Genomic DNA, 115,987 nt, shown 5'->3' on the forward strand with positions numbered 1-115,987 from the left:
TTCCTTGCTGAGCGGCCTCTCAGGTTATGTCGATATAGGACTCGTTTTACTGTGGATATAGATCATTTTGTACCTGTTTCCTCCAGCATCTTCACGAGGTCCTTTGCTGTTGTTCTATGATTGATTTGCACTTTTTGCACCGAAGTACATTCATCTCTAGGAGACAGAACGTGTCTCCTTCCTGAGCGGTATGACGGCTGTGTGGTCACATGGTGTTTATACTTGTGTACTATTGTTTGTACAGATGAACGTGGCACCTTCAGGTATTTGGAAATTGCTCGCAAGGATGTACCGGACTTGTGGAGGTCTACAATATTTTTGCCTGAGTTCTTTTGATTGTCCCATGATGTCAAGCAAAGAGGCACTGAGTTTGAAGGTAGGCCTTGAAATACATCCACAGGTACTGTCACGAGTCCGACCGAGGGTGGTTTTCCTTCCCGGTCGGCGGTCGGCGTCACCGGCCTATTAGCTGCCACTGATTGTCTTTCCTCCCCCTCCTTGTATGTTTATTGTCAGCACCTGTTCGTGAATGATTAGTTGGGCTTTATTAGACAGCCGGCCCGCCTGTTTCTTTGTGCGGGATTAATTATTGTGACCTTCGGTTCTGTAGTAGAGGAACGTGTTTGTTCCTGGTCGTGTATTTCGGTTGTACTATTTTCGTCCCCCGTGTTTGGGGCACCCTGGGTTGTGTTTGTGCATTAAAGAGTACAGCATTTTACACTCTGTTTCCTGCGTCTGACTCCACACCCACGACACCCGGAGCGTTACAGGTACACCTCCAATTGACTCAAAAATGTCAATTAGCCTATCAGAAGCTTTTAAAGACATGACATAATTTTCTGAAATTTTCCAAGCAGTTTAATGGCACAGTCAAGTTAGTGTATGTAAACTTCTGACCCACTGGAATTGTGATACAGTCTGTTATAAGTGAAAAAATCTGTCTGTAAACAATTGTTGGAAAAATTACTTGTGTCATGCACAAAGTAGATGTCCTAACTGACTTGCCAAACTATAGTTTGTTAACAAGAAATTTGTGGAGTGGTTGAAAAACTAGTTTTAATGACTCCGACCTAAGTGTAAGTAAACTTCCGACTTCAACTGTAGGTAACGTTGAACCCAGTTGGTTAGGTTTAGCTGACTTCAGATTCATGCTACAGCATTTCATGCACGGTGGCTAGCTATGGCAATTCGTTTGCACTGTAGCGTTGCTAGCTACATGTCTAAACAAAAGGCTCCACTTCACCAGATGATTACATGACACATCAAGTTAGCCAGGTGTGTCTGGGGGTGATTACAGCCATCTATTATATTTCATGAACATGTACACATGTCTAGACTATAGTGACCCATTGACTTAGTTAGATGTGGCTGGGGCTGGTTATAACATTTACTTCACATGACCCATCAATTTAAACAATTGCATCATCTAATAACTATGAAATATTTGTCCAATATTTTTATCTGGACACATTCTAGTTTTGATATTGCTACTATGCAGGTAACCATTTCACTGTCCTGTTTTACACATTCTGTATCCTGTGCATGTGACAAATAAACATAGATGTTATTTGATATAGTGTGTGTTTACCAGAGACGGTAATGTGAAGAACAACATAACCTGCTCCGAAGTCAGATTAGGATATGGGCCAAGGACTAGATCAAGTGTATTTGTACTACTACTCTTTGCAACTACTTTCACTACTTTAGTCTTGAAATCGTTGGTTGTTCACTACACTACCCTACTCTGTTTACCTCATGGCCTCACGTGTGAATCCTTAAAGAGATGGGTGGGGCTAAGGCTTAAGAGGGTGTGAACTAATCTGAATGGGTGTAGACAAAGAGCTCTCCAGTAGGTGTACCAACACACATTCAAGGCCATTTTCACAAAAGTGGGGTTACACGTTTATCAACCTTCATAGCAGAATGTTCCTCAACTGCAGTGTACGATATACCATGTTGTAGCTCTGAGTCTGTACTTTTATCCAATGTAAAAAAAACACAATTTAAAATGTTGCACCATAAGACCAAATTGAGGTGATGGGTCACATTTACTGTTGACCGTCTCCCATCTATTGAGCTGGATGTTCTTTGACCCACAGAGAGGGATCAGTCCTGTTGTTCTGGTTGCATCATATAGCATGACGCTATAGCAAAACATAAAGCATTGCTTTAAACTGTCCTTGTCGTTAGAGTGAGCTTGTTGTTTCTAATATACTCTATTTCACCAGTGCTGTCACAAGTCTAGCCTGTTCACTGTTGTAGCCTTATGAGCCTTTCTCTGATTTCAATGTGACACAACTGACATTTCCTTGCAGCCTATAACAACTAAAACAGAATTTATGACATGACGGTAAAAATGTCTTCCCAGTTAAGATGTTGCTGTAGTATGTAAAGTGTTGGTTCATCACCCTCATGAATGACTCCTATACCCTGTTTGTAAGTCTTTAATCATGAACTCCTCTCACAGAGTTTCTCTGCCCATCTCATTCTGAATGCGATGAGACCACTGAGCTCTGAGCGTTGAGAGCATTATAATGCCGGTAGTTTAACCTGAACCTCAGCTTTGATTACAGAACAGAGCGGGCCTGGAATAAACCAGGTGGTACATGACAACAGCTTCCTGTGAATAAATGCATACTGATCATCAGCAAACATTGGCTTCTTTGGCCCTTATTATGCTAATACAGGATTGGATGTTGAGGGGTGTGTAGTGTGTAGTGTGTGTGTGTGTGTGTGTGCGTGTGTGTGTGTGCGCTTGTGTGTGTGTGTCGAAGGCCAGTGACTGGGCGGGTGGTTTGTTTGCAGGAGGATTTAGCTGCTGCCTGGCAGTCATATGCTGTTGATTAACAAACTAATGGACAACCAGACTGTGAGGTGAAGTAATTTCATACCAATCACTACTCATTACTTAATGAGAGATGATGATGCTGGGTGATGATGCTCTCTCTCTCTCTCCCTCTCTTTCTCTCTCAATTCAATTTCAATTTAAGGGGATTTATTGGCATGGGAAACATGTTTACTTTGCCATAGCAAGTGAAATAGATAATAAGCAAAAGCGAAATAAAACAATAAAAAGTGAACAGTAAACATTACACTCACAAAAGTTACATAAGAATAACGACATTTCAAATGTCATATTGTGTTTATATGCAGTTTTGTAATGATGTGCAAATAGTAAAAAAGGGAAAATAAATCAACATAAATATAGGTTGTATTTAGAATGGGTTTTGTTCTTCACTTGTTGCCCTTTTCTTGTGGCAAAAGGTCACAAATATAGCTGCTGTGATTGCACACTATGGTATTTCACCCAATAGATATGGGAGTTTATCAAAATTGGATTTGCTTTAAAATTATTTGTGGGTCTGTGTAATCTGAGAGAAATAAGTGTCTCTAATATGGTCAAACATTTGGCAGGAGGTTAGGAAATGCAGTTTCCATCTCATTTTGTGGGCAGTGTGCACATAGCCTGTCTTCTCTTGAGAGCCAGGTCTGCCTTTGGTGGGCTTTCCCAATAGCAAGGCCATGCTCACTGAGTCTGTACATAGTCAAAGATTTCCTTAATTTTGGGTCAGTCATGGTCAGGTATTCTGCCACTGTGTAGTCTCTGTTTTGGGCCCAATAACGTTCCAGTTTGCTCTGTTTTTTGGTAAATTATTTCCAATGTGTCAAGTAATTATCTTTTTGTTTTCTCATGATTTGGTTGGGTCTAATTGTGTTGCTGTCCTTGGGGCCTGTTTGTGTTTGTGAATAGAGCCCCAGGACCATCTTGCTTAGGAGGCTCTTCTCCAAGTTAATTTCTGTGTAGGTGATGGCTTTGTTATGAAAGGTTTGGGAATCGCTTCCTTTTATGAGGTTGTAGAATTTAACGTCTCTTTTCTGGATTTTGATAATTAGCGGAATTCACAAACGTGAAGAGCAAAGGGTTCCATAACTGATTAAAGTATTTTTTTAGCCAGATCCTAATTGATATGTCGAATTGTATGTTCCTTTTGATGGCATAGAATGCCATATGTGCCTTGTCTATCAGATCGTTCACAGCTTTGTGGAAGTTACCTGTGGCGCTGGTGTTTAGGGCGAGGTAAGCATTGTTTTTGTGTGCTCTACGGCAACGGTGTCTAGATGGAATTTGCATTTGTGGTCGGGGCAACTGAACCTTTTTTGGAACACCGTTCTCTTCGTCTTACTGAGATTTACTGGTCTGCCAGAATATGCGCAGAAGATCTAGGTGCTGCTGTAGGCCCTCCTTGGTTGGGGACAGAAGCACCAGATCATCAGCAAACAGTAGACATTTGAATTCAGATTCTAGTAGGGTGAGGCCGGGTGCTGCAGACTGTTCTAGTGCCCTCGCCAATTCGTTGATAAACAGTACCAGTCAAACGTCTGGACACACCCACTCATTCAAGGGTCCTTCCCCACTTCCACTACTTTCCACACTGTAGAATAACAATGAAGACATCTCTCTCTCTCCCTCTCTTTATTTCTTTCTCACTCTCTTTCTTTCTCTGTTCTCTCTCTCTCTTGCTTTCTCTCCATCTTTCTCGCAGTGATTTATTTATGTATTTATCTCTTAAGAGATAACAGGGTCCAGGAATATAATTCAGACAAACAGGGGCAATTATTTTCTAAAGCCTAATTAGTCTTGTTTACAAAGCAGATACGCTAATACTCACAGTTAATTTAATGAAATAAAGTGATGGAAATATGCTATTTATTTTGAAAAGTATAAGGGTTAGCCTCTAGTGACACCCCATCCCGTGAACGGGACCGTTGTCATCATCTGACACTAATTAGCATAATGCAACGGACATAAATCTTCCTAGAAAATATTCCTATTCATGAAAATCACAAGTGAAATATATTGGAACACAGTTTAGCCTTTTGTTAATCACCCTGTCATCTCAGAATTTCAAAATATGCTTTACAGCCAAAGCTAGACAAGCATTTGTGTAAGTTTATCGATAGCCTAGCATAGCATTATGCCTTGCTAGCAGCAGGCAACCTGTCACGAAAATCAGAAAAGCAATCAAATTAAATCGTTTACTTTTGATGAACTTCGGATGTTTTCACTCACGAGACTCCCAGGTAGATAGCCAAAGTTAATTTTTTCCCCAAATATTCTTTTTGTAAGCGAAATAGCTCAGTTTGTTCTTCACGTTTGGCTGAGAAATCGACCGGAAATTGCGGTCACGACAACGCCAAAAAATATTCAAAATTAGCTCCATAATATCGACAGAAACATGGCAAACGTTGTTTATAATCAATCCTCAAGGTGTTTTTCAAATATCTATTCGATAATATATCCACCGGGACAATTGGTTTCTCAGTAGAAGCGATTGGAATAATGGCTACCTCTGTACTCTGGTTCATAACACATTCACAGCTGAATGGGGACTCATTGGCACGCTTTCGCCTGCAACATCAGTTCTGTTATACTCACAGACAATATCTTTACAGTTTTGGAAACGTTAGAGTGTTTTCTATCCAAAGATGTCAATTATATGCATATTCTAGCATCTTGTCCTGACAAAATATCCCGTTTGAAACGGGAACGTTTTTTTTCTTTCAAAAATGAAAATACTGCCCCTAGAGTCTCAACAGACTAGGCCACAGTCTCGGCGAAGAGTTCCAAAACTTTCGGACACACTTAAAATGTGATTTTATCATGTTGAAAGGCAGGCTGTGCACAACCTTCATTGTGTCTGTCTTTCTATGATAATGCAGGATACATGTTATAATTTCCACCTTCAATTTGCAACTAAGTTACTCTGTTGATAAATTCCTTAATAAATGGTTTATTACTGGATGTTATTATAAAGCATTTCCCCTGTAGCCGTTAGCTCTCGTTCTCTGCTGGAATCCATCTTTACAGATCAGAATCACAGCGAGTGGTTCGGGAAAGAACAGCACATGACACAAAGTTCCTGATGGACAGCTCCACCTCATGAGCTTTGTCCTTTATTCCGGTCTGCGGGAGGCCAACATAGCATGCTGGGAAATTAGAATTCCCATGCAAATTTGATGCTAGGCTGACATGGAGATTGACGCAAGGTCTCACTGGCTCAGAGCCTGTAGTTAGGGGGGAATGGGCTTGACAGTGGGAGCTGCACACAGGTCATTAAAGTAGGAACAAGTGGCACTGAGAAATGTTGAGGAGGAGGATGAAGCAGAGCGAGAGGGAGGAAGAGGAGGAAGAGGAGGATACTCAAAACATGTTCTAGTGGGATGATGGGAATGTGTTTTGCATAAGAGCTTCTACCTGCTGATGATGAATGTAAAAAGTTACCAACAGGACAGAAGTGGAGAAAAAACATCTGATCCATATGGTTAATGTTATTTTGTATGTCAATATTCAATTAAACATTCTATCCTATCTTCTCTCCCACCAGTCCTCTCTGGATGTTTGATCTATTATCACTGAACAGGTGCTGTTTGGGATGTATCTCACTGTGTATCTTGTATCTTACAGTTTATCTATGTGTGTCTGTGGAGGCTGGTGGGAGGAGCTGTTGGTGGACAGGCTCATTGTAATGGCTGGAATGGAATTAATGGAGCGAAGTCAAACATGTGGTTTCCATATGTTTGATGCCATTCAATTTATTCCATTCCAGCCATTACAATGAGCCTGTCCTCCTATTAGCTCCCCTCCGCCAGTTTCCACTGACACACAGAGAAACATTCCTGCTGAGTTGCGCAGCGGTCTAAGGCACTGTATCTCAGTGCTTGAGGTGTCATGACAGACACCCTGGTTTGAATCCAGGCAGTATCACAACTGTCTGTGATTAGAAGTCCCATAGGTTGGTGAAACAATTTGCCCTGTGTCAACCGTGTTTGGAATGTTTAAGCTGTCTGTCACGTTCTGACCATAGTTCTGTTATTTTATTATTTGTTTTAGTATGGTCAGGGTGTGAGTTGGGGTGGGCAGTATATGATTGTTTTTCTATGTTGGTTTTTGTGTTCGGCCTAGTATGGTTCTCAATCAGAGGCAGGTGTCGTTAGTTGTCTCTGATTGAGAATCATACTTAGGTAGCCTGGGTTTCACTTTTGGGTTGTGGGTGTTTGTTTCCGTGGGTGTTTGGGCCACGTGGTACTGTTTTGGTTTTGTATATTTCACGTTTATTATTTTGTTCCAGTGTTCAGTTGGGTTTTTGAATAAATCAATATGGACACTTACCATGCTGCGTTTTGGTCCAATCCTTACTCCTCAGTTACAGAAACACCCACCACAAGAGGACCAAGCAGCGTGGTAAAGGGCAGCAGCAGCGGCCAAAAACACAAGACTCCTGGACTTGGGAGGAGATTTTGGACGGCAAGGGACCCTGGGCACAAGCAGGGGAATATCGCCGCCCTAAAGCAGAGCTGGAGGCAGAGAAAGCGGAGAGGCGCCGGTATGAGGAGGCAGCACGGCTGGAAGCCCGAGAGGCAGCCCCAAAAATTTATTGGGAGGGGCAAACGGGGAGTGTGGCTAAGTCAGGTAGGAGACCTGAGCCAACTCCCTGTGCTTACAGGAGAGCGAGAGGGACCGGGCAGGCACCGTGTTATGCGGTGGAGCGCACAGTGTCCCTGGTGCGTGTGCATAGCCCGGTGTGGTACATTCCAGCTCCTCCTTTCGGCCGGGCTGGAGTGGGCATTGAGCCAGGTGCCATGAAGCCGGCTCTACGTATCTGGTCTCCAGTGCGCCTCCACAGGCCGGGGTACATGGCACCAGCCTTACGCATGGTGTCCCCGGTTCGCCAGCACAGCCCAGTGCGGGCTATTCCACCTCGCCGCACTGGCCTGGCTACGGGGAGCATTCAACCAGGTAAGGTTGGGCAGGCTCGGCGCTCAAGAGCTCCAGTGCGCCTGCACGGTCCGATCTATCCCGAGCCGCCAGAGCCGTCAGCCAGCCAGGAGCCGCCAGAGCCGTCAGTCAGCCAGGAGCCGCCGGAGTCTCCCGCCAGCCAGGAGCGGACTGGACGTTGTTACAGTGTTCAGTTGTGTTTTTGAATAAATCAACATGGACACTTATTGACACGCTGCGTTTTGGTCCGATCCATACTCCTCCTCCTCAGACGAAGAGGAGGAAATTCGCTACACCGTCCTTGTAAATAAGAATTTGTTCTTTCTTTCTCAGGGATAGTCCCCTTTTTTAAAGTTTTTGCAGTGTAAGAAATAACACATAAAAAAAACAAAATACTGCATAGTTTCCTAGGAACGCGAAGCGAGGCTGCGATCTCTGCCGGCGCCGGAAGTACATAACTATACAGAACATACATAAATGCTATGGTAATATTTTGTTGTTGTTTACACACTCCCAGGAATGTCATATAATGGATCATTAGCGCCCCCACTTAAAAGGTACTAACTTTCACACCTCTAGATGGCCATGCAGGGGTGGGGGTGGAGCCAGAGACAGCCAAGGGGTCAGATTGCGCCCAGAACCAGTTCCTACATTTAAATGACTAGGGGATGGAGGACTTGAATGTGGTGTCTTTGAAGTTGGCTCCCACAGGTCATCCTACTCTCTACCACTATTGGGGATTTTTTTTTTTATCAGTTAGAACTGAAGTTTACTATTTCTTATTTACTTTAGCAGGGGTTGAGCATTGCATCAACACATCAAATACACAACACATATCTATAAACATATTTATAAACTGGGTGGTTCGAGACCTGAATTGGTTGACATCCGACTGTATACCACGGGTATGACAGCACATTTATTATTATTTAAAAACAACACAAAAATGACACCCTTCTTCTCCCCAATTTCATGGTATTCAATTGTTAGTAGTTACTATCTTGTCTCATCACTTCAAGTCCCGTATGGGCTCGGGAGAGACGAAGGTTGAAAGCCATGCGTCCTTCGAAAACACAACCAAGCCAAACAGCTTCTTAACACAGCGCGCATCCAACCCGGAAGCCAGCCGCACCAATGTGTCGGAGGAAACACTGTGCACCTGGCGACCTGGTCAGCGTGCACTGTGCCAGGCCCGCCACAGGAGTTGCTAGTGCGTGATGAGACAAGGATATCCCTACCGGCCAAACCCTCCCTAACCCGGACGACGCTAGGCCAATTGTGCGTCGCCCCATGGACCTCCCGCTCGCAGCCAGCTGCGACAGAGCCTGGGCTTGAATCCAGAGTATCTGACGGCACAGCTAGCACTGCGATGCAGTGCCTTAGACCACTGCGCCACCCGGGAAGACGTAGCACATTTATTTTTACTGCTTAAAGTACATTGATAAACAGTTCATAATAGCAATAAGGCACCTCGGGGGTTTGTGATATATGGCCAATATACCACGGCTAAGGGCTATGTCCAAGTACTCCTCATTGCGTCGTGCAAAAGAACAGCCCTTAGCCGTGGTACATTGGCCATTTACCACATCTCCTCAGGCCTTATTGTTTAAATATATGATATAGAGTATGGGGAACACAATCACTATTATGAAATGTGGGTCAATAGGCAATAAGACTATACTAATATATTGTATGCCTCCGGTCTATGTATTATATATACATATATAGAAATCAAAGACAAAATATCTTAAATAAATATGCAACAATTTAAACAACTGGATTAGCACAGGAAGCACAAACTCATTTTACTTACTGATCTAAAAGTAATGTTACCTTTTCCTTCCAATCTTTCTTGCGCACAGGGCTCCTTGTGTCACTCTCCTGGTCAAGTTCTGCAATAATCTCATCCAAATGTGTCTACTTGAAGTTCGATTTAGCGTTTACTCTCTTGGTAGCCATGTTGTACTTTTTCAGTGTTGACAAAACCTTATAGATGAAAACGAGAGCTGCATAACGTAAACTGACCTGCGGTCCTCTGGATTTTCAAAGGAGAACAAATCATTTTGTGCGCAGCCATAGGACAATGGCAGTTAGTTCGACAAAGGGCCTTAACATACTCATGTAAAGCCCAGATCATTGGCTATCTAGCTAGCTGTGTTTCAAAATGATAGGTGGTCATTGCACCAAGTGACTGTCAATCAACTGAACACCGCCTGTCTCATTGGTGCGTAATGATGGTTGTCCTCCATGGACTAGGGCGTCGCACAATTGGCACAGCATCGTCCTGGTTTGGCCGGTGTAGGCCGTCATTGTAAGTAAGAATTTGTTCTTAAGTAACTTCCCTCGTTAAAAAAAGCTAAAAATGAAATCAGCCTCACCATTGGCCAGTATTTCACTATGGGTGTTGTCAGGCAGTGCTCTCTCGCTGGATTGATTTTGTTCCATAGATCGCGTTGCAGCTCAGTAAATCTGAATGATGCTGACAAGGTATTAGATGGGGGAAGACTCCATCCATATGGCCCAACGTCGTGTCTATTGAGGCATCCTTTATGTCTGAGTGATGATGACCACTAAGCTGGTAGTTTAATGATAAGCTTAACAATGACCATTAAGGTAGCACCTTAATTGGGGATAACGGGCTCATAGTAATGGCTTGCATGGAACGGTATCAAACACCTGGTTTCAGTGTGTTTGATACCATTTCATTCACTCCAATCCAGCCGTTATTACGAGCTATCCTCCCCTCACCAGCCTCCTGTGATCCCCGTTGATTTAGCCCGCATGGCTAATGTTATATGATGTAGAACCAGCTGAACATCTGATCCTCTTTGATTCTCTCGGTTCTATCCGGGTTAACGTTTATTTATTGATGGTAGAGTATCTAGGTGTTCTGACTGCAATTGGAGCCCACCGTAAATGGTTCCACCCATCCAGAGAGTCATCAATTAAAGCTGACTCCTACCTTCTCTCTGTTGGACTCCATCTAATCTGGGTTTATCTCTCACCTCTTCGTTGCCAAGGCTCTCCTCTCTTCCTCCTCTCATTCTCTCTTCATTAATTCACCTTGCAGGCGTTCCCGTTTCCTCCTTGCGATGTATTCTCCAATCCGGGAGCCTGCCAAGCTTGAAATGATAATGAAGATGAGAGAGAGCGAGAGCACCACAGGCGGCTGGCCGTCGGTCCCAGACCTTTTCTCTCTGGTAGGCAGGCATAGATGATGTGATGTGGTCTGCCTGAGGAGAACTCGGGGGCTCCTCTCTGTTCTAACATTCTAAGTGGTAGCCGTGTTCTGTGAGCTCTGTGAGGGGCCATTGCTCAGGAAGATTCTGATGATGATTCTAAAGAGCCAGTTTGTGTTTTTTCCTCACCACCATTCCGCTGATATTTTTATTCCTTTCATCCTTTATGAAGTTCTGTTTCCTCTCTCTCCTCCCCGAGGAGAATGGCTGCCTCTCTCTTTATTGAAGCAGAACAGGGAAATACACTTTTTAAGAAGAAGCATCATCAGCATTTGGCTACATTCAATGTACTCCATTCAATGTGTCTCACTGTGAGTTTGAAAGGAATATTGCGCAAACCATTTCACAAGGCTGCAGACAGGACTTTATACCTAGATGAGATACTGAAACAACACCTAGTACTGTATTTGTTGCAGGTTATCAATGTGTGAATGTCTTGCAAGTCCGCTGAAATGGAATCTGACTAGTCAGGTGAAGGCAATCCCCTGTAAATCCTTTGTCCTCCATATCTCTACAACCGTAGCACATCTTGTGCTGATTAAATGGCTCAGTCATTTTAAAAGTTGGCCATAAATCATATCATTTTTATTAATGGACTTTTCCCTCACAGACTACCAGTCAGCGGAGAGGACTATATCTCTGAGAGATGAATACCCTACTTTTACACACACATTAAATCCTGAAATTTAATCAAATTGACAATTAACTGTATTGGCAGGGGTGACTGCACGCTGAGAATTAATCGTTTTTCTTTGCTTTAATGAAAACATCAGACGAGATAAGCCCTATGGGGAATGACCTTTTATCTATTTATCCATTAATTAACTTTGAATGAATTTCACGTTGATGCGTTACTATGCACCTGGAAAGCCACCTGTGTGAACTACAATGTTTCCAAAATGCAAACAGTAATTTCCTAGGAAAACATTATAATGAAGGGTGCGATAAGGCTAGCGACCCGAGTTATGTGTGCGTAAATGGAACATCGTTTTTATGAACCTTTCTCTCTACTCATTTTCCGACCTTTAATTTAGGCATGAGAGTAGTATGCGGAAGTTTGTCCACAGATACGCCGTATTCTGACCTTGAATTCATTCCCTCGTATTTCCACCACCATAAAGCATGATGAAACGATGAATACGGCTGAGCAACCTGTCCGTTCCAAGTGGAACCACATCTACTTTCTTTTTTCCCTCTATAGAAACAACACCGTTCTCCATGCACTGTAATTTACAAACTGATAAGAGCTATCGATAAGAGCTAGGTAAATTAGTAAGCCATTTGGATAAGGGGATTGTAAATATAAATTACAATTGTTTTATATCTATTGTGCCTTCTGATCGCTTGAGACAAATGTGAAACCAGTCACATGGCAGCGAACTGAAGCATATCGATATATTACCTTTTCCACAGTGAAGTTTTTGAAATGTTGGCCTTATAACTGAAATGTGGAGACCCAAGATTCTGTAGCCACGTGCAAATGACAGTATAGCGCCAAATCTACCCAGTTGATTTATGATTTCTAGAATGTTTTAATTATACGGCCAGACATTTCACTGTATATTTATTACAATTGTCATCGTGTTAAATATTAACCACTATCTGGAGCCACTGTCAGTTATGCCGGCATACATTTATAAGTGTCACTTTAGGGTTAGTTTCCTTACATTTTGCATCATTCCATCACGTCGTGATTTTGCATTTGTGTGGGTGTTCCTGAGGATCGCTGGCAATAGCGGATCATAATAGGCTGACGTATTACACATCGTGCAATCATTTGGAACATGTAGCTTGTATTAATCGTTATGGAACCCAGACCACACATAGCAGTTTAAACCTGGAACCTGCGCACGGTTCACCATGACTGGACCCTAGTCATCACACTTCCATGATTAGTGAGGATTATTAGGGTAGATTTCTGGGGCTACTGTTCAACACCTATTGCACACTTCCTCACTTTCCAATATTTCATGGATTGAACAACTGAATGTGAAAACTTTTAGGATGAATCTGTATTGGCAAAGGCTCTCCAAACCTGGTTTTGTATTATTCATAAACACTTCAAACCCTAAATAATATGCAAGATCAGAGTATTTTTAAATCTACCAATTGGTGCTGAAAAGGAGACTAATATGCTGTATTTAGACGGTTTTCTGTCATTGATCCCTATTCTGAACCGTTCTCTTGATATATATTCTAGTGAGTCTGTTGAGAAAATTCGAATTACAGGTACACCGTATTTAAAGTATGAAAATGAAAACATCACAAGAAAATATGTTGGCCAGAGAGTGGGAGTGTTTTCAGCAGTTTAATTCAATTTAGCGCGCGCAAGGGAGCCACACCTGCAAAGCCCCTTAAGCCTGAACACCAAATACCGAGAAGAACTTAAATCAAAACATGTAAAGAAGGAATAAGTCAGATTCGGGCCATTATTGCAGAACACAGAAGAAGCCTTTTTTTTAAAAATGTATATTCTGTGGCCCATAGCAGAGAGTTCTGTAGGCCTCCCTCTCTGTCTGTCTCCCTCTTCTGCTCTCTCTCGCTCTCTCTCTCTCTCTCTTTTCAGTCTCCAGCACAGTTTACACCCACCCCAGCCTTCTCCACTGCTAGGAGAAAAAAGTGAGAGACAGAAAACTCAAAGATAAAGCGAGTAAACACAGTGTGCAGACTTGAGGTCGTAGGTCTCCCCTTCCCCTCGTTGCCACTGCTCCTTTCCTCCCTCGCCTTCCTCCTGCCTCTACTGTTCCTCTCCACTCTCCGCTTCCCCTGCTCCAGACACCAACTAGACATGACCTAGACACCTCTTTGTGGGAGAAACACAAGAAGAAACAGAGGGAAATCAATGCTTCTTTCAGCGTTCCTCTGTGTAAGGCTAAACTAAAACATGAATGACAGTATGTTCACCGAAGGATTGGGGACGCGTTTCAAAAGCACATCATATGCATTTATCACAGAGTGGATAATCCCCAGATTATGTATGGCTCGAGGTTAATCTGTTAATCTGTAGTTAAAAAGGAAATGGATTTAAAACACGTCAAACTGTCACATCAAACTATGTCTCTTCAGTAAATGGTACACTCTTAGCAGAAAAGGCTCCAAAAGGGTTTCTGTCCCCATAGGAGAACCCTTTTTGGTTCCAGGTAGAACTATTTTGGGTTCCTTGTAGAACACTCTGTGGAAAGGGTTCTACATGGAATCAAAATGATTCTACCTTGAACCAAAAAAGGTTCTTCAAAGGGTTCTATGGGGACTGCGGAGGAACCATTTTAGGTTCTAGATAGAAAGAAAAGTGCTAAGAGAGTAGCTATACAGTATTTCCCTCCACTGTTACAACATAGCTGGTCCACAGAGAAAGCCACTGAATGGCTTGCCACTCTCTTCAAAGTTCACACGGACACACTCGACGCACCCACGTGCACAGTGTGTTCCGTCTGTATTTCTCCTGACAGAGTGGACCTTTGTGATGCACAGCCATCATTATGTGGGATTAGCATTTCTTTGCATGCTGTGATCTCCCAGAACTAAAGCAGATTATTTCATGTTTAAAACCACTGGGTTGACAGATTTATAGTTTCATCTTTTTACATCCAGCAACTATGGTTAAGAAATTAAATCCTGCTGCTGTTCAGTGTTCCTACGGGACACTCTTGTTTGAATGTCTGAAATGTTCCAAAGGCATAGCTGTAAACCTTGGAGGTCCCACATTCAAGTTGCTGTCCTTGGAGAGGGTCTCGGATTGGTTTTGCTGATAGTCGTTGTCTATTCTCTCTCCGAAGCCGCAAGCTACAGTATATAGCCAATCCCAATGTGACTGATAGTTGAGTAAATTGGTCTTATTGTTGTGGATGCTTGAGTGAACAGAAAGAGGGCAAGCTGGACATGTTGACAAAGTAAACCTGAGTCGCATTCAAAACCATACCTGAACTCTCAGTGCACTATTCTGTCACACATTTACTTTATGTTCACTTCATAGTGGCCTACTTTTGACCAGGGCCAATAGGGCTCTTGTCAAATGTGATGCACTATACAGGGAATAGAGGGCCATTTGGGACACAGACATATTGTGACTATGGCTGAGTTCGTATTGGATAGTAGGCAGGACATCATTAACAATGCAGAGAGCAGTAAAAACTGACTGTGGCATCACTGTGGTCACAGTCGCTGTGGTGACTGTGGTCCTGTTGTTCTACTGTCCCTGTCATTACAGTATTGGCATTAACTGCAATGATAATGTCATGTGGTTACTGTGCTGAGTAGGCATATGTCTTTTACCGAGCCATTCACAGTAATAGACAATGCTTTACTTGACTCACACAGCAATGAATGAATGACTACTTATCAGTAAGAAAAGTGGAAGAGCCAGATGCAGGTGTGTGTAGTAGGGACGTCTTTGGACAGGCTGTCAGTTTTAGGATGGAACTTTTTCGGTGTGAGATATTAAGGTCACTTTTGGAGGTCTGATTCCAATCTCCTTTTGACCCCACACCACTCCCCACCCACCTGTCTCCTGCTATCTTTGTCTACAGGTGTAGGATCTTCATTTTATTCCTATTTTGTTCATGAGAATTCTCAGATTAACTTTGTAATTTACATATATTCACTGAAAATCCACACTAACACACATAAAAATATTTCACTTTTCATGCAGCCTATTTTTGACCAGCTAATAGCCTAACTATCGCTCAAGCAACATTATGGACTAAATGTTCCAATCCTGTTGCTGCAGGATTATTTTGCTGTGGCAATATAGGTCAAATTAAAATCCTACATATGTACAGTACATCTCTCTCTCTGTCTCTCTCTCTGTGTGTGTCTCTCTCTGTCTCTCCATCTGTCTCATTCTCTCTCTCCATCGTGTTCTCTTGCTCTCTCGCTCACTCTCTCTCTCTCTCTTTCACAAAGTATACATCTCTCTATGGATGTTAGTGAGAACCTGTTGACCTCTGCAGCAACAGTAACAGGCAGAATGATCTAGATGTGTCCAAGTGCATTCTCCACCAATTGGTGGGTGTTGCCAATAATGTGCACGAAGCCAGGATGTTACTTATCTACATTACAGGGTCTTGGAGAAGCTGATAACCTTTCAAATGAAGGGGCACGGGAGCTGCTGTGGTCAAAACAAGAGCTCACTATTTGTCTGTAACATGCTCTGCGTGGCTCATAACTTATGGATCCCTTTTTGAGGGTCACGTTTGTTCTCCGTTGTTTCGACAGGAAGGATGGACTCACCCTGACAATGAATCACCAGTGAGGGTTCTACATGAAATGTCAAATACTTCTGGATCAATACTTTGGCCTGTACCTCTGTCTGTGAGTCTCCTCGCCTCCTCGTTAAGTATGCCTCTGACCTATAGATCCCTTCACAGCCTACAGACAAACATGCCCAGACTCCAAGAGGTATCCCTTTGAATTCCACCAGAATCCATGTGCATGATGACTAAAGATGACAAAGAAAAAATAGTCTGTGTTATCAGCAAAATATTATCATCCGCCTATGAATAAGGTGAGTGACTTGATATTCAATTTAATCATAACATGAAGTGCCACAATAAACTGAACCCAAAGTAATTTCAAGCTGCCTTTCACGCTGCCTCACAACCTTCTAAACAACAAGAATAGAGGAGGGTAATGCCATCTTCTGGAGAGTCTGATTATAACAGATATTTCCATGACGGAAAATTGGATTGGTAAATGGAATGGGGTGGCTGTGTGTAGCCCACAGGAAGCTGCTGAGGGGAGGACGGCTCATAAAAATGGCTTGAATGGAGAGAATGGAATGGTATCAACCACATGGAAACCATGATTAATTTGTTACCGTTGCATTGATTCCGTTCCAGCCATTACTATGAGCCCTTCCTCCCCAATTAAGGTGCCACCAATCTCCTGTGGTGTAGGGCTACAGCGGTAGGCCTATGTCGTTGTGTCAGAAAAGGGTATGTGTTTGTGGTTAACCATATTGCTACCAGAGTTAAGGATGTTGGTGGGACTGAGAGAGCAGATTCTGGAGACGAAATCTGGAGAGAACAGAGACAGCATAAACTGTTCTAACATCTATGAAGACGCTCGTTAACTGGCATCTGAGTTCTGCCACAGCTTTATTTTGTGAAATGATCATGGCTTGGTTATGAGGGGGTCTGACTAAACCATGCTTAACTCTACAACAGTGTTGGCGAGTAGTTCCATTACATGTAAATTCAACTAGTAATAGAACTACATTTTTGGACTAGCATTGTAGTGTTTTCAGTACATCATTCGTTTTTTGCCATGTACTGGTGTAGCTAACTACCTGAACTGCCCATAACATTTTTGCACACAAAAAAAGTACTCAATTATTAGCACAATAACTACACCCTTATTTTTTCCTCTCCCTGACCACTGGGCTAACCCGACACACACAGTCTCTGGATGTCACAAAGAGCTCACTACCTTCCTGTAGGCATGTTTCTTAACTTGACATTTCAGATTCTGACGAGGTAGTTTTGATCAGTGTACTACTTTTTCAAAGTAACTTTAGTTAAACAAGCGGTAGCTGTACTGTATTTTAACATCTTCCAGTGTGAGTAATTGGTAGCTTGGTAAGCTATATTTTTAGATTAGCTTCCCCAACAACAGATACAGTATATCTGTTAATTTTGTGGTGATGTGTAGGCCACACAAGGTCAGGTCACTCCTGATCCGTCTAGCCACTGTTTATTCTCATATGGTGGTGAACTGAACTCCACATGCTCCTTCCTAGTGAACGCTTGACTACCCCTGCAGGACTTCAGCAGAGACCACACTATAGGTTCACAGTAGAGACCCGCACCATGTCACGACACACCACCTCTGTAACCGGGTAGAAACCAGTAAATCCACCATCTCTGTAACTGGGCAGAAACCAGTAGACCCACCAGCTCTGTAACCGGGTAGAAACCAGTAGACCCACCAGCTCTGTAACCGGGTAGAAACCAGTAGATCCACCATCTCTGTAACTGGGTAGAAACCAGTAGACCCACCAGCTCTGTAACTGGGTAGAAACCAGTAGACCCACCAGTTCTGTAACCGGGTAGAAACCAGTAGGCCCACCAGCTCTGTAACCGGGTAGAAACCAGTAGAACCATCAGCTCTGTAACTGGGTAGAAACCAGTAGAACCATCAGCTCTGTAACTGGGTAGAAACCAGTAGACCCACCAGCTCTGTAACCAGGTAGAAACCAGTAGAACCATCAGCTCTGTAACTTGGTAGAACCCAGTAGACCCACCAGCTCTGTAACCAGGTAGAAACCAGTAGAACCATCAGCTCTGTAACTGGGTAGAAACCAGTAGACCCACCAGCTCTGTAACTGGGTAGAAACAAGTAGATCCACCACCTCTGTAACGGGTAGAACCCAGTAGATCCACCACCTCTGTAACCAGGTAGAAACCAGTATACCCACCAGTTCTGTAACCGGGTAGAAACCAGTAGAACCATCTGCTCTGTAACAAGTAGATGCAGAGATTATAATGCATCCACAGAAATATATTGTACTGTAGCCTAGAAAATACCTAGCCTGGTCCCAGATCTGTTTGTGCTTTTGACCATTGTCAATGCCATTGTCAAGCTAAACATTTGGCAAGACAATTCCATAAGGAGAGCAGAAACAGACTGGCACCCAGGCTAGAAAATAGCACCTTGGTTGTCCATCACAATGTCAATGGTTTGATAGATTTATATCATATTTAGAAAATAAGCATTATATTCAGACGTAATTGTTGATAGAAGTGGTGTGGTGTGCTGGCTGGCACTACAACCCATCATGTTTTAATTCAATAAATCTCATTAAAAAAATGTTTTAATATGACAGATAATCATTTCCTTCTGCTTGTTTCCAGTGGATTTGACACATCTATCTATAGTACAGCCGATGTTTCTTCATATGATCTTTTTCATGATTCATATTCTGACACATACCACCTATAACCTCTGAACAGAGAGACCAATCTTTAATACAATGGGATGAAACTGAGAAATTGATTCCATTGTGTGTGGTCAGTAATTATGAAAGGGGTAGAGATAGAGGGGGAGAGAGATAGAAAGAGAGATTTTCTCTGTGCAGTGGTGTAGAACATTGTCCCCCTGTACGGTGGTGACCTGTAGAGGCCTGCCCAGGTGGACGGTACAGGACCAATCAGCAACAGCCTCACTGAGCAAGTGGAATGACTTTCATGCCCTTTGAGTCAAATCTATTAGACATGTTCAGCTCTCTGTAAGGCTACTTGCACTTACCGACTTAGCAAACAGATGTTTGCCCTCGAAGGGAGAATAGTGGAATGTGTTGCACACTATGACTAGTTATCTGCAGTTGAAGTTGTAAGTTTACATACACCTTAGCCGAATACATTTAAACTCAGTTTTTCACAATTCCTGACATTCAATTCTAGTAAAAAAGACCCTCTTTTAGGTCAGTTAGGATCACCACTTTATTTTAAGAAGGTGAAATGTCAGAATAATAGTAAAGAGAATGATTTATTTCAGCTTTTATTTCTTTCATCACATTCCCAGTAGGTCAGAAGTTTACATACACTCAATTAGTATTTGGTAGCATTGCCTTTAAATTGTTTAACTTGGGTCAAACGTTTCAGGTAGCCTTCCACAAGCTTCCCACAATATGTTGGCCCATTCCTCCTGACAGAGCTGGTGTAACTGAGTCAGATTCGTAGGCCTCCTTGCTCACACACACTTTTTCAGTTCTGCCCACAAATCTTCTATAGGATTGAGGTCAAGGCTTTGTGATGGCCATTCCAATACCTTGACTTTGTTGTCCTTAAGACATTTTGCCACAACTTTGGAAGTATGCTTGGGGTCATTGTTCAATTGGAAGACTAATTTGCGAGCAAGATTTAAGTTTAACTGATGTCTTGAGATGTTGCTTCAATATATCCATGTAATTTCTTGTCCTCATGATGCCATCTATTTTGTGAAGTGCACCAGTCCCTCCTGCAGCAAAGCACCCCCACAACCTGATGCTGCCACCCCCGTGCTTCACGGTTGGGATGGTGTTCTTCGGCTTGCAAGCCTCCCCCTTTTTCCTCCAAACATAACAATGGTCATTATGGCCAAACATTTCAATTTTTGTTTCATCAGACCAGAGAACATTTCTCCAAAAAGTACGATCTTTGTCCCCATGTGCAGTTGCAAACTGTAGTCTGGCTTTTTTATGGCGGTTTTGGAGCCGTGGCTTCTTCCTTGCTGAGCGGCCTTTCAGGTTATGTCGATATTGGACTCGTTTTACTGTGGATAGAGATACTTTGTACCTGTTTCCTCCAGCATTTTCACAATGTCCTTTGCTGTTATTCTGAGATTGATTTGCACTTCTCTCACCAAAGTACGTTCATCTCTAGGAGACAGAACATGTCTCCTTCCTGAGTGGTATGACGGCTGTGTGGTCCCATGGTGTTTATACTTGCATACTATTGTTTGTAGAGATGAACGTGGTACCTTCAGGCGTTTGGAAATTGCTCCCAAGGATGAACCAGACTTGTGGAGGTCTACCATTTTCTGAGGTCTTGACTGATTTCTTTTGATTTTCCCATCATGTCAAGCAAAGAGGCACTGAGTTTGAAGGTAGGTCTTGAAATACATCCACAGGTACACCTCCAATTGACTCAAATTATGTAAATTAGCCTATGAGAAGCTTCTAAAGCCATGCCATCCTTTTCTGGAGTTTTCCAAGATGTTAGTGTATGTGAACTTCAGACCCACTGGACTTGTGATACAGTAAGTTAGAAGTGAAATAATCTGTCTGTAAAGAATTGTTGGAAAAATGACTTGTGTCATGCACAAAGTAGATGTCCTAACCGACTTGCCAAAACTATAGTCTGTTAACACGAAATTTGTGGTGTGATTGAAAAATGTGGTTTAATAACTCCAACCTAAGTGCATGTAAACTTCTGACTTCAACTGTATGTTAAAGTATTGAAACTTGTGTTATATTGTACTGTACTGCGCAACATAATATTAGAAAGATGAGTGAGATCATCGTTTTTTATGTATTGGTAAGGTTAGTAAATATCATACAGAAAATGCATGGTTTTCAGAGGGTTCAGTTAAGGAGTATTTTGTGGGATACAGTCCTATTAAACTGCACAACCATATGGTACTAGCCTTTTTTTAGGGGGTAGATCAGCTATAATATTGAAGGTAGATTGTGGCTACCATCAATGTAATTGTCTGCATAATTTCCAATCCCCCATGTTTTTTTGTAAATATATATATAAAATATATATATTTTCCTTTATTATTTTCCCCTAACCCGGAAACCCTCCCCTAATTGGAGTAAACTAATGAACGACAACACTTAGGCTTCTACTTCCAACTTATACAGTACATGCAGTACTATATTTGTTTTAGAGACACAGTATATTTTACAATAGTTATCTTTTTGTTGGTTTTTAGTCCCATCCTTCATCGTTTATGCTATAAGGCTTTGTTCTCTGATGGTTAAAGTCACCTGTACTAAGCTTAATACAGACATATTGCATTTATAATTAGTTTCTTTAGCTGAGAACAAAGAAGGCAAGCTCCAGAATTGCATAAAGAAACATACTTGTTTTATTATAATATAATGTTGATATTGTTTATCATAATGTTCTGAAATATATGTATATTTTTTACATGGGCACAAGCTACTAAGGAACACATACAGTAAGCAAACTTAGAAAAATATTAGATTCGTATTATTGGCACAGATTAAGTTCTATTATATTGTTAGCAAAAAGAAAATACTTGATTAAATAAATAAATACAATGTCACTCACAAGTCAAATGTGTTTATGGAACATTCACACCAAACAGCTGGAAATGGGTCATAATCCTCAGCAGACAGACGATGATAATAAATAAAAACCACTACACAAACATGTCACAAAGCTGCCATGGAGCATTTTATGCAAAAGCACACATAGAGGACACACGCGCGTACACACACACACACTACAGGAAGCTGCTGAGAGGAGGACGACAAATAATTTTTGCTGGAATGGAGTGAACGGAATGGTGCTCGATACCATACCATGTATGCCATTCCAGCCGTTACTATGAGCCCGTCCTCCCCAATTAAAGTGCCACCAACCTCCTGTGACACACACACACACACAAACACACACACACACACACAGTGTAACAAAGGACGATTCACTCTCCCAATGACAAATAATAATCAAATAAAATATAAAAAGTTCAGTCAACATATCAGGGGTTGCTTTGCTGACAGAGGTAAGTCATGTCTTCTGTAGGAGTGAACAAGAAGAAAGAAAAATACTAATGTTTTAAATCATTTGAAATGGGAAGTGTTTCTCTTCATAACAGCACCAGAACAGCAGCCCTCTCTGACTGAGTGAAGCAGGCAAGTTTTTTCCCATCAGAACGTTTTGCTAAACCAAAGAAACAGAAGGCATCAAGTCCATGTAGGCCTACCACTACTGTATTATGTACCTTCAGGGAAAACACAGAAGCTCACAAAAAACTATTATGACATGTCAATGAATTAAACCACACAACCTGTAAAGCATGAATATTAAAATCCCAATCCACACCTGCCCTTGGAGAGCATGAAAACTAAAATCTTTACTTCACGAAATATGTGGCCCTTTGGACAAACAGATTGTGGCCCTTTGGACAAACAGATCATGGTCCTTTGGACAAACAGATCATGGTCCCTTTGGACAAACAGATCATGGCCCTTTGGCCAAACAGATCATGGCCCTTTGGACAAACAGATCTTGGCCCTTTGGACAAACAGATCATGGCCCTTTGGACAAACAGATCATGGCCCTTTGGACAAACAGATCATGGCCCTTTGGACAAACAGATCGTGGCCCTTTGGACAAACAGATCGTGGCCCTTTGGACAAACAGATTGTGGCCCTTTGGACAAACAGATCGTGGCCCTTTGGACAAACAGATCGTGGCCCTTTGGGGGTAAAAGCAAACAGGCAAGAGGGATGTCAGAAGGAAATTATGCATGAAGCCTGCTAGCTCTACCAGACTGCTGACACAGCTTCTGTAGAGGTTTCACAACCAGCCATTCCCTCATTGTCCTGACGGGAACAACCCAGCCCCCTTTCTATTGCTGTGTGTGTGTGTGTGTGTGTGTGTGTGTGTGTGTGCGTGTGCGTGTGTGTGTGTGGTGTGTGCGTACGTCTTAACGGAGGCCATTTAATTAAAGTCAATCCCAGTGACACTCTGCTTACCAGTCAGCACTGCAGCAAACAGAGCAGCCGCAGGAGACGACTTGGAGATGTCACCTTTTGCACTGCAAGGACACTAGGAAAGGGCTTAATGACAGTGACAGCAGAGCACCAGGAGATGGGACATTACAATAGGAAACGAGTAAGGTCAAGCTTTGTCGCTTGCCGCTAGCTGCATGGACACATCTTTGAAAGCTGACCCGCGAGCGGAGAACGGAGTATGTACAATATCAATTGAAACAGCCATACACAAATGACAATGTTGGAGTGCAAGGACTTCGTCAAGCAAGTGTATCTGTAGGTCTACTTGCTGTAAACGTCCAGCATAAAGTGTACTTGTCAGTCAAACCAGTGCAAAGAATAACTACGTGTCGGTACATGACCTCCATAGACGCACCTTTAGTCACCTCCATGTGATACCATGACAACATCTCTGTAAATCTGAAAATGTAAACATTCTTTTAATCTCGATGGACAGAAGCATAGTACCTACTAGTAAGTGCCCATAGTAGAGACTTCTGGGATGCAGGGTGACACCCTCCTTATTATACTGTTCCTGGCACAGACAAGGTAGCGACATTAAAGGTTCAATGCATACAAAATCTAACTCTAAAAGCAGCGCACGTACAGTATGAGAAATCAGAGAGAGATCTATAGGTCATTTCCAAGGGATATGAGCCATAGTGATTCATACTTCATGATTCTGTATTTCAAATCTATTTAAAATATTAATCAACCAAGATAAATTACACAATGGACTCAGTCGCAGTAATACTCATATCTCAGTATAGTAATATACATATCTCAGTATAGTATTACTCATATCTCAGTATAGTAATACTCATATATCAGTATTGAAATACTCATATCTTAGTAGTAGTAGTAGTAATACTCATATCTCATTATAGTAATACTCATATATCAGTATAGAAATACTCATATCTTAGTAGTAGTAGTAGTAATACTCATATCTCAATAGGATCACTACAGTCGGTAGAAGGTACATAGTAGCTTATGAAGGAAGTTGGGATATACCTTATTTTAAAGAACACAAAGGCATTACAAGGTTGATAAGCCTTCAACTCAACTCAGCAGTTTGATGGACACACATAAATGCTTTCAACAAACATACACTTTTTTTAGATATGTAATATACTGTATATAAACGTATACAAGAAATATATAGACCACCTTTTTCTGGCATTGTATGTATAGAAGGTTCACCTCTTGATTTGGCCTTCATGTTATGTGTTGAAATTGTATGATATAAAATCCACAACACAATGGTCATAGTCTGACAAACGTATGGATATGGTATAATTTAAAATACATAATGTAAAATGATATATAAATAATTTTCGTAAAAAGAAACGTTTGTACAATATAACATCACCACAGTTCTATGTGGAGTTTGATACGTGTATTATAACAATTACAATTACGGAGTTGAATTCCAAACAACTATCTCCTTCGTTTTTTAAATAAATGCATACATGTAGATCCTTCATCCAGTGATTCATTCAGGCTAGCCACTTCAGGTCAGGATACAATACCAAAATGAAATGTTCTTGATTTGGTAGCGCTTTGGGATGAACATTAGTTGTACATTATACTGACTACACTTTGGGATGAAGGGGTAAGGGATGAAGGTGTTCATAAGGCCTATACAACACCAGTATGAGCCACACGGTGCGCCACGTCAGTTGTTTCACTTGACATACGGCTGTTAATATGGATGGGATGTATAGAGCTTATGACCACCTCTTTGACAACAGGGGTAACATAGGTATACATACTTTAAATATTCACTGTACATAGTCATGGTGCAACCCCCTTTCTCTCACCAAATCCTCCTATCCTGTTAACCACAACAAAGAGCTCTTCATATACACCTAGAGCCTCTCTGAGCCAGTTTCTCTATAGCTACAGCTCAATTTGAAGTAGTGGTTCTACTTTTTTAAATATTTGAGCCTCTATTTAAAGGGATACTTCAGGATTTTGTCAATTAAGCATTTTATTTACTTCCCCAGAGTCAGATGAACTAGTGGATACCATTTTTATGTCAATGCACCCAGTATGAAGGAAGTCAGAGGTAGTTTCGCGAGCCAATGCTAAGTCTGCTGTATCAACTAGCAGGCTAGCAGTTTCCATATACTTCCAGTCATTGCCCTAACGCTAGTTTTCAATTGCGCTTCTGCTAGTTAGCAACTTCCTTCAAACTGCACACAGAGACCTAAAAATGGAATCCACAAATTCATCTAACTCTGGGGAAATAGCTAAAGGGCTTCATTGTCGAAAATCCTGACGTATCCCTTTAAAGTAGTTTGAAGTTCTATTTGAAGTAGTTGAGCCCTGCGACCAGGAAGAACTTCTCCAAGAAGAGTTCAGAGTCGAGCACAGCGATGTGAGCGGCTCGGCCAATCAGAGTGTTGGCGGTGTTGGGCAGGGCGTGGAACACATTCTGGCGAATCAGACAACAGTCCTTAGCCCCCACCAACGGCTGGAGTAGGTTGTTGATCATCTCTGTGTACACTGGACCTTGAATATGGAGACAGAAACACGCATGTCAACAGAGACAAAGGTACAGTACGTGATGACGATTGTTTACCATGCAAACCATGATTCTTAGATGTATTTGGTGGAGAATGCAGGCATCTGGTCTTTTTAATAGGAACATAGGAGCTGCAGTGAGTGGTGCTAACCTGTGGTCCTGTCTTTGAGTGCAGTCCTGCACATCTCTATCCTTGCAGAGTGGAAGGGAACATATCGGTCCTGAGGCGATGCCACCAACACCACATTCTTGAAGAACTGGAGCCCTGAGAAACCAGACAAACAGAGGGCGTAGACAGAGTGACAGAAATAGAGAGACAGAAAGTGTTTTTGGGTTACATTTCTATATTACTTGGTGCCATCATCATTGTTTGACAGCCCTCGACTGATGAAGCTGTGTTATTTCTCGTGTCTCCTGTCACTGTGCTCTTAAAAGAGTGCACTACTGGGTTTCAAATGACAGGGTTTGGATCATTTTGTCAGCCCGGCACAGCTCGAAGAAAAAAAGTGTTTTTCTGGCTTATGTACTTGGAGTCTTTGACAAACGGATGCTTTGTTCATCTCACACAGTGGGGGTGCTTCCCAGAACAGAGCTAGCTAGCTAGTGGAGTCTGTGTGTTAGCCAAATGACATATGGAAAGGAAAAGAGGAAAAAAAAAGACAAGATGAACAACATTTTAATGAATATTTGAGCTCATTGTGCTCTTACAGTGTAGTTCCTCCTACATTATAGCAGTACCTACCTGGTTTCTGACTGAGAAGATAGAGGAAGGTTTTCCGAGGATCGGTGTGATCTCTGCAGGTGAGCTGCAGCAACGATCCAGATTTCTTCAGCTTCTGCATCAGCCAGAGACCTAAAACAACCACAGATGTCAGCCACAGACCTGTAACAACCACAGACATCAGCCAGAGACCTAAAACAACCACAGATGTCAGCCACAGACCTGTAACAACCACAGACATCAGCCAGAGACCTAAAACAACCACAGATGTCAGCCACAGACCTGTAACAACCACAGACATCACCTAGAGATCTAAAACGACCACAGACAACCAGAGACCTGATTCAACCATCTGAATAAAAGACACACACATCCCCCATTGAAGACAACCCTGGGATGATCTCAGGGCAGAGCTAAATACAGTACAATTAATACAGACTGGTAGGAAGCTGCTGAGGAGACAAAACCAGAATCAGAAACAGTTTCTATTCTCCATGCTAAGTCAACGATGCCCTATGTTTTGCAAGGATTACAAAGGCCTAAGTAAGTAGGTAAGTATGCTGACCCGACCTCCCTCCCTACCTCACCTGTGCTGACCAGCGTGCTGTTGTTGTACAGCGTTCCCAGGTGTGGTCCGGACAGAGACAGGAAGGTGTGCAGCTTGACCAGGTAGCAGCGGAACCGAGGCCTTGTCAGCACCGACCGGATAATCACATTCCCCAAAGAGTGACCGATGAAACTGAGGGTCGGATAAAGGAGACAAACAGAACAGAAACAAAACAGACAAACAGAACAGATCAATACATTACTCTGCTGCTGCCCAGGTCTCGTTAGACCTAAAGAATGATCAAATGAAAAGACTGCCAAGACTGACTGCACAGTTTCTTATTATAGAATAGAAACTATGCACAGCAAGAAGTGCCTCCAATTCCTTGGCCCCCTGGTATTTACTCTATCAGTATAAAGTGTTCAGGACGAGGGTAGCTCATCCCAATCTAGCCCCTTGAGTTTTGTCAAGAAAATAGATCTTTATGTTTTTAACTCCATAGAGATGATTAATGTCCAAATAAGCGTCCTCCAAAGCAAGGTGACGTCTTGACGTCTTCATGGCTAGGATAGTAATTAGCTGCTTTACCCCAGTAGTCCATGGGGCGTTAGATTTCCTTAGATGTTAAGTTCTCATCTGCTAATTACAGTAGTATCACCGTCATCACAGTACTGGGCAGCATCCCTTAACACCAGCTACAAACCACCTCATCTGTTTCCTCGAACACTAAATATAGTAGAGGCGATGAGGAGAGAGACAGCTGCTACTGTGGCACTCCATGTCTTTAGTCACATTTCTCCAGAGTATAAACAATGTTGAAAAGAATGCATACTTAAATAGCACACACAGAAACTCAGATAGGAAAATTGGCATATTTAGGGCAATTATTGTACATGATGAATGACTGTACTTGATTTGGATCCATTAGTGTTCTGCTGCGGAGAGAAATATGTTTCAGTTCTTCACATCAAAGACAATGCTAAGTGGTTGAAAGTGCATGGGAATATCCTTCATTACTGGGTTATTAAAACCTTCTCTAACTCAGACGGGGCTGGTGGGAGGAGCTATAGGAGGACGGGCTCATTGTAATGGCTGGAATGGAAGAAATGGAACGATATGAAATACATTAAACAAATGGAAACCGGTTGACCCCGTTCCATTTCTTCCATTGCAGCCATTACAATGAGCCCATACTCCTATTGCTCCTCCCACCAGCCTCCTCTGCTCTAACTGGCAATCAGTTTGATAGGGTTGAGGATTGAACTGAGATGGGGGGTTTTCTCATTTGGGCAAAAGTCCGTCCTCTGTCCTCTCCTCCGTGCCCCGGAAACCGATAAGTGGTCGAGGAGTGTGTCAATTCATTAGTAGGCAAGCGAAAGTGTCCTCCACTTCTCGATAGCCACCTTTCATCGAGGATACTCATGTGTATCCTAAGGTGGAAGAGCTTTTAAATCTGCCACAACCCCTTTGAATCAGCTTTCATGTCAGAGGACAAAGAAACATGCACATGTTTAAAAACGACTCATTTTTTTCATCTATAACATGTCTTGCACAACTAACTTCATTTGTTTTGATCACTTTACACATTTATTTGGGGATCCACCCCTGTAAACATCATTTGCCTAATGACGGCCGTCTCATTTCATCCACGTTCACTTTCCTCGCAGACTCTCCTTTGACCTATTTCAAAAGGAGGCGAGAGAAGACGGAGGAGAGAGGACGCATACTCCCAGTGTCCTTTCTCCTCGTCTCCTTCTCAAAACTAATTGGAGGAGTAGGAACCTCTGCCTTTCTCATACAATGGGTTTTAAGAAGGTGACGAGGAGAGAGGACGTGAGGAGGATGCAATTCCCAGTGAATATCATAATGTATTCATATCCTGCCATCTAGTGGCTATTGGGCTGTTTTGTTTCTCCATTGCCTCCTATTACTGTACCTGTGTCTTTATGTTATGTGGTAGTTAGAATACTGACATTAATGTTGTGTGGTAGGTAGAACGGACCTTAATGTTGTGTTGTGGTTAGGACACTGACATTAATGTTATGTGGTCGTTAGAATACTGACATTCATGTTGTGTGGTAGTTAGAAATGACCTTAATGTTGTGTGAGGGTTAGGACACAGACCTTAATGTTGTGTGGTAGTTGGAACTGCATTAATTGTTGTGTGGTAGTTAAGGCAATGGGCCCAGTTGCATGAAACACCTTAAGTTAATTTCCCCCTCATCTCTTTCCTTAGTTTCCTTAACTTTAAGTCAGTTGCACAGAACATTTGAATGTGAATTCCCCCATGAAATTCGGTGAATAAGTTAAGGGTGCCCGTGAGGTCCCTAAACAGCTTCATTCAGTATGGTTATCAATGCAAACAGAATTTGTGGAGGTGGATGTTGCTTTCATCTGCCCTTGTTACATACAAAAGGAAAGCATCAACCAGCTAGTGACTTAGCTAAACAACAGAAGATGCACAATCCATGGCTATAAAGGGATACATTGTTGTACAACTGAATGCATTCAACTAAACCCCTCTGGATCAGAGAGGTGCCGGGGGCTGCCATAACAGACATCCACGGCACCCCGGGAACAGTGGGTTAACTGCCTTGCTCAGGGGCAGAACGACAGATTTTTACCTATTCAGCTCAGGAATTCGATCCAGCAACCTTTCGGTTACTGGTCCAACACTCTAACCACTAGGCCACTTGCCACTGGCAGTTAGCTGGCAGTTAGCTGGCAGTTAGCTGGCAGTTAGCTGGCTACTCTGTAATATAGCTTGAAGTGCTCGAAAGTAATAAAAAAACAAGTTGAGAAAAAATGTACAACAAGAAACGTTGTTTATTATCTTCTGAAGCAATATGGTTATCCTGTCTTGATTGTAGAAGTTCTATTTTACTATCTCACAAAATAAATGTGTCATAGTTAGAACTGACCTTAAGGTTGTGTGGTGGTTAGGAGACTTGACCTTAATGTTGTGTAGTGGTTAGGATACTGACCTTATCCGTCCGACGGTGAGGTTGTACAGCTGAATGTGCTGGATGATCTCGTCTATTAGCCTGTCCGTCATGGTGTCGAAATCTGCAAACGTGTCAGTCTGCAGCCAAGTGAGAGGAAAACAACCAACATATTTGTACATTTATTTAACCAGGAAATCCTATAGAGATTAAAATACCTCTTTAACAAGGGTGCTCTGGTATAAGTAGCTAAAAATATAAATAATATTCACAGGATTATCGATTTACAATCGATTTATTAATGTGCAGACAGAATATTCTGTATTTTACCTGGTTCCTCTCAGACATGAGGAAGTCGAGTCTGGACCCTGGTAAACCCAGCTCTATGAAGGTCTTCACCAGGCGAAGGTCTGCACTGTTCCCTAGGAGGACACAATAAAACAACACACCTTCAAACTGCTGGCCCCTGATCTGTATGTAAGCATAGAGGGGGGACCCAAATGATATTATGGACTGTTCAGTTGTTTTGAGTAAAGTTGCATTGTCCTAGCATTGGACAACATTGTATGCTGTTTTACCATCCAGGCCATGGACATATACAATCAGGTGGATCAGGTGATTGGTTGATTTGGTTGATTCAATTGATTGCTTGATTGATTGATTGATTGTCTCACCATCAAGGCCGTGGACACAGACAACCAGGTGTATGCCATCCTCAAACTCCTCATCCTCCTCCTCAGGGGGGAAATAGGGCAGGTCGGAGGCCAGGTGAGGGAGGTCACTGTACAGGGTTGCCTGGAACACCAGGTCTTTCACCAGATCCTCTTTGGACCTGTAGAAACTGGAAAACAGTGTGGGCAGAGGGGACAAGTGATGGTCAGAGGTGGAATCATTGTTGGAAATAACAACAGCATCATTATGGGAAATCACACACTCACAAGAACTCATCATCAAAGAGGTCAAAGAGCAAACATCTGACTTCCGTCTCATTCAAAAACTAGAAAGAAAAAACAACTCACTGCAGCATCCTCTCGTTTGTGTCATCGTCTGGCCCCAGGGAGTTGGACGAGGTTGAGGAGATGATGCCAAAGGACCCCAGGGGCTGATGGGTAATGGGGGATGCGGCTTGTCGAGTGGAGATGCCGCTAATGGACGGTGAGTCCCGGAGGACGGAGGAGAAGGGAAGACAGGTCGGAGCACAGGACACAGACATATTCACCACCTCCACCACCTTCCTGTTCATAAAGGACAGGCCTGACCCTGTGGTTGACCCCGAGCCTGACCCTGACTCCGAGCTACTGGGAATCTTAGCCGGCTTAGTCTGACCGTTGAGATCCAGCTGCTCTCGCTCGTTGGCCGGGAGCCCTATGAGGTCATCAGACCTGGCCCTATCATTGACAGTAAGGCCTATGAGGTGGATGGGTCTCTCTGTGTGGTTGGGGATAGAGGGGATCGGCCTGGGGTCATGGAGGCTCTTCCTCTGTGAGACCACCACTAGGTCACGCAGCCCGACCCGATGGAGGCTCTGGCAGGGAGTATGATGATGATCCAGTAGGTCCTGGTCAACAAGGTCATTCAACCCAATCTGATGGAGACTCTGACAGTCATTCCTGACTGGATTATCCTCCACATCATCCACCAGCACACCGCTGTCATGTTCACAGGGTTTTGTCTCACAGCTACAGGGGGCGAAGTCTACTTCACAGGGACCTGGGTCCACTGAGTTTGGGACACCACAGCTATCTCCTCTGTGATGTTTCTTATCCTCCATCTGACTGACTACAGCTGGATCCTTCATATCATCATGGCATTCAACATACTGTTGGAACAGCAAGACTTCTGGTACTCGACTAATGCCACTTAACACTGCTTTCATGTCCTGAGTGTCTGACAGGGCCACTGGCAAAGCAGATTCATTAGATCTAAGAGTTTCTTTAAGAACATGACAACTCTCCATATGAGTTCTGGTTACATGCTGGGGTGGTGAGGGCACAGCTACCCAGTCAAACAGACCAACCTCAGGCAGCTCTCCCTCTTGGATGTCCTCTAGAGAGGAGTAGTTTCCCCCGGATAAGGATTCCTGGTGTCTAATCAAGTCCCCAGTCATTACATGGGTGGGAGCAGTGGAGATGGAGGAGCATCCCACCTCCTGGTCCTGGTACCCGCTGGTCCCCTCGCTCTCCGTGTCTACCTCCGCCTCCGCTCCTCCCTGGTCCTCTTCTGTGTCCTCAGGGCTGGAGATCTGAGGAGCTGAGACAGACTTGGTCAGTTTACTGAGCTGTTGCTGGTACCTCTGTTCCTCGTCGTCCTCGTAGGGAAGGGACGAGATGGAGGTGAGGGAGGCCTGGATACCCATACCGCCACCCCCTCCGCCGGGCAGGCTGCCCCCGCTGGCTCCACTCTCTGTCTGCAGGCCCTCCAGGGAGCTGCGGTGGGCTGGGTGTCTCCTCTCCAGGCGCTGCAGTACCATTATCTCCTCCAGAGGGCGCCCTCCAGTCCGGTGAGCGTCCAGGAGCCAGGCCATCGAGCTGGGCTCACTCTCGATGCCTGAGTCAGAGATGACGGAGGGGGAGCGGTTCATTATCTTGGGGCCCCCCACCCCCACCACCCCTCGGTGGGCCAGCTCTCTCCTCAGGTCCGTAGGTAGAGGGTGCGTGAGGGGATGATCTTTGAGTGGAGCCTGGGGGTAAGTGGTTAGACGGCTAATAGGAACATACTTGCTGTCGTCGTCCATAGCAATGTCATTGTCTTCTACATCCAAGTCAATTCCTGTACTGATAATGTTCTGGTATCTCTGTGTGATGATGTCCTGGTGGTTCTCCAAGTCTTTCCAAGTCGTGTCTTCACGGTTAGAGGTATGTTGTGTGTCCGTACACTGTTTGTGGTTGGAGGAGATCATTAGCACTGCCTCTCCTCTGAATGGATCCACATCAGTGGGCCTGACTCTGATTATTCTCAGGCCTAAACCAGGGCTCTCCTCTGATTTCTCCTCTGCCTTGGCCTGCTCCTCTGGATCCCCTGGCTGGACTGGCTCTCCCTGGTCTGGTTCTCCCTGGTCTGGGTCTGCCTTGTCTGGCTCTGATGTCTCTCCTATCTTGTCAGTAATAATGCTGGTGCTCTGCTCTCCTATGAGAGACCCGTGTGTAGACAGGTCCATGCAGTCCTCACTGTCTTTAGGTTCCTGGGTTGGTATTGCTGGTGAGCTGGTGAGCTGGTCCAGGGGAGGAGGGCTATTGTTGGAATCAGTGACAGGAGGGTCGGGGATGGCCTGCTCACTGGTGGACATAGGTGTTGGTATATATGATCCCCAATCTAGAAGGAAAGATGGATAAAAATGTTAGGTCTTACGCTAATACTAGATGTTTGAATTATGCTTATCTACACTACTTGAAAAGTAGGAATCTGAAACAGATCAAAGAGTATTGTTAGCACAAATAAAAGCAGACTCAGGCCAGGATTCAAACTGAAACAGATTAACAACATATGCACTACTTAAAGGTCAATTCTTGTTGAGCCATCAGCGATCATGATCTCTGCGAATGTAGAGGAAAATACAACGCTGTTGAATGAAATCCCGGACTTAGTCAACTCACCTGTCCGTGGAGACTCTACATATCTATCTTCGAAGATGATAGGCAGGCTGTTCCAGTCTCCGTCAATGTCCAGGCATTCTACAGGTAACGGTGGCATCCTGGTCAGGTAGTTGGAGCTACGCACCTCCACAGCTATCTGACCGTGTCTGTTGATCCTTTAACCAGGAGAAAGAAGATAGAGGAAGAAGACGATGTTAAGAGGAGAACGAAGAAGGAGATTACTTTTTGCTATCTATCATAACGACTCGAACACATTGGACTTACATTTCCTTCATTCATAGAATGAAATCTCAGGTGAAGCATTAACATAACATTTTGTGTAAAACAGAGTGACAAAACTACATCATGCCAATACTCACAGGTCCTCTTGGAATGTCAGGGATGTCTCTTTGGGGTGTTCTGTGAAGAAGTATGCCTCTGAAAACCGCCTGACCTGACACCAGCACAAAATACAAACGAGAACCACCTTCATTTTCTCACTGAGAAACCTACAGAGTTAGTACTGTATGCATGAAAGGCAAAGATTTGATCTTCAAAATGGTGTAAAAGTTAATAGTGTAAAAATGGTTCAAATATAGGTAACTGCCAAAATAAAGGAAACACTTGAGTAAATGAGCGAGACAATGTATTTTGAAAGCAGGTGCTTCTACGCAGGTGGGGTTCCTGAGTTAGTTAAGAATTAACGTTCCATCATACTTAGAAAATGCCCAGTTGCCCATTATTTTGGCTAGCAGAGATCTCAGTGACTGAAAGAGGGGTCTCCAAGGAGTATAGGAGGTTTAACGTGTGTGTGTGTGTGTGTATATCTGTATCTCAGTCACAAGGGGCCTCATTTATAAACCGTGCGTACTTAGAAAATATATCCCAAAGTGTGCTTGTGCCGGTTTTCCAGAAAAAGTTAGCGTTTATGAAAAAAAATGTACGTGACAATTTCCTTTCCTCCACGCAAACTTCAGACCATGCGTACGTAGAGGAATGTTATAGTGGTTGAAGTATTGTATTGCAAGCAGGTATTTTGTGGGGGATATGATGACAGGCTTATTGATCAAATAATCACAATAACACGATGTAGCCTATTTCCTTTAGTTGGAATGTAAATAATTAGACATAGGAATCCATTTCCTATTTCTGTCTTTTAAAAAAAAAACATTGCAGAATAAATTCCTCACCTTTCGTAGCTGTGATGGGTTCACATTACTGATGGTACCAGACAACACATTACCATGCGCATCTCTAATTTAACTGGGGCTATTTAAATAGATAGGCTATGCATTTCAAGTTTGGCTGTATGTGATCCCATGAGCAGTGCGGTTTATGGCCTACAGATCATTTTAATTAGGTGAACATCAAAACACATTTTTTTTCCACATTTTGTTACGTTACAGCCTTATTCTAAAATGGATTCAATTATTTATTTGATCCTCAGCTATCTACACACAATACCTAATAATGACAAAGCGAAAAAAAGGTTTTGAGAAATATTTGCTAATGTGTAAAAAAAATTACAAATAAATACCTTATTTACATAAGTATTCAGACCCTTGGCTATGAGACTCGAAATTGTGCTCAGGAGCATCCTGTTTCCATTGATCATCCTTCAGATGTTTCTACAAATTGATTGGAGTCCACCTGTTGTATATTAAGTTGTTTGGACATGATTTGGAAAGGCACACACCTGTTTATATAAGGTCCCACAGTTGCCAGTGCATGTCAGAGCAAAAACCAAGCCATGATGTCGAAGGAATAGGCCGTAGAGCTCCGAGACAGGATTGTGTCGAGGCACAGATCTGGCAAAGGGTACCAAAAAAATTCTGTAGCATTGAAAGTCCCCAAGAACACAGTGGCCTCCATTATTCTTAAATGGAAAAAGTTTGGAAGCACCAAGACACTTCCTAGAGCTGGCCGCCCGCAATTGGGGGAGAAGGCCCTTGGTCAGGGAGGTGACCAAGAACCCGATGGTCACTCTGACAGTGCTCTAGAGTTTGCAAACATTTCTAAAAACTTGTTTTTGATTTGTCATTATGGGGTATTGTGTGTAGATTATTGACGGGGAAAAAACGATTTAATACATTTTAGAATAAAGCTGTAACGTAACAAATTGTGGAAAAAGTCAAGCGGTCTGAATATAGTGGCACTGTATGCTACTACTGTATGTAGCCCACTGTAATTTGTTTTTAGTAGCATTGACAGCATGTTCAGTTTGGGCGAAAAGTTGTTGCAAAACATTGTTGAATTAAAATGTTCTCTCTTTCAGAAACTGTCACAGTCCTTTGCCAAATACAGTAAAAATTACTACACAAAAAATGTACATTCTGCCAACACAGTAAATAGACCAGTAATTCATGTCAAATATTTGACAGTATGCATAGGCTACAGGTTTGCTGTGCGATAGGAGTGTGACATCATAAGCCTATTTAATCTCAGAGCCTATACCAAGGCAGGACAAAGAAACACAATACTCTATTGATAAACAAAACATTGAACAACAATTCATCCTTTGCATAGAAGTGTGGGTTGTTACCTACTTTTCAATTGCTTCCAATATACAATCAATCTTGCAGAATGCGGGGCACAGTTTTGCGACAGGTCTGATTTATAATGGGAAACATGCTATGTATGGCATATGTCAAGTTAATAAATCAAAATATTTTTAGACTACAAATCATTTTTAGAAATGGCACAGATATTTAGTGTGAAATTTACTGAACGGTTATAAATGAGGCCCCAGATCTCAACCCAGTTGTCGGTGTGTTCTTTACTTTGGCAGTTATATGTATGAACGATGAATATGTTAAATAATTCATGTTAAATAAAGTGTTCAATTATGTTTGACTTCTGGCATTTTGCAAATGTAATACCATGTTGACTTTGATACCATGCATTATCAGAAAAAAAATAATCCCCACTGAACTAAACCTGTCTTCTGTTTATAAAGTCAGAGCGTGACAGAGACAGAGAGTCACAAACATCAGGATAATTACAGAATAAATGTTTATTGAAATCACACCCATCCTGTGGGTGGAAGCATGAAACTAACCACTGAGGGTAAACTAACATGGAGACATACTGTGTTCATTATGATTCACACAGACAGACAGACAGGCAGACAGACAGACAGGCAGACAGACAGGCAGACAGACAGGCAGACAGACAGACAGGCAGACAGACAGGCAGACAGACAGACAGGCAGGCAGGCAGGCAGGCAGACAGACAGACAGACAGATCTGAAACTAACACTGTGAGAGACAGTTTACATTAATATGATTCATTCCAATGATTAGATGGAAATTACATTTGGGATTCTCAGATACAATGTCTATTCAAGGCATAGAGGTCTATAGGGACTAAGTTGGTGTATTTTACCTGGCAGTAATACTCTTACGCAATCTGACACACAAAACCTAATCAGAATAGTGGGCTTTGGAGAGTTCAAGACCTCGGCTTTAAAATAGATTAGAAAGAATGTATGTGATGTGTGATGTTCCTGAGGAGGTCAGGGGTTGGAGGTCAGGGGTTAGGGCTCACCCTGAGTGTGTGGTGTTCCTGGGCCAGGTGGGACAGGATATGTGTGTTGGGAACGGCAGCCTCCAGGAAGCGTGTCCACAGGGCCGACAGTTGGGAGCAGAGTTGGGTCAGGTCTCTACAGATCTGTTCTGCTACTTTCTCATGTCCCTCCTGCAGCTAGAGAAGGAGAGGAGAGAGGAGACAGACGAGGGTTAGGGTCAGCGGGTGGTGCTCGTTAGAGGGGTTAGAGGCTGGTTAGAGGTCAAAGGGCAGGTTAGGTAGAGCAGAGCTGTGTCAGGTCTCTACTGATATGTTCTGCTGCCTTCTAATGGAGGAGACAGTGGATACAGATAGTATCTATTTATATGCTCAATTAATTCATGGTATCTTAGATACTGTATATAGTAAAAGTACAGGTAACTGCCAAAATAATGGAAACACTTGAATAAATAGATATGTATATTCAAAGCAGGTGCTTCCATACAGATGTGGTTCCTGAGTTCATTAAACAATTAATATCCCATCATGTTTAAGGTCATGTATAAAAATTCTTGGCAGGCCATTATTTTGGCTGGCGTGGCTATGCCCTCATAGGATGACAATGCCCCCCTCCACAGGGCACGAGTGGTCACTGAATGGTTTGATTATTATGAAAACGATGTAAATCATATGCCATGGCCGTCTCAGTCACCAGATCTCAACTCAATTGAACACGTGTTGGCGATTCTAGAGTGGGGCCTGTGACAGTGTTTCCTACCACCATCTACAAAACACCAAATTGGGTCATTTCTCATTGAAGAATGGTGTGGCATCCCTCCAATAGAGTTCCAGACACTTGTAGAATCTATGCCGAGGTGCATTGAAGCTGTTCTGGCTTGTGGCGATCCAGCGCCCTATTAAGATGCTCTATTGTGTTGGTGTCTCCTTTATTTTGGCAGTTACCTGTATGTTGATAAAGTGAAACACTTTAATAATGGAATTGTTTTATGGAAATACTAGTCGAACATTGGAGAGGAAAGAGAACATAACTAATATAAATGTGGATACTGATCTTGGTTTTAATCAGTACTGTATGTCTCGTACACCCACCTACCTGTAGTTCTGTTCTGAGCAGCGTTAGTGTTTCTTCCACAGGAAGCTCGTCTGTGTAGAGAAAGACCAGAGAAAGATATTATAACAGCAAAGCCCGGCTCTACTCAGTCTTACACCGTATGAAGTAAACCCACTGTAAAAACAAAAATATAAAAATAAAAAAAATACAATTGAACAATAAATGATTGACTTGATTGATTGCCACAATAGACATAGCTAAATAATGAGGAAATGCTATTGTAACATGTTGTTGCCTCACCTATGTCCACCTGGTCCAGCTGTGGTATCTCCTTCATCACCGTGGTGTAGTAGGAACGTAGGCCTCTGTGTACCACCAGTAGGAGGCGACAGAGTCTACCATGCCATGTGTGAGCTCTCTGTAAACAGTTCTCACTGGGGACGTAGAAACTCCCCTGGAGGGAAGAGGGAAGAAGGAGAGGGGGAGAAGAGAGAGGATAAACACGTGGAAGAGGGGAGAGACACATGGGAGACAGGAGAGACGGAGCGACACATGGGAGACAGGAGAGACGGAGAGACAGGGGAAGAGAGAGAATAAACACATGGAAGAGGGGAGAGACACATGGGAGACAGGAGAGACACATGGGAGACAGGAGAGACACATGGGAGACAGGAGAGACACATGGGAGACAGGAGAGACACATGGGAGACAGGAGAGACACATGGGAGACAGGAGAGACACATGGGAGACAGGAGAGACACATGGGAGACAGGAGAGACACATGGGAGACAGGAGAGACACATGGGAGACAGGAGAGACAGGAGAGACACATGGGAGACAGGAGAGACACATGGGAGACAGGAGATGCGGAGAGACACATGGGAGACAGGAGAGACACATGGGAGACAGGAGAGACACATGGGAGACAGGAGAGACACATGGGAGACAGGAGAGACACATGGGAGACAGGAGAGACGGAGAGACGGGAAGAGAGAGGAGAGACACATGGGAGACAGGAGAGACACATGGGAGACAGGAGAGACGGGGAGACAGGAGAGGAGAGACACATGGGAGACAGGAGAGACGGAGAGACAGGGGAAGAGAGAGGAGAGACACATGGGAGACGAGAGAGGGAGAGACAGGGGAAGAGAGAGGAGAGACACATGGGAGACAGGAGAGACACATGGGAGACAGGAGAGACACATGGGAGACAGGAGAGACGGAGAGACAGGGGAAGAGAGAGGAGAGACACATGGGAGACAGGAGAGACACATGGGAGACAGGAGAGACGGGGAGACAGGGGAAGAGAGAGGAGAGACACATGGGAGACAGGAGAGACGGAGAGACGGGGGAAGAGAGAGGAGAGACACATGGGAGACAGGAGAGAGGGAGAGACAGGGGACGAGAGAGGAGAGACACATGGGAGACAGGAGAGACACATGGGAGACAGGAGAGACACATGGGAGACAGGAGAGACACATGGGAGACAGGAGAGACGGAGAGACACATGGGAGACAGGAGAGACACATGGGAGACAGGAGAGACGGAGAGACAGGGGAAGAGAGAGGAGAGACACATGGGAGACAGGAGAGACACATGGGAGACAGGAGAGACGGGGAGACAGGGGAAGAGAGAGGAGAGACACATGGGAGACAGGAGAGACGGGGAGACAGGGGAAGAGAGAGGAGAGACACATGGGAGACAGGAGAGACGGAGAGACAGGGGAAGAGAGAGGAGAGACACATGGGAGAGAGGGAGAGACAGGGAAAGAGAGAGGAGAGACACATGGGAGACAGGAGAGATGGAGAGACAGAGGAAGAGACCGGGAAGAAAAGAGACATGGGAAAAAATGTTGGTTACTCCATCTAGGTCAAACGATAACGAGCTGCTTTAATGACGGCCAGGTCCAGATACTGGGACTCCACAGTCTCCCCAGTAGGAACCAATGAGCTCCCTCTGTGTAGCCTTGCCATTGATCTTGGTCTGGAACAGGACTTTATTTAGGACCTTGTCTAGTGAGTTAACACCAATGTGTAAAGTCTCAGTCACCACATGAGGTTTTGGACTCAGGCAGCTCCTAAACATAGCTTGGTACCCAGTAGTAAAACAACATTGATGTGGACGTGGTACTGGAAGATATAGAAGACATGACCCTACAGTAGTTGTATGACCTTTAACATGTCCTGTGGACAGGAACTAACTAACCTCACACTACCCAGTAACCACCAACTACCCAGACATCAGTAACAATCACTGGTGATGTTTCATTCAACATATATTAGACTGGGAAGGTAATGGATTGAAAGCTTAGCCAACCTGTTCATCAATGTCACTGTACTACCATTTTAAGGAAAGTATTTATTAGTAGTAATTCCTATTTCTCACCAGCAGGTGGATCTCTAACCGCAAACCCACAGCACTTTCACCTCTGACACTGAACCAGTCCCAACACACACAGGCCCCAGCCCCTTGGGATGCCAGCGCCTGGCCTCTGTCACTGTTTTCTGGACAGGGTCCATCTTCCTGTGACTGGCTGGCTGTTCTGGCTGCTTTGGCAGTTTTGTTTTAAAGATATATAATGATGGGGTATGTTTGGATAATGCCTTTGTATGTGTGTGAGTTTTAAAGGCATGTAATATTGGTGTATGTGTGTGAGTTTTAAAGGCATGTAATACTGGTGTATGTGTGTGAGTTTTAAAGGCATGTGATATTGGTGTATGTGTGTGAGTTTTAAAGGCATGTAATACTGGTGTATGTGTGTGTGCACTATAATTTACCTTGGGGCAGTAAAGCGCAGTGCCCTATCATCATAGCTCTACTCTGCTCTGTAATAACAGATAATACTTCTGGATCCTCCACAACCAGGAAGGAACATCTGTATGTTTACTTTCATAGTTCCTTTGACCTTTATAGTGGCATACTGGGATATGGGGGTTGTAACATGGAACACCTCCAGGGGTAAAAATGAAAAATAGCTATTTCTGTCACTATGAACGCAGTCATTATCCCCCTCCCCCACAAAGCAAAACTATTTTTTCCCCTCACTGACAAGTCTAAGAGTCTCAACACACTTCACTCCATCGATCGACATCTGAGCATGTGCATGGGCGGAATCCGATTTTTGGGAGCAAACTTTTGTCCACATCGTCATTGCGTTCCACCCAGAGAGGAAGTCTGCCTTGTGTAGTGTATATCTACCAGGGGGCTTGGGGTGCCAGAGTAGCTTACCAAGCAAGACGGGCCGAGGCAATCTTTGTGTAAATACAGTATATTTCTTATGCGAAGTAACCTTGTTTGGATACTGTATTACAGTCTTCTTAAGTCCTAATTGTCAGCACCAGCCACATGCAAAGCTGACTGTCTGTTACAGGAACACAAGGCTGAGTACACAGGTTACACGCTGGATCTGATGGCTGCTGCAGTGCACCGTGGGATACGTAGTTACAGGGGGTCCATCTGCTCCGACAGAAACAGAACTCAGAGTTACAAAACAATGACATGAATGGGAATTCCTGCTCTAGTAATTATATTTCTATGGCTCACTCTACATCTACATACAACAGGAACAGGGGACAAGCCAGCAGCTTGTCAGGCAGACAGGCTGGTAAACATATCAGGGCAGGTCTCTCTCTCGAAAAGGCCTGAGACCGTGTGCTTTCAGTATCTGAAGGTATCCTGCCTCTTGCTCTTGCATTGGTACCTGACATTCTCAACCACCCCACGAGGGTCCAAGAGGAGTGTCTCCCTCAGAAAATCTTTATCGCCTCTGATATTGCTGAGATACACATTTTTATACCAATGAGGAAATGGGAACGATGTAAAGAAAGTCCACATCCATGTTCTGCCCACCACAAGAGGCAGCACCACTATAATTCAGCTGACATCAACACAATTTTCCAACGACACGTGTCCAGATTGTGCAATAACAACACTCTTAATAATGAATGAAGAAAGAGTGTGGAAAAGCTGTGGCAGTATAAATAGGGTAGTGCTGAAAATGTGCTTATACCCTCCAGGTAGAAAGCCTTACATAAATAAGGGGTTTGAAGAGAGGAGAAAGGGAGAGAAGGATGGCACTCACACACACACATGCACACACACACACACTGTGCTCTGTACACATTTCTCCTGCAGGTAAGCTACGTGGCGGTTGGAGGAGTACTCATTAAGGGGATCAAACACCGCCCCCCGCCCGGCTAAATGCAGTGCTTATTAAAGTTCCCTGTTGGAGGCGCTGTATAAAACCCATGAACAGGGGGGCCGAGCCCGGTGTGTGTAACCCATGAACAAGGGGGCTAAACCGAGAGGAGGGGCTATGAGGGGGACAACCCAGCTCTCATTAAGATTTAGTGCTCAGTCTGTGACATCCGTCCACAGGGCCAAAGGGCTGGATCAGGGTGTGTGTATGAGGCACATGTTGGTGTGAGCAACAGCTTTTGCAATCACAGTAGCGACCTACGCCGGATAAGACTAGTGAAAAGTAGCTGCTCTGCCGGAGGAGGACAACCATACCGTTATCACTGACACACTTTACACAGACCTCATACAAACACACACCTCAATCACACACTTTACAAAGACCTCATACAAACACACACACACCTCAAACACACACTTTACACAGACCTGATACAAACACACACACACACCTCAAACACACGCTTTACACAGACCTCATACAAACACACACACACACCTCAAACACACACCCTCACACACAGACTTTACACAGACCTCATACAAACACACACACACCTCAAACACACGCTTTACACAGACCTCATACAAACACACACACACACCTCAAACACACGCTTTACACAGACCTCATACAAACACACACACACACCTCAAACACACACTTTACACAGACCTCATACAAACACACACACACACCTCAAACACACATTTTACACAGACCTCATACAAACACACACCCACCTCAAACACACACCCTCACACACACACTTTACACAGACCTCATACAAACACACACACACCTCAAACACACACCTCCAGAAGCGCGAGAGACGTGAGTGGTGTCTGTGGTTGATGCATCCAGCGAAGCACTTTCTCTGACTTCCCACAGCTCTCGGGCCACTAAATGAGCCCTTAACATGTGGAAACCATCCCTAATGGCTACTATTATCCTTAGCCCTGTAGTCCACAGGCAGATGAGAAGCCTTATGACACCATATTTACTGCTGAGAGCAGAGTAAGCTGCTGGGGGGGGGGGGGGGGGGCGGCTCATAACAGTGGCTGGAACGGAGCAAATGGAATGTTATCATACACCTGGAAACCATGGAAACCATGCGTTTGATCTGTTTGATACCATTCCACTGATTCCACTCCGGCCACGACCACGAGCTCGTCCTCCCCAATTAAGGTGCCACCAACCTCCTGTGACTGAGAGCTGCTGTCCTTTCTCCTCCAGACGCCAGGCCACAGTCGCTCAGCTGGTCTCAGTGTCCTGCTAGCCTCGGGCCGCGTCCGAAAAGGAACCCCCAAAATGCACTGCTTTTGAACAGCATCTTGGGTTCCGGTCCAAAGTAGAGCACTATATAAGGAATAAGGTGTTCTTTATATGCAGCCTCGGTGTCCTGCGAGCCTGGTCTGGCCACGTGGGTTAATGAGACATTAATAGGGACGCAGCCTCAGTGTCCTGCGAGCCTGGTCTGGCCACGTGGGTTAATGAGACATTAATAGGGACGCAGCCTCAGTGTCCTGCGAGCCTGGTCTGGCCACGTGGGTTAATGAGACATTAATAGGGACGCAGCCTCAGTGTCCTGCGAGCCTGGTCTGGCCAAGTGGGTTAATGAGACATTAATAGGGACGCAGCCTCAGTGTCCTGCGAGCCTGGTCTGGCCACGTGGGTTAATGAGACATTAATAGGGACGCAGCCTCAGTGTCCTGCGAGCCTGGTCTGGCCACGTGGGTTAATGAGACATTAATAGGGACGCAGCCTCAGTGTCCTGCGAGCCTGGTCTGGCCACGTGGGTTAATGAGACATTAATAGGGACGCAGCCTCAGTGTCCTGCGAGCCTGGTCTGGCCACGTGGGATAATGAGACATTAATAGGGACGCAGCCTCAGTGTCCACCCTCTCTGTCTCTAATACTTCTAGAGGGACCTATTGGACGGAGGGAGCGATCTCATCTTCAGTGTGAACTCTGTGGGCCACTTTCCCATGTTCAGGTTGCCATTTGAGTATTACTAGTCAAGGACTAGGCTTGTTGGTGTTGACCATTTACTGTCCTCTGTAAGGTTTATTGAGAAACCATGTACTCATGCACTTACAATACAGTTTGACTTGATTTGACTGTACCTCTGTGATTACAGGTTTGCAGTATCCAGCCCCAAACATCAGGTTCTCCATGGACACCCCCATGGCTGACGGGTCAGTACCGTTCTCTGGGGAGCCCTTTCCCAGCCAGGAACCCTTCCCTGTATGGGCAAAGCTATGGAGAGAGCGAGAGAGAGAAGAGCAGTTAGTCATTATGTAATTCAGTTCTGGTGTAATCATGGAAAAGAATGGCTGAACATTCAGGTTAAGATTTTGGCAAGTGGATTCATCAAGTGTTTGAAAAACAACTTATTCAAGTAGCAGGCCAGTGGATGCACTCTCAGAGCAGGTTGCCAAACTAAACCCATTCTAACAGGGGAGGAGATACGTGGTGTGAGAGCTAAGACAGTGTGACATGTACACACACAAAGACACACACGCAGCGTTACCTGATGAGTGGTTGATGCAAGGCCACCAAGGATGCGTGTATGGAGACAGAGACGACGGACAGGTGGAAGTAGTCGAACATGACAGGTACATGGTGGTGGAGACCGCTCCTGGGGTGGAAGTGGAGACCCAGGGTTCTACTGCTGATGACTGGGACTGTCACGATGTCCCCTAACCTAGAGACAACACAGTTAGCAGCTAACCCCGCCTGAGAACAACAGCAGAGAGAGGCCATGCCAGAACAGTATACAGTTACAACATCATGCCAAAGACTGTGGATGCCAGTTTAAAATACATTGTGCAAACTATTACCCATTTAAAGGACATCATGTAATGGGTTATCATCCAGTTAGGACAATAGACATTTCAAGAAAGCACACCGGTGTGGTGAACAAATGAATCTCCCTCTGGGGCAATAACGTTGAAACTTGAACATGGTAATACTCTTCACACACTAACACCGGGTGACTCCGAATGGCACAAGTTCTGAGCAGCAGAGTCTGAGAAGTTGTACGCGCTCCAAATGGGATGTTTAATGAGCCCTCCAGGACACATTACAAGTCATCTATCACCTGTCGGTGGCCTACAGTAACTGTCGAGCTACTGTGCAGAGCCACAGCACATACACGCACACGTTGGACGTTGGAGTGACAGCATTCAACAGTAACTCATCCTTTATTACACACACACACACACACACACACACACACACAGACACACACACTCACACAGACACACACACTCACTCACACACACACACACTCACACACACACACTCAGACAGACAGACAAATACACACGTGCACAGAGTCACACTCATACAAATGTGCACACGCATGCACAACACATGCAAGTCTGCACAGAGACGTGGGTAAAGTAGTGTTTTTAATTGACTAGTGTTTTTTCCTGACAGTGCAGTCTGTCAGTCTGTTAGAGCCAGAGGCTTTTCACTGGCAGGACATTATTAAGACCTGGGCCTCAGCACTACTAACTTAGGGCCTCTCACAACTGACAGGACATATGGGGGAGGGGGGAAAGGAGGAGAGATGGGGAGAAGGTGAAAAGAAAAGTGCCAGAGAAAAGGGAGTATGTAGCCGAGGGTTTAACGTACTGTTGCTCGTTGTCTGTGAAGTGAAGGTCCAGCTTCAACTGAAAGTCCACTTCACTCAGAGCCTCTTCCACCTGTCAGAACAAAAGCACAGTCACAATATCAACAAGACTGGATCAACTAGAATTAGACAAATCAGCAATGAAATTCAATGGGTATAGAAAATAAATGGTGTAAAACCATACCAGTGTAACAACACTATCGTGAGACTTTAAACCATGAGCAGCTGTTAATGTGTGTATGTATAGTGTTGGCATTAGTATCTCTACTGTGTCATCTGTCTGGTTACGCTGTAGACTGAACAGTATGGTTCCTATCATTATGAAGGTAAAAGGCAGGTAGTTGGATTTGGGATAGGGTAATCAATTTAACCCTATTTGAATAAAGCAGTGGAAAACAAAAAAGCCATACACTACTAAAGAGTACGCCGTTGAGAGAAATTAAGAATCATTTGGAAGAAATCTCTCCCTACTGTATCTCTCCCTACTGTATCTCTCAGTTATTTTCACACATCCTACTTCTCTCTCTCCCACTCTCTCCTCTCTCTCTCCCCCTCTCTCTCTTCTCTCACTCTCTCTCTACACCATCTCGCTCATCTCTCTCTCCTCTCTCTCTCACCCTCTCTCTTTCTCTCTCTCTCCTCTGTCTCTCCTCTGTCACACTCTCCCCCTCTCTCTCCTCTCTCATTCTCTCCTCTCCCTCTCCCTCTCCCACTCTCTCCTCTAGCTTGCTCTCTCGATCTCTCCTCTCTCTCTCACTCTCTCTCTATACCATCTCACTCGTCTCTCTCTCCTCTCTCTCTCACCCTCTCTCTTTCTCTCTCTCTCTCCTCTGTCTCTCCTCTCTCACACTCTCCCCCTCTCTCTCCTCTCTTATTCTCTCCTCTCCCTCTCCCTCTCCCACTCTCTCCTCTAGCTTACTCTCTCTATCTCTCCTCTCTCTCTCACTCTCTCTCTCCTCTCTCTCCCCCTTTTTCTCCTCTGTCTTGCTCTCTCTCCCCTCTATCTCTCCCTGTCTCTCTCTTCTCTCACTCTCTCTCTACACCATCTCTCTCGTCTCTCTCCTCTCTCTCACCCTCTCTCTCCCTCTCTCTCTCCTTTGTCTCTCCTCTCTCACACTCTCTCCTCTCTCATTCTCTCCTCTCCCTCTCCCACTCTCTCTTCTAGCTTACTCTCTCTATCTCTCCTCTCTCTCTCTCACTCTCTCTCTCCTCTCTCTCCCCCTTTTTCTCCTCTCTCTTGCTCTCTCTCTCCTCTATCTCTCCCTGTCTCTCTCCTCTCTCTCGTGCTCTCTCTCTTCTTTCTCTGGCTACCTCCCTCTCGCTCTCATCTCACTCTCTTTGTTGTTATCTCTCTACAGCAAGCACACACACACACAAACAGACACACACACACACACACACACACACACACACACACACACACACACACACAAATACAAACACACACACAAATACACAACATGCCCTGTGTAGCAGAACAAGCAGCATTGTCAAATCCTATTGATATTCTGATTGGATAAACACACACACTGGGGAAATCGAGTTATATTTTGTCCTTCTTATCAGAGTGAGGGAAGAAGAGGGAAGGAGAGCGAGAGAGACAAAGAGATAGAGAATTAGTGAGAGAGAGGTGGAGGAGAGGGGGAGAGGGAGAGAGGGGGGAAAGATAGAGAAAGGGGGGAAAGAGAGAGAGGGGAAAGAGAGGAATGAGAGGGAGGGAGAGAGAGAGCGGGGGTAGAAGGGGAGAGGGAAAAAGGGAGTAAGAGAGAGCGATAGACAGAGAGAGAAAAGGGGATGTCTGAAATCTGATCGACGTTCCAGCCGACAGCCTCTCTCTCACCACCTTTGCATAAATAATGTGTCATACATTTAACGAAAAAAATCTAAATTTAGGAGACCTCAAAGGTAGGTAACCGACGTTAAAATAAATAAATTAGATGAGTTGACATGCCATGTAGCCAATAAGCTGATGATTCTATCAGTCACATTCTGACTGAACCAGGGTTCCTGTTTAACTCTGTAGGTTAGATTGTAGGTAAGAGGTACAGTGCATTTGGAAAGTATTCCGACCCCTTGACTGATTCCACATTTTGTTAAGTTACAGGCTTATATTAAAACAGATTACATTTTTTTTCCCTCATCAATCTACACACAATACCCCATAATATTTTGCTAATTTATTACATATAAAAACAAAAATACCTTATTTACATAAGTATTCAGACCCTTTGCTATGAGACTCAAAATTGCGCTCAGTTGCATCCTTTTTCCATGAATCATCCTTGAGTTGTGGTGAATTAAATTGATTGGACATTATTTGAAAAGGCACACACCTGGTCTATATAAGTTTACAGTGCACGTCAGAGCAAAAACCAAGCCATGAGGTCGAAGGAACTGTCCGTAGACCACCGAAACACGATTGTGTCGATGCACATATCTGGGGAAGGGTACAAAAAACTTCTACAGCATAGAAGTTCCCCAAGAACACAGTGGCCTCCATCATTCTTAAATGGAATATTTTTGGAACCACCAAGACTCTCAAGCTGGCCACTCGGCCAAACTGAGCAATTGGGGGAGAAGGCCCTTGGTCAGGGATATGACCAAGAACCCGATGGTCAATCTGACAGTGCTCTAGAATCCCTCTGTGGAGATGGGAGAAACTTCCAGAAGGACAGTTGTCCCCAAGAAGACTCAAGGATGTAATCTCTGCCAAAGGTGTTTCAACAAAGTACTGAGTAAAGTGTCTGAATACTTATGTAAATGTGATATTTCAGTTTGAATATTTTTTTTATTAGCAAACATTTCCTCCAAAAACATGTTTGTGCTTTGTCCTTACGGGGTACTGTGTGTAGACTGATGAGGAATTTAGTTTGTAACGTGACAAAATGTGGAACAAGTCGAAGGGTGTGAATGCTTTCCGAAGGCGCTGTAGCACAGTCCAATATGCAAACATTCCATTCCAGCTAAACAATGGATGTGTAGCGTTTTGCAAAACAAATTGCTGAATTAAAAACCTGCGAACGGTAATATTTTACACACACATATGAAGGTACCAATAAGGTATCATTTCTGAGGAAAAAACACAAATGTGAAAAATTTGTTGGATATAGCATTTTGGAAATAAACTGTTTAAAGGGGTTACATTGAGCTAGTGTGATTGTGTGTGTGTGTGTGTGTGTGTGTGTCTCACCCTCTCCCCATCCAGCAATAGGTGGACCTTGAAGAGCATGCGGTCATCGACGTTGACCTCTTCGTTCCTGTAGAGGATCTGGAAGATCCGACTGAACACCGTAGTGTCCTCATGTACCCCATCATGGACCCCCGCAGAGCTGAAACTACAGTCACCTGGGGGGGAGGGAGGGCAGAGAGCATCAGCAGATACCCTCGTCGTCATCGTCTGCCGATACGCAGACGAGGTGCTATATTTTTTGAGAGTCAGCTGGGGGTCTCAATTTACTGTTGGGAGTTAGAATAGTGGAATACACAAGGTGCAATTTTGACATGTAGTTGTGCATCAGCACTCTTGTTATGTCAGTCACTGACAGTCACTCACTTAGTCCATGTCAGCTAACATTCTATAGATTGCTAGGTAACTTAGTCTAGCCAGCTATCTAAACCTTGTAGTAATCAGGGCTGAATTACTGAATTACTTACCGGGCAAGCAAGGCACGTGCCCAGGGGCCCTGAGCCCTGAGCCCCTGGGAGCCCACATTGATTTTATTAGTCACTCTCACTCAGATATCACATGAACCTGGTTTAAGTCATGGCAAAATTGCTGGGAACTACTGTAGCTTTTAAAACTGCAAAATGCTCTCTCTGCCCATGGCAAAATTTGTAGAATTGCATGACATTAGTTTTAATTAAAACTGCAAAATCCTCTCTCTGCCCATGGCTAAATTAGTAGAATTGCATGACATTAGTTTTAATTAAAACTGCAAAATCCCTCAAAGTGGTGGGGTCCCCCGACCAGATCTGGCTTCGGGCCCCCAAAGCCTCGAGGCGTCCCTGATCATCATCATACATGACAAACACATCAACTTTCCCATCACTTTCATTTCATGTCCTCCACATACTGTAACTGAGACTCAGAAGCAGTGACTATTGCATAGCTGAATGGATAAATATACAATCTGACATTTCTCTGGGTATCAAAATAAATGGTTTTCCATTACATTTCCATATAGTCAGTGGTGTTTTCTGCTTGTTCCTGAAAAGTAGCTGTGAGGATCTGCTGGATGTGCAGCTGTGATAGGCCTTTGAAGGAAGCATCTCACTGAGGTGCTCTCCTTTTATCTACCTCGACATGCACTCTACACCCCCTCCTCTCTCTCTCTCCCTCCCTCGGTTTCTCTGTTTCTTCTCCCTGTTCTCCCCTTCTCTCCCTCTCTCGGCAGCCCTCTCCAGAAAGAACAGTCGCTTCAACCAGCACGAGTAGCAGGCTATTTTGTACAACATTTAGATTTAGTGAAAGAATGTTGTGTTTTGGCAGCCTGATGTGATACTGCAAGCGCAAATAGTCTTATTTAATTCCAAACCAATCATAGCCTGGCTGTTACAGAGGAACAGTCCGTTTGTCAACAGAGTTGTAATGAGGGTGAATGCTCAGTGCTCCCGGCCAATCTAAACACACAGCATCTCTAGTTCTGCTCTACAGGGATAGAGGGAGAGGAACTAGCAAGGCATTAACGAGGCTTCACTGAGACTCCTCCTTGTGATAATGAGGTACTAATCAAGTTATCAATCAAAATACTGTACATCGTTTACACGTTCTGGCACTACATGTGATTTAAAGGAATACCATTACTTGTGTACGCAATCAATGGGCTCTTGTTCTAAAGCAACATACAGGAGTTACAGGGAGCTTCCCCTGTGTTAGACCCTCCAACTTTAAACCTTCAACCACTGTGCCTCTGCACCAGAAGTGACCGGCTCACTGCTGCACATACACTCACTATCGCTTTCTTTTCTCTCGCTCTCAACTCCATTCAATATCATTCAATTCAACTCAAAGGGCTTCATTGCCATGGGAAACATATGTTTACATGGCCAAAGCAAGTTCAATGGATAATCAAAAGTGAAATAAACACTCGTTTACCAGAATAATAAAATCATTTCAAATGTCATGTGTCTATATACAGTGTTTTAGCCGTGTGCAAATAGTTAAAGTACAAAAGGGGAAATAAATAAATATGGGTTGTATTTACAGTGGTGTTTGTTCTTCACTGGTTGCCCTTGTATCTCTCTCTTTCCCTCTCTCTCTCTCGCTCTCTTTCTTTCTCAATCTCTCACTCTCTCTTTCGCTCACTCTTTTGCTCCTTCTACCCTCTTTTTTCTCTCTCTAGTCCCTATCCCCTCTCTCTCTCTCTCTCTCTCTCTCTCTCTCTCTCTCTCTCTCTTTCTCAGATATTCTCCTACTGTTTGTGTGACATAATACCTTTATAGTTAAGCTCCTGTAAGGAGGCAGCAGAACGGTAAATGCTAAGCTAATTCATATAACACCATCCTGACTTAACACACCACAATGTTTGTCTGTATGAATCACAGACATTAAATGGCTGGGCTTCAGAAGCGAGACAATCCGTCACACCTTTCATTTCTCTGCTTGAAATGTCAAGTACACAACACTTTAATTTCCCACAGTACTCTGGGTGGATCATTTCCCAAGTCTTTGTGGTTGATAAATGTCTTTGTCCTGGCTGGCTGGAACGGAGCGTGTCATTGGCTAGTGAATTTATGTCTGGGAGCCCTGTCTGTCCTGTCTGTCTGCGAGGCTTTTGGCCGTAATACGTGACCTTGTAGAGGAGGAGCTGCAGGAGAGGGGAGGGAGGTGGGGAAGGGGACTGCGGCTAAGTCCTCCAATTAGAATATGGATACATACTGTAATGTTACTGTACGTTCCATTGCTGCAATGGAGCTAGCGACACTCACTGTGTACAGATACTCTGGCAGTGCTGCACTGTGTGTGTGCAGGGAATCCTGATACTAGGCTAGGCTATATGAATATTCTGCACTACAGCAAATGATTTGCTGATGTTATCATCTGGCAGTGCAGAGATCATCACTACAACCTATTATTGCTGAAAGTGAACATATTATGGACAATAAACTAAACATTATCGACAACGGACTGGACATATTATGGGGGCTGAAAGCTGCAAAATCGTTCAAGTTGATGCCCTCCACTCTACACAGTTCTCCTATCCAATCATATAATGGATCGAATGCATACGGTAGCGAAAGATGCAGCTAACCTCTCATTATATACTGCTCTGTACTTCACAAATTGATACAGTAAAATACTGTGCTGTTTTATGCTGCACAGCACCATGTGAAGCTCCACCATACAACAGGTAGCATTGGTCTGATCAATCCCTCCCTGACTTCCCCACAGAGGTCAGAGTGACATCCAGATTATCACAGTCAGTAGGAGGCTAGGAGCAGGTGGCTGGAAGGTCTGAAGAAATGCCTGAGTGTCACATCTCAATGTCAGGGTCAGACCAACACAATAAACGGCTTTTGCAGCCCGAACCATGCACACACTTACCCACACACACACACACACACACTGTTCCCTGCGTCCTGTTCCAATCATAATGTACTAATAATAGATTTTTTTATTACAGCAAATCAGAGACGCCTGGGAAATGGCTTCCTGCTTATCCAGGGGACCAGATCTGTCTGCTAATGCTGATGGGACTACAGTACAGTGCAATGACAGTGTGTGTCAGCCCGGTCTACTGGAACAGTCTTGCGCACCGAGAAAATATATTCTCAACACTAACATTTTAGTAACGGCCACTGAAGTCAACAAAAAGTGCAGTTGTAAATGCGCCAGAAAGGGAGGAACCGCATCATGTACTTCAGCCAGATTCATCAGCCTGATTTTCCTCACAGAGAGAGAAGGAAGCACTCTCCACCAATAACAACAAGGCTTATTTCTACTAAACAGAGAACACGAGAGGAAGCTGTCAGCTAGAAGTAACACACTGTTGCTTCTCTTTTGGTGTGTCCAATGCCAGCTCTCCTCTGTTTTAACTCGTCATTCAACTCTGTCATGTTACAACAAAACCCTTTGATCTTCTTGTGAATACGTTCACACCCCTAAACCGATTGTTTGAGACAATGTAAGACAGGCAGGAGACACTCGGTGTCTCTTTCTGTGGGACTGTATCTTCTCGAGAAGAGAGGGACTACTTTCTCCGGTACAGAACATGCAGAGTCTATATCAGAACTCAATGCAATACAAATGAATGTGCATGTGTTAAAGGCAGCTGTGACACTTGCACTGTTTAAATCATTAGTCAAAACGATGTTGTTCAATAAACCTTTTGGTTTCACACCTCTAAGACAAAGATAGTCCGTTTTCATGGCTGTCTCAGATTCCTGCACATTATGCAACCCTGAAGCACCCATAGTTAGGTGCTAATGGTGGCCTGTTGTATGAGGCCTAACCAGATGGTATAACACATCAGAAACATGAATAATATGGGCCATACAAACAGCTAGCATGTGGCACAGACTTAATTCCTCCAAAACGTCGAGCCCCCTGATAAAAAGTCAAGACCAAGGCTCCAACACAGCACACCACCAACACACTACTGTTCCCATACACTATAGTTTCAGTGGCCAAATGCAATAAAAAGCAGGTGTTGTTTTCAGAAACATCAAAGGAAACTGTACTTCAGCATGTGTGTCATTGTGGCTAAGAATGTGGATCACAGAAGATGATTGTAATCATGTAGCAGGGTAACCAGACAAGCATTATCATCTCACACTCAACCCACAACAGTCCCTGGCCTAACAGACTGCATAGACACAGTGTCCCAACCACTGGTATGTTATGCATGAACTCAAACTACCTGTATAGAAGTCTCGGTATGCTACAAGCTGGTGTGGGTCTTGCCCACCTGCCCATTGCTGGAATCAGTGAGGTACATTTATGTGGGAATTAGTATCTGTAAAACTAAGAAACTGTTCTATGGCATCTATGTATCTTTCAGCATGACCTGACCAGAACCTGCTCAGGAAAAAACTCCTGGCCCAATCTATGGCAAATGGAAAACATACTGCTGCTTCAAAGTTCAAACGATCCATTAAAAACACCCAACAATATTCAGATTTAACTCAATGTGAGAACATTACCTGTATTCCCTGGTGTTGTCGCTATCAACCTGTGTGGTACACGTGGAGAGACCTTCAGCCCTGCTCGGACCTGGTAGAATCTGGAGGGAGAAAACGATGCAATACATTCAGTTACTACACAGATGTAGGATATACATTTTGAGCCAGTTTGCTACTGCAGAACAATATACCTGCAGCAACAGGAACTGTGAATTATTATGTGGATTATAATTAATGGAAATCTTTTGTAGGGGTCGATCCATTTTTTATTAGGGCAAATCAAGTCTGACATTTTAAAGTGGAAATTACAAACTTTAGAAGCCTTTTTTAAGCCTCAAATACACTACAAGTTTGCATTACCTGCCGTGTAGGAAAATTCCTTCAACAACAGAAGGATCAAATTAAGATACGGCATCTGCAAATAGCTAATACACACATACCGGTGCTACGCATCACTACACATACCACACACACACTATAGCATATGAAATCAACGTCCATAATGGAATGGAAAGAATTGCTGCTTTCCATGACATCAGACCCGGGGCTAGCACTGTCATGTTAAACACAGCTGCTAAGGAATTGTACAAATTTACCTTCATTATTAACGAGGACCGGATAAAATGGCAAATAAATAAGAAATGACTCATCGTAATGCACCATTCAGTGGAGTCTGCTGCTGTCTGTGCTTGAAGGTCAACGGTAGTAGAGCTCTGAACAATAGCTGATCAAACTGTTACTACATCCCTAATACTATCATTTGGAATTGCCTCATGCATTCTATTATCATCCTGCAAATGCTGACATACAGCATTCCTTCGTAAAAAAAGATATGGGTATGAAAAGTGCAGTGAAATACGCATCTTTCAAAGATAACTTTCAGTATTGGAGTGTGAATGGATGTGGTTCTGTGTAAAAAACACATTGTGTCCCCTGCAATTGCACTCAGCACTGTCCTTTCCCACCTGGACAAAAGGAACACCTATGTGAGAATGCTATTCATCGACTACAGCTCAGTGTTCAACACCATAGTGCCCTCCAAGCTCATCACTAAGCTAAGGACCCTGGGACTAAACACCTCCCTCTGAAACTAGATCCTGGACTTCCTGATGGGACGCCCCCAGGTGGTAAGGGTAGGTAACAACACATCCACCACGCTGATCCTCAACCCGGGGCCCCTCAGGGGTGCGTGCTCAGTCCCCTCCTGTACTCCCTGTTCACTCATGACTGCACGGCCAGGCACGACTCCAACACCATCATTAAGTTTGCCAATGACACAACACTGGTAGGCTTGATCACAAACAATGATGAGACAGCCTATAGGGATGAGGTCAGAGACCTGCCCATGTGGTTCCAGGACAACAACCTCTCCCTCAATGTGATCAAGACAAAGGAGATGATTGTGGACTACAGGAAAAGGAGGACTGAGCATGCCCCCATTCTCACCGACAGGACTGAAGTAGAGCAGGTTTCAGAGCTTTAAGTTCCTTCGTGTCTACATCACCAACAAACTAACATGGTCCAAACACACTAAGACAGTCCTGAAGAGGGAACGACAAAGCCTATACCCCCTCAGGAGACTGAAAAGATTTGCCATGGGTCCTCAGATCCTCAAAAGGTTATACAGCTGCATCATCGAGAGCATCCTGACTGGTTGCATCACTGCCTGGTATGGCAACTGCTCGACCTCCGACCCCAAGGAACTACAGAGGGTAGTGCGGACGGCCCAGTACATCACTGGGGCCAAGCTTCCCGCCATCCAGGACCTCTATACCAGGCAGTGTCAGATGAAGGCCCTAAAAATTGTCAGACTCCAGCCACCCAAGTCATAGACTGTTCTCTCTGCTACCGCAAGCGACAAGCGGTACCGGAGCCCCAAGTCTAGGTCCAAAAGGCTTCTTAACAGCTTCTACCGCCAAGTCATGAGACTCCTGAACAGCTAATCAAAGGGTTACCCAGAGTCCTTTTTTACGCTGCTGCTACTCTCTGTTTATTATCTTTGCATGGTCACTTTAACTCTACCTACATGTACATATTACCTCAATTACCCCGACTAACCGGTGCCCCCGCACATTGACTCTGTACTGGTACCCCCTGTATATAGCCTTGCTATTGCTATTGTTATTTTACTGCTGTTCTTTAATTATTTGTTACTTTTATTTTATTAGATTTCTTTTTACTATTTATCTATTTTTACTGAACACATTTTTCTTCTTAACTTTTTAAAGCATTGTTGGTTAAGGGCTTGTAAGTAAGCATTTCACTGTAAGGCCTACACCTGTTGTATTCGGCGCATGTGACAAATACAATTTGATTTGATTTGAGACCCATCGGAAGGCGATGGAAGAGACCAGAGCCTAGCTGTGAACAGACATGGTATCATCAGGGTTTTAGCAAGCGACCGCCTCTGGGAAACGGAGGCGTGACAGTGAAAAGCAGGGAAAAGGTTTTAGAGGTTGATAAATAAGGATATAGACTTAGCTACGAAAAAGGTTCAAGGCAGATCACAGCACGACTGTGTGAAACCCATTGTACAACATGTTATGGTTAGAGTGTATTGTGGGAAAAAGATGGCAGAGAGAAAGAGATGTGAATGACATACAGTATACCTGTAGTTTGTCCTGATATCATGCACTACATCAATGACATATGAACACGTTCCCAATAAAAACAAAAGAGCAAACATTCATTAATTGTACTAGTTAGAACGTCAGAAACAGATGCTTCCTGGTTGAAGGAGTGCATTCTGGGTATCACACACTGGGGATGTACTGGCAACCAGTTCTTCAAATGGACTTCAAATGGGCATGCTCCTAGAAACTACAGCCAGGATTATCAATCAAACCTGATTAGAGCATCAAGAGCAACGTTAGACGTGACTAATTCGCCATCCGCTCAGCTCAACTAAAAGGCCTGTGCTGCTCTTATCACCCTCTCCTTAAAACATCAAACACATCGTTTAATACAATCACTCTTCTATAGGGTTTGTATAAAACATACATGGGAATAGCTTTTTCAGGGCTGTATATAAGACTTGCATAGATGTTAAACCTAATGGTCTTTCTTGGTACATTTCTCCTTATCTCACAATAGCCAATGACTGTGTTTTCTTTACACCAGCAGTCACTTGGACAGGAGTCTTTGACTCTCTCTCCCTCTGTTCTGTCCTCCGATCAGACCTACTTCCTCCATGTTGCTGTTCGGGGCGGAAACATGCATAAGAACAAATATATTAGTGCACTCAGGCTCAGCTAAGCAGGATTATATTTGGCCAAAAGCTTGAGCCCTCCCTGTCCTGTTTGGAGCCAGGAAAATCTAATCTGGGTAAAGCTGGCCATTCAGTCTGCCAGAGTCACATCCCACAGGCTAGCCAGATGCCCGGTTATAATCTGACCCTATTCTACCTCGTGTCTGTGTCCCAGATAGCACCCCATTCCCAATGTAGCGTACTAACAGGTCCAATATCTGTCCTCAAACACATCCTACAGTACGGCATAAAGATGACACTTTCCTAAATAATAACTGTCCGTTTTATCATTAATATGAACTATGAAGCAGCCAGAGATACAGATGGAGACTGTCAGTGGGTATTAAGTGAAGCAGCCAGAGATACAGGTGGTGACTGTCAGTGGGTATTAATATGAACTTTGAAGCAGCCAGAGATACAGGTGGAGACTGTCAGTGGGTATTAATATGAACTATGAAGCAGCCAGAGATACAGTTGGAGACTGTCAGTGGGTATTAAGTGAAGCAGCCAGAGATACAGGTGGAGACTGTCAGTGGGTATTAAGTGAAGCAGCCAGAGATACAGGTGGAGACTGTCAGTGGTTATTAATATTAACTATGAAGCAGCCAGAGATACAGGTGGAGACTGTCAGTGGGTATTAATATGAACTTTGAAGCAGCCAGAGATACAGGTGGAGACTGTCAGTGGGTATTAATATGAACTATGATGCAGCCAGAGATACAGGTGGAGACTGTCAGTGGGTATTAAGTGAAGCAGCCAGAGATACAGGTGGAGACTGTTAGTGGTTATTAATATTAACTATGAAGCAGCCAGAGATACAGGTGGAGACTGTCAGTGGGTATTAATATGAACTTTGAAGCAGCCAGAGATACAGGTGGAGACTGTCAGTGGGTATTAATATGAACTATGAAGCAGCCAGAGATACAGGTGGAGACTGTCAGTGGGTATTAAGTGAAGCAGCCAGAGATACAGGTGGAGACTGTCAGTGGGTATTAATATGAACTTTGAAGCAGCCAGAGATACAGGTGGAGACTGTCAGTGGGTATTAAGTGAAGCAGCCAGAGATACAGGTGGAGACTGTCAGTGGGTATTTTATATGAACTTTGAAGCAGCCAGAGACACAGGTGGTGACTGTCAGCGGGTATTAATATGAACTTTGAAGCAGCCAGAGATACAGGTGGTGACTGTCAGTGGGTATTAATATGAACTATGATGCAGCCAGAGATACAGGTGGAGACTGTCAGTGGGTATTAAGTGAAGCAGCCAGAGATACAGGTGGAGACTGTTAGTGGGTATTAATATGAACTATGAAGCAGCCAGAAATACAGGTGGAGACTGTCAGTGGGTATTAATGTGAACTATGAAGCAGCCAGAGATACAGGTGGAGACTGTCAGTGGGTATTAAGTAAAGCAGCCAGAGATACAGGTGGAGACTGTTAGTGGTTATTAATATTAACTATGAAGCAGCCAGAGATACAGGTGGAGACTGTCAGTGGGTATTAATATGAACTATGAAGCAGCCAGAGATACAGGTGGAGACTGTTTCAACCCAAGTTTCCTACATGCCACAGGAGTGTGTTAGCCCTCTGAGCTAAAGCCTAATGATTAGCTTGGGCAGTCTTCAGGTCTCAAGGCAAGTTTACTCATCACAGGAGCGGGGTTCACCGGTCCACCTCCATTACACTCACCCTCTCTGGAAGAGATCCACATTGTGAAACTTGTTCAGCTCTACAGAAAACTCCAACGTCCCCTGTACTTCAGACATGATACGTTCCAGGTCATCCCCTGCAGAGAGGAAAGAGAATATATCCATCGATATAAGATGGGTAAAAAGGGAGTCCCAATAGACACATCTGGATGCATACTGTATTGCAGTGTGAGGAACACACTGGAAAATGCTCTATTGCACTACCCCCATTGTTTTATGATGGAAGTGACAAAGCCATTAGCACCTTCATGATTCATCAGTGAATTCATGGCCAAGGAAGCATCCTTTCATACAAACATTTTTAAAAAGGCATTCACAAGGAATCAAAATCGAATCAAACCGTGACGTTTATCATCTAATCATTGAACACTGTCATTTGTCTTCTTCACTGTAGTGCTTCTATGACTCTGTTGACCTCCGGAAGCCTCATAGTGAGAAGCACACTGGCATTTAGGGAGGTAACCCCAGACTGGATATAGAATCTCCTCTACACACACACACACACACACACACACACCCACACACACACACACACACACACCCCCACACACACACACACACACACACACACACACACACACACACACACACACACACACACACACACACACACACACACACATACACACATACACACACACACTCCTCCACCATGGTTTCTAATTAGACAAACAATGAGTCATTCAGGAAGCGTTTGCCTTGGTCCTTCCATCTCCCAGGGTGCTATTCACAGAGCCAACACTCAACAGACTGCACACAACCTCAGCATGAGACATCGAGAGGAATGGAGAGAGAGACACCCGCAATGAAGTTTTAGAAAACAGTTCTAAATTGATGGGATGGAAAGTGTTGACTCACAATATCATGTTGAAGTCTGTGTTCTTTAAGACATTTACATGTACATGCTGGTCATTTAGCAGACGCTCTCATCCAGAGCGATTTACAGTCAGTGCGTTCAACTTAAGTAGTTAAAACAACCACATATTTCACAGTCACGAATAAAGAATTCTAGCCTTCTTCTCATGAGTGCCTTCTATCATGATAGTAGTAGAGGTAGTTGGCAATAGCATGGGTAAGATTGTTACCGCACTGTTACCGTTGCCGCACTGCTACTGTTACTATAGTAACATAGTAGCCGTTGTGTTTATTGCCTGTTTTAATTCAGATTTAAAGCCCAGAGGCTGACATGCTAAACCTCTACTAACGAGTCACAGTTATTCAAAAGTTGATAATTGAGCTTGTTTGATCCCCATTTAATAACTCTACCAAATCAAATAATATATGCCATTTAACAGATGATACATTTGAAATATACTGTAGATGGCCCACGGGAATGGAACCCACAACACTGACAGTGCGAGCTCCATGCTCTACCAACTGAGCCAATGAAACAACAGCATAGCCGTGCCTGTAGGACAGTAAACTAAGCAACACATCAGTGTTGTATTGTTCATCAGTGTTGTATTGTACATCAGTGTTGTATTGTTCATCAGTGTTGTATTGTTCATCAGTGTTGTATTGTACATCAGTGTTGTATTGTTCATCAGTGTTGTATTGTTCATCAGTGTTGTATTGTTCATCAGTGTTGTATTGTACATCAGTGTTGTATTGTACATCAGTGTTGTATTGTTCATCAGTGGTGTATTGTTCATCAGTGTTGTATTGTACATCAGTGTTGTATTGTTCATCAGTGTTTTATTGTTCATCAGTGTTGTATTGTTCATCAGTGTTGTATTGTACATCAGTGTTGTATTCTACATCAGTGTTGTATTCTACATCAGTGTTGTATTGTACATCAGTGTTGTATTGTACATCAGTGTTGTATTGTTCATCAGTGTTGTATTGTACATCAGTGTTGTATTGTTCATCAGTGTTGTATTGTTCATCAGTGTTGTATTGTACATTGTATTCTACATCAGTGTTGTATTGTACATCAGTGTTGTATTGTACATCAGTGTTGTATTGTTCATCAGTGTTGTATTGTTCATCAGTGTTGTATTCTACATCAGTGTTGTATTGTTCATCAGTGTTGTATTCTACATCAGTGTTGTATTGTTCATCAGTGTTGTATTCTACATCAGTGTTGTATTGTTCATCAGTGTTGTATTGTTCATCAGTGTTGTATTGTTCATCAGTGTTGTATTGTACATCAGTGTTGTATTGTTCATCAGTGTTGTATTGTTCATCAGTGTTGTATTGTTCATCAGTGTTGTATTGTACATCAGTGTTGTATTGTACATCAGTGTTGTATTGTACATCAGTGTTGTATTGTACATCAGTGTTGTATTGTTCATCAGTGTTGTATTGTTCATCAGTGTTGTATTGTACATCAGTGTTGTATTCTACATCAGTGTTGTATTCTACATCAGTGTTGTATTGTTCATCAGTGTTGTATTCTACATCAGTGTTGTATTGTACATCAGTGTTGTATTGTACATCAGTGTTGTATTGTTCATCAGTGTTGTATTCTACATCAGTGTTGTATTGTTCATCAGTGTTGTATTGTACATCAGTGTTGTATTCTACATCAGTGTTGTATTCTACATCAGTGTTGTATTGTACATCAGTGTTGTATTGTACATTGTATTGTTCATCAGTGTTGTATTGTTCATCAGTGTTGTATTCTAAATCAGTGTTGTATTCTACATCAGTGTTGTATTGTTCAGCAGTGTTGTATTGTACATCAGTGTTGTATTCTACATCAGTGTTGTATTGTACATCAGTGTTGTATTGTACATCAGTGTTGTATTCTACATCAGTGTTGTATTCTACATCAGTGTTGTATTGAACATCAGTGTTGTAATGTACATCAGTGTTGTATTGTTCATCAGTGTTGTATTGTTCATCAGTGTTGTATTGTACATTGTATTCTACATCAGTGTTGTATTGTTCATCAGTGTTGTATTGTTCATCAGTGTTGTATTGTACATCAGTGTTGTATTGTACATCAGTGTTGTATTCTACATCAGTGTTGTATTGTACATCAGTGTTGTATTGTTCATCAGTGTTGTATTGTTCATCAGTGTTGTATTGTACATCAGTGTTGTATTCTACATCAGTGTTGTATTCTACATCAGTGTTGTATTGTTCATCAGTGTTGTATTCTACATCAGTGTTGTATTCTACATCAGTGTTGTATTGTTCATCAGTGTTGTATTGTACATCAGTGTTGTATTGTTCATCAGTGTTGTATTGTTCATCAGTGTTGTATTGTTCATCAGTGTTGTATTGTTCATCAGTGTTGTATTCTACATCAGTGTTGTATTGTTCATCAGTGTTGTATTGTTCATCAGTGTTGTATTCTACATCAGTGTTGTATTCTACATCAGTGTTGTATTGTTCATCAGTGTTGTATTGTTCATCAGTGTTGTATTCTACATCAGTGTTGTATTCTACATCAGTGTTGTATTGTTCATCAGTGTTGTATTGTTCATCAGTGTTGTATTGTTCATCAGTGTTGTATTGTTCATCAGTGTTGTATTGTTCATCAGTGTTGTATTGTACATCAGTGTTGTATTGTTCATCAGTGTTGTATTGTTCATCAGTGTTGTATTGTTCATCAGTGTTGTATTGTACATCAGTGTTGTATTGTACATCAGTGTTGTATTGTTCATCAGTGGTGTATTGTTCATCAGTGTTGTATTGTACATCAGTGTTGTATTGTTCATCAGTGTTTTATTGTTCATCAGTGTTGTATTGTTCATCAGTGTTGTATTGTACATCAGTGTTGTATTCTACATCAGTGTTGTATTCTACATCAGTGTTGTATTGTACATCAGTGTTGTATTGTACATCAGTGTTGTATTGTTCATCAGTGTTGTATTGTACATCAGTGTTGTATTGTTCATCAGTGTTGTATTGTTCATCAGTGTTGTATTGTACATTGTATTCTACATCAGTGTTGTATTGTACATCAGTGTTGTATTGTACATCAGTGTTGTATTGTTCATCAGTGTTGTATTGTTCATCAGTGTTGTATTCTACATCAGTGTTGTATTGTTCATCAGTGTTGTATTCTACATCAGTGTTGTATTGTTCATCAGTGTTGTATTCTACATCAGTGTTGTATTGTTCATCAGTGTTGTATTGTTCATCAGTGTTGTATTGTTCATCAGTGTTGTATTGTACATCAGTGTTGTATTGTTCATCAGTGTTGTATTGTTCATCAGTGTTGTATTGTACATCAGTGTTGTATTGTACATCAGTGTTGTATTGTACATCAGTGTTGTATTGTACATCAGTGTTGTATTGTTCATCAGTGTTGTATTGTTCATCAGTGTTGTATTGTACATCAGTGTTGTATTCTACATCAGTGTTGTATTCTACATCAGTGTTGTATTGTTCATCAGTGTTGTATTCTACATCAGTGTTGTATTGTACATCAGTGTTGTATTGTACATCAGTGTTGTATTGTTCATCAGTGTTGTATTCTACATCAGTGTTGTATTGTTCATCAGTGTTGTATTGTACATCAGTGTTGTATTCTACATCAGTGTTGTATTCTACATCAGTGTTGTATTGTACATCAGTGTTGTATTGTACATTGTATTGTTCATCAGTGTTGTATTGTTCATCAGTGTTGTATTCTAAATCAGTGTTGTATTCTACATCAGTGTTGTATTGTTCAGCAGTGTTGTATTGTACATCAGTGTTGTATTCTACATCAGTGTTGTATTGTACATCAGTGTTGTATTGTACATCAGTGTTGTATTCTACATCAGTGTTGTATTCTACATCAGTGTTGTATTGAACATCAGTGTTGTAATGTACATCAGTGTTGTATTGTTCATCAGTGTTGTATTGTTCATCAGTGTTGTATTGTACATTGTATTCTACATCAGTGTTGTATTGTTCATCAGTGTTGTATTGTTCATCAGTGTTGTATTGTACATCAGTGTTGTATTGTACATCAGTGTTGTATTCTACATCAGTGTTGTATTGTACATCAGTGTTGTATTGTTCATCAGTGTTGTATTGTTCATCAGTGTTGTATTGTACATCAGTGTTGTATTCTACATCAGTGTTGTATTCTACATCAGTGTTGTATTGTTCATCAGTGTTGTATTCTACATCAGTGTTGTATTCTACATCAGTGTTGTATTGTTCATCAGTGTTGTATTGTACATCAGTGTTGTATTGTTCATCAGTGTTGTATTGTTCATCAGTGTTGTATTGTTCATCAGTGTTGTATTGTTCATCAGTGTTGTATTCTACATCAGTGTTGTATTGTTCATCAGTGTTGTATTGTTCATCAGTGTTGTATTCTACATCAGTGTTGTATTCTACATCAGTGTTGTATTGTTCATCAGTGTTGTATTGTTCATCAGTGTTGTATTCTACATCAGTGTTGTATTCTACATCAGTGTTGTATTGTTCATCAGTGTTGTATTGTTCATCAGTGTTGTATTGTTCATCAGTGTTGTATTGTTCATCAGTGTTGTATTCTACATCAGTGTTGTATTGTTCATCAGTGTTGTATTGTTCATCAGTGTTGTATTGTACATCAGTGTTGTATTGTTCATCAGTGTTGTATTCTACATCAGTGTTGTATTGTACATCAGTGTTGTATTGTACATCAGTGTTGTATTGTACATCAGTGTTGTATTCTACATCAGTGTTGTATTGTACATCAGTGTTGCATTCTACATCAGTGTTGTATTGTACATCAGTGTTGTATTCTACATCAGTGTTGTATTGTACATCAGTGTTGTATTCTACATCAGTGTTGTATTGTACATCAGTGTTGTATTGTTCATCAGTGTTGTATTGTTCATCAGTGTTGTATTCTACATCAGTGTTGTATTGTACATCAGTGTTGTATTCTACATCAGTGTTGTATTGTACATCAGTGTTGTATTGTACATCAGTGTTGTATTGTTCATCAGTGTTGTATTCTACATCAGTGTTGTATTGTACATCAGTGTTGTATTCTACATCAGTGTTGTATTGTACATCAGTGTTGTATTGTACATCAGTGTTGTATTGTTCATCAGTGTTGTATTGTTCATCAGTGTTGTATTGTACATCAGTGTTGTATTGTACATCAGTGTTGTATTGTTCATCAGTGTTGTATTGTACATCAGTGTTGTATTCTACATCAGTGTTGTATTGTACATCAGTGTTGTATTCTACATCAGTGTTGTATTGTACATCAGTGTTGTATTCTACATCAGTGTTGTATTGTACATCAGTGTTGTATTGTTCATCAGTGTTGTATTGTTCATCAGTGTTGTATTGTTCATCAGTGTTGTATTGTACATCAGTGTTGTATTGTACATCAGTGTTGTATTGTACATCAGTGTTGTATTGTACATCAGTGTTGTATTGTTCATCAGTGTTGTATTGTTCATCAGTGTTGTATTGTACATCAGTGTTGTATTCTACATCAGTGTTGTATTCTACATCAGTGTTGTATTGTTCATCAGTGTTGTATTCTACATCAGTGTTGTATTGTACATCAGTGTTGTATTGTACATCAGTGTTGTATTGTACATCAGTGTTGTATTCTACATCAGTGTTGTATTGTTCATCAGTGTTGTATTGTACATCAGTGTTGTATTCTACATCAGTGTTGTATTCTACATCAGTGTTGTATTGTACATCAGTGTTGTATTGTACATTGTATTGTTCATCAGTGTTGTATTGTTCATCAGTGTTGTATTCTAAATCAGTGTTGTATTCTACATCAGTGTTGTATTGTTCATCAGTGTTGTATTGTACATCAGTGTTGTATTCTACATCAGTGTTGTATTGTACATCAGTGTTGTATTGTACATCAGTGTTGTATTCTACATCAGTGTTGTATTCTACATCAGTGTTGTATTGTACATCAGTGTTGTATTGTACATCAGTGTTGTATTGTTCATCAGTGTTGTATTGTTCATCAGTGTTGTATTGTACATTGTATTCTACATCAGTGTTGTATTGTTCATCAGTGTTGTATTGTTCATCAGTGTTGTATTGTACATCAGTGTTGTATTGTACATCAGTGTTGTATTGTACATCAGTGTTGTATTGTTCATCAGTGTTGTATTGTTCATCAGTGTTGTATTGTACATCAGTGTTGTATTCTACATCAGTGTTGTATTCTACATCAGTGTTGTATTGTTCATCAGTGTTGTATTCTACATCAGTGTTGTATTCTACATCAGTGTTGTATTGTTCATCAGTGTTGTATTGTACATCAGTGTTGTATTGTTCATCAGTGTTGTATTGTTCATCAGTGTTGTATTGTACATCAGTGTTGTATTGTACATCAGTGTTGTATTGTACATCAGTGTTGTATTGTTCATCAGTGTTGTATTGTTCATCAGTGTTGTATTGTACATCAGTGTTGTATTCTACATCAGTGTTGTATTCTACATCAGTGTTGTATTGTTCATCAGTGTTGTATTCTACATCAGTGTTGTATTCTACATCAGTGTTGTATTGTTCATCAGTGTTGTATTGTTCATCAGTGTTGTATTGTTCATCAGTGTTGTATTCTACATCAGTGTTGTATTGTTCATCAGTGTTGTATTGTTCATCAGTGTTGTATTCTACATCAGTGTTGTATTCTACATCAGTGTTGTATTGTTCATCAGTGTTGTATTGTTCATCAGTGTTGTATTCTACATCAGTGTTGTATTCTACATCAGTGTTGTATTGTTCATCAGTGTTGTATTGTTCATCAGTGTTGTATTGTTCATCAGTGTTGTATTGTTCATCAGTGTTGTATTCTACATCAGTGTTGTATTGTTCATCAGTGTTGTATTGTTCATCAGTGTTGTATTGTACATCAGTGTTGTATTGTACATCAGTGTTGTATTGTTCATCAGTGTTGTATTCTACATCAGTGTTGTATTGTACATCAGTGTTGTATTCTACATCAGTGTTGTATTGTACATCAGTGTTGTATTGTACATCAGTGTTGTATTGTTCATCAGTGTTGTATTGTTCATCAGTGTTGTATTGTACATCAGTGTTGTATTGTACATCAGTGTTGTATTGTTCATCAGTGTTGTATTGTTCATCAGTGTTGTATTGTTCATCAGTGTTGTATTCTACATCAGTGTTGTATTGTACATCAGTGTTGTATTGTACATCAGTGATGTATTGTACATCAGTGTTGTATTCTACATCAGTGTTCTATTGTACATCAGTGTTGTATTCTACATCAGTGTTGTATTGTACATCAGTGTTGTATTCTACATCAGTGTTGTATTGTACATCAGTGTTGTATTCTACATCAGTGTTGTATTGTACATCAGTGTTGTATTGTTCATCAGTGTTGTATTGTTCATCAGTGTTGTATTCTACATCAGTGTTGTATTGTACATCAGTGTTGTATTGTACATCAGTGTTGTATTGTACATCAGTGTTGTATTGTACATCAGTGTTGTATTGTTCATCAGTGTTGTATTCTACATCAGTGTTGTATTGTACATCAGTGTTGTATTCTACATCAGTGTTGTATTGTACATCAGTGTTGTATTGTACATCAGTGTTGTATTGTTCATCAGTGTTGTATTGTTCATCAGTGTTGTATTGTACATCAGTGTTGTATTGTACATCAGTGTTGTATTGTTCATCAGTGTTGTATTGTTCATCAGTGTTGTATTGTTCATCAGTGTTGTATTGTTCATCAGTGTTGTATTGTTCATCAGTGTTGTATTGTACATCAGTGTTGTATTGTTCATCAGTGTTGTATTCTACATCAGTGTTGTATTCTACATCAGTGTTGTATTCTACATCAGTGTTGTATTGAACATCAGTGTTGTAATGTACATCAGTGTTGTATTGTTCATCAGTGTTGTATTGTTCATCAGTGTTGTATTGTACATTGTATTCTACATCAGTGTTGTATTGTTCATCAGTGTTGTATTGTTCATCAGTGTTGTATTGTACATCAGTGTTGTATTGTACATCAGTGTTGTATTCTACATCAGTGTTGTATTGTACATCAGTGTTGTATTGTTCATCAGTGTTGTATTGTTCATCAGTGTTGTATTGTACATCAGTGTTGTATTCTACATCAGTGTTGTATTCTACATCAGTGTTGTATTGTTCATCAGTGTTGTATTCTACATCAGTGTTGTATTCTACATCAGTGTTGTATTGTTCATCAGTGTTGTATTGTACATCAGTGTTGTATTGTTCATCAGTGTTGTATTGTTCATCAGTGTTGTATTGTTCATCAGTGTTGTATTGTTCATCAGTGTTGTATTCTACATCAGTGTTGTATTGTTCATCAGTGTTGTATTGTTCATCAGTGTTGTATTCTACATCAGTGTTGTATTCTACATCAGTGTTGTATTGTTCATCAGTGTTGTATTGTTCATCAGTGTTGTATTCTACATCAGTGTTGTATTCTACATCAGTGTTGTATTGTTCATCAGTGTTGTATTGTTCATCAGTGTTGTATTGTTCATCAGTGTTGTATTGTTCATCAGTGTTGTATTCTACATCAGTGTTGTATTGTTCATCAGTGTTGTATTGTTCATCAGTGTTGTATTGTACATCAGTGTTGTATTGTTCATCAGTGTTGTATTCTACATCAGTGTTGTATTGTACATCAGTGTTGTATTGTACATCAGTGTTGTATTGTACATCAGTGTTGTATTCTACATCAGTGTTGTATTGTACATCAGTGTTGCATTCTACATCAGTGTTGTATTGTACATCAGTGTTGTATTCTACATCAGTGTTGTATTGTACATCAGTGTTGTATTCTACATCAGTGTTGTATTGTACATCAGTGTTGTATTGTTCATCAGTGTTGTATTGTTCATCAGTGTTGTATTCTACATCAGTGTTGTATTGTACATCAGTGTTGTATTCTACATCAGTGTTGTATTGTACATCAGTGTTGTATTGTACATCAGTGTTGTATTGTTCATCAGTGTTGTATTCTACATCAGTGTTGTATTGTACATCAGTGTTGTATTCTACATCAGTGTTGTATTGTACATCAGTGTTGTATTGTACATCAGTGTTGTATTGTTCATCAGTGTTGTATTGTTCATCAGTGTTGTATTGTACATCAGTGTTGTATTGTACATCAGTGTTGTATTGTTCATCAGTGTTGTATTGTACATCAGTGTTGTATTCTACATCAGTGTTGTATTGTACATCAGTGTTGTATTCTACATCAGTGTTGTATTGTACATCAGTGTTGTATTCTACATCAGTGTTGTATTGTACATCAGTGTTGTATTGTTCATCAGTGTTGTATTGTTCATCAGTGTTGTATTGTTCATCAGTGTTGTATTGTACATCAGTGTTGTATTGTACATCAGTGTTGTATTGTACATCAGTGTTGTATTGTACATCAGTGTTGTATTGTTCATCAGTGTTGTATTGTTCATCAGTGTTGTATTGTACATCAGTGTTGTATTCTACATCAGTGTTGTATTCTACATCAGTGTTGTATTGTTCATCAGTGTTGTATTCTACATCAGTGTTGTATTGTACATCAGTGTTGTATTGTACATCAGTGTTGTATTGTACATCAGTGTTGTATTCTACATCAGTGTTGTATTGTTCATCAGTGTTGTATTGTACATCAGTGTTGTATTCTACATCAGTGTTGTATTCTACATCAGTGTTGTATTGTACATCAGTGTTGTATTGTACATTGTATTGTTCATCAGTGTTGTATTGTTCATCAGTGTTGTATTCTAAATCAGTGTTGTATTCTACATCAGTGTTGTATTGTTCATCAGTGTTGTATTGTACATCAGTGTTGTATTCTACATCAGTGTTGTATTGTACATCAGTGTTGTATTGTACATCAGTGTTGTATTCTACATCAGTGTTGTATTCTACATCAGTGTTGTATTGTACATCAGTGTTGTATTGTACATCAGTGTTGTATTGTTCATCAGTGTTGTATTGTTCATCAGTGTTGTATTGTACATTGTATTCTACATCAGTGTTGTATTGTTCATCAGTGTTGTATTGTTCATCAGTGTTGTATTGTACATCAGTGTTGTATTGTACATCAGTGTTGTATTGTACATCAGTGTTGTATTGTTCATCAGTGTTGTATTGTTCATCAGTGTTGTATTGTACATCAGTGTTGTATTCTACATCAGTGTTGTATTCTACATCAGTGTTGTATTGTTCATCAGTGTTGTATTCTACATCAGTGTTGTATTCTACATCAGTGTTGTATTGTTCATCAGTGTTGTATTGTACATCAGTGTTGTATTGTTCATCAGTGTTGTATTGTTCATCAGTGTTGTATTGTACATCAGTGTTGTATTGTACATCAGTGTTGTATTGTACATCAGTGTTGTATTGTTCATCAGTGTTGTATTGTTCATCAGTGTTGTATTGTACATCAGTGTTGTATTCTACATCAGTGTTGTATTCTACATCAGTGTTGTATTGTTCATCAGTGTTGTATTCTACATCAGTGTTGTATTCTACATCAGTGTTGTATTGTTCATCAGTGTTGTATTGTTCATCAGTGTTGTATTGTTCATCAGTGTTGTATTCTACATCAGTGTTGTATTGTTCATCAGTGTTGTATTGTTCATCAGTGTTGTATTCTACATCAGTGTTGTATTCTACATCAGTGTTGTATTGTTCATCAGTGTTGTATTGTTCATCAGTGTTGTATTCTACATCAGTGTTGTATTCTACATCAGTGTTGTATTGTTCATCAGTGTTGTATTGTTCATCAGTGTTGTATTGTTCATCAGTGTTGTATTGTTCATCAGTGTTGTATTCTACATCAGTGTTGTATTGTTCATCAGTGTTGTATTGTTCATCAGTGTTGTATTGTACATCAGTGTTGTATTGTACATCAGTGTTGTATTGTTCATCAGTGTTGTATTCTACATCAGTGTTGTATTGTACATCAGTGTTGTATTCTACATCAGTGTTGTATTGTACATCAGTGTTGTATTGTACATCAGTGTTGTATTGTTCATCAGTGTTGTATTGTTCATCAGTGTTGTATTGTACATCAGTGTTGTATTGTACATCAGTGTTGTATTGTTCATCAGTGTTGTATTGTTCATCAGTGTTGTATTGTTCATCAGTGTTGTATTCTACATCAGTGTTGTATTGTACATCAGTGTTGTATTGTACATCAGTGATGTATTGTACATCAGTGTTGTATTCTACATCAGTGTTCTATTGTACATCAGTGTTGTATTCTACATCAGTGTTGTATTGTACATCAGTGTTGTATTCTACATCAGTGTTGTATTGTACATCAGTGTTGTATTCTACATCAGTGTTGTATTGTACATCAGTGTTGTATTGTTCATCAGTGTTGTATTGTTCATCAGTGTTGTATTCTACATCAGTGTTGTATTGTACATCAGTGTTGTATTGTACATCAGTGTTGTATTGTACATCAGTGTTGTATTGTACATCAGTGTTGTATTGTTCATCAGTGTTGTATTCTACATCAGTGTTGTATTGTACATCAGTGTTGTATTCTACATCAGTGTTGTATTGTACATCAGTGTTGTATTGTACATCAGTGTTGTATTGTTCATCAGTGTTGTATTGTTCATCAGTGTTGTATTGTACATCAGTGTTGTATTGTACATCAGTGTTGTATTGTTCATCAGTGTTGTATTGTTCATCAGTGTTGTATTGTTCATCAGTGTTGTATTGTTCATCAGTGTTGTATTGTTCATCAGTGTTGTATTGTACATCAGTGTTGTATTGTTCATCAGTGTTGTATTCTACATCAGTGTTGTATTCTACATCAGTGTTGTATTGTTCATCAGTGTTGTATTGTTCATCAGTGTTGTATTCTACATCAGTGTTGTATTCTACATCAGTGTTGTATTGTTCATCAGTGTTGTATTGTACATCAGTGTTGTATTGTTCATCAGTGTTGTATTCTACATCAGTGTTGTATTGTACATCAGTGTTGTATTGTACATCAGTGTTGTATTGTACATCAGTGTTGTATTCTACATCAGTGTTGTATTGTACATCAGTGTTGTATTCTACATCAGTGTTGTATTGTACATCAGTGTTGTATTCTACATCAGTGTTGTATTGTACATCAGTGTTGTATTCTACATCAGTGTTGTATTGTACATCAGTGTTGTATTGTTCATCAGTGTTGTATTGTTCATCAGTGTTGTATTCTACATCAGTGTTGTATTGTACATCAGTGTTGTATTCTACATCAGTGTTGTATTGTACATCAGTGTTGTATTGTACATCAGTGTTGTATTGTTCATCAGTGTTGTATTCTACATCAGTGTTGTATTGTACATCAGTGTTGTATTCTACATCAGTGTTGTATTGTACATCAGTGTTGTATTGTACATCAGTGTTGTATTGTTCATCAGTGTTGTATTGTTCATCAGTGTTGTATTGTACATCAGTGTTGTATTGTACATCAGTGTTGTATTGTTCATCAGTGTTGTATTGTACATCAGTGTTGTATTCTACATCAGTGTTGTATTGTACATCAGTGTTGTATTCTACATCAGTGTTGTATTGTACATCAGTGTTGTATTCTACATCAGTGTTGTATTGTACATCAGTGTTGTATTGTTCATCAGTGTTGTATTGTTCATCAGTGTTGTATTCTACATCAGTGTTGTATTGTACATCAGTGTTGTATTCTACATCAGTGTTGTATTGTACATCAGTGTTGTATTCTACATCAGTGTTGTATTGTTCATCAGTGTTGTATTGTACATCAGTGTTGTATTGTTCATCAGTGTTGTATTGTTCATCAGTGTTGTATTCTACATCAGTGTTGTATTGTACATCAGTGTTGTATTGTTCATCAGTGTTGTATTGTACATCAGTGTTGTATTGTTCATCAGTGTTGTATTCTACATCAGTGTTGTAGTGTTCATCAGTGTTGTATTGTTCATCAGTGTTGTATTGTTCATCAGTGTTGTATTGTTCATCAGTGTTGTATTGTTCATCAGTGTTGTATTGTACATCAGTGTTGTATTGTACATCAGTGTTGTATTGTACATCAGTGTTGTATTGTACATCAGTGTTGTATTGTACATCAGTGTTGTATTGTTCATCAGTGTTGTATTGTACATCAGTGTTGTATTGTTCATCAGTGTTGTATTGTTCATCAGTGTTGTATTGTACATTGTATTCTACATCAGTGTTGTATTGTTCATCAGTGTTGTATTGTTCATCAGTGTTGTATTGTACATCAGTGTTGTATTGTACATCAGTGTTGTATTGTTCATCAGTGTTGTATTGTACATCAGTGTTGTATTCTACATCAGTGTTGTATTGTTCATCAGTGTTGTATTGTACATCAGTGTTGTATTCTACATCAGTGTTGTATTGTTCATCAGTGTTGTATTGTACATCAGTGTTGTATTCTACATCAGTGTTGTATTGTACATCAGTGTTGTATTGTTCATCAGTGTTGTATTGTTCATCAGTGTTGTATTGTTCATCAGTGTTGTATTGTTCATCAGTGTTGTATTGTACATCAGTGTTGTATTGTTCATCAGTGTTGTATTGTTCATCAGTGTTGTATTGTTCATCAGTGTTGTATTCTACATCAGTGTTGTATTGTTCATCAGTGTTGTATTGTTCATCAGTGTTGTATTGTACATCAGTGTTGTATTGTACATCAGTGTTGTATTGTTCATCAGTGTTGTATTCTACATCAGTGTTGTATTGTACATCAGTGTTGTATTCTACATCAGTGTTGTATTGTACATCAGTGTTGTATTGTACATCAGTGTTGTATTGTTCATCAGTGTTGTATTGTTCATCAGTGTTGTATTGTACATCAGTGTTGTATTGTACATCAGTGTTGTATTGTTCATCAGTGTTGTATTGTTCATCAGTGTTGTATTGTTCATCAGTGTTGTATTCTACATCAGTGTTGTATTGTACATCAGTGTTGTATTGTACATCAGTGATGTATTGTACATCAGTGTTGTATTCTACATCAGTGTTCTATTGTACATCAGTGTTGTATTCTACATCAGTGTTGTATTGTACATCAGTGTTGTATTCTACATCAGTGTTGTATTGTACATCAGTGTTGTATTCTACATCAGTGTTGTATTGTACATCAGTGTTGTATTGTTCATCAGTGTTGTATTGTTCATCAGTGTTGTATTCTACATCAGTGTTGTATTGTACATCAGTGTTGTATTGTACATCAGTGTTGTATTGTACATCAGTGTTGTATTGTACATCAGTGTTGTATTGTTCATCAGTGTTGTATTCTACATCAGTGTTGTATTGTACATCAGTGTTGTATTCTACATCAGTGTTGTATTGTACATCAGTGTTGTATTGTACATCAGTGTTGTATTGTTCATCAGTGTTGTATTGTTCATCAGTGTTGTATTGTACATCAGTGTTGTATTGTACATCAGTGTTGTATTGTTCATCAGTGTTGTATTGTTCATCAGTGTTGTATTGTTCATCAGTGTTGTATTGTTCATCAGTGTTGTATTGTTCATCAGTGTTGTATTGTACATCAGTGTTGTATTGTTCATCAGTGTTGTATTCTACATCAGTGTTGTATTCTACATCAGTGTTGTATTGTTCATCAGTGTTGTATTGTTCATCAGTGTTGTATTCTACATCAGTGTTGTATTCTACATCAGTGTTGTATTGTTCATCAGTGTTGTATTGTACATCAGTGTTGTATTGTTCATCAGTGTTGTATTCTACATCAGTGTTGTATTGTACATCAGTGTTGTATTGTACATCAGTGTTGTATTGTACATCAGTGTTGTATTCTACATCAGTGTTGTATTGTACATCAGTGTTGTATTCTACATCAGTGTTGTATTGTACATCAGTGTTGTATTCTACATCAGTGTTGTATTGTACATCAGTGTTGTATTCTACATCAGTGTTGTATTGTACATCAGTGTTGTATTGTTCATCAGTGTTGTATTGTTCATCAGTGTTGTATTCTACATCAGTGTTGTATTGTACATCAGTGTTGTATTCTACATCAGTGTTGTATTGTACATCAGTGTTGTATTGTACATCAGTGTTGTATTGTTCATCAGTGTTGTATTCTACATCAGTGTTGTATTGTACATCAGTGTTGTATTCTACATCAGTGTTGTATTGTACATCAGTGTTGTATTGTACATCAGTGTTGTATTGTTCATCAGTGTTGTATTGTTCATCAGTGTTGTATTGTACATCAGTGTTGTATTGTACATCAGTGTTGTATTGTTCATCAGTGTTGTATTGTACATCAGTGTTGTATTCTACATCAGTGTTGTATTGTACATCAGTGTTGTATTCTACATCAGTGTTGTATTGTACATCAGTGTTGTATTCTACATCAGTGTTGTATTGTACATCAGTGTTGTATTGTTCATCAGTGTTGTATTGTTCATCAGTGTTGTATTCTACATCAGTGTTGTATTGTACATCAGTGTTGTATTCTACATCAGTGTTGTATTGTACATCAGTGTTGTATTCTACATCAGTGTTGTATTGTTCATCAGTGTTGTATTGTACATCAGTGTTGTATTGTTCATCAGTGTTGTATTGTTCATCAGTGTTGTATTCTACATCAGTGTTGTATTGTACATCAGTGTTGTATTGTTCATCAGTGTTGTATTGTACATCAGTGTTGTATTGTTCATCAGTGTTGTATTCTACATCAGTGTTGTAGTGTTCATCAGTGTTGTATTGTTCATCAGTGTTGTATTGTTCATCAGTGTTGTATTGTTCATCAGTGTTGTATTGTTCATCAGTGTTGTATTGTACATCAGTGTTGTATTGTACATCAGTGTTGTATTGTACATCAGTGTTGTATTGTACATCAGTGTTGTATTGTACATCAGTGTTGTATTGTTCATCAGTGTTGTATTGTACATCAGTGTTGTATTGTTCATCAGTGTTGTATTGTTCATCAGTGTTGTATTGTACATTGTATTCTACATCAGTGTTGTATTGTTCATCAGTGTTGTATTGTTCATCAGTGTTGTATTGTACATCAGTGTTGTATTGTACATCAGTGTTGTATTGTTCATCAGTGTTGTATTGTACATCAGTGTTGTATTCTACATCAGTGTTGTATTGTTCATCAGTGTTGTATTGTACATCAGTGTTGTATTCTACATCAGTGTTGTATTGTTCATCAGTGTTGTATTGTACATCAGTGTTGTATTCTACATCAGTGTTGTATTGTACATCAGTGTTGTATTGTTCATCAGTGTTGTATTGTTCATCAGTGTTGTATTGTTCATCAGTGTTGTATTGTTCATCAGTGTTGTATTGTACATCAGTGTTGTATTCTACATCAGTGTTGTATTGTACATCAGTGTTGTATTGTTCATCAGTGTTGTATTGTTCATCAGTGTTGTATTGTTCATCAGTGTTGTATTGTTCATCAGTGTTGTATTGTTCATCAGTGTTGTATTGTACATCAGTGTTGTAATGTTCATCAGTGTTGTATTGTTCATCAGTGTTGTATTGTTCATCAGTGTTGTATTTTACATCAGTGTTGTATTGTTCATCAGTGTTGTATTGTTCATCAGTGTTGTATTCTACATCAGTGTTGTATTCAGTGTATTACACAATGGAAAAGGCGTAATTTATTTGGTTTAGTCAACATTTCCCAAGTCTCACTTGAGCCCAGTTCTAGTCAGCTGTTGTCAGTTGTCTTACATTGAGTCAAAAGCAGGAGCTCTGCATTTTCATCTCTCTGTCTGGGACATATACAGGCTACAGCTGGGACTGAACACTGTGTGCCTTACAGAAACACAGGAGGTTGCATATCAGTCAATCTCTCTCTCTCTCTCACTGGTTCTCGCTGTCACACACACACACACACACAATCCCAGGGTAACCGCTAGATCATGCTGACTGTCAACAGAAGTACTGTATATGGCAGAGGCTGCATTATCTCCCCTGCTAATCAACCGAGGCAGAAGTTCATCAATAGTAGAATGTAAATAGGTCACAGGCACAGTATCTCCAGACCATAGATTTACATAGAACTTTGACAGGATCTCTGTGATACACAAACAGTTTCAAGGGTATTACATGTTTGCAATAATTCCCTTACTTCTACTGAGCGTGTCTGCCTGCGCTGATGATGATGAGGATGTGGGGAAGGATGACGATGAGGAGGAGGATGATGATGAAAAAATTGACCTTTACCATCTCGTCTCTACTACTCTGTTGAGCCATCAGCTTCCATTTCAAAGTTGACGATTGATGTGAAGAAGCCTGCTGAATGTACAGTAGGGTGTTAGTCATAGCAATAGAAGAGATGTGTGGGTCTGATTGCACAGTGTACCAGCCTGGTAACAAAGAATCCACATGCTGAATGAATGGCATTGAACCACAGAATTTAATAGATGCTGCTAAATGTCCCTGACCTACAGTACACTGCTCCAGCTACACATTGTCCCTGACCTACACTGCTCCAGCTACACATTATCCCTGACCTACACTGCTCCAGCTACACATTGTCCCTGACCTACACTGCTCCAGCTACACATTATCCCTGACCTACACTGCTCCAGCTACACATTGTCCCTGACCTACACTGCTCCAGCTACACATTGTCCCTGACCTACAATGCTCCAGCTAGACATTGTCTCAGGCTGGGTCAACTGCTGTGGCTTTGTCTCTCAGTTTAATCAAAAGGATCTCTATAGTCAGTTAAATGACACTTACTGTATGTACAAGATAAGCCAGAAAAGATCATCTGTGATTCAAAGAGACCTTCACTTAAATTGTAGTTCAAGTGTTAAGACAGATGAAGTCTAGACAGAATACTAAGACCTGGAGATTGTTTTCCAGTATGATATGTTCTAGGTCTGTCCCCGACTAAAAAACATATTGGTCGACCAAGAGTCTTCTGCTCTGTCGACCAATCGATTGGTCTGAATTTTTAAACGTGTATTTTTCCACATGCTATGTGTTTTAATCAAATCAACTTGATTCACTAAGCTTATCTGATGCTTTAAGCACACTGTTTGGTTAAATAATTAAGACACACAGATGACTAGAGGGAGTCAGACCAGCAATTGATTTGATTGTGCCAGGCCGGGCTCAGACTTGCTGCGCCGTGTTAAAAAAAGACAGCAAGTGACTGTGACAAACACCCGTTGCCTCTCTCTTCTCCCTGCTGCAGCGACCACCACAGAACATCAAAGTGTTTATCACACTGTCCATGTTGCTGAAGCTGCAACATAATTACAGCCATTCTGTGACCAAAAACATTCCCTATTCCCTCAACCCTCGCTCTCTTTATGTGACACATGTATGCATCGGATGCACGTGACCAATAGGGCCTGACCTCTAGCATATCCTATGCTATGGGGTTTCATTATGTGGTTTCCTCTCTACTCACTTTCCTTAGGCAATAAGACAAGGGCTATTTTCTCGTCTCCGCATTCTGCTGCTGCATCCGCTCTCAACCCCAATATGCTGGTAAACTTTGCTATTGTGCACATAGCAACATGGTCGAGTTAAAGGTGCCAATTCAACAGTGCACTGGTGTGTTTCAGAACCGAGGACAGCGACCACTATCCAACGCAGGAGAAAGTGCATTTGTTTTAAAATAATATCATTTGTATTCGCGTTGCACCATTGTTCTTACATAATTTAACCATATAGAATTTCAGTACCACATGTCAGACTGATGGACTGTGCCATCCCCACAGCCTCCAAATGAATCAGTCCACTCAGACAGGCACCAATAAGACAGGTGTCTTGTATGTCATGATGTTCATGTTTTTATTTGTCACTGCTCGACTAAAGTAATCTCAGTCGTCTACAGCCTATTGATCAAACAATCGACCAGTCGACTAAATGGGTTCAGCCCTAAAATGCTCTTCACCATTTACCATGCAGGTAGCTGATGGGGATGCTCTGAAGTCCAATTACAATAGACCCTTTAATGTGCTGCTGCTTGTGGCCATATTCTGCCGTTCTGTTGAGCCTGCAGGTAAAAATCATTAAACCCTAATCATGACAAAGTGCCACCTGCTTGGGTTAAAGACACACTTTCAGATTACTATTTAATGCAGAGTATTATAACACTACTGAGTCTGAGGCTCTATGAGGCTATTACAGGTTACACTGCTGAGGCTGGGGCTCTATGAGGCTATTACAGGTTACACTACTGAGGCTGGGGCTCTATGAGGCTATTACAGATTACACTACTGAGTCTGAGGCTCTATGAGGCTATTACAGGTTACACTACTGAGTCTGAGGCTCTATAAGGCTATTACAGGTTACACTGCTGAGGCTGGGGCTCTATGAGGCTATTACAGGTTACACTACTGAGTCTGAGGCTCTATGAGGCTATTACAGGTTACACTGCTGAGGCTGGGGCTCTATGAGGCTATTACAGGTTACACTACTGAGTCTGAGGCTCTATGAGGCTATTACAGGTTACACTGCTGAGGCTGGGGCTCTATGAGGCTATTACAGGTTACACTACTGAGGCTGGGGCTCTATGAGGCTATTACAGATTACACTACTGAGTCTGAGGCTCTATGAGGCTATTACAGGTTACACTGCTGAGGCTGGGGCTCTATGAGGCTATTACAGGTTACACTACTGAGGCTGGGGCTCTATGAGGCTATTACAGATTACACTACTGAGTCTGAGGCTCTATGAGGCTATTACAGGTTACACTACTGAGTCTGAGGCTCTATGAGGCTATTACAGGTTACACTGCTGAGGCTGGGGCTCTATGAGGCTATTACAGGTTACACTACTGAGTCTGAGGCTCTATGAGGCTATTACAGGTTACACTGCTGAGGCTGGGGCTCTATGAGGCTATTACAGGTTACACTACTGAGTCTGAGGCTCTATGAGGCTATTACAGGTTACACTGCTGAGGCTGGGGCTCTATGAGGCTATTACAGGTTACACTACTGAGGCTGGGGCTCTATGAGGCTATTACAGATTACACTACTGAGTCTGAGGCTCTATGAGGCTATTACAGGTTACACTGCTGAGGCTGGGGCTCTATGAGGCTATTACAGGTTATAGTGCTGAGGCTGGGGCTCTATGAGGCTATTACAGGTTACACTACTGAGGCTGGGGCTCTATGAGGCTATTACAGGTTACACTGCTGAGGCTGGGGCTGGGGCTCTATGAGGCTATTACAGGTTACAGTGCTGAGGCTGGGGCTCTATGAGGCTATTACAGGTTACAGTGCTGAGGCTGGGGCTCTATGAGGCTATTACAGGTTACACTGCTGAGGCTGGGGCTCTATGAGGCTATTACAGATTACACTACTGAGGCTGGGGCTCTATGAGGCTATTACAGGTTACACTGCTGAGGCTGGGGCTCTATAAGGCTATTACAGGTCACACTGCTGAGGCTGGGGCTCTATGAGGCTATTACAGGTTACACTGCTGAGGTTGGGGCTCTATGAGGCTATTACAGGTTACACTACTGAGGCTGGGGCTCTATGAGACTATTACAGGTTACACTACTGAGGCTGGGGCTCTATGAGGCTATTACAGGTTACACTGCTGAGGCTGGGGCTCTATGAGCCTATTACAGGTTACACTACTGAGGCTGGGGCTCTATGAGGCTATTACAGGTTACACTGCTGATGCTGGGGCTCTATGAGGCTATTACAGGTTACACTACTGAGAATGGGGCTCTATGAGGCTATTACAGGTTACACTGCTGAGGCTGGGGCTCTATGAGGCTATTACAGGTTACACTACTGAGGCTGGGGCTCTATGAGACTATTACAGGTTACACTGCTGAGGCTGGGGCTCTATGAGGCTATTTATTACAGGTTACACTGCTGAGGCTGGGGCTGGGGCTCTATGAGACTATTACAGGTTACACTTCTGAGGCTGGGTCTCTATGAGGCTATTACAGGTTACACTGCTGAGGCTGGGGCTCTATGAGGTTATTACAGGTTACACTACTGAGGCTGGGGCTCTATGAGGCTATTACAGGTTACACTACTGAGGCTGGGGCTGGGGCTCTATGAGGCTATTACAGGTTACACTGCTGAGGCAGGGGCTGGGGCTCTATGAGGCTATTACAGGTTACACTGCTGAGGCTGGGGCTCTATGAGACTATTACAGGTTACACTGCTGAGGCTGGGGCTGGGGCTCTATGAGGCTATTACAGGTTACACTGCTGAGGCTGGGGCTCTATGAGGCTATTACAGGTTACACTACTGAGGCTTGGGCTCTATGAGGCTATTACAGGTTACACTGCTGAGGCTGGGGCTGGGGCTGTATGAGGCTATTACAGGTTACAGTGCTGAGGCTGGGGCTCTATGAGGCTATTACAGGTTACAGTGCTGAGGCTGGGGCTCTATGAGGCTATTACAGGTTACAGTGCTGAGGCTGGGGCTGGGGCTCTATGAGGCTATTACAGGTTACAGTGCTGAGGCTGGGGCTCTTTGAGGCAATTACAGGTTACACTACTGAGGCTGGGGCTCTATGAGGCTATTACAGGTTACACTGCTGAGGCTGGGGCTCTATGAGGCTATTACAGGTTACACTGCTGAGGCTGGGGCTGTGGCTCTATGAGGCTATTACAGGTTAAAGTGCTGAGGCTGGGGCTCTATGAGGCTATTACAGGTTACACTGCTGAGGCTTGGGCTCTATGAGGCTATTACAGGTTACAGTGCTGAGGCTGGGGCTCTATGAGGCTATTACAGGTTACAGTGCTGAGGCTGGGGCTCTATGAGACTATTACAGGTTACACTGCTGAGGCAGGGGCTGGGGCTCTATGAGGCTATTACAGGTTACAGTGCTGAGGCTGGGGCTCTATGAGGCTATTACAGGTTACAGTGCTGAGGCTGGGGCTGGGGCTCTATGAGGCTATTACAGGTTACAGTGCTGAGGCTGGGGCTCTTTGAGGCAATTACAGGTTACACTACTGAGGCTGGGGCTCTATGAGGCTATTACAGGTTACAGTGCTGAGGCTGGGGCTCTATGAGGCTATTACAGGTTACAGTGCTGAGGCTGGGGCTCTATGAGGCAATTACAGGTTACACTACTGAGGCTGGGGCTCTATGAGGCTATTACAGGTTACACTATTGAGGCGGGGGCTCTATGAAGCTATTACAGGTTACAGTGCTGAGGCTGGGGCTCTATGAGACTATTACAGGTTACAGTGCTGAGGCTGGGGCTCTATGAGGTTATTACAGGTTACACTACTGAGGCTGGGGCTCTATGAGGCTATTACAGGTTACACTACTGAAGCTGGGGCTCTATGAGGCTATTACAGGTTACACTACTGAGGCTGGGGCTCTATGAGGCTATTACAGGTTACAGTGCTGAGGCTGGGGCTCTATGAGGTTATTACAGGTTACACTACTGAGGCTGGGGCTCTATGAGGCTATTACAGGTTACAGTGCTGAAGCTGGGGCTCTATGAGACTATTACAGGTTACACTACTGAGGCTGGGGCTCTATGAGGCTATTACAGGTTACACTACTGAAGCTGGGGCTCTATGAGGCTATTACAGGTTACAGTGCTGAGGCTGGGGCTCTATGAGGTTATTACAGGTTACAGTACTGAGGCTGGGGCTCTATGAGGCTATTACAAGTTTTATGCTAGTGCTCTATGGGGGAAGCACAACAAGCCCCTGGCTCTTCTCTCACTGACCTGGCTTGTATGTTCAGCTTGCAAATAGACTGACATTTCAATAACTGAAATAAGGACACAACCCAGTACACTCGTAGTATTCGTATATTAGCCTACCAGTAGTTCGTAGACCTGAAATAGTCTAGAAAAATTAAGGTCAGCACAATAATATGGATTCAAATGTTATTTTTCACCACAGACTTTCCTACCTGCAGTCTGCAGGTAGGCTATCTTCTATTTTTCTCCTTCTGAGAGTATAACCAAATATCTCAGGATCAGACATTATTCAGAGTATAGCAGCCTACTGTAGCTACTTTCCTATATTTGGAGTGCGTATTTGGAGAGTCATAACTGAGACAACTGGCCAAGCGTAGACGTAATCCTAGGACAGTCGCAGTGTCATGACAACCGGCTGAATGTTTACACAACACCGTCACATGACAGGAAATGATTCTCACACACTCACTTCATAATGAACCTCCATCTCATGAAGCAGACTAGAATAAAAGGCAAACACACCGTCCCTACAAATAAATAGAACACACTGGAATACAACAACACCATCCCACAGAATAGACACTCCAGCACACTGGAATACAACAACACCATCCCACAGAATAGACACTCCAGCACACTGGAATACAACAACACCATCCCACAGAATAGACACTCCAGCACACTGGTATCCTTATACTCCATGCCACACAATAAATGAAATGGCTATTTTCTTGGTTTAAAGACAAATCAGCCTAAATGTGTTGTTGAGCTACAAGAATAGCAGTAGGCTTATGCTAAACTTGTACACTGATCTGTCCCTCCATGCACCGACTGGAACTAGGCTATATGAGATGTGTGAACTACCCGCTTCTTAAAAGTCACAATCCCCAGGAATGAAGCACCAAGTAAGGAAGGGAGCTGCAGCAAAAATATGTGATTCGGGGAGAGCCTAACTGACTGTGTAACGGAGAGAGAAGATTATGTAAATCGTGTGATAGTGAACTCCGGGCCAAGTTCTTCTCAGGACATTAGCTACTGTAGAAATACTAGTTTCGTTCACAGTCACACACACATTTCTGGAAGGGTGAAGAGTGGGTGAGGGTTACAGTGACTTACTGAACTTGCACTTCTGTTCTGTGCTGATAACAATGTGTAACATTTCTCCAAAGTCTCTAATATAATATATCATAGTAATTCACCCCATCAAGTCATCCAACTAGCCAAGGAACATAACATTGCTGTGGCCTGTGTGCTGTTGGTACCATGGTTGGGGCTGTTGGTACAGTGGTTGGGGCTGTTGGTACAGTTGTTGGAGGGTTGATGGAGGTGGAATAAGATCTGTCTAACAGCAGATTGTGTGAAACGTCAATGCTGTCTTCACACGAAAGTCCCATGTGGTCTGACTACATTTCGCCCGGAGCGGATGGACCTGGGTGGGTTGAAGTCAGCTGGAAAATCCTTGTTTTATCACTTCAGGAATCTGCTGTAGGGGTCTGCTGAAGTGCTAGGAAAGTAGACTGTTCACCAAGCGGACAGCTGAATGCAGTGTGTAGCAGACAATGCACCTGCCCTCCACTAAGCAGCTATGGGGGTTTGCCAAATGTTTTCCATAAAATGATTTGCTCTGTGTGTGTGCGTGTGCGTGTGTGTGTGCGTGAGTGAGTGAGTGAGTGAGTGAGTGAGTGAGTGAGTGAGTGAGTGAGTGAGTGAGTGAGTGAGTGAGTGAAAGACACAACGTTCTACTGTTAGTATTTTAGTGATGCTGTTACAGCCAACGCTGCTATTATAGACTCATCAACCTTTTAACCGCAACTAAATGATGAGCTGGAGCGTCGGCAACAATTTAGCAGACAGGTCTGTTACAACCTTGTCAAAACATTCTGTTTCACAATATAGCAGCAAGCAACAGCCGGCCCGTTATATTCTCTGTCTGTCCCACTGCACTGTGATGGACAATGAGGATGCTAGCTACAATGTAACAGACCTTACCTTGCTCACTGATGCGCTGCGAATCCCCACGCAATAACCAGTGTCCACCACTGTCCACAAGGCTTTGGCTTCACAACCTACAGCGACCCTTGCCTTTCAGATCTACGGAGGTATGATGCCTTGTCTGTGTTCAGTGGTTATATCGCTGCTGTAAGCTGCTGCTCACCGCTTCTCCTGCTGCTGTTGCCATGGTTATCCATTCAGCCCCTGTATCCTTGTCTTCTGCAGTGCAAAACACTAGAAGTCAGCCTCCTAGCTTAGCTTACGTTTCCCCCATCATGACAGTAATGTTCAATTTGTCTAAGTGGTGCGCCTGGCCTGTCTCGTGGTTTAGCTTCGTGTTTATCCTCTTTCTGGTGGTTGACACATCGTTTCGGGAGAATATTATCAGTCAGCATGCACAGGGTAGACCAGAGTCCTGCGGTGGCTGCTGCATGCTTGTGCACTGTGCTTACAATAGACGGGCTGACGTCAACGCCGGCTGAGAAATTAAACACTGAAATAGTCCATCTGACACCTTTCACCATCGCTATCAACACAAATACAATAGGCTATGTTTACAGTCATTAGGTTGTTAGCATTTCTAAATTCGGTGTATTCTACAACTATTATGGGATTGAGAAGCAAAATATGGAGTCGTGGAGTTAAGAGTTCAGTAAACACAAGAAGTTAGAGGGGTGTTCAACAACAATGACAGTAATCTAGTGATAGGGTTTACCAAATAAAACTTTTACAAAATTATACAAATTCCTGGTGAACAGGTTGGAGCACTCATAAACAGGCAGAGATATACATTTTATAACGCTCAGGGTTTATTCCATGATCTGATGCCTACACAGGTATAGCCTACTGACGTTTTGACGTCACATGACAGGTTCCTCAGAGTCAAGGAGATATGTCAGGTACCAGTAATAACATTCCCCAGCGGCTCAACATCTGTATGTCAGCAGGCTATTGTGCAACTCATCTCCACTTTCATAGTTACTCTTCTCCATCCTCTCTCTCTCTCGCTCTCTCTCTCTCCCTCTCAAATATAGATAAAGCCTTATCTTAGAACCCACGGTTCATCTCTAACAGGTTCTACCCATCATTATTCCTATGCGTCTGACAGAAGAGGGATTGCAGGTGTGTAGACAGAGTCATGTGACCAGAAGCATCTAGAACCATCTGCTAAAGGTATAAACACTTCCTGTAGTTATCTATATAGTTATCTGTATGTGCTGTTAGGACCTGCGGAGTGAAGTATGTGTTTCTCTCTCAAACAGAAGTCCTGCGTTTAGCAAGATCATCATCAGAGCTGACACTGAGGCTGACTGGCTGCATATAGTTAATTTACTATGTAGGGCCAGGCTACTCGTAGCTCACAGTTCCTACACTAGGCTATAACAGATGTATTGGTATCTTGAGCATACTAAAATGTTGCATAGGATTTCTGCCTAAAATGCAAAACTTGTGTCTTGCACATTCAGAGATGGTACATAGGATTTCTGCTTCAAGTGGAAATTGGTCATATAAGTTAACCATTTACAGTTGAAGCCGGAAGTTGACATAAGGCTAAAGGCAAATACATTTAAATTCCGTTTTTCACAAATCCTGACATTTAATCCTAGTAAAAATGCCCAGTCTTAGGTCAGTTAGGATCACCACTTTATTTTAAGAATGTGAAATGTCAGAATAATAGTAGAGAGAATGACTTATTTCAGCTTTTATTTCTTTCATCACATTCCCAGTGAGTCAGAAGTTTACATACACTCAATTAGTATTTGGTATCATTGCCTTCAAATTGTTTAACTTGGGTCAAATCTTTTGGGTAGCCTTCCACAAGCTTCCCACAATAAGTTGGGGGGAATATTGGCCCAGTGTAACTGAGTCAGGTTTGTAGGCCTCCTTTCACGCACACTCTTTTTCAGTTCTGCCAACACATTTTCTTTAGGATTGAGGTCAGGGCTTTGTGATGGCCACTCCAATACCTTGACTTTGTTGTCATTAAGCCATTTTGCCACAACTTTGGAAGTATGCTTGGGGTCATTGTCCATTTGGAAGACCCATTTAAAAAAATAAATATTAACCTTTATTTAACTAGGCAAGTCAGTTAAGAACAAATTCTTATTTTCAATGACGGCCTAGGAACAGCGGGTTAACTGCCTGTTCAGGGGCAGAACGACAGATTTGTACCTTGTCAGCTCAGGGATTTGAACTTGCAACCTTCCAGTTACTAGTCCAACGCTCTAACCACTAGGCTACCCTGCGACCAAGCTTTATCTTCCTGACTGATGTCTTACTTCAATATATCCACCTAATTTTCATCCTCATGATGCCATCTATTTTGTGAAGGGCACCAGTCCCTCCTGCAGCAAAGCACCCCCACAACATGATGCTGCCACCCTCGTGCTTCACGGTTGGGATGGTGTTCTTCGGCTTGCAAGCGTCCCCCTTTTTCCTCCAAACGTAACGATGGTCATTATGGCCAAACAGTTACATTTTTGTTTCATCAGACCAGAGGACATTTCTCCAAAAAGACGGTCTTTGTCCCCATGTGCATTTGCAAACCGTAGTCTGGCTTTTTTATGGCGGTTTTGGAGCAGTGGCTTCTTCCATGCTGAGCGGCCTTTCAGGTTAAGTCGATATAGGACTCGTTTTACTGTGGATAAAGATACTTTTGTATCTGTTTCCTCCAGCATCTTCTAAAGGTCCTTTGCTGTTGGTCAGGGATTGATTTGCACTTTTTGCACCAAAGTACGTTCATCTCTAGGAGACAGAACACTTGTCCTTCCTGAGCGGTATGATGGCTGCGTGGTCCCATGGTGTTTATACTTGTGTACTATTGTTTGCACAGATGAACGTGGTACCTTCAGACATTTGGAAGTTGCTCCCAAGGATGAACCAGACTTGTGGAGGTCTACAATTATTTTCTGAGGTCTTGGCTGATTTCTTTTGATTTTCCAATGATGCCAAGCAAAGAGGCCCTGAGTTTGAAGGTAGGCCTTGAAACACATCCACAAGTACACCTCCAATTGACTCAAATTATGTCAATTAGCCTATCAGAAGCTTATCTAAAGCCATGACATAATTTTTCTGGAATTTTCCAAGCTGTTTAAAGGCACATTCAACTTAGTGTATGTAAACTTCTGACCCACTGGAATTGTGATACAGTGAATTATAAGTTAAATAATCTCTCTGTGAACAATTGTTGTAAAAATTACTTTTGTCATGCACAAAGTAGATGTCCTAATCGACTTGCCACAACTATAGTTTGTTAACAAGAAATTTGTGGAGTGGTTGAAAAACGAGTTTTAATGACTCCAACCTAAGTGTATGTTAACTTCCGACTTCAACTGTATGTAGTACAAAGCCTACATAACCAACCCATAAAGTAAAATTTAACATCCACATATGGCCAGCTATGTAAACTTTAACCTTGATTTATCCTGCAATTGATGTCGTTCAATTGGTAACATACATTTTTTGTCTTCTACTAATGCCTCTTAAGGGAAAGTAATCTAAAAAAAGTAACAGAATATAATCAGATTACATTACTGAGTTTAGGTATTCCAAAAGTTACGTTACTGATTACAATTTTACAAGAGATTACATTCAGAAAGTAGCCTGAGTATTTCTATCACCAAGTCTTCCAAAAAGCCTATTATACACTCCGTCACAGAAGACATGTACAAGCAAACAACCCTGTCTGTGTGGACCAGGACCTTTTCATAAAAAAATGGATCTTTCTTCACCTCAACACTTCAGAGGTATTCTCCGGGTACAGTAAAGGACCTACACGATTAGGATATCCTTGTTCCTCCATCACTCTACACTCTCCTACGGCATCCCTATTCCTAACCTGCAACATAATTATTAACAGAATTACACACAGCCAACACATATCATTATGGGGCACAGTGAAGGAGAGAGAGAGAGGGAGAGGGAGAGAGATAGAGAGAGAGAGAGAGAGAGAGAGAGAGAGAGAGAGAGAGAGAGAGAGAGAGAGAGAGAGGAGAAGATAAGGTGTAACAGGAGGGAGAAAAGGCCTAGAGGCCTCCAACATGCCTTTTAAGTGTTGGTAATAAAACCTAGTCACCACCTCCTGAACAGCTCCTGTCCAATGGGAACCCATTGAAGCAGGTTTTATGTGTCTTCAGGCCCCAGTTTGAGCATCCCCAGCCCTGGTCCCACCAGTCAGTCCTCACCATGCTCTCCCAGCACCAGGACTGAACTTCAGAGGGAACTAACCTAAGATTCATGTCTGTGGCTCCTTTTGCTCCTTTACCTCACTCACTGCTATCTGTCTGTCTGTCTGTCTGTCTGTCTGTCTGTCTGTCTGTCTGTCTGTCTGTCTGTCTGTCTGTCTGTCTGTCTGTCTGTCTGTCTGTCTGTCTGTCTGTCTGTCTGTCTGTCTGTCTGTCTGTCTGTCTGCTCTTAAAGCCCTGCGTCGCCCATCACACCTAGACGGGAGCAAAACATGGAGCACCACTGTGCTGTCTTGACAAGGTAAGAGCATTTTGAATGACACATGTATTGTGCAGTTATTTACATGTTGAAGTAGTAATATCTGGGTGGATTGGCACATTATTGGGATCCACTTGAGTGTGACCTTACTGTGGGAAAATCACGAGGTCAGAGTTCAGTCAGGCTTACTGTTGTCTTGACGTAATATATTTCTAGTCTGAGGATTTGCTAGTCAAGAAATGATGAAACAGTATGACATTCTCTCTGTAGCAGTGTTTCCCAAACATTTCTCCAAGAATCCTCAGCCATTCCACTTATCTGATGCATTCCAGAGCCAGACGATGTGATTCAAATACTGTCAATAAAGGCTTGGTGATTAGTTGACCAGTTGATTAGTGTGCTACAACTCCAATAAATCAAATAAATTGTATGGCTTGGGGTACTAGAGGAGAGATTTGGGAAACATTGCTCGTTAGGAATCCACTCTTTTCATCACGGATAGATAAAGTAGAATAGATAGAATAATGACCAAATAACATTATATAAGAAAAAAACCTTACACATACAGTACTTTTTTATTAGGAACTGAAAATACTCACGCTTGAATTTATACAGCCTTGAAATTAGCCAGTGATGTTGTGGGCTGGTACCATTATAATATTTAGCTCTGCATGGATTATAGAAGCTCCGTGGCCAGAGGCCAAGATTGAGATAGCACAGCTTTATAATCTGGCCCACACTCACGCACACACACACGCGCAGACTGTAAACCTTTTTTTGTGGGCATTCGAACATAGGAAAAATAAAGCTGTTAAGCCTTAAGAATGCTTCCTCTCCTCCTTAGCTCTCCAGTGGGCTGGTTAACTGTGTCTTTGTCATGATTTAAAGCTCTGTCAAAAATCCATCTGGCCTCTCGAATAGCCCCTGTCACACGGACAGTGTCATGTGGTGTGTGTGTGTGCCTGCTTGCCTGTGTGTGTGTCAGTGCGTGCATGCTGGCCTGTCACCTTTTGACCCACTGTGGCAATGAAAGTGACACACACACACACACACACACACACTTTTTACTTTTATAGCCATAAAGATTTGTCTGGGGAATGCTACCAAATTATTAACATAGTAATTAAAGTGATTGATACCGCAGGGTTTAATTTGTAAGGCTGAGCAGCAGAGACTGGAATGAGGGTCCAGTTGGTGTAATTAAGACAGATGAGCCACGCCAGGAGAGCTGCAGAGCTGGCATGCTACACGGTCCAGGCTCTGTGACGCCGGGGGACAAGGCCATATGTGTGACGCCAGAGGCACAGGGAGGAGGAGGCCAAAAAACGTTCAAGCAATCTCTGGATGCTGGCGATGACACACTGTGCTTTTCACTCAGAGTGACTGATCACCGAGTTGTGATTGCTCTCTGTGGAAGGCAAAACAGGCGCAATCTTAAATATGTTTGTGTTCTTATCGGTAATGCCGTTGACCTATCTTTCACAGCACAGTAGCACAGACTAGAACATCTGGCAGTTATAGGATATTGATTTATAGTTTTATCAGTGGTCTGACAACATCGTATGGGGGAAAAGTCAAAACACAATTGCTTTGTCCAAAGATATTTTCTGCAGCTCAAGAGCTGATGTTAAGACTGCAGTCAAGCTTTCCCAAACCACCATTGTCAAAACTATTGTTTGCTGTGACAGTTCATCCCCAGGGCTTGGGAGTCTATGGTGCACCAGGCATCAAGGAACACTAAGATTCCCTTCCTGTATGTCACAGCACAGAGGGAATATACATCTCTGTTGTGAATTAACCCCAGTTAGTGCTACATTGCATTCTCTCTCTCTCTCTCTCTCTCTCTCTCTCTCTCTCTCTCTCTCTCTCTCTCTCTCTCTCTCTCTCTCTCTCTCTCTCTCTCTCTCCTTCCCCTCACTCTCATGTCTCACACTAAAACTGCTCTGCACAACTAGTGGCCACATATGGAGATGCAGGGCAAGTCCGTTTTACAACAACAAAGCTGTTACTTCAAACAACAAACGTCTTTGCGCCCACGATAGAACAGCAGAGTATTTGACCGTGATTGTTTTATTCTTAATGCTGGAGCTCCCAGCTACCGTTTAATATACAAAACCAAAACAATAACAAATGCGCCTGGGGGCAGCCGGTGGCGCTGTTTGCCCAAATGCAGATCTCAGCTTTAACACGGCACCAATCCTATCTCTTTCTAAAAAATACCTCTGTGCATACTGTCTCTGCCGTCACACACTGCCTTGGTGCCTTTGCCGTCACTCCATATCACCCTGCCTGTCAGCCTTCTGATAGAAGAAGAGGCTGTGGAAGGTTGAGGAAAACAAGGCCAGGGGAGGGAGAAAGAGAGAATTGCCTGTGGATCGGTTTGAGGACACACAGCACAATGTTGTTGCTTTATGTAGTACACATTCATATGTAGGCCACAGGAGGTTGGTGGCACCTTAATTGCGGAGGACAGGGTCGTGGTAATGGCTGGAATGGGTATAAAACACATGAAACACATTGTTTCCATGTGTTTAGATTGCCATTACATTCGCTCTGTTCCGGCCATTATTATGAGCCGTCCTCGCTTTAGCAGCCTCCTATGGTGTCGGCCTTTGTATGACAACAATGGTCAGTGGCCGGCTCTCCACAGTCATTTTCACTGTTTCTGCGTTCTACAACACAATGTCTGTCTTTACTGTGTGTAGTTATTACTTCTCTATTTCTGCCAGCCGATTTAGCAATGACATGTATTCTTACTCTGGAGTTGAGCTAGTGTATTAGACAATGTACACTCGTGTCTGGCGTAGATCTATACTCGTGTCTGACATAGATGTACACTTGTGTCTGGCGCTGATCTACACTCGTGTCTGACATAGATGTACACTCGTGTCTTGCGTAGATCTACACTCGTGTCTGACATAGATGTACACTTGTGTCTGGCGCAGATCTACACTCGTGTCTGACGTAGATCTACACTCGTGTCTGGAATAGATGTACACTCGTGTTTGACATATATCTACACTCGTGTCTGACATAGATGTACACTCGTGTCTGACATATATGTACACTCATGTCTGACGTAGATGTACACTCGTGTCTGACATAGATGTACACTCGAGTATGACTGCTTATGAACATCCTCATGACACAGTTTCCCCCATTACCTGTCAAAGGAGAAATGTGTGGGTTTCTGTGTTTGTATTATCATAAGATCTTCATCTATCAAACTAATTGTAGTCATTGATATACAGTAATGATCAGTACGTCACATACTGTATGTTACTTCTGTCAGATAATATTGATGTGTCTACGTGAGTTTTAACCTCTTTTAATGTGTCGGTACTCTAAAGCTTTATCAATTTAGGCCAATGACAGATCACTGACCCAGCTGTCCTCTCTCTCTCTCTCTCTCTCTCTCTCTCTCTCACTCCCTCTCTCTCTCTCTCTCTCCCTTTCTCTTTGTCTCTTTCTCTCTTCCCACAGGAAGCGACCACGGCACCCAGTAATGTTGCTGTACTCCTCTACCTGCATGGCCCTCCTCTCTCTCCTACTCTCTCCTGCCCTCAGCCGTAAGTTACTCAGAAGCCTTCAGGGTCATGATGGGAACATCACTTCCTCATAACGGTGTACTACTGGGATGTGGTGTTTGCTTGCACAGCTACTTTTGATATGGATAATTAACTTTCTTTTTGGTATCAAAACACAAACATTGTTTCAGAATACTATCACAGGTCATTCCATTTATTATAATTGCAAATATATTATTAAGACAGAAATAGCAGACATAGTGTAGCCTACTGTACTAGTCTGTAGATTAATTCAGATAATCTCTTGTTTCTTAATTGTTACAGATGCCGTATCTTAATTTGATCATGCTGTTGTTGCGTGATTTTTTTGCAAAGGCTTCTAAAGTTTGTAGTTTCCATTTAAACATGTCAGACTTGGTTAGCCCTAGTGAAAAATGTCTCAAGCCCTACAAAAATAAATATGTCAATTATAATCCGCATAATAATTCACATGATTTTCCTTCTGTAGCAAACTGGCTCAAATTAAGATTCTACATCTGTATAAGCCTCTCTTCCAAGCTGTCAGAGAGATATAATAGCACACATTATGGGTGTTTTCAACATCAAAACAAATACATTACAGACTTGGGGGAATATCTAATGCAGAAAACAAACCTAATGGTTATTCTTATTACGTGTAAAGATACTTGGGGGAATATCTAATGCAGAAAACAAACCTAATGGTTATTCTTATTACGTGTAAAGTGAATGCCATCTTGTAGCACGGTTTGCTTTCGCAGTACAAGCACATGATGTGTGGTCTAATAGGTAGCTAGATGACTTTCCTTTTGGAAATGGTCTGCTTACATCCACTAGTCATCATCATAGCTCTCAGTCACACGTAACGGCGGTGTTGTACTGTAAGAGCTGAGCTGAAGTCCATCTCAATCTCCTGCTCATTTAGCGCAATGACTAGGCGGCTAAAACACTTGGGGTGAATCCAAAATGACATCCTATTCCCATTATAGTGCACTACTTTTGACCAGAGCCTATAGAGATATGGTCAAAAGTAGTGCACTATATATGGAATAGGGTGCCATTTGGGACACATTCCCTGGTGTTGGAGAGAGAGCCGTTAACTCCTTACAGCCCACACTGCACAGTTAGAGAAGTGTTTATGGCCACTAAACACACAGGATAAATACCATCTCCCCAAAGTATCCCCTCCACTCAGCAGTTACGGTGGAGTTGATAGGTGCTTCCAGATGTGTTGCCTGCACAGTCTGCACATCCAAATGCGCTGACTCAGGTTATTGACTGGGAGTAGAGGCTAGAGGTACTCCGGCACCCAGTGCTGTTTCATTACTTCCAGATCTTTGTTTTCTAGTTTCCCCATGCAATGCATTTTCATCCTCATATCGAACAGGAGGAGGAGGCTAGGAGATTTGTTTTCTGATTCTTGAGTACTTTAGTAGCTTCACATTGAGATGTTACTGCTACAGTAGAGCAAGGCTCTTCAATGAAACATTACCAGATGTTTCCCGCTGTCGTTGTTTCACGTTTCAAGGTTCACTTTTAAGGTTTTAGTTGAGAAGGAAATGTAAAAAATCACCTCAGGGTTCAGTTACATTACATCACCTCTTTTTTTCAATGAATCGCATCGAATGACAGTTAACAATTTAGAATCCCAGACAGATACGAAGGCTATATTAAACTAACAAAGACTAAAGACACAAGAATATTATAGGTCACTCAATCACACAAGAAAAACACAATAGCATAATAGTGTGATTGATGACTCTTGGCTTCTTACATTAGCCCCCAGGGGGACATGCATCTCAATAACTGACAGGAAGATGAATAAATTAACAAAGAAGAGCCATTACCTGTCCGTCTGACCTTCTTTGGTCACTTTACAGACTTCGCAGTGTATGTAAGGCAATATGGCACAGTCACACTACAACATTCATCAACATTACCTCTGTCATCCCATACTGATATATTTAAAGCACATCGAAGTATGCGTCCATTATTTCCAGACAATACACACGCTGTTGAGTTTGTGCTTGTGTAATTAACCTGAGAAATACAGACGCTGCAGCTTTAAGAATAACCAACATTAAAAATGCATCCAGTGTGGATCATGAGCATAATGTGAATTGGCATTCTTACCTTGTTTTATCACCTGTGAACGGTCTCCCGGTGCTCTCCCCTTGAAGATGGCACTGTGAACAGAAACATCATAACCAAGCTGCTTCCTCTGTGTGTTTTCCCTCAGAGTTAGATCTCAACAGGTTAGATGGGGACACAGCTGTCTGCCCTCCCATGAGAAATGGACAGGATGACCTTCCAGGTAAAGTATACGGTAGATACTAACCATCGTATGTTGTCTTTTAGAAATATTGACTTTGTGAATATGCGTAGTAACTCGTAACTAGTAAGTCGTCTTCATCCCTGGTTGGACGTGAGGCAGCAACTATTTGCTTCCACTGCGGTCTGACTTTGGCCACAGCTTGCTTGACCTACACCATGAGATATGGATATAGTTCATGATGTAATCAAAGGAGACCTGCATGGGACGACATATTACGTATCTCAACCTTGTATCAAACACTACAAGACATCTCAGGAGCTCTGAGCCAGTAGCAATGAGATGTCTTTCTGTAGCCAAGTCTCACCTCCCTTCAAGACACCAGGTGAGAAGGGAGCAGTAGTTCAACACTATGGTCCCTGTGGTTTTTCTCATCCCCAGTCAGCAAAGACTTACATTTTAAATGACCAGAAAACCACCAGCCTCGGTTTACAGAAATCCCTAAGGAAGCAAAATACAGAATGTCACAATTAAGTTAGCTGCTGTGATTGCTTAGTGAGCTGGGCTGGGCTGTGTAAATGGGTAATGACTTGAGACACCTTTACGTTTCAAATGAGCCACATCAAATATTCCACTGGAGCCTGAAAGATTTTTAGTAGGAACAATTCTAACTCAGCAAGATGTTAATTGTGTACCAGCGCTCTGGTAGGAACAGATGTACTAGCTGCCTTCAAAGAACACGTTGTACTATGTGTTGCCAGCCCAGGCAAGAGAACAACTAATTACAATAATATGCTAGTTTTATCACTGCACCCAGTGTTTTATACAGAGTATGAAATAAGAATAAACCGTTGAACATAGTAAAGTGCGACAACACCGAAATTCCAAAATGTCCACTTCACGTGACTTGTTGCAAACTAGAATGTGAACCAGAAATATACAAAAAAGACCAGTACCTGTCAATCAGATGTGCATTGTTTCTTTTTCTACTCCTGGAACACAGTATATAACGTATACTTCACCAGAATGACTATATATGTACAGTAATTTAACACGTCCTTTATTCAGAACGATACAGGACATGTCTGAAAATCAGTTTACCTCTCTTTTAGGGTTTGATCTGATCACCCAGTTCCAGTTGGACGTTATTCCTCTGAAGGGGGTGAGGAAGGTGGAGGGCTCCACTCCTCTCCAGGTGGCGTACCGCCTCGATAAGGAGGCCAACTTCCAGATTCCTACCAGGTAAGGAAAAACAGAAAAACAAAATGCCGGAGCTTGTCGATGCAGGTGTTGTATTATTATGGCTTGATAAGGGAGGCCAGCTTTCAATACCTATCAGGTAAAGATAGAATGAAGAAACCAGAACGAGCAACACACATATAATCGCTAAACACTCACACACACACACACACACACACACACACACACACACACACACCCACGCACACGCACACACACATGCACACACACACAAAGAAATGCTTTCCCCTGGGTCGATGCAGGTGTGGTATTATTATAGGTTCCTGACAGGTGTTATCACACTGGGAAACAGCTTGTAATTGGCTGAGAACAACATGTCTGAACCTATTTGGCATCTCTTGGCGACGATGGGGGAACCCCCACCCCCAGACCCCACTGTAACCATGGAATATCTCCTCAAGGAAACACAGAGAGACATATTTCATTATGCTGCATTCTTAGTTGTAGTTTTATTCTCTTGTTCCTGTCTGTGCTCATAAAGGATTCTGGGAATCAAAAGAGACAGGTGGTGACAGCCTGAGCAGCTTCCTGTGTGAAGAGAGACTGTGTGTGTCTGTGTGTTTGTGTTTGGGTGTGTGTCTTGCCTAGATCAAGCAGTGAATGTGTGGGGATCCTCTAGCCTGGTACTGTACCCTGTCATTTGTTTGATCTAAAACTACTACACAATCTGCCGTTTTCAGCTTAGACCATTTGCACATTGCTCAGTAGGCCAGAAGTTGTTGTCAGGTGTTAACCTTTTTTTACATAACTACAGCTGTCCTCCGGTGTTTCACTGGTGGTCTGGTCTGGTCTGGCTAATGACCTGTTTACACATTCTGTTGTGTAACATACTGACACCTCCCAGTCTGCCTCATGCCACTCAGGACAACGTGACGCTAATCCCAAAAACATGTATCCCTCTGAGTCCAGTGGCCAGTCTGTCTGGGCTTTGAAGTCTGTTGTCAGAGGGGTTCCTTTCCGATACTCGTTCCCTTACCACTGCAGGGGATAGAGGCCTACAACACAACACACTTCAAACTCTGGCCTAGGCTGTGCGAGACTTTCTCCCAAGGTGCACTTAACACACACACACACACACACACACACACACACACACACACACACGCACACAGCAGGAACGTTAGAGAGAGTGGTCTTCATTTGTTTTATTGGGTTACAGGAAAGTCCTTCTTTATTGCCTTGTCTTGATCTATTTACAAGCCGACTGCAGCTCTGCAGCTACCGTCCATAAAGGCACCACCTATGGAGCCCTTGGCCTGGCTAGTTAAAACACCAGGGCTCGTATTCCTAAATCTTTAAGTAGGAGTTCTGCTCTAGGATCAGTTTTCCCTTTGAGGTATTAATGATTTGACCGGAGGGGCCCTGATCTGAGATCAGCATCTGAGACACTTAATGAATACCAGCCTAGAGGTTTCGGACTGGAGAGACTGGAGAGCAGTCTTCATGTTAGAAACTGAGACGGGTCGACTGATTGGTTGATCTGTTGATCAGAGCCACTGGGGCTCTGCTTCTGTTTAAAACAGAAGGGTTTGATTTGGAAAATAAAGGACCTCATTGTTCCTTTGGAGTAATTGGAACTGTTGCGTTATGAATGCATCATGCATTAGAGACAGGGAGAGATGGAGGATAGAGAGAGAGAAAGAGTGAGGGATGGAGAGCTTTAACATAAAAGTGTTAGGGTTTGATTGATGTCTCCATTCATAATGTTATGGTGGGCGTGAGGAGCTGGAAGCCAACTGAAGCGCTGTGTGTGATGCTTTGTGATCGTGGCCTGCAGCAGTTTTACCTCTGCTTTGTGATGATGAGTGTCTTTGACAACAGCCAACGTCAGAGATCTGACATCATAGAACCAAACTGTGTGTGATGGAAAGCTGCTTTTCTTTTTAACGCACTGCGAAACGTCGCCCTCTGTGACCTCTTCTCTATGACTCTAAAATGTAACTAAAATGCATTCTTTATGAGAATGATTCAAATGAGGATTTTGTAAAGATAAGTTTGAACCCTTTCCTCTGTCCATCCATCCTTCTCCCACTGAGGATGAACTTCCCTAAGGGCTTCCCTGTTGAGGTCTCCTTCATGTGTCAACCCTTTCCTCTCCTCCTCCCTCCCTCTCTCACCCATCTTCCTCTTCATCTTCATCTTCTGTTCTTCTCCACCCAGGCTCAACTTCCCCCGGGGTTTCCCTGACGAGTACTCCGTCATGGTCACGTTCCGTATGATCAAGAACACGGTGAACAAGGTGTGGAACGTGTGGCAGGTAGTGGACGAGGACGGCCGGAAGCAGGCGGGGCTCAGGCTAAATGGAGACCAGCAAGCGCTGGAGTACTTCCTGATGGGCCAGGATGGCAACCTGCAGACCGTCACCTTCCCGGGGCTCTCTGTGTTGTTCAACACCAAGTGGCACAAGGTGATGGAATTACTGATGGTACTCCTGGTTCACATTACAAAATCTAGTAACTATCCCAAAATTCCCAGTTTTTCCAGAAATCCCGGATGGAGGGTTCCCAGAATCAGGAAGGAATAAGCAGGAAACCCTGGGAATTTTGAGAACGTTACTGGAAATGTGCAACCCTACATCTGGTACAATGTATTAGTGACTGATTACCAAATTAGCATTTTCAAAGCTTGTTTATTTAGCTATCAGTCTCCCAATGACATGAATTACGGTGGCCCCTGAGGATCAACAACAGTAACCCTATAGCATATCCTTACAGATGATGATTGGAGTGGAGAAAGACCAGGTCACCCTGTATGTGGACTGTCAGCCCGTGGACAAAAAGCCTATCAAGGGGAAAGGCCCCGTCAACACAGAGGGAGATACACTTATTGGGAGGCTGGACGTTGATGCTGATGCTTCTGTTGTGGTGAGTGGGGCAGGGATAGCCTGGTCCCAGATTGGTTTGTGCTGTATTGCCAACTCTTGTGGTCGTTGTTTGGGATGACAATAACCATATGAGTTGGCAAGACCGCACAAACAGATCTGGGACCAGGCTAAGGCTGAGAAGGTATTGGTTCCCCAGCGGTGCTATGTTATACAGTAAGCGCTATAATATGAGTCTGTGAAGCTCTTCTACCATACAGGATATGGGTTTATATGTGTGCTGAGCACGGCTGTAATTCTAAAGTGCTGCCACAATAGCAGAACTGCAGCTCAGTGGGGTTCCACTGCCGCAAAATCATGTTCCACTATTCAAAAATCTCCCTAGAGGAAAATGCCAGCTCTAACACATTCAGCTCGTAGAGAGAGCTATAGGAACTGTACCATAGGCAAGCATAGGTATAGTTTCAGTGTCATATGATTCTATCCCAAAAATATTTGATTGAAGTTGAAAAATGTTAGGTCACGTCATGTTTAACCATGCCATGCTATTCTATGCTATGCTATGCTATGTTAAATGATCCATATCAGGCCATTGTCTCGTTCTAGTTTGAACTCCAGTGGATGCTGATCCATTGCGACCCAAAGAGAGCCAATCGAGAGAACTGCCAGGAGCTGCCTGCCATAGAGGTAACAACAACAACCCAGGCTACACCTGGGCTTTACTTGCTTTGGTTTTAGGTTCATATTGACCAGCAACATAACTTTCACTAACTGGCTTCTGTGAATCTGCACCTGCAAAATGGTGAAGAGATAGGATGGCCTGTTATACCGTTGTAGGAGTGCCGTGATCACAATCAATATGTGAAATAACCACTTCTGTTCATGCAGAGGGAATACTGGCAGCTCTCACTCTCAATTTGGACTAGACACATTTCATAAAGTGGTTCCATTTTGGCAGCACATTAAAGTCTGACTCCTCAGGTCAGAACTGTAGATTAGAGTACATGCTGTCCTATTGTCCCATAGACTGAAAAGCTCCCGTCTGTCTTTATGATGCAAATATGTCTATCAATTTGACAATGGTCTATTCCCTCTAGCTTTGAGGTTAACTTTTCTGTGTACCTTTTCAGTACGCCAACACTAAAATGGTACAGGGGGGCTGTATACTACAGGGACTATAGGTTTCCTATGGGGTTCTGGATGTCAATGACAGCATGAAATGCTCACAGCCAGAGCCATAGATAGGGCCTATATGATTCTGCTCACAGCTATTGTTTTTGGACAGGTGCTTTTGCTTCTCCCGACACTTTGGGTGAAGGTGGTGTGACTACTTCACTAACTCTACATGTTTCTTATTTCTCTTGCTTCTTCAGATGTATGCCAATGCTGAGGTATTTATCTTTTCTACCTTCTTTTTTCTTGGTGTTTTTGGGGCAAATAATCTACTTCAATGCTCTGTTGCCTGATTGCCTTGATGCTTTGTTTCTTTAGTAGCACAATCAAACTCTGGCTGGAGTAAGACATTTCTTCACTCCCCTCAGAGTGGCCTTCAGTCCTTGGCATGTACTCATCGACTGTGTTGTCTCTTCTCCATCCAGCCTGACCCCAAGCCTGTCCCTGTCCCTGGCCCTCCCGGTTCCACTGGCCCTGAGGGGCCCCGGGGGCCACACGGAGAGGACGGCAGAGACGGGAGAGATGTAAGTTTATCCACCCCAACTAAACTACATATAGAATGAAAAATGAACCATCGCATTATGTCATTTACCATGCTGGATATTGCCTCAAACTGCATATTCGACAGACAGTAAACACTTTTCTTGATTCTCTATTCTCAATGACTAGAATGGATAACCAATGTCTTTCTTTTTACTTGTAGGGCCTTCCAGGTTCACCTGGCAGTGCTGGCACTACTGTAAGTAGGAGATATATTATATCTCATATTATATATCATATTATTAAATGTGTTTCATTATCTTAGTATTTATTTAGCTCTTTGTTTCCATCCTGCAGCTTAACCAATGTCATTACTTACAATCAATTTAGCTGCAAAAATAGATCAGTGTTCTCTCCTCCACCCTGCCTTCCCCTTATGTCTCTCTGTCGGTCCTGATGAAAATTGCACATCTTTCATTGATTAAGTTAAACGCTGACCGGCACTGCCACGGTGTATCTTAGCAACGGTGAGGAGCAATGCAGATGGATGATAAATCTGTTTGTCAGATTTCTCTGTATAAAGAGCAATACTTAGCTTTTGTTGTGTCTGCTACGTGTGGCTTTGGTTGTGTCTGTAACTCAGCCGCCTGTTGTGTCTTTAACTCAGCCATCTGTTGTGTCTGTAACTCAGCTGTCGGTTGTGTCTGTAACTCAGGGGGCCAAAGGTGACCAGGGGGAGATTGGTTTGCCTGGACAGAGAGGCCTGCCTGGCTTACCAGGAGCTTCTGTAAGTATCTCTACTTCCTACTGTACCAAACACAACACACACTACCTGTCACACACTCAACCTGTACCACACACACTACCTATCACACACTCAACCTGTACCACACACACTACCTGTCACACACTCAACCTGTACCACACACACTACCTGTCACACACTCAACCTGTACAACACACACTACCTGTCACACACTCAACCTGGACCACACACACACTACCTGTCACACACTCAACCTGTAACACACACACACTACCTGTCACACACTCAACCTGTACCACACACACACTACCTGTCACACACTCAACCTGTACCACACACTACCTGTCACACACTCAACATGTACCACACTCAACCTGTACCACACACACAACCTGTCACACACTCAACTTGTACCACACACAACCTGTACCACACACACTACCTGTACCACACACACGACCTGTACCACACACTACCTATACCACACACACACTACCTGTCACACACTCAACCTGTACCACACACTCAACCTGTACCACACACACTACCTGTACCACACACAACCTGTACCACACACAACCTGTACCACCCACACTACCTCTACCGCACACAACCTGTACCACGCACACACTACTTGTACCACACAGTACCTGTACCACACACACTACCTGTCACACACTCAACTTGTACCACACACACTACCTGTCACACATTCAACCTGTACCACACACTCAACCTGTACCACACACACACTACCTGTCACACACTCAACTTGTACCACACACACAGTACCTGTCACACACTCAAACTGTACCACACACTCAACCTGTACCACACACTCAACCTGTACCACCCGCACTACTTGTACCACACTCAACCTGTACCACACACTCAACCTGTACCACACACTCAACCTGTACAACCCACACTACTTGTACCACACTCAATCTGTACCACACACTCAACCTGTACCACACACTCAAGCTGTACCACACTCAACCTGTACCACACCCTCAACCTGTACTACCCACACTACCTGTACCACACTCAACCTGTACCACACACTACCTGTACCACACTCAACCTGTACCACACTCAAGCTGTACCACACACATTACCTGTCACACACTCAACCTGTACCACACACACTACCTGTCACACACTCAACTTGTACCACACACACACTACCTGTCACACACTCAAACTGTACCACACACTCAACCTGTACCACACCCTCAACCTGTACTACCCACACTACCTGTACCACACACTACCTGTACCACACTCAACCTGTACCACACTCAAGCTGTACCACACACATTACCTGTCACACACTCAACCTGTACCACACACACTACCTGTCACACACTCAACTTGTACCACACACAACATGTACCACATTCATTCCTCTATTTTGCCTTGTGGAGCAAGACAAGGTTGTTCTCTATCACCTTATGTATTAGCATATGGCCATTGAACCGTTTACAGCACCTTTCCACCACTCAACTGATATTATTAGAATTCAAACCAGTGGAGAGAGAATGTTTTAGTTTGTAGACCAATGATTTCTCATATTTTTAATGAAGGGAGTGCCTGGTTCAATGGGCCCAAGAGGACCTGTGGGTGAGAGAGTGAGTTATTTTTCTTCCCAGAACCTACTAAAGAAACAATATGTTGCAAATAACTTTAACAGCAGGGACAGTGTTAAGTAATATTGTACTGTTCTGTGTCCAATAACAGGGACTTCAAGGTTTTCCTGGACCAGCAGGCTCTCCCGTAAGTATTCAGTATTTTTAGATCATTATATATTAATGGGAACATTTTGCTGATATTTATAGCCGTCAAGCCATGGAACATGTCAGACCGCTTAATTTCTATAGCTAAATAAGAGGATGTAGCTGATCGCTTTTTCTCTCATTTCCCAGGGCCCTGAGACAGCTGGACCTCCCGTATGTACTACAAACTCTTCAACATCTTTACATCGTCTTCAGCCCGTGCTCTAAACAGCATTAAGACAGCATACAGTATTTTAATCGAGCCCTACTACCGGGCTATAGAATAGTCACATAACTTGTGTATGTCGCTCCCTACAGGGCCCACCTGGGAAAGCAGGAACTCCAGGAGACGAGGGGAACATTGGGCCTGAGGTCAGTGTTCAAATAAGGATCCCATAGTAATGACTTTAGTAATGACTGAATAAATAGACACTACGTGTCATAGCAGTCATAGTCCACTTTATCATTGCTCCTTTTGATAGTCTGTGGACGATTTTGTAACATACATTACTGATATGTCAGACTTTTCTGTGTCTAGTAGGACATTCTCTGTGTGTTTCATGTATAACAGTCCATATTGTTATCAGGGTCCCCCTGGGCCTAGAGGAGGTCTGGGTCTCCCTGGTCCCGCTGGTCTACCAGGACCACCTGGACCTGTGGTAAGTACTGATGCTAACCTCTGACCTCTGGATCTAACCTGAAATTGGTGAATTCAACATCTGTATACTATCTGTGTGAATTGACCTCTGTTTTTCCGACTTGGAGTCTTGACCGATATTCCTCTCTGTTATGGCTTTGTCTCTTTGGTCTTTCTCATGAATTAACCTAACTATTTATTTAGTCAATATCGTCATAAGAGTCCTCTCCAACTTTTAGGGTGATAATCAGTATCACTTCTGCATTAATGGACATTGATTGCACAGCCTCAAACACGGGAGATCTTTGCTGTAGTGTTTGTGGACTTACAAACTCTGCTTTAGATGTCACTCCATAGAGATATGTACTGTGTCACTCACTCTGTTGTCTTTAAGGGACCACCTGGGTCTGGAAAAGCTGAGGGGAGTGGGGATGATGTGAGTCTCTTTTTATCACCTTTCTCAGGGTTAAACCAACTTTCACAGGGTCTGCTAGAGGGTGGGACTAGGTGGTTCAGCCGAATGTTGTTGCAATAACTACACTTCAGCCTAATTCACACTTCCCTTAGACACTGTTGTTGCTGCTGCCCATTAATTCTGACAAATCTGCATGTGGAACATTGGTAGCTATAGTATTCTTCAGTCAGTGGCTATTGAGGAGGTGAGCCCCCTACAGGTGTAGTGATAATGTTATATCTGTGTCTGTCTACATTTGTCTGCAGTGCCCTGCTGCCTGTCCAGCTGGACCACAGGGAAACCCAGGGTTGTCAGGGATGAAGGTGAGGAATCTTAATGGCGGACACTGAATGAAATTCCATACCTGGCTTTGGGGAAAAAATCCCTTATCATTACTCACACCATTGTGGCCACTGGTTGTCTCTGATACCAGTATCTGATAATTGAATGGATTGATGTACGGCTTATCCAGACTTTACATTGTAGGAGTGGAATGACTGTATGAACCACCAAATGGATTGTTATGTCATCTCCAGGGACACAAGGGATTACCAGGTGATAATGGAGCTGCAGGGGAAGCTGGACAAAAGGTATGACAAGCAATCAATTCTCATGTTTAGTGAAAAAAGTGTGATGTTTGACAATGTGCTTAAGTACATTGGGTGCTTAGGGTGATTATTCAAGCACACAAATCGCTAGATGTGAGCATTTGTGTTTTTCCTATGTTGCTAATCCACAGGGTGAGCCAGGACCATCTGGGGTGCAGGGCCTAACAGGCAAGATGGGAGATGATGTAAGAACCGTCCTTGCTCTGAAAGATACCAACACATACAGGCTGATATTCTACTTCACTGTCTGGTATCGAAAATCCCAGTCACTTGTTTTGTATTTTCTACACCTATTTTTTCCTGTTCCAAGCAGAACATAGGTAGTGAGAATGCCAACATTTCTGCCTCTAACGGAAATTGGTATTTTGAGCATACTATAATGTTACATAAGATTTCTGCCTAAAGCACAAAATGCACATTCAGAGATGATACACAAGAGTTTCTGCTTCAAGTCAAATTGGTCATACAACCAGCCATTTATAACTGTTTAATGTTTTTGCTGTGCATCACTGTGAATCCTACTAAGTATAATACATTTTCACATCTGTAATGCATTCCAGGGACAAAGAGGTACTATTGGTTTTCCTGGTAGTCCTGGAGATAAAGGAGACAGGGTAAGGGTTTAAAACAATATTTACTACAAGTCGTGTGAATGTTCTACTTGTGTGTTTAGGGTCTAAAACTCACCGTGCGTGTTCTCTCCTCCTCCCAGGGTCCCCCTGGTTTCAACGGCATCCCAGGACCCACCGGACCACCGGGTTCTCCTGTAAGCACTGCTCATTTAATCAACTCCGTCAATTATAACTGCCATTTTCAATCAATGACTGGAGGACAGACTGTGGTTGACATTACCTAGGGCTGAACGGTATGTTCTGTATTGACTACTTGTTTTTTGTTAGGGTATGGAGGGCATTCGTGGACGTCAGGGTCTGGAGGGAGAAAAGGGCGATGATGTGAGTATCTCCTCTCTTCTACAGTATCTCTAGTGTTTTTACTGGGCTTTCTGAATATGGTTTGGTTCGAAGCCTTTCTGTTCAACTAAATTGTTGCATGGTTCATTGCGTGGGCGTTTCTCAGGGAGCCATCGGTCCTCAGGGAGATCAGGGTCCTGTTGGTGCAAAGGGAGACACTGTGAGTAAACAAACAATACAACATAAATTGATCTTATTTCCTTAGTAATAAGTCATCAGATGGATGCAGGATCCTTTTGTAGTGTTAGTTGTATAGTTAGATTGACCTGAACAATTCATATTTTGTAACATCGCCCATATTTTTTACGAGTGTGATTATGATGCTGAGGTTTTGTTGCTGTTGTTGTTGTTGTTGTGGTCAATGATGAACTGTGATTACAGGGTACTCCTGGGGCAGATGGCATGGATGGACTCCCTGGAGTGGATGGAGCTAAGGTCAGTCTTCGTTTTATGGCTACTGTACATACAGTTGAAGTGGGAAGTTTACAAACACCTGAGCCAAATACATTTAAACTCAGTTTTTCACAATTCCTGACATTTGATCCGAATAAAAATGCACTGTTTTAGGTCAGTTTGGATAACCACTTTATTTTAAGATTGTGAAATGTCAGAATAATAGGAGAGAGAATTATTTATTTCAGCTTTTGTCTCTTTCATCACATTCCCAGTGGGTCAGAAGTTTACATACTCACTTAGTATTTGGTAGAATTGCCTTTAAATTGTTTAACTTGGGTCTTATGTTTTGGGTATTGTTCCACAACCTTCCCACAATAAGTTGGGTGAATTTTGGACTATTCCTCCTGACAGAGCTGGGGTAACTGAGTCAGGTTTGCAGGCCTCACATATGCTTTTTCAGTTCTGCCAACACATTTTCTTTAGGATTGAGGTCAGGGCTTTGTGATGGCCAATCCAATACCTTGACTTTCTTGTCCTTAAGTCAGGTTTGCAGGCCTCACACATGCTTTTTCAGTTCTGCCAACACATTTTCTTTAGGATTGAGGTCAATGACCCCAAGCATTCTTCCAAAGTTGTGGCAAAATTGCCACAACTTTGGAAGAATGCTTGGGGTCATTGTCCATTTGGAAGACTCATTGGCGACCAAGCTTTAACTTCCTGACTGATGTCTTGAGATGTTGTTTCAATATATCCACCTAATTTGCTGCCTCATGATGCCATCTATTTTGTAAAGTACACTAGTCCCTCCTGCAGCAAAGTACCCCCACAACATGATGCTGCCACCCTCGTGCTTCACGGTTGGGATGGTGTTCTTCGGCTTGCAAGCCTCCCCCTTTTTCCTCCAAACATAACGATGGTCATTATGGCCAAACAGTTCTATTTTTTTCAGCAGACCAGAGGACAAAAAGTACGATCTTTGTCCCCATGTGCAAACCGTAGTCTGGCTTTTTTATGGCGGTTTTGGAGCAGTGACTTCTTCCTTGCTGAGCGGCCTTTCAGTTTATGTCGCTAAAGGACTTGTTTTACTGTGGGTATAGATACTTTTGTACCTGTTTCCTCCAGCATCTTCACAAGGTCCTTTGCTGTTGTTCTGGGATCGATTTGCACTTTTTGCACCAAAGTACATTCATCTCTAGGAGACAGAACGTGTCTCCGTTCTGAGCGTTATGATGGCAGCATGTTCCCATGGTGTTTATACTTGCGTACTATTGTTTGTACAGATGAACGTGGTACCTTCAGGCATTTGGAAATTGCTCCCAAGGATGAACCAGACTTGTGGAGGTCTACAATTTTTTTCTGAGGTTTTGGCTGATTTCTTTTGATTTTCCCATGATGTCAAGCAAAGAGGCACTGAGTTTGAAGGTAGACCTTGAAATACATCCACAGGTACACCTCCAATTGACTTAAATTATGTCAATTAGCCTATCAGAAGCTTCTAAAGCCATCACATAATTTTCTGGAATTTTCAAAGTTGTTTAAAGGCACAGTCAACTTAGTGTATGTAAACTTCTGACCCACTGGAATTGGGATACAGTTCATTATAAGTGAAATAATCTGTCTGTAAACAATTGTTGGAAAAATGACTTATGTCATGCACAAAGTAGATGTCCTAACCGACTTGCCACAACTATAGTTTGTTAACAAGAAACTTTTGGGGTGGTTGAAAAACGTGTTTTATTGACTCCAACCTAAGTGTATGTTAACTTCCAACTTCAACTGTATATATAGTTCAGTTTAGTTAGTTAGTATAGTTTAAATAAAGATAATATATCCTGTCTTACAAGATCTGTCAAGAAATCAATCTGTTATCCTGTGAACATACAGTACCTGTCTTTCCAACAGGGAGAAGCTGGCGTTCCTGGGACTGTAGGAATCAGGGGTGTCGTCGGAATTCCAGTGAGTCTAATATTCATCTTTGACGTTTGTATAAGATAAATATAATTAATCTAAGAATATAATTATAAATTAGATTACCTTTTGGTATTAAAAGGAAAGCAAAAGCTAGGAAAATCAATAGATTGGTTGGTTGCCTTCCAGTCAAACCACACTGCAGACCAGATTAATAAAACCTGTAGGTTTATACAGGTCAGAGGTCATAGCAGGGGAAACAGAATCAACAGGAACAACACAACAAGGAAGTAGTCCATCCCTTATGTTGTAATGCTCTCAAAAATAACAACATACTGTACGGTATTCTGAGGATATCCTGTGTGTTGTTTCTGCAGGGCTTCCCAGGAAAGCAGGGTCTGGTTGGAGCTGGAGGTGCCAAGGTAAAAATGTGTGCTTGTGTGTGTCTGTGTGCGTGCGTGTCTTGGATACAGTTTCATTCCTTGTGTTTGTCTATTGTAAACAGTATGCTTTTTTGTGCAGGGTGACACAGGAGCTGACGGACCAGTAGGACCAATCGGAGTTCCTGGGAAAACAGTGAGTATCTAATTTCACACTTAAGTGTTTATTATCACTCAACACTGCTAGCCATGATTGTGGATCCCATATTCTACTGATGGTGCTGAAGATGCTTAAATAGACTATATCGTTTGTTTAGGGGGCAACTGGAACAGCAGGAGAAGATGGGAAACCAGGAGACAAAGGAACTACTGTAAGTTGACAATTCTTTACATTTTATTCAATTTCAACAGTTTATAATAGTCTGTTATTAAATCTAGATGACAGTAGTCATTTTTTATTCCTATATTCAACTATGATTGTCATGCATACTGCTCATCAATAACAATCCCTGTCTGACGGTAACAATGACAGCTAAACTCCTTAAACCCACAATTATAAGAGTACCTTTAATGATAACCATGAGTCTTATTGATCCTGCTTCACTCTCCCCAGGGCGAGACAGGAAAGCAGGGACCAGTGGGGGTCACAGGTGATACAGGCATGCCGGGTGACAAAGGGGACAAAGGTGACACTGGTGAAAAGGGACTGAAGGGTCACACTGGATACAAGGGAGACCAAGTGAGTCCTGATGTGTAGTAGTTTATTGTTTTAGTAATAGTTGTCAGTTTGTAGAGGAAGGGGTTTGAATGACTTCTAATTTCCTGTGTCTTGTTCCTAGGGCCCTATTGGTCCCAATGGCCCAAAGGGAAGTGAAGTAAGTCTATGGATTCACATCAATACCATATATCATGTGAACAATGAGACAGTATTATTTTGTAAGATACAGTATGTGTATTGACAATCTTACCTCTATCCTCAGGGTGATCCAGGTCTTACAGGCAATTCTGGAGTCAAGGGAGACCAGGTATATGTTCTACTGAGAGATACATTTGATCTTGCTTTAGTATTCCCCTGTATTTGTAGTGACTACAATGGTCCTAATTCAGTCGATTATTGTTGTTTTATAGGGTCCTTCTGGTGTTCCTGGAATCAAAGGAGAGGTACAGAACAATGTCACAGTTTAATTGATTGGTTGATTGGTTGGTTAATCAATTGGTTGGTTGGTTGGTTGGTTGGTTGGTGGAATAATTGAATGATGTATGGTATACAGTTAACATTTAAGTTGTGTTGTGTTGTCCACTCACCTCTAGGTTGGAGAGAAGGGCATGAGGGGATATACCGGGGAAAATGGTAGACCAGGGCAGCCGGGTCATGAGGGTTTGACCGGTCCCCAGGGAGCCAATGGACTGGAGGGAGAGAGAGGGTTACATGGATCACCTGGGCCTAGAGGCCTACCTGTAAGTACCTTTAACCTTGGCCTAGAGGCCTACCTGTAAGTACCTTTAACCTGGGCCTAGAGGCCTACCTGTAATTACCTTTAACCTGGGCCTAGAGGCCTACCTGTAATTACCTTTAACCTGGGCCTAGAAGCCTACCTGTAAGTACCTTTAACCTGGGCCTAGAGGCCTACCTGTAATTATCTTTAACCTGGGCCTAGAGGCCTACCTGTAATTACCTTTAACCTGGGCCTAGAAGCCTACCTGTAATTACCTTTAACCTGGGCCTAGAGGCCTACCTGTAATTACCTTTAACCTGGGCCTAGAGGCCTACCTGTAATTACCTTTAACCTGGGCCTAGAAGCCTACCTGTAATTACCTTTAACCTGGGCCTAGAGGCCTACCTGTAATTACCTTTAACCTGGGCCTAGAGGCCTACCTGTAATTACCTTTAACCTGGGCCTAGAGGCCTACCTGTAATTACCTTTAATCTGGGCCTAGAAGCCTACCTGTAATTACCTTTAACCTGGGCCTAGAAGCCTACCTGTAATTACCTTTAACCTGGGCCTAGAAGCCTACCTGTAAGTACCTTTAACCTGGGCCTAGAAGCCTACCTGTAATTACCTTTAACCTGGGCCTAGAGGCCTACCTGTAATTATCTTTAACCTGGGCCTAGAGGCCTACCTGTAATTACCTTTAACCTGGGCCTAGAAGCCTACCTGTAATTACCTTTAACCTGGGCCTAGAGGCCTACCTGTAATTACCTTTAACCTGGGCCTAGAGGCCTACCTGTAATTACCTTTAACCTGGGCCTAGAAGCCTAGCTGTAATTACCTTCTTCCAAGCAAATGAAGGATGACTGTAAAACACACGGGTGTTAATTAATATACTTTTCACCCTTCCAAACCCAATAGGGTCCTAAAATGAATGATATCAAACTTCGCGAACTATGCTCAGCAATTGTTGAAGGTACGTGAATATTGTGTAGCCTACACACTGTAACAATCATTTAAGGCAGGCTGACATGTAGGGTGCTTTGTTCAACTGACATTTGAATAATTCTCTCCATCTAGAACACTTAGCAGAGTTTAAGAAAGAGGTCCTAAAGAAACCAGCAGCGATCGGGGCCCCTGGCATGGCAGGACTGCGGGGCCCCGCAGGTCCACCGGGCCCAGCAGGGACTGCAGGAGAGGCCGGTCCCAGAGGACTGATGGGAATGAAGGGACCACCTGGATACTTTGGGTTACCAGGCACACCTGGAAAACAAGGTAGGACTAGGTGGATACCCAAAGATGACCAAAGGTAACGGGAGAATTATGTATCAATAACTTGCTAGATAAAGGTGAAATGTATAAAGAACTGATCATTCCACTGGAATACTTCGGCCATCTTGGAAATGGCCATTTCATTGTGTACGGTAGAGAACATAGAAACTATAACCAGGAAAGTATAGACACAGTACAAATAGTTAGGCCTTATATTTGTCCATTATAGTGTATTTCTGTAGAGGGCCCACAGCCGTACTGACGGATGCAATCTATTTAAACCTATTTCAATATTTTTGAGAAATACTGCATTGTCTGGCCTACAGGTTGGCCACAGTACAGCAGCTTAGTGCCAGGGTTGGGGAATAACTGACTACATGTTACGTTACCAGCTAAAATATTGTAATCATGTTAGTGATACTTTTAAAAACTAAATGATTCATTCGAGGATGATTTTTAAATTCAGAAAGGAGATTTGGACACTTCTCTGTTTTCTCAATGACATTCAAATCAGGGTTGAAAAAAGGCGCAAGTTTAAGTTTGTTCCACCTGAGCGAGTCTGACCAGAAGTTAGAGACCACTATGATGACACACCAAATGGGTTTGATGGATCACAGGAAAGATCAGGAATAGGATTTTGTAGGCTACAGTCCAAGCTGTCTTCCGATGGTATGACTGCTGTTGGCATCCAAAGATTATTCAACTTGAATAAATGCTTGGAGGTAAGGATGACAGCAGTGGTGTAGTCTACGGCGATACGGATATCACTTATTATTGATATCTACATAGTGAATTGATGTGAATCACACTGCTGCTCTCTCATTTAGCTGTTTGAGCTTTATGGATTGTGGTTGTTGTGGATGGCTGTTCACAAATCTAAATGTGTATTTGAACCCAATAATGGTTGTATTTGAACCAAATAGTGGTTGAATTCAAGAAGTTTAAGCTGCCTATTAATCATTGCTTTTGAAACCAGTGGACAGCCAGTGAAAAATGCGCTCTTGCAACAGCTGCACATTGCGGATCCCAGCCTATGGAATAAAAGTAGGTCTTTCTAATTCATGCTGATAAAAATAATACATCCATAGGCCTAATGGACACATGTTCAAACTCACACACTTTTGATAGACTTAAAGGGGCGATATATAGTTGCTACATACATTTTTGGATAATTACACACATATACGACCGTTCAAAAGTTTGTGGTCACTTAGAAATGTCCTTGTTTTTGAAAGAAAATAATTTTTTTTGTCCATTAGCTAATCCAAGTTTATAATTTTAAACGGCTAATTGATCATTAGAAAACCCTTTTGTAATTATGTTAGCACAGCTGAAAACTGTTGTTCTGATTAAAGAAGCAATACAACTGGCCTTCTTTAGACTAGTTGAGTATCTGGAGCATCAGCATATGTGGGTTCGATAACAGGCTCAAAATGGCCAGAAACAAAGAACTTTCTTCTGAAACTCATCAGTCTATTCTTGTTCTGAGAAATTAAGGCTATTTCATGCGAGAAATTGCCAAGAAAATGAAGATCTCATACAGCGTTGTGTACTATTCCCTTAACAGTACAGTGCAAACTGGCTCTAACCAGAATAGAAAGAGGAGTGGGAGGCACTGGTGCACAACTGAGCAAGAGGACAAGTACATTAGAGTGTCTAGTTTGAGAAACAGATGCCTCACAAGTCCTCAACTGGCAGCTTCATTAAATAGTACCCCCTAAAACACCAGTCTCAACGTCAACAGTGAAGAGGCGACTCCGGGTTGCTGGCCTTCTAGGCAGAGTTCCTCTGTCCAGTTTCTGTGTTATTTTGCCCATCTTAATATTTTATTTTTATTGACCAGTCTGAGATATGGCTTTTTCTTTGCAACTCTGACTAGAGGTCAGACACTAGACACTCTAATGTACTTGTCCTCTTGCTCAGTTGTGCACCGGGGCACTCCTCTTTCTATTCTGGTTAGCGCCAGTTTGCTCTGTTCTGTGAAGTGAGTAGTAATTGTTTCATTGCCCTTTAAACAACTGCATATTATCAAGATATCAAAGTCTCACCAACAAAAAGGTAAACAATAGGCCTATAGCAAATGCAGCATATGGCATTAATTTTTCACATGTAAATAGAACTTTTCAGTAGTGCTCAAAGCATGCCAACCCATGAGCACAGCATTTATTTTTCAGCTTGAATCAATGTGCCCAATCCGTCCACCATGACAACAAAATCATAAACAACAGAGTAGGGCTGGCTAATAAGTCCTTAGTTTTGGGGTTATGCTCAGGTCAACAATTTGGTTAATCTATACTTCCAGATATCCAAGTCCTATTCTTGAAGATCAAGGGGTATAACATTTATTAGAATGACTGGAATTCTGATAGACTTTGGTTTTTCATGTAAAGAAATTATTTAATCGTATTATTGTATGTAGTAGAAAGCGATGGGTTAGAAGAAGCCTACATATCCAACCCATAAAGTAATATGTAACATCCATATATGGCCAGCTATGTAAACTTTACCATTGATATTTATCCTGCAGTAGACGTGGTTCAATTTGTAACATACACCTTTGTCTTCTTATAATGCCTCTTAAGGGGAAAGTAATCTAAAAGTAACACACCTACACACAAACAAAAACACACAAATAAATACCTCATGTGGCGATAATAACCCATTTCAGACAGTCAATGTACAACATGTGAAAGGAAATGTCTTCCTCTTCTCTGTAGGTGACGCTGGTGTAAAGGGAGATACAGGACATAAGGGAGACAACGGAGTGGGAATCCCAGGAAGTCCAGGAGAGCCAGGCCCACCAGGTAACATCACCCCTCCCCCATTCTTATCTTGCCTAACACCTGAATATTTTAGCTCCTCAAGTGTATGCCAATGCTTTAGCTCAGCAGGCTCACACAGTCTGGTGTCACTCAAGAGACCTGGGTTTGAACCCAGTTGGTCACACATAGACATGACGAGGCGTTGTTCAGTACCTGTTGCCATCATCTCCCTCATCCTTTGTCTCTCAGGTGTGGCTGGCGTCCCTGGCATCGGGAAGGACGGTAAAGATGGAGCTCCCGGTAAAGACGGTGTTAATGGTAGCCCAGGTGCCTCTGGTTCCAGGGGAGCTACAGGAGCCCCAGGCTATTGTGACCCCTCAAACTGTATAGGCAGGCCCCCACCTCTCTACATGAGTGGGGGGAAGAAATCCTTCAGCTACAGCAAGGGGCCGTGAGGAACACAAGCAGAAGCTCAGAACACATTGCATCTCTAGCAGCAGCAAGACATGGCGTGACGTACCCAGTTCAGGAGTGGTAATACATGGGAGTCTTCACATGTCTCCCTCATCGCACCGCAGAGCCAACGAGAAACAGAGACAAGGCAAATGTAATTTAGAATACTGTATAGATATTTTTCTAGCTTTTCATCTTTTAGACTGATGCATCGTTTTTTGTGGAGAGAGCTTATCTGATGTTATGCATTCTAAGACAGCTGCTATTGATTTTAAGCTAGCCTTTAAACTGATCAGTGGCCCATCATAGCCCAAGTGCTGTCCCAAAGACAAATTACACAAACTTCTAAAATGACCATTTTGTTAAATTAATGTTGTTCCGTTCATACCCACAGATTCAGGTAGACAGACAGGGCAATGTGTTGGTTTTCAAATAACACAAAGGTAAATACTGTATGTATTTTACTTCTATTCATGTACAGTTTAATTCCTTGTTTAAATAAATTCATAAAAAAATGTCCTCACCAGCACCATGTACAGTACGAAGTTCAGCCTTTCACAAATAACAAAACCTCAAACTGTGCTTTGGAATCATTCATTTTCAATATTGATCAATGAACCAATAAATAACGGCAAAGTCCACTACCATGATGAGCCATAGACAGATATTGGTAGTTCCTGTTTTCATTCAGTCACTTGAACATAGATTATCCTGTGTTATACAGAAGTTGTACAGTACGAGTACACATGTTTTTCCTTGTTGTTGTTTTTTCTAACAATGTAATAAACTGTTTTGTTTGGGAAATATTGCACATCAGACCCGTGAGTTGTTTTTGTGAACAGCTACCGTTACCTTTAGGGAAGCATTTTAGAACAAACCGTCCATCCATTCTTTTATATTGGCCCTCCAGGGAAGATATAACATGGCATTTTTCATGGTATCCAATAGATAGTTACAGTCTTGTCCCATCACTGCAACGGGAGAAGCAAAGGTCGAGAGCCATGCATCGTCTAAAACACGACCCTGCCAAGCCGTACTGCTCACTTAACCCGGAAGCCAGCCGCACTAATGTATCAGAAGGAAAAACCGTACACCTGGCTACAGTGTCAGAATGTATGCACCCGGCCCACCACAGGAGTCACTGGAACGCGATGGGACTCTCCAACTTCCCGGCCGACCAAACCCTCCCCTAAGCCAGATGGCACTGGGCCAATTGTGTGCCACCTCATGGATTTCCCAGTCACGGCCAGCTGTGACAGAGCCTGGGATCGAACCCGGATCTGTGGTGACACCTCAAGCACTGCAAGGTGGTGCCTTAGACTGCAAGGTGGTGCCTTAGCGCCACCTGGGAGGCCCAAAATACTATGACAGCTTTGTGACTTTCAGCATTACCATTTGAGAGCTGTTTGTGACATCATGATTACCATTGGAGAGTTCTATCTGTTGAAGCTGTTACATCCAGGGGATGGACCAAGACCTCCAGGGGACCAGTTTGATCAGTTTTTGTTACAAACCTCCGCAGGGTCTTCCAGTCCACCGTTGCCTAGTTACTGAGGAGTGTCAACATCCCATTCTCTGAGTCTATACACCAGAGATTCATTTATTGAGTCAATATGACCTTTA

The 115,987-nt window shown here is 42.4% G+C and overlaps 2 protein-coding genes across 3 annotated transcripts; one reads left to right on the forward strand and one right to left on the reverse strand.

The window, feature by feature from the left end:
* Positions 1–21,567: 21,567 nt before the first annotated feature.
* LOC110496382 (protein FAM135B) lies at positions 21,568–84,980 on the reverse strand. The gene is made up of 20 exons (XM_036952943.1): positions 84,556–84,980; positions 59,025–59,121; positions 54,111–54,190; positions 49,159–49,313; positions 45,971–46,041; positions 44,862–45,035; positions 44,455–44,587; positions 38,431–38,584; positions 38,173–38,222; positions 37,101–37,256; positions 33,935–34,008; positions 33,576–33,730; positions 31,002–33,294; positions 30,657–30,823; positions 30,313–30,404; positions 30,025–30,122; positions 27,081–27,232; positions 26,515–26,625; positions 25,924–26,037; positions 21,568–25,759 (listed from the first exon to the last, which is right to left on the reverse strand). Exons 2-20 carry the CDS (start codon positions 59,099–59,101, stop codon positions 25,554–25,556), a joined length of 4,512 nt encoding a protein of 1,503 aa, XP_036808838.1. The 5' UTR covers positions 59,102–59,121; positions 84,556–84,980; the 3' UTR covers positions 21,568–25,553.
* Positions 84,981–88,696: 3,716 nt separating this feature from the next.
* On the forward strand, positions 88,697–115,180 carry LOC110496835 (collagen alpha-1(IX) chain). Of its 2 annotated transcripts, XM_036952944.1 has the most exons (38): positions 88,697–89,043; positions 92,485–92,570; positions 94,786–94,860; positions 95,931–96,060; positions 98,239–98,485; positions 98,793–98,942; positions 99,506–99,586; positions 100,273–100,290; positions 100,498–100,596; positions 100,776–100,811; positions 101,268–101,339; positions 102,905–102,949; positions 103,059–103,094; positions 103,244–103,267; positions 103,412–103,465; positions 103,681–103,752; positions 104,125–104,166; positions 104,451–104,507; positions 104,721–104,774; positions 104,924–104,977; positions 105,353–105,406; positions 105,505–105,558; positions 105,692–105,745; positions 105,870–105,923; positions 106,145–106,198; positions 108,062–108,115; positions 108,445–108,489; positions 108,590–108,643; positions 108,765–108,818; positions 109,061–109,186; positions 109,287–109,322; positions 109,428–109,472; positions 109,576–109,608; positions 109,759–109,905; positions 110,799–110,853; positions 110,958–111,152; positions 113,867–113,953; positions 114,161–115,180. In XM_036952944.1, the coding sequence occupies exons 1-38, from the start codon at positions 89,015–89,017 to the stop codon at positions 114,364–114,366; spliced, it is 2,868 nt and encodes a 955-aa protein (XP_036808839.1). In that variant the 5' UTR covers positions 88,697–89,014; the 3' UTR covers positions 114,367–115,180. The 2 variants fall into 2 exon arrangements, with proteins under 2 accessions (XP_036808839.1, XP_036808840.1); XM_036952945.1 differs by lacking the exon at positions 100,273–100,290.
* Positions 115,181–115,987: the final 807 nt, after the last annotated feature.

Source organism: Oncorhynchus mykiss, chromosome 18 (assembly GCF_013265735.2).
Source record: "Oncorhynchus mykiss isolate Arlee chromosome 18, USDA_OmykA_1.1, whole genome shotgun sequence".
In the NCBI taxonomy this organism is placed as follows: domain Eukaryota; kingdom Metazoa; phylum Chordata; class Actinopteri; order Salmoniformes; family Salmonidae; genus Oncorhynchus; species Oncorhynchus mykiss.

Bases quoted from the DNA above. Each gene is read 5' to 3' on its own strand.
- LOC110496835 (XM_036952944.1), top strand. From the start codon at position 89,015: ATGGAGCACCACTGTGCTGTCTTGACAAG. The intron at 104,978-105,352 runs GTAAGAACCGTC...AATGCATTCCAG, and splicing joins CAGGCAAGATGGGAGATGAT to GGACAAAGAGGTACTATTGG. The intron at 111,153-113,866 runs GTAGGACTAGGT...TCTTCTCTGTAG, and splicing joins AGGCACACCTGGAAAACAAG to GTGACGCTGGTGTAAAGGGA.
- LOC110496382 (XM_036952943.1), bottom strand. From the start codon at position 59,101: ATGTCTGAAGTACAGGGGACGTTGGAGTTTTCTGTAGAGCTGAACAAG. The intron at 34,009-37,100 runs GTGAGCCCTAAC...TGCTGGTGTCAG, and splicing joins AGGAACACCACACACTCAGG to GTCAGGCGGTTTTCAGAGGC. The intron at 33,295-33,575 runs GTGAGTTGACTA...CTTTCCTTCTAG, and splicing joins TGTAGAGTCTCCACGGACAG to ATTGGGGATCATATATACCA.